Raw genomic sequence first — 102,500 nt, forward strand, 5'->3', positions numbered from 1 at the left:
GAAGATTAGATTACAAAGTACAATTCTAAAATCGGGGCTGTTCTCTTGTTTTTGTGACACAGTTCCCGTCCTCCGGTCCTCTTTGATGGGATTGGGCTTGTGTGGAACACATGTAAGATTTAGCAGTTAAAGATGGAATTAAAGTAAGTGATCACAGAAACAGTAACAGAAATAAGAATCATAGTAATACAGACACAATTAATTATAATTGTAATTATTATAATTATCATTAATATTATTTATCATTATCATTATTACTAATTATTATATTTATTATTATTGTTATGTTTATTATTGTCATCAATATTATTACGAATAATTTGTTAATATATTACTGCTTTAATGAAAAAACGATTTATACAACATTGTAGTCAAGAAGAAAGAGATAAAAATGTATTTAAAAAATGAATTATCTACACAACGTTAACAAACTAGAACAATCTAGAAGAATCTAGAACACCACAAAACAACATAATAAACCATGTATGACAGTACACTATTATCCTATCAGCTAAATACCATAATTCATGTATATTAATACAGTATTATTTTATTTTATAAACACCATAATAAAACCTATATGTTAATACAGTATTGTAATATTATATAAACACCATTATCAACCATGTATGTTAATACAGTATTATTCCATTATATCAGGGTAACAGGGTAAAAAGGTGACAGGATGACAGGGTATGTAATATATATATATATATATATATATATATATATATATATATATATTGTGTTGTTATATATATATTAATATAGTATTATTATATTATATATATGTTAATATGGTATTATGGTATTATATATGTTGATTATATATATATATATATATATATATATATATATATATATATATATATATATATATATATATATAATTCATATAGTATTATGGTATTATATATGTTAATTATATATATATATATGTATATATATATATATTCATATAGTATTATGGTGTTATATATGTTAATTGTATATATATATATATATATTCATATAGTATTATGGTATTATATATGTTAATTATATATATATATTTATATAGTATTATTCATATAGTATTATTCATATAGTATTATGGTATTATATATGTTAATTATATATATATTCATATAGTATTATTCATATAGTATTATGGTATCATATATGTTAATTATATATATATATATATATATATATATATATATATTCATATAGTATTATGGTATTATATATGTTAATTATATATATATATTCATATAGTATTATGGTATTATATATGTTAATTATATATATATTCATATAGTATTATTCATATAGTATTATTCATATAGTATTATTCATATAGTATTACTCATATAGTATTATTCATATAGTATTATTCATATAGTTTTATTCATATAGTATTACTCATATAGTATTATGAGATTATATATGTTAATTATATATATATTCATATAGTATTATTCATATAGTATTACTCATATAGTATTACTCTTATAGTATTATTCATATAGTATTACTCATATAGTATTACTCTTATAGTATTATTCATATAGTATTATTCATATAGTATAACTCTTGTAGTATTATTCATATAGTATTATTCATATAGTATTACTCTTGTAGTATTATTCATATAGTATTATTCATATAGTATTACTCTTGTGGTATTATTCATATAGTATTACTCTTGTAGTGTTATTCATATAGTATTACTCTTGTAGTGTTATTCATATAGTATTACTCTTGTAGTGTTATTCATATAGTATTACTCTTGTAGTGTTATTCATATAGTATTACTCTTGTAGTATTATTCATATAGTATTACTCTTGTGGTATTATTCATATGGTATTACTCTTGTAGTATTATTCATATAGTATTACTCTTGTAGTGTTATTCATATAGTATTACTCTTGTAGTATTATTCATATAGTATTACTCTTGTGGTATTATTCATATAGTATTACTCTTGTAGTATTATTCATATAGTATTACTCTTGTAGTATTATTCATATAGTATTACTCTTGTAGTATTATTCATATAGTATTACTCTTGTAGTGTTATTCATATAGTATTACTCTTGTAGTATTATTCATATAGTATTACTCTTGTAGTATTATGGTATTATTATGGACCTTTTCCCTTTTGCCCGCCCCCTTCCTGTCCAAACCCCGCCCCCATCCCCGGCTCTGGCCACGCCTCCCCCCGGGCTGTTCCGGGGCTGATGCAACGCTGTTCCATAAAAAGTGCCTCCCCCCCGCCCCCTCCTCTCACAGCCGCTCCGTGCGCCGCAGCACCGTCACAGCCGCTCCCGCTGCACCGCGTCCCAGCTCGAGTAGAAACAAACAAACACAGGAACAACATCTTTTTCCTCCTTCTCCTTCTTCTCCTTCTTCTTCTTCTCCTTCTTCTTCTTCTTCTTCTTCTTCCTGTTTCCATCTTTTTATTTGCGCGTGAAACATTTTCACAGATATTCGTGGTTTTTATCCAACGGACCGGGAGGCGTTCGAGTTCCAGCGAAGCCTGCGGACATTTCCCTGTTTTTTTTGTTTTTGTTTGTCTGGTTGTAGTTGTTGGGTTTTTTTATTTATTTTTTTTATTGCGATCGTGAGGATTTTCCGGACATCCATCCATCGTCCCTCCACCCCCGAAGGTGAGAACGCCGGCTTCTCCTCCCTCCGACACTCAGGCACGCCTTGCACACAGAGTAGCATCTATTAGTTGTGACATTATTCATTCTACTGCTTTTATTTCCTCACCTCGTGTGATGTGAACGCGTCTTGTGTAGTAGCCCACATGTTATTTTAGAGGGTGTGTGTGTGTGTGTGTGTGTGTGTGTGTGTGTGTGTGTGTGTGTGTGTGTGTGTGTGTGTGTGTGTGTGTGTTACCGCTGAATCACTGGCTGGTTCACGTCAAATGAATGACAAACGCGTCAATAAACGGAGCTTTGGAGTTGATCCGTATCCCGCAGGTTTATTATAAGAAGCGTTGAAGCGGCGCTCGTCGGAGGAAACCATCCTCTCTGTGTGCAGGTTGACGCTCCGGGGCTGGCGGGGCTCCAAATCAATCAGTTCATAAGGATTCATTGGTTTTTTTTTTACATACATATATATGTTTTTTATTTATACTAAAACGTAGAACCACATGTCATGTAATAGCTCTTGTAATGTCATATAAATGAGGTGCATTTGCGGTGGCTCCGGCCGGGGCACAGTGCGGCTCTGCGCAAAACGGAGCCGTGCCCATCCATCCCTCCCTCCATCCCTCCGTCCCGCTCTGCACCCATCCATCCCTCCCTCCTTTCCTCCATCCAAACCCCCTTCCCTCCACCCGTCCGTCCGCACAGCACGTGTCTTTGTGTCGGTGGGAAACAAGGTGTTTATAATGGAAACGATGACGCTCCGTGGAATATGTGACACAGCAACAGGCTCCATTCTAACGTCCGAATGTCATTTAGGGGGAAATGCGCGTTTACTGTTGTTTCCCACGTTGGCAAAGCAAATACGTGTACTGTCATATATTACTACTGACAAGTATATCACAAGTAATACAATAAGGGAAGATAAACTCAGAACAGAAATAAGAGCCTGAAAAGTGGAGCCATGTGAATATAAAAGGAGGCTCCAGTCACGAGTCTCCATCTAAATCCAAAAACCGCTTCACGTGTTTAGTGTTTTATCCGTACAACGGAATCCAACGTCCACCCATTCGAACCAGGCCGCTCCAGCCCCGGGTCCGGCTCCAGCCCCGGGTCCGGCTCCAGCCCCGGGTCCGGCTCCAGCCCCGGGTCCTTCTCTCTTTGTGTCTTTGGGCTTTTTTGTTTGTTGTTTTCTTTTGGGGGCTCTAATGCGGCTGTTTGACTGACTGGTCGTGGCGGGTGCCGCCTCTGGTATTTTTCCACTCTGACTCACCCCCCGCGTCCTCCCCTCCCCCTCCCTCTCTGCCAGCCAGTCACGTGACCCCAGACCTGTCTGTGATGGGGGTGGGGGTGGTGCTAGGTGGTGTTCTTGTTGTTATTATTATTATTATTATTATTATTATTATTATTATTATTATTGTTATTATGATATTGATATTGTTGTAATCATATTGATTATTCCTCATTATTATTGTTATTATTATTATTCGTATATTGATATCATTATAGTGTTTGTTGTTGTTTTTGTTGTTTTTTCATTTTCACTTTGATCTTTTATTTCGATCACTTTGCCTGAAACGTGCCGAGGCGCGCGCTCGATGCTCGCTCCCGCGGTATTGATTATTTCGAGGCGGGTGGCGGGAGCGCGCAGGGCTTGAATTCGACGGACGCGCGTCGCCCTCCATGTGACACGCCCTGAAACTCCGCCGCTTTGTTTGTTTGTTTGTTTGTGTTGACGTGTTTGTTTGTTTGTTTGTGTTGACGTGTTTGTTTGTTTGTTGACAGCATGAAACAACCGGCGCCCAAAACGGAGATGAGTCGTTTCAACATCTCTCCCGACGAGGACAGCAGCTGCAGCTCCAATGAGTACGGGTACCCAGAAGGTCCAAGGAAGGTGCCGCTCGGCAGGTGAACAAATAAATCCAATGAGATGTGAAAACGAACAAACACAACGAAGCACATTCAAGCGAAGTGAATGAAATGAAAAAACAACAAATAATAAAACAAAAGCAATCAATACAAGAAAACCAAATCAAAATTCAATAAAAGAATATAAAATAAAATGAAACTATCTGGTTGATCTAGGACCAGGGGAGTCAAAGGTGTGGTCTCTGAGCTCTGGTGTTACCTAACTATGAAGGAAGGAGCCAGTGTGCCTGTCTGGCTCCCCCTCTTTCTGTCTGTTTTTCTGACCGTCTGTCCCTCTTTCTGTCTATCTGTCTCTGTCCCTCTGTCTGTTTGTCTATGTGTCTGTCTGTCTGTCCGTCTCTGTCGGACCGTGTGTTTAACACCCCTGGTGCGAGACCTCGCTCGCTTCAATACCGGGGAGCCCCGGCCATCGAACCTGGTGCGGCCTGGTTTTCATAAGTGGGAAATTAGTTTTGTACCGGTGCAACCATTCACTCAAAAATGAGAATAGTGAAAGACGGATTAACAATTAGTATCATTATCTGTCAATTATAAAACTATTTCAATTCAGCAACCGTTTTGGCAACCAGTCAAAAAGTTTGTGTTGGGCCCTGAATACCACTCACTACCGCTCTAACGCTCATGTGACGCTAATTACTTTGTTTTGTCAATGGTGTGTGTGTGTGTGTGTGTGTGTGTGTGTGTGTGTGTGTGTGTGTGTGTGTGTGCAGCCCTTACCCCGATGACGCAGAGAGCCAGAACTTCCTCCCGGAGCACAACCTGGGAAAGAAGAAATATGAGACGGAATACGTAAGCAGCCTTTATTGTCGTTCAAGCCACAGAATGTACTTATCATTTTTCCTACGCAAGGAATGTTTTGTGGTAAAAATAAAAAAAAAGTACAGAAATAACCAAATATATGAATATAAGTGTGATTCTATGCACAGGATACATATTTGTATAGATATATTATTATTAATTTAATCATTATCAGAATCAGAAATACTGTGTACTGAGGTTATTACACAGTCTACATTGTTATAACAGGGTTATGTGTATATTATATATAAGGTATGTTAACAATAACATATAATAACACATACTATACATATCTGACATGTGGTATGATATTGATACGATAACACTGTCAAAACACTGTAGGCTGTAATAATCGAATAAGTACAGTACATGGCAATGACTTAATTAATAACTCATACCCTGTATCCATACCAATAACTTAAGTCTACAGTGTTATAACAGTGTTATTATATGTATATAATATGTTGTACAATATGTCTATATAATATGTGTTATATATGTTATTGTTATTATATGTCAATTATCGTATAGGGCATCATTTTTTATTTTCTTTTATAAAATTCTTATTATAATATTATGTACTTACTAGATTATTACTATTATGTGTTATTGTGTTATCATAGCGGTGTTCATTTTTATGCATCTATTTATGTATTATTATTATTCTATTGTTATTATTATTATTATGATTATTATTGTTGTTATTTTTTTGTTGTTATTATTATTATTGTTATTATTGTTATTATTAATGTGTGGATCTTACGTCTTGCAGCACCAGGGGAACGCCTCCTTTGGGATGTCCGTCTTCAACCTGGGCAACGCCATCATGGGCAGCGGCATCCTGGGCCTGTCCTATGCCATGGCCAACACTGGCATCGCCCTGTTTGTGTGAGTGTTACCACACCCAGAACCACACCCAGAACCACACCCAGAACCACACCCAGAACCACACCCAGAACCACACCCAGAACCACACCCAGAAACAGTTTACCGGTTATTCATTTTTATGAAGGAGGAATTGTGGTGTGTGGAGCATTGGTGTGTTGGTGTTCAGACAACCAGCTTTACAAATAGCTTCACAAAAATAATAAACAATTAATTAAATTTAAAAAATAAAGTAAAATGAGAAAAAATACTTATATATAAAAAAGAATAAAAAAACAAATAAAGCACAAGGCTGTAGAGCAGTGGTTTTCAGCCTTCTTCCACATGATCCCATGCATCCAAATGCTGGTCTCTGGGATCCGACAAATCTGATCAATATTCCTGCAGCAGGATCCTCCGTTCAGGAAGGACTGTTTGGTCCAGAGTCTCTGCTCCGGAGGACCAAACAGTCCTTCCTGAACGCCGCTACGTCACCTGCCACACCCCCGCTACACCTGTTTCATAACATGGGGGCTGTTGGGGGGTGGTGCAGGACAGCCCAAGGTTACGGGTGTTGATGTGGTGTTCCGGGGCGGGGCGGACCCTCGAGGGCTGCGCTCGGGGGGGAGGTTGTGCAACGCGGCTGCACGACCCTGAGCAGCCGGTTGCAGCAGGTGGAGCGTTGAGCAGTTGCAGTGTTTACCAGAGATAACGAGAGAAGAAGGAAAGAAAAGACTAAAGTGCCGTCCACTCCCAGAGGGAGAGAGGGGCCGAGTGTGTGCTGCATCAGGGCTTTCAGCGTGCTACACCGCCCCCTGCAGGACACCACCTGAGCAGGGTTTGGGTGGTGGTACTGTCGTCATTAGGGGGGGGGCATGATCAGTCGACTCATTGATTAATCGACTGGGGCAGTGATGTCGACTTCCAAGACATTATTCATGCTTGATAAGTGTAGCAAACGCTTCACGGGAAACTCCACCCGGACTCTAATAAGTGTAGCACACGGAAGAACGTGCTTGTATGGGAGAGTGCTGGTGGCGAGACGGAGCGGAGGGTGGTGTTATTATTTGACAACATTTAAGAAGCGGTAGAGAGGTGGATGTGCAAAAGTAAAAGTAAAAGTCCTCCATCAGCTTTCCATGGTTTGGCTGCAGCCCTGCTCCGCCCTCTGGTGTGGGGCTGCTCCACATGGTGCAGATCCTCAACTGTGCTTTGTTTTGGGGGGGGTGGTACAGTTTGCAGAGTGAACTTGTACTTTGCAAGTTCCCACTAAACTGTGTTTTGTGTGTTTTGTGCATAGTTTTAACAGATAGTGGAGTCGCAGGGTGGGGTCGAGAGCGGGTGGAGGCCGCGCTCAGCTCACTGAGTGGGCGGAGGGGGGAGGGGGGTGGAGCCTGGGCTGCGCTAATCCTGCTCCATCCGGGCAAGAGTTACATCAGCGCCACACGAGGCCATGAATGGAGCCCCCCCCCCCCCGTGGTGTTTAGTTTGTGGCGCTCGGGGTCCACTGGAGCCTCCTTCTTAATAAACACTACCAGCAAACACCACCTGGAGCTGGAAGGTCGTCCAAAGCGCACAGATATGAAGGGTGGGGGTGGGGGTGGGACAGGGGGAGGTGGTGTCCCCGGGTGCAACTCGGCCTCCTCGGGGGACGCTTCACGCACCAGGTGTTGTGGTGCCGGTTGGACCGGTTCCAGTAAAAGAAGCAGGAGTGACAGTGACCGTGGACATTCCTACAGCTACAAGGCGGTGTCCTCCGCCCTCAAAGCAAAGAGAGGGAGGGGGGGGGGGGGGGGGGCTCTACATTACATTACATTTACATTTAGTCATTTAGCAGACGCCTTTATCCAAAGCGACTTACAAGGGAGAATAAGCTAAGGGCGTGTCCCCAGAGGCCTCTCTGGGTTTTAACTGCTCGTCCGTCCCTTCTGCCCTGGTCACCTGGTCCCTGCTGGTGTCACTGGATTGGTCCTGTACCTCCACCTTCAATAGTCCCCTGGGGGACTGATCCGTATGTTGGTAGAACACCACCCTGATGGAGGTTCTGTGGCTGCGTCCGGCGTCCTGTGGAGGTCTGCACTGACTTTGCAGTTGATGTCGTCGTGCTCCTGCATCGCGCCTTCGGGGGAAAGGCCACGGTCAGCTTCAGCCACGGTCCGCTTCGGCCCCGCCCCCCGGAGGCGGCGGGGGGTGGACATAACCACACCCTCGGTGAAGGGCGAGGTGGTGCGGTTGGCCGGTTTACCTCACGGGTGGTGAACTTAGCGTTGCCCTCCACAGCTGACATCTTCATATGACTTGTGTTGCAGGATCCTGCTGGTGGCGGTGGCCATCTTCTCCCTCTACTCTGTCCACCTGCTGCTGAAGACGGCCAACGAAGGAGGTGAGCCGACCCGGCGTCCGGGGGGTGGGGGTTGGGGGGTGGGGGGGGTCTCGGAGGAGGTCGGAGCCATCTCCACAGGGGCCACTCCCATGAGGCCGGCGCGTCGTCAAAGCCCTCACGGGAGTTTGAGAGTAGCTGGAGCGTTTCCTGAAATAAAAACACAAACATCTCCCCGGAGCCCCCCCCCCGTCACCTTATCGTGGCAAAGGAAACGACTGCGAGAGAGAGAAGCCAGGAAAGCAGCGTCGCTGGCGGACCGACCGCTGGCCTGGTCCGTTCACCACCTTTAAACCCTGTTGGCAATCACAACTTTTTAAAACCATATAGAAATTGTCCAATAATTGTTCTCGTTTGTGTCTCAATTGGGAATATAAATAACACCTTCCAACACGGGACGCTCCTCCTCCGCGGGGCTGTCCTCCGTACCCGGGAGGTAGTAGGGTGTGGCCGGGTGTAGCGGGGAGCTAGTGCAGGTGTAGGAGGGTCACTACAGGGTTGGTGGGGTTTGATGGCAGCTCAGAACAGCTGCAGAATGAAAGGCTCGAGGGTGGTGGTGGTGGTGGTGTTTTTAAGTTGTCGCTCCTCCCTCCAGGGTCGCTGGTCTACGAGCAGCTGGGCTACAAGGCCTTCGGGATGCCGGGGAAGCTGGCTGCGTCCTGCTCCATCACCATGCAGAACATCGGAGGTGAGGCGTGTTGCGGGCGCGGCGCAAACCGACTGACACACAAGATGGAAAACTGAGATTTTTTGAAATGCACCAAAACAGCATCTACTGAGGTTTTAGACAGAAACGATGTCATAGTCCACAGAACATATCTGTAAAATGAGGAAAGATGTCGAATTAGAAATAAGTCTTTGAAGAGTGTCGCTCTAAAAGATTTTAGAACCAGAATCTAAGATTGAGATGGAAATGACGTCATAGTGCTCGTCACGGCACCGTGTGGCTCCAGTTCTCTTTAAAAAGTCAGGTGTTCAGGTTGTTGAGGGATGTTGTTTCTCTCATGAGACGCTAAGAAGCTGTGGGACCATGTCAGTCCATCGCACTCCCCAAAAAGCCGAAAGCCCAGGTATGAGTACGGTACGAGTGTGTTTCCATGGTAACGTGTGGCCGTCCTCCGTCCGCAGCCATGTCCTCCTACCTGTACATCGTCAAGTACGAGCTGCCCATCGTCATCCAGGCCTTCACCGGAGCCAGCAACGGGTGAGTCGCCGGGGGGGTTCGATTGTCTGCAGTTTTGGTTCTGAGATGGATGAATCAAAGAAACCGATGTTTCTGATGTGTCAATAACTCCTAAAATATTGTCTCAACCATTGAAATGTATCAACACGTATCCCCAAACCTGCCAGGGGCAAAATGGCCGCCGCTTGTTCTTGCCGAAGTGCTGAATGTTTGAGGTGAAGAGACGTCTCTGTCCATCCCTCCATTCAAGAGAGAGAGAGAGAGACTTTTAGAGCGAATCACTGCATTAATGTTTGATGCCGATGATAGAAGAGCTGTGTGTGTGTGTGTGTGTGTGTGTGTGTGTGTGTGTGTGTGTGTGTGTGTGTGTGTGTGTGTGTGTGTGTGTGTGTGTGTGTGTGTGTGTGTGTCAGCTTCCCGTCCTGATGTTGAGTAATAGTGATTTGTTTTCTCTCGTCTGGACACTGAACTCATCTTCTAAAATAAGAATGAATAAGAAACTGCAGCAGTTAGATCTCATTTTTGAACACTCTGTAAAATCTAGTGTATATATGTATACGTGTGTGTGTGTGTGTGTGTGTATATATATATATATATATATATACATATATAAGTATATATATGTGTGTGTGTACGTATATATGTGTGTGTATATGTATATATGTGTGTATATATATATATTGTACTATAATTGATAGTATAATATATATGTCTGTATAGGCATATTGTATACGCTTATTACACCTCTGTTATTACATTACACTGTTAAAACATGACAGTGGCATTTAAAGAACAAAAGAACAATAAATTGCTCATTACAATTTACTTGTTTGACGCAGTTGTGTGTGTATTGTGTGTGTTGCTAATGTGTGTGTGTGTGTGTGTGTGTGTGTGTGTTCCAGGGAGTGGTACACTAATGGAGACTACCTGGTGCTGATGGTCTCCATCGTCGTCATTCTGCCGCTTTCACTGCTCAGAAACCTCGGTAAGGTGTGTGTGTGTGTGTGTGGTGCTGCGTAAATAGTTCCGCATGCTACACACCAGAATGTGGAAAAACCTTGTAAAGAATTCTAATTTTAACCGTATACACACACACACACACCGTCCACAATTTAACAATTAAAGTCGTTAAAACCCTTTTGTTTACGCCCTCAGGTTACCTTGGCTACACCAGTGGGTTCTCTCTGCTCTGCATGGTGTTCTTCCTGATTGTGGTGAGTCACACACACACACACACACACAGGTTCCCCTTCGTTACACTGTTGATGTTGTTCCAGTGAATTGTGGGAAATCTGGATCAGTAAAGGTCATAATGAGGTCATTAATAAACACGCAGGGTATTTACTCAAATATAAGTAGTAGCCAGTAGTCAAATAAAAACCAGGCTTCTAAGAAATGCCGGGGGGCGTGGTCTACACAAAGAGATAAAAGCCTCAAATACAGACCGGGGGAAAAACTGATCAGAGCTGCGGCGCTGTTCTAAACAAAGCAAAATAAAAAACAGTGTGTTTTTATTGTAGATGTATTTAATTGACGCCGTTTCCTACTGCTGCGTAGCTGAACGCAGATCACTTCAGCCCCGAGCGCTGCCGCTCCCCAGCGCTCCAAGCAGGAAGTGGTGCGTTCAAGGGGAACCCGGAAAAGTGTAATTCCCCCGTCGGCTACCACCACAACTATGACTTTTATGGTAGCTAAGAGCTCTCTTATTTCACCATCCACCATGTGTTTCCATGGCAATAGCACCCAGTCGGAAGTCTGATTTAAAATTCATACCAAAATATGATCAAATATACATATTAAACAGAGGAATTCGATATAAAAGTCTGCCTCTAATATAAACCTCTGTCCCCAGGGAACGCCCGGTACCCTCTGCAGTTGAGCTATTAAGACCCCGGTGACTATTTGAGGAAATACGTGAATTACAATTTAAAATAAAATAAAACATAAGAATTATGTTTTATATTCTTGCTGCAACTTATTAAGCATTGTTATTTCTTGCAATGTAGACAGATGTTTTTAAAACCTTCCAGAACATTCAAAAGATTCCAAAGTTTTCCAAAACATTCCAGAGCTTCCCAAAACTCACCGCTGTGTCCATTGTTGTGGCTTCTGATCTGCTCGCTCCAGGTGATCTACAAGAAGTTCCAGATCCCGTGCCCGCTGCCCGACGCCCTGAACGACACGCTGTCCCGGGTCCTGAACGCCTCGCTGGCCCAGATCAACACCACGGCCGTGGACTACAGCGAGGACGCCTGCACGCCCAGGTACTTCGTCTTCAACTCCCAGGTGAGGACACCGACGGCCACTTAGATTCAATGGAAAAAAGGCAACAATTCAATGTGTTTGGGTCCGGTAGCGCGTAGCGCTGGTTGACTTATCGCTATCATATCGCCATTGTAATATAAAGTAATATTAATTAACTACAATTCCAGATTTTATCGATATGATAGCGATCCGCATGCTAACTGTGTTAGCTCAATGCATGGCTGCAGAGGGGATCAGCTAGCCTAGCTCCAGGGAAGTCTGGCTGGTGTCAGACGGGACTGAAGCAGAACCTGAATTACATGTTTTTTTAACCTGGCTCTCACTGGTTGCTTGTCGGGTTATTTGTTATTTGTCCGAATATTTATCGGTTTGTTTGTTTGTTATTGTTTGTGAAGTTATTTGGTGGGTAATTTGCTTATTATTTGTCTGGTTGTTTGTTTGTTATTATTTGTTTGTTTGTTTGTTTGTTAGTATTTGTCTGGTTGTTTGTTTGTTATTATTTGGGGGTTCTCCCTGACCTGGTGTCTCTGCTGTTTCCAGACCGTCTACGCTGTTCCCATCCTCACCTTCGCCTTCGTCTGCCATCCCGCCATCCTGCCCATGTACGAGGAGCTCAAAGAGTAAGTCTAAAGTAATCCTGTTGTAAAAGTGACTCTTACTCTGAAGTACAGTTCAAACTAGATCAACCTCAACTGCTTTGGTGACTGCACCACTTTGCCAACGAGTCCTTCCTACGCTCACGAGCACAACGCCCCAAAAACCAGGTGTCTCTGCCCACTCAGCGCTGGTATTACATGAGGCTGGTATTACAGCCACTTTCAAGTTTTCTTTTCACTTGGTGGTTAAAATACACTGTTAGAACTGTTCATATTTACACTTATATGTGTAGTATTTTCATTATTTACATTATGTATAGACAATTTAAAATATATATCTTTTTTTATATCCTCACACACTCAGGTGTGGGTGTTTAGTCACACTATCTGTGAGTGTACTCATACACTATCACACAAACAGGCAGCAGGTTCCCACACACACACACACACACACACACACACACACAGCTGTTGATCTCACTGCTGTTCCCAGGTTGGAACACTAACAAAACAAACTCAAGTGAACTGGATGTTCTGAACTTCCAGACCTTCAGACTGTGTTGTGTCTAATAACACCATCACTCCTCTCCTCCCTCCATCCTGCCTCCATCCTCCTCCTCCTCCTCCTCTCCTCCCTCCATCCTCCTCTCCTTCCTCCATCCTCATCCTTCTCCACCCTCCTCCTGTCCTCCCTCCATCCAGTCGCTCCCGCAGGAAGATGCAGGGCGTGGCCAACGTCTCCTTCCTGGCCATGTTCATCATGTACCTGCTGGCCGCGCTGTTCGGATACCTCACCTTCAACGGTCAGTCTGGAAGAATAATAATATCAATAATAATCATAAAAAATAATGATCATATTAATAATGTTTGACCACTTGAATAAAGAAAGTTAAAAAAATGACAAAAATATCAAGATATTTATAATAGAGGTAATATATAAGATATATAATAATAATAATAATAATAATACAAATATAGAGTTCATATATAATAGAGGTAATATATGATAAATAATAATAATAATAGAATTCTGCATAGAATCATCATATGATAATAAATGACTAATATGTGTATGTAGTAAATAATTGTTTAAAAATTATTAAAATAGTTCTAAAAACATGAAAATAAATACAAATAATACTAATATGACTAATAATTCTACTAATAATACTAAAACTACCATAATGGTTTATTAGGGGCTAATAATAATCATAATAATAATAATACTGTAATAATAAGAGAATATATTATTAATAATAATAATTAACAAACCTGAGTGACGTTATAAAAAGCGAATGTATTAATGATTGTGTTTAGGAATTTTAATAGATGTTTGGGATCATGAAATGTTCTCACTTCGACCCGTCACCACCGCAGGTCACCAGCGGTCACCATGGTTACCCCAAAAAACACTGAAACAAAAGCAGCTCAACAATAAAAAACAAAAAACAAAAAACATGACGTAAGAGCGGGAAAAAAGAAGGTTGACGTGTGTGTGTGTGTGCAAAGTGTGTTTTCAGTGTGTGTGTGTTCAGTGTGTGTTCAGTGTGTTTTCAGTGTGTGTTTTCAGTGTGTGTGTTCAGTGTGTGTTTGTTCAGTGTGTGTATGTTCAGTGTGTTTTCAGTGTGTGTTTTCAGTGTGTGTGTTCAGTGTGTGTGTGTTCAGTGTGCGTGTTCAGTGTGTGTTTTAAGTGTGTGTGTTCAGTGTGTGTGTTCAGTGTATGTTCAGTGTGTTTTCAGTGTGTGTGTTCAGTGTGTGTGTGTTCAGTGTGCGTGTTCAGTGTATGTTCAGTGTGTTTTCAGTGTGTGTGTTCAGTGTGTGTGTTTTCAGTGTGTGTTCAGTGTGTGTTCAGTGTGTGTGTGTGTTCAGTGTGTTTTCAGTGTGTGTGTGTTCAGTGTGTGTTCAGTGTGTGTTCAGTGTGTGTTCAGTGTGTTTTCAGTGTGTGTGTGTTCAGTGTGTGTGTTTTCAGTGTGTGTTCAGTGTGTGTTCAGTGTGTGTGTGTGTTCAGTGTGTTTTCAGTGTGTGTGTGTTCAGTGTGTGTTCAGTGTGTGTTCAGTGTGTGTGTTCTGACCCCGTGACGCATCAAAGCTGCAGTTTAAATAAAGTTTGAACACAGTTCAGAATCTGGGAAACAGTTTGAACGCAAACAAAGAAAAAAAACATTTAAATTTGAATTGAAAGATGTGAACTTGAACAAATAATGAATCATTTTAATAAGGAAACAATAATAGTTTATGTAAGAACTGACATAATATGAATGAAAAACATTTATATTAAAATGATACATTAAAAATTAAAAAGAATCATAATAATAATCAAATATTTAAATAAAATAAGTGTGAAGTCATTTTATCCAATTTAATAATAAAAATAAATATTGTATATTGGAATAATAACGTCATCATTGTCCGTGCACAGTGCACGTGGGCCCCGAGCTGCTCCACACCTACTCCACCGTCTACAAGTTTGACATCATCCTGCTCATCGTGCGCATGGCCGTCCTGACGGCTGTCACCCTGACGGTGCCGGTGGTGCTGTTCCCTGTAAGACACACACACACACCCACATATATAAATACACTGATGGTGCCCGTAGTGCTGTCCCCGTGAGACATATTATTAATAATATCACACACACGCTACACGTTGTTGTTATAGATAATACCACACGCTACACGTTGTTGTTATACATAACACACGCTACACGTTGTTGTTATACATAATAACACACGCTACATGTTGTTGTTATACATAATACCACACGCTACACGTTGTTGTTATACATAATACCACACGCTACACGTTGTTGTTATACATAATACCACACGCTACACGTTGTTGTTATACATAATACCACACGCTACACGTTGTTGTTATACATAATAACACACGCTACATGTTGTTGTTATACATAATAACACACGCTACATGTTGTTGTTATACATAATACCACACGCTACACGTTGTTGTTATACATAATAACACACGCTACACGTTGTTGTTATACATAATAACACACGCTACACGTTGTTGTTATACATAATAACACACGCTACACGTTGTTGTTATACATAACACACGCTACATGTTGTTGTTATACATAATACCACACGCTACACGTTGTTGTTATACATAATAACACACGCTACACGTTGTTGTTATACATAATACCACACGCTACATGTTGTTGTTATACATAATACCACACGCTACACGTTGTTGTTATACATAATAACACACGCTACACGTTGTTGTTATACATAATAACACACGCTACATGTTGTTGTTATACATAATACCACACGCTACACGTTGTTGTTATACATAATAACACACGCTACACGTTGTTGTTATACATAATAACACACGCTACACGTTGTTGTTATACATAATAACACACGCTACATGTTGTTGTTATACATAATACCACACGCTACACGTTGTTGTTATACATAATAACACACGCTACACGTTGTTGTTATACATAATAACACACGCTACACATTGTTGTTATACATAATAACACACGCTACACGTTGTTGTTATACATAACACACGCTACACGTTGTTGTTATACATAATAACACACGCTACACGTTGTTGTTATACATAACACACGCTACATGTTGTTGTTATACATAATACCACACGCTACACGTTGTTGTTATACATAATAACACACGCTACACGTTGTTGTTATACATAATACCACACGCTACACGTTGTTGTTATACATAATAACACACGCTACATGTTGTTGTTATACATAATAACACACGCTACATGTTGTTGTTATACATAATACCACACGCTACACGTTGTTGTTATACATAATAACACACGCTACACGTTGTTGTTATACATAACACACGCTACATGTTGTTGTTATACATAATAACACACGCTACACGTTGTTATACATAACACACGCTACATGTTGTTGTTATACATAATAACACACGCTACACGTTGTTGTTATACATAACACACGCTACATGTTGTTGTTATACATAATAACACACGCTACATGTTGTTGTTATACATAATAACACACGCTACACGTTGTTGTTATACATAACACACGCTACACGTTGTTGTTATACATAATAACACACGCTACATGTTGTTGTTATACATAATAACACACGCTACATGTTGTTGTTATACATAATAACACACGCTACACGTTGTTGTTATACATAACACACGCTACATGTTGTTGTTATACATAACACACGCTACATGTTGTTGTTATACATAATAACACACGCTACACGTTGTTATACATAATAACACACGCTACATGTTGTTGTTATACATAATAACACACGCTACACGTTGTTATACATAACACACGCTACACGTTGTTGTTATACATAATAACACACGCTACATGTTGTTGTTATACATAATAACACGCTACACGTTGTTATACATAACACACGCTACACGTTGTTGTTATACATAATAACACACGCTACATGTTGTTGTTATACATAATAACACACGCTACATGTTGTTGTTATACATAATACCACACGCTACACGTTGTTGTTATACATAATAACACACGCTACACGTTGTTGTTATACATAATAACACACGCTACACGTTGTTGTTATACATAACACACGCTACATGTTGTTGTTATACATAATACCACACACTACACGTTGTTATACATAATAACACACGCTACACGTTGTTGTTATACATAATACCACACGCTACACGTTGTTGTTATACATAATAACACACGCTACATGTTGTTGTTATACATAATAACACACGCTACATGTTGTTGTTATACATAATACCACACGCTACACGTTGTTGTTATACATAATAACACACGCTACACGTTGTTGTTATACATAACACACGCTACATGTTGTTGTTATACATAATAACACACGCTACATGTTGTTGTTATACATAACACACGCTACATGTTGTTGTTATACATAATAACACACGCTACACGTTGTTGTTATACATAACACACGCTACATGTTGTTGTTATACATAATAACACACGCTACATGTTGTTGTTATACATAATAACACACGCTACACGTTGTTGTTATACATAATAACACACGCTAAATGTTGTTGTTATACATAATAACACACGCTACACGTTGTTGTTATACATAATAACACACGCTACATGTTGTTGTTATACATAATAACACACGCTAAATGTTGTTGTTATACATAATAACACACGCTACACGTTGTTGTTATACATAATAACACACGCTACACGTTGTTGTTATACATAATAACACACGCTACACGTTGTTGTTATACATAATAACACACGCTAAATGTTGTTGTTATACATAATAACACACGCTACACGTTGTTGTTATACATAACACACGCTACATGTTGTTGTTATACATAATAACACACGCTACACGTTGTTATACATGACACGCTACATGTTGTTGTTATACATGACACGCTACATGTTGTTGTTATACATCATTATACGACACTCAGCTGTAATTTGCTGCTGCAGATCCGTACGTCAGTGAACCAGCTGCTCTGCGCCTCCAAAGACTTCAGTTGGGTTCGTCACACCATCATCACCGTGGTGCTGCTGGCCGGCACCAACGCCCTGGTCATCTTCGTCCCCACTATCAGGGACATCTTCGGCTTCATCGGTGGGTCCCCGAAGTACACAACACGCAGCGAGTACTGGAGCAGTACTAATACCACAGTGCTAATACAACAGTGCTCATACTAATACTGCACGCTGTCCTCCCTGCAGGGGCGTCGGCGGCGGCCATGTTGATCTTCATCCTCCCGTCTGCGTTCTACATCAAACTGGTGAAGAAGGAGCCCATGAAGTCCGTGCAGAAGATCGGGGTGAGTTGAGTTGAGCGACCTGTGGCTCCTGCTCATTATGATAAAAGATATTTATAGACTCAAAAATACATATATTCACAAAATTTAAAACATTAAAACATTTTTTTAATTATAAAAACGAGTAAAAAATGTATATTTGTATTTGTTAAAAATAAAAATACATAAAAACAGCACTTGACAGGAAGTGGACAGGGACCTGACAGGAAGTGGACAGGGACCTGACAGGAAGTAGACAGGGACCTGACAGGAAGTAAACAGAGACCTTAAAGGAAGTAGACAGACACCTTCTCATTTTTATAATAAAGTCATAACACACGTCAAGGGGATGTTTGTATTATTAAGTCTGTCACCAGGACTCACCGTGTCATTACATCAGTCGATGCTGCGTTCAATGGAAACTCTGAAAATTTGTAATTGGTGTTAATATTGGACCCCGTGTATTGCTGCCTGCAGTAATATTTCACATTATAACTCGGGAAGTAATAGCGTTTTAAAATGTGTTTCCCTGTCTCCAGGCGACCGTCTTCCTGATCTGCGGCTTCATCGTGATGACCGGCAGCATGAGCCTCATCATCCTTGACTGGATCAACAACCGCCACGCGTCGACACTCCCTGCCGACGGCCACTAAGCGGCCGCCGCCGCCGCCGCCGCCGCCACCGGACGACGACACGAAACTGAAGAACTTAAAAAAAATTAAAAAAAAAGTCACTTGAGGCTCAGCCGAGCGCCTGAACACACCATTCCCAGAGAATGTATCACCCTGACTTGTACAGCTTTCCCGCTAGCTCACGAAGATGCTACTTTAACTTTAACGTTATGTAATTATTATTTTGCTCTTGTTTTTATTTTCCTTGTCTTAGTTTGGGGTAGCTAATAGCTGTAGTACAGTTTTTTGTTTTTGTTTTCGAAGGTGCCTCAAACCTCGGAGCCCGAAGCGGCGCTAGCAACACTAACAACGCTAGCACCGCAACGCAAACTTGAACCTCCTGAAGTTGGGCCGACTCGAGGCGTTCGACTTGAAAAACCCAGATCCTCCTCAAGGACGACGTTCCGTTCCTTCCAACGTTTATTTGTAGTTTTTTAATGTTTTTGACCTTTGCCAAAAAAATGCGTCTTTGTAAAACGTCTTTGTATATTGAAGAGCACTTAGTGTTTAGCACACGTGTATAAAAAAAAAAAGACGAGTGAGGCGGGCGTGTAGGGGCGTCGCCCGTCAGACTTCCTGTCAGTATTTGGTGGCGCAGGCCCCCGTCACACCGGGCGCTACCGATGCTAAGCTAACGCGCTATGTAGCATGCTAGGTAGCTCGGCCTCCAGGGGAACGCGGTCCACCCCGTCACTTCCGCTTCATTGCTCTGCAGACCACGGCGCGTCGCCGTCGGAGTAACAGCTGATTTCCCGGCCGCAGAGGAGCCGTAAATGTGAACCACGATCATTTGACAAAGCTAACGCTAGGGCTAGGCGTGTCCCCATTCCATACCTACGGCGCAACGGCACGACAACATTACTAATTAACTAATTAATACAGATAGTTATACTTGAACTCCATATTTCAATTAAATGATGACTGATGAATGTTATGTTGGCTTTCAGTTTAAGTGGGAAACAGCTGTTTGTTGTTTTGCCGGCCCAGCCCTAGCTAACAGTTAGCTCGCTCCGTTTTGTGGATTCCCTGCGCCGCTGGAAGAAGCGAACGCACCGACCGCGACGAAGACGTACGAAATCTACGATGCGACAATTTACGGTACAAAGTCTGTCAGTCGCAGACGCCGAGGCGAGAAGAAAACAACAAGTTGTCGTAGCGTTGCCGCCTGCCGCCTCCTGCTGGGGCCGACTCTCTCACCCGACAACTCAACAGTGTTAGCGAAAACTGTATTTTCTCTTTAGAACCGACCGCCACCATTTCCATTCATTTTTCGGGGAATGATCGGAATTGGACCACATGCGGCGGCGCTCACCATTTTCTGCGTATTATCCACACAACCAGAAACAACGCTTCCATGGCAACGGTTTTCAGAGACGTTTTTTAATTTTGTTGGCGTTGAGATGGGGTCCGCGCGTCCACTCGTCGGGTCTCACTCTGGGCTTCCAAACGCAAAAACAACACATCTGTCATTATCCACCAACTATTTATGGAAGACCGTGAAATCAATGTAATTTAATCTATTTTACTATATTTATATAAATAATATTGTATGTATATATGTACATATACATTGAGTTCAACTGTATATATGCTTTGTTTGTTTTTTGACCTTTGTTTGTTTTTGTTTTTTTTTGTTATTTTGCAATTTTAACACATTGGAGAAACTGTAACGAAAAAAACAAACTGACTGAAACTTGCTGACTTTTCCAAAACTTGTCGTTTCCTTCTCGATGCCATTGACTCGTGGTTTCAGCGCCGGAGTTCAGAGGTTTAAGGACGTTGGCTTGTCGGCCGCCATGCGACCTCCGGGGCATCGGGGGGGGGCCGGCCCGACCGCGGTACACTTTGTTTCAATGAAACGCTGTATATCCTGTAATTACTGTTCAATTAAAGATCAAAGATAATCTCTGGTACGTCTCCGTAGTGATCAGCCCTTATAACCAGTTATCACACTGTTATTACATCCATATAACACCACAATAACACCAGTGTATTACTCATATAATATCACGATAACACCTGTGTTATCCATATAACACCCTTACAACACCTGTATATTATCCTTAAAACACGATAACACCCGTGTATTATCCATATAACACCACGATAACACCCGTGTATTATCCTTATAACACCACGATAACGACTGTGTATTACCCATATAATATCACGTTAACACCTGTGTATTATCCATATAACACCCTTATTACACCTGTGTATTATCCATATAACACCACGATAAAACCCGTGTATTATCCAGATAACACCACGATAAAACCCGTGTATTATCCATATAACACCACGATAAAACCCGTGTATTATCCATATAACACCATGATAACACCCGTGTATTATCCATATAACACCACGATAACACCCGTGTATTATCCAGATAACACCCGTGTATTATCCATATAACACCACGATAACACCCGTGTATTATCCATATAACACCACGATAACACCCGTGTATTATTCATATAACACCACGATAACACCCGTGTATTATCCAGATAACACCACGATAACACCCGTGTATTATCCAGATAACACCACGATAACACCCGTGTATTATCCGGATAACACCACGATAACACCCGTGTATTATCCATATAACACCACGATAACACCCGTGTATTATTCATATAACACCACGATAACACCCGTGTATTATCCACATAACACCACGATAACACCCGTCTATTATCCAGATAACACCACAATAACACCCGTCTATTATCCATATAACACCACGATAACACCCGTGTATTATCCAGATAACACCACGATAACACCCGTGTATTATCCATGTAACACCACGATGACACCCGTGTATTATCCATATAACACCACGATAACACCCGTGTATTATCCATATAACACCACAATAACACCCGTGTATTATCCATATAACACCACGATAACACCCGTGTATTATCCATATAACACCACGATAACACCCGTGTATTATCCAGATAACACCGTGTATTATCCATATAACACCACGATAACACCCGTGTATTATTCATATCACACCTGTGTATTAGCCATATAACACCACGATAACATCCGTGTATTATCCAGATAACACCACAATAACAACCGTGTATTATCCACATAACACCACAATAACACCCGTGTATTATCCATATAACACCACGATGACACCCGTGTATTATCCATATAACACCATGATGACACCTGTGTATTATCCATATAACACCCGTGTATTATCCTTATAACACCACGATAACACCTGTGTATTACCCATATAATATCACGATAACACCTGTGTATGATCCATATAACACCACGATAACACCCGTGTATTATCCATATAACACCAAGATAACACCCGTGTATTATCCATATAACACCACGATAACACCCGTGTATTACCCTTATAACACTACGATAACACCCGTGTATTATCCTTAAAACACCACGATAACACCCGTGTATTAATCAGATAACACCACAATAACACCCGTGTATTATCCATATAACACCACGATAACACCCGTGTATTATCCATATAACACCACGATAACACCCGTGTATTTTCCATATAACACCACGATAACACCTGTGTATTATCCATATAACACCATGATAACACCTGTGTATGATCCATATAACACCACGATAACACCCGTGTATTATCCATATAACACCACGATAACACCCGTGTATTATCCATATAATATCACGATAACACCTGTGTATGATCCATATAACACCACGATAACACCCGTGTATTATCCATATAACACCACGATAACACCCGTGTATTATCCATATAATATCACGATAACACCTGTGTATTATCCATATAACACCACGATAACACCCGTGTATTATCCATATAATATCACGATAACACCTGTGTATGATCCATATAACACCACGATAACACCCGTGTATTATCCATATAACACCAAGATAACACCCGTGTATTATCCATATAACACCACGATAACACCCGTGTATTACCCTTATAACACTACGATAACACCCCTGTATTATCCTTAAAACACCACGATAACACCCGTGTATTAATCAGATAACACCACAATAACACCCGTGTATTATCCATATAACACCCGTGTATTATCCATAGAACATCCTTATAACACCCGTGTATTATCCATAGAACATCCTTATAACACCCATGATTCCCTCCAAAATGTTGAGCCTATGATGATTAATAATAATAACAATAACAATAATAACAACAATAATATCAACAATAACAACAATAATAACAACAATAATATCAACAATAATAACAATAATAATAACAATAATAATAATAATACTAATAATAATAACAATAATAATAATAACAATAACAATAATAATAATAATAACAACAATAACAACAACAATAATAACAATAATAACAACAAATAATAATAATAACAACAATAATAATAATAACAATAACAACAATAATAACAATAACAATAACAATAATAATAATAATAATAATAACAATAACAATAATAATAATAACAACAATAACAATAATAACAAGAATGATAATAACAAAAAAATAACAATAATAATAATAATAATAACAATAACAATAATAATAATAATAATAATAACAATAATAATAACAACAACAATAACAACAATAACAATAATAACAACAATAACAATAATAATAATAACAATAAAAATAACAATAATAATAACATTAACAATAATAATAATAACAACATTAATAATAATAACAATAATAATAACATTAACAATAATAATAACAATAACAATAATAACAATAATAACATTAACAATAATAATAACAACATTAATAACAATAATAATAACATTAACAATAATAATAATAATAACAATAACAATAATAACAAAAAACAGGAGCCTTTCTGTGTGGAGTTTGCATGTTCTCCCCGTGCTCACATGGGGTTTCCTCCACCTCACGTCAGTAAGGACCCCCCTCAAAAACATGCACCATCATGGTCTGACCAGCGATGGACACTTATCACCTGGTCCCCGGGCGCGTCCACGTACGCTGCCCACTGCTCCTGGCTGTGCCCCCGGAGGAAGGACAAGCCAGGATGGTTCAATGCAGAGGATCCATTTCACCAGCACCATCAAAGCATGTGTGTGTGTGTGTGTGTGTGTGTGTGTGTGTGTGTGTGTGTTGTAGTGTGGTGTGTGATGATTAAAGACTGTTTCTTCTCTTTCTTTCTTCAATAATAATAATAATAATAACATTAACAATAATAATAATAATAATAACAACAACAATAATAACAATAATAATAACAATAAGAATAACAACAATAAGAATAACAACAACAATAATAATAACAAGAATAATAATAACAACAATAATAATAACATTAACAATAATAACATTAACAATAATAACAATAATAACAATAACAACAATAACAATAACAACATTAACAATAATAATAAAAATAACAATAATAACAATAATAACATTAACAATAACAACAATAATAATAACAATAATAATAATAATAATAACAACAATAATAATAACAACAATAATAATAACAACAACAATAATAACAACAATAATAATAACAACAATAATAATAATAATTATAACAACAATAATAATAACAACAATAATAATAACAACAATAATAATAACAACAATAACAATAATAATAATAACAACAATAATAATAACAACAATAATAATAACAACAATAACAATAATAATAATAACAACAACAATAATAACAACAATAATAATAACAACAATAACAATAATAATAATAACAACAATAATAATAACAACAATAATAATAATAATAACAACAATAATAATAATCGTCATTCAACATGATTCTCCACAGCTCAGCAGTGTTTTAGTGGCGACGTCGCCCTCTCGTGGCCAAGCGGGGAAAACAGCGAGAAACGCACTCGAGCTCGACGCACTGTAGCAGACGCGTCAATCTTGCCGCCATCTTTGCACGGTGTTCACTCCGGGCGAGCGAAAGATCATTTTGAATTTTTAGTGGATGTTCCTTCGAAATGCAGCGGTTCTGTGCCGCACGTAGGAGCACAGACGCCGTGAGAGCAGAGGCGTTGAGCGGTGCGTCGTCGGGGAAAACAAAACCAGGCAAAACGAAAAATGTGTTGGAAGCGGTGACGGACGTCAGCCTGTGTGAAACGCGCTTGCGCCGCCTTGTACTGCAGCGCTCAGAGACCGCAGCAAGATGGCGGCGCTGTTGCCGTATCGACACTTTGAACTTTGTGAGTTTGTACTAAAATACTGATTCGTAAAAAAATAAACTACATTAAAATGCAACTGAAATGTCATGTGCACGGCCGCCTCCAGTGGCATTTATATAAAACGTTACAGCTTATCTACTTAATTATTGTGTATGATATACACACATACTGTGTGTGTGTGTGTGTATATATATATACACATACATATACACACACACACACGGTATATGTATATACTGTTTATAGTGAACACAAGATAAATGTAAGTTTCCATGGAAACAGAAGACTGGACTGACAGGTGCTCTCATATTTGTTTTGTTCACAGTTGTTTGTGTTGTTGTTGATGTTGTTGTGAAGGTAACAAACACAAGTCGACAGCGGCTCATCTCTCGTATCTTTATTTATCCCTTAACATCAAACCAGGCACCGCTCAGACGTAACGCGCTCACAGCTGATTGGCCGGCCCACTTCCTGTTCCGCAGCCAATGGGGTCCCTGAAGCGGCCACACACAATAATCAATGAGGACGACGCCGCTCGTCCCCTCACGGAGCTTCGTGAAAATACAACGGCGGCAGATTCGGTCTAACGGGCCGGGCCCCTGCTGAGGTACGCCCAGCGCTACTGGGCCCTCACACCAAGTACCCCGGGACCCCACAAAGTACTCCGGGTCCCCAGGAAGTACTCCGGCTCATCGGGAAGTACTCTGGGCAACCAGAAATACTCTAGGCCCCCAGGGAGTACGCTGAGTCGCTAGATAGTACTCTCAACCCCAATCAGTATTCTGAATACCAACAATTACCCTGGACCTAACACAGTAGGGAAGACTGCAGGACCCCAGGACCAAAGAACTGCAAGACCCCAGGAAGTACCTTGAGTCCCAGGAAGTACTCCATGCTCAGGAAGTACTCTAGGTCCACCAAACAGTAGGTGCACAAGAGCGCTACGGGGTTCCAGGAAGTACTCTGTCCCCACAGGAAGTACACTGGGCCCCACACTGTAGGAACACAAAGGACCGCTGGTGCCTGGAAGTACTCAGGATCCCAGGTAGGATTCTTGGTCCCAGGAAGTACTCCGGGCCTGACAGTAGTTTCTCCAAAGTTCAGTATCAATCTATGCAAAATAAAGGGCTCTCGCGTTACAATTCGTGATCAGATAAAACTTCTCTCCGGACAAAATATGGCGATCTATAGAAAAGAAATGAAAGGAAAAAACAAAACAAAAAAAACTTCATTGAAAAGAAACAGATATCAAAACTGGGGGGGTGGGTGGGGGGGTTGCGCCGTCCCCGAATTCCAGCCATCAGTTGCTTTGTTGTGGTCGTTGTCGAGGCAACGGCTCATTTCCTGCGAGCGTGTTTGTATTTGTCCACGTAGGCTTTGATCATGTTGGACACTTTACTGGAGTTCACCTCCCCGCTCTTACTGTGACACACCTGGAGAGAGACAGACAGGAGAGACGTTAGCACCCAAAGTTCACCGTTCCAGATTCTTCAACTGCCACGCCCACTCTGTGATAACACACCTGCAGGAGAGGAGGTGTGGCGTGGGGGTGGGATGGTTTGAGCAGCCACACCTGACCTGGATCGAGGCGATCGGGTCAGGGTGGCTGCATACCTGCTGCTCGTTGATTGGTCTCGGGAGCAGCAGGTAAAACCCCCCCCCCCCCCACGCCATGTCTGTCTGCTCCGGGCTTGTTCCACCTGCCAACTCTCTACCATAAACTGATGCCCACCACCCGTCATCTGCGTCTCTTTGCCAGTTTCCTTAAACACCACTTGGGTGGAGCGTGGCAGGTGGAACTGCCACGGAACGTTTTGCAACACGTCCGCATTGAAACGTCCAAATTAACGGAGATAAGTCAAACAACTGGCTCAGAAAATACAAATATAGATTTCCACTTAGTTGTGGTTTAGTTAAAAAAAAAAAACATTTCCTGCCTTGAATTACAACTTTTATCCAGTTAATTGTTAAATGTGAGTGTTGGGCGGGGACAAAGCGGGCGGGGCTCCTACCTTCTCCACGGCCTTTCGCACGATCTCCTTGTACTCGTCCTTGGAGATCTCCTTCCTCTGGTAGAAGGGTTTGATGGCCGACTTCACCTCGTTGACGGCTCTCTCCTGGATCTGCTGCTTCTGAGGGCGGAACCCAAAAATATACTCAACATTCAGACATTGAACTGAAAACGTCCAGACCAGAGGATCCAGACCCATGAAAACGTCCCGACCGGAGGGAGTCACCAGAAGTGACTCAGACTCCTTTAAAAGATTTGTTTGTCATTCGTCCTCCCGCTGCGCAGTTCAGCCCAAGCAAAAACTAGATTAACTGTCTCACTTCTGCTCTTCCATTGTAGCACCACATTCTAGCGTTAGCGTTAGCATGTGGGCGGAGTGAGACAAGGCACATGATATGAAGTGGTCGCCCGTGGCAACGGTCATTTCAAACAGGTGAGCGGGCGCTATGTAGACGAAGGGCGTGGTACCTTCTCCTTCTTGGAGCTGTGGCCGTGCTGGGTGGTGGAGGAGGGCAGCGCCTGGCTCTGCAGCGAGGGGGCCCAGCTGGCTTTGGTCTGAGGGGCCGGTGGCGGGGGCTTCCCATAAGCCAGCATGGCACCAGGCATCTGGAGGAGGGAAGAGGGGGACGAGGAAGGGGAGGGGGAGGAGGATGGAGAAGTTGGAGAGGAGGTGGTAGGGGAGGAGGAGGAGGAAGAAGAGGACTGAGTCAAGTGTAAAAAGGTGGATGACAGTCAGCTGTGATTGATCACCTTTCTGATGAAAAAGCACAGGATCAATAGAAGTTGTTTACATTGAAATTACTGTTGTTTCATATCATATTACATTTCACTGCATATATGTATGAAAGTATGTATATGTGACAAATAAAAATCTTGAATCTTGTTATCTTTCAGATTGAAATACATATTTAAAACATAAATAACAGAACGCAGCATCAGTCTGTTGACGTCACATCAGTTTAGACCCCAAAAAGAATGATCTTGAAGGTTTTATTATAATATTTATGTTTTACCAAATGTACAAGAATATATTAATAATCAAACCACAAATAACTAAAAACAAGGAGAAAACACTTAAATACACATACAGACCAAAAAATACACAAATAAATATCCTGCAATGGAGAAGAACTGGCGATAAAACTGTATTTATATGTATTTAAGAAAATGTTACTTTCTTTTTAAAAGTTTAAAACAATGTTTTTCTCTTCTAAATAAGTCGTGTTTGACTGTGGGGGGAGGGGGGAGACGGGGTTAAAGGTCATTGGTGGTTGTTTTCATTTGGATACGTTCATCTGATTGGAGGGGGGGTGTCCAGGAGAGTGGCTAATTGAATATGAATGTACTTTAATATTTATTCATATATTTAAAATATTAAAAATGTTTCATAATAAAAATAAACAAAACCAGTACTACAACAGCTATAAACTCAAAAGCAGAGATTCACTTCCCCACTGAAGTTTCACAATTTGCATTTTAAAGTCTGGACAAAGCTGTTTTCGGAGTTGACCAACCGTCCACCGACGCGCCGCTTTCACACCGATGCTTCTGGTGTGTAAACAAAGAGCAGCTGCTTTTATTTTTTTAACCTGTTAAATATTTCTAATAAACAACAAAATGAATGTGGTCATTTTGACAGCAGGAGTGAAAATACAACTCTGAGACACCAGTTGTCAAGGTGCGGGTCCGTTAACAACGGGTGCCTCCGTTTTAGTTTTCACGCTTGTGGGCGCGGTCACAACACGGATGCGGGAAGTACCATTTGGCCCCCGGACGCCTGGGAAGGAGGAAAGGTCAAGTTTCCTGTCGACGTAGCAACAATTCCCAAAATGCATGCTGGGATATCCGGGCGTAACCGTACCTGAGCCATGTGAGCGTCGGGCTGAGCCGCCGTCGCCATGGCGTGGCCGCCCTGCTGCAGGGGCGGGGGAGGCGGCGGCGGGGGCGGCAGGCCCTGCGCCCCTCCCACGGCGGCGGGCATCTGGAGGAGCGGCACGGCGGGGTGCAGGTGCACGGGGACCTGCGGGGGCGGCGCCATGGCGTAGGGGGCGGCCGACTGCAGGCTGACCGGCGGCGCCCCCCGCAGCGGAGGGGGGTAGAGGTGGTGGTGTGGGACGCTCAGCTGCGGGGGGTGGGGGAGCAGGCCGCTCATCACGGGGACGGGGGCGTTGCCGGGGACAACCTGGGACGCGGCCTCAGCCTTGAAGAGGGCGTCTGAAGGGGAAGAAGAACGGGTCACAACGTGGCTAGACTTTTGGGACGTTTCGCAGGAGCCGGGCGAGCTGAGCCCCATCTGCAGCTGTGAGCTGCAGGGCTCCAGGTCGAGCCTGTGTTCGGTGGAAGGCCTCACGCAGCTGTTACCTCACGTCATCTGAAAACTGCTACTGTACTGCAAAGCCAACCTCAACCTCAACCTCAACCGAGTGGCGCTGCACTGCTGCACCGCTGAGAGTCCTTCACCTTATGGATATGGTTTGTGTTGTGATATCAAAGATAAAAATGCTCAACGGAGCATGATGCTGTGATGCGACGATGAGGAAACAAGTCAGAGTAGAGAAGGTGGTGGAGAGCAGCACCACGTCGTGGGAGGAGCACAGACGCTGCACTGTGTTGGAAAGTGACAAGACTCCAGCGGCTCCACCGCCTCTTTTATCCGTCAAATTGTATCAAATGTTTTGTTCACATTTATTCCGCGACCAAAAAAAATAAACATTATTTATGATGATTTATTGGGGCCGGAGTCGATTAAAATACTCTCAAACAAATGGGTGCACAGCATGTCAACCATTCATCTTTGTTTGATCTTTACCTCTAAGTAGTTATTGTTGAGCAGCCAGGTGGGTTTCGGGGGCTGATCCCCTTCATATTTACACCTGCATTTGTGTTTTCCTTTACATGAAGAGACAGTTCTATCATGAGCGGATGCAGATAAAGCTTGGTAACGCAGGAAATTAAGAGTTTGATGTTTTGATGGAACGACTGGACCGTGTCCAGCCGCTTTAAATACTATACTGTGAACACACACACACACACACACACACACACACACACACACACACACACACACACACACACACACACACACACACACACACACACACACACACACACACACACACACACACACACACCTTATTCTAATTGTTACCTGTTCATTTCGTGTTTTGTACGTTAATAAATTCAAATAATTGCCAAAACCCCTGTTTCTTTTTTAAAAGGACAACATCCATTTGGGACAAGTGAATTTGGCTTTTGAACGAGTTAAACATCTCAGCTTAAAGACGATGTCAAGCCCTGGACTAACGCAGCATGAGATACTGGGAGCTGTACTTCCCTCATCTCAGAGCCCAAACACACACAACAAAGCTTTGGCAGAGGTTTCATGCCTCGGCAAATTATAAATAGCACTAGATTTATGTTTTCCATGTAAATATGTCAGTGTTCTGATGTTTGTTTTGTTGTTGTTTTGCTTTTACGTTGCACTGGCTGTGGAAACTAGTTTCCTGCTGAGGACAAAAACAAGTATGAATCAGAGCTAGGCTAGCTGATCCCCTCTGCAGCCTTGCTTTGTGCTAATAGGATTAGTATGCAGCTCGCTGCCATCTCAGTTGTTACTGACCTGCCGGTTGCTCTTCCTCCTGCCTCCACCCTCCTCCTCCTCCTCCACCACCACCACTACTACCACCACCTCCTCGCTCCCTCCTGGAGTAGTAGTCCTGGACGTCGGCAGGAAGTGTCCTCCTCACAGCCCAGCTAGACGCTGAAGACCACCCCGAGCGGTCCACCATCGACTCCCCCTGCTCGCTGTCCATCCTGCGGCCGCCGCCCCGCGCCTCGTTGAAGCGGCTGTAGGCGTCGCTCCCTGAACCATTTCCTGAGAAGTTGTTCCTGTTCCTGCGTCCGTCCGCCGGCGCACCCTGCTGGTTGTAGAACGAGCGGCTGCAGCCTCGGCCTCGCTCAGAGCCGCCCCGCTCCCAGGAGCCCCCGCCGTCCCGGCCCTCGTTCCTGACTGCCTCAGTGACCCAGTCGGGGTTGCTGGACCGGAAGGGCTGCCGGTCCGGCGACGCCGCGGCCGGCGGAACACCGTTTTCCGAACGTCCCCCACCGCCACCTTGGAATCTTCGCGAGTCTCCGCCCGACCTCCAGCCGCCCGCCCGGTCCCGGCGCGGGGGCGATCGCTCCCTGGAGGGCGGGCGCTCGGCACTGGGTCCCCGCCGACGTCCTCTGCTGCGGGATGCGGACCGAGACCTGGACCGGGATCTGGATTTGGAGCGCCGGCGCTTCCTGTCGCGGCTGCGTTCTCGGCGGGCGTCGCGCTCGCGGCTTCGTGGGCGGGACGAGCGTCTGGATGGCGGGCTGGCGTCCTGCCCCGTGCTGCGCTCCCTGGAGCGGGAGCGGCGGGAAGAGTCCCTCCTGGACTCCCTCCCACGGTCCCAGGTGGAGGAGGGCGAGTGGAAGCGAGAGCGCCTCTGGCGGCCGTTCTTCCTCTCCGGACTCCTCTCCCTCCTCCTCTCGTCACCTCCCCCCTCCACCCGAGGCGCCTCGTCGCTCTCATCGCTCGCTCCTCCTGCGGGGGGGGAGTGGTGAGAGGGGCTGGCGATGCCGGCGGGGGGTCCCTCCGGGGGTCCCTCCAGGCTCTTGGGGATCAGAGGGTCTGAGGCGGGGGCTCCGACCGGGCTGCTCGGCCGGCTGCAGTCAATGGGGACGGTGTTGACGTGGTCCTCCGTGGTAGCGTCCTCCACCACGGCCCCTGGGTCACAGGTCCCCGGGGCCTCGGGGGGTGTTGACGTGGCGGCAGCGTCTGGATCTCCAGCGTCAGGGGCACGGTGCGACTCCGCGGTGGCGGAGCCGGGACCGGCCGACTTTCCGGACTGCTCCGCCTCTGCTTCATGTTTGACTGTGGGTGAGGCGGCGTGTGCTGCCACCGCACCGTCAGTCCAGTTGTCTTTCATGGAGCCGGGCGTGGGGGGGCTCCCCGCTGGCCCGCTGGGGGAGTCTGGAGGCGAGGGCGAGTCGCTGTTCTGGCCCTGGGGAGCCGGGCTGCCGGGACACCGCTCCTCCTCTTTCTCGCCTGCAGAGTGGACCTCAGGGCTGTACGGGGCGGAGTCCGAGCGCAGGGACAGCTTCTCCACCTCCTCCACGTCGTCCACCTCCTCCTCCTCCTCCTCGTCTGTTTGTCCGTCCGTCTCGTCCTCTCGCTCAGGCTGTTCCAGGCTCTCACCGCCCCCCCCCAGGTGGCTGTCGGCATCAACAAGGGGGGGGCTGCCGGGCTCGGTGGGGGGGCGCTCTGCATCCGAACCCCCACCGGCATCCGAGTTCTCCGCCTCCTGCATCACACCTCCTTCCTCCTCCTCCTCCTCCTCTTCCCCCCCTTGCACCTCTTCATCCCCCACCCCCCCCTCCTCCTCATCCTCTTCCTCCTCTTCCTCTTCGCTTGCCACTCGGGCAGGGGTCTTCCTCTTGGCGGGGGCTTTTGCCCTCCGCCTTGGCTTCCGATTGGGCGGCTGCTTGCCCTTCCTCCTGGCGGGGGCCGGGGCGGGGTTCCCAGAGGATGCGTCCGAGTCCCCGGAGCAGGACGGGGAGCCAGGGTCCGAGGCGGGGGCTTCCTCCTGTGTTTTGCTGCTGCTGCGCCTGGAGCGCCGGGCGGCCACGGGCGCCGCCTGCTTGGGGGGAGCTTTGGACCCGGAGGCCCGGCCCCCTCGCCCCCCCTTGGTGGAGGTGACGGCGCAGACCCGCCCCTGGAAAACTGCAGGAGCAGAGGAGTGATGTCAGCAACCATCCACATTCAGACATTTACTGCGGCGACCAACTAGAAGTCATGTGGTGGTTATGGCAACACAGATGGGTTTGATGTTCGGTCCCAAATGAATGAACACGGTCAGAAATGAAACAGCATTGTTTAGACAACGTTTTCAACATGGAAGTGATAACACACAGGGACCAGGTCTGTGTTTAGTGGTATAACTGGTATTACATTACATTGATCAGACGCTTTTATCCAAAGCGACTTACAATTATTCAAACAGCGACGGACGCAGCCATCAGGAGCAATTAGGGGTTAAGTGTCTTGCTCAAGGACACTACAGCATGCTAGCAGGAGGAGCCTGGGATCCAAGCAGCAACCTTTAGATGACTAGACCACCAGCTCTACCGCCTGAGCTACCATCCCCGAGCAACTGGTATCTCTAGTGGTATAACTAGTATGACTAGTCTCATGACTCACCGCCAGAGGACGCAGTGGGGCTGAACGGGGAGGGGAACAGACCGTTGCTCCAGTTCAATGATGGAAAACTGTGTCTGTGAAAACAAAACATTCCAAGTGTTTCCCACAGAATCACATTCAATTGGTGGTGTAGCTGGCTGGGGGGCGGGGCTGGGCCGGGGGCGGGGCCAGGACCATTAACAGCGTGACAGAGAGGGCCCCTGTTACGCACCGTGCTTTTTTCTTGTTCAGTAAGGAAATTAAGTAAAACACAATATATGTAAAATAAAAACACTGGCCCTTTCTCAATGTGTGTTCTTGTCTGTACTTGTGAAACGTCATCAGTCGCAGCCCAAGTACTGTTCCAATTCAAAGTACGCATCAAATGCCAGGATGTGGACTTGCTCCGCCCATTTGATGGAGGATGCATGGGTGGTGACTTGTGTGGACTTGGGACAGACAAGTATCCCACAATGCATTTGGTAGAATGACCGTCCTGCGTCCCTCCCGTCCCCGGCAGTCAGTACTCCCCAGTCCAACTACCAAGTCCCCAAGTGAGGACTTCACGTCCTTGGTGTTGAGAAACGACCTGTTTTTATTTGCTTTGCTCCCTCTTCAGCGTGTCCATGACGCATGGAGGAGGGATCCACTACACGGCCTCATCTCTGATCAACGACATCATATTCACAGAAGTAAAGATGAACAAACCCTTTTTATTCTTCTTCTTTGTGGAAAAATAAAACGTGATTGGGCCAATTTTAGATGTTTGTTTTTTTATGAACTGAAACATTTGTCCTTAATTACCTTTCATCTACTTTTCACATGAATCAGACGCTTCTGGCGGTGAATAGTGTTACCACTCGCCTCTTTTATGTGATTGGCTAAGTGCCCCTGTCCGCAACGAGACCACGCCCGTGTCTCCGCAACGAGACCACGCCCGTGTCCGCAACGAGACCACGCCCGTGTCCGCAACGAGACCACGCCCGTGTCCGCAACGAGACCACGCCCGTGTCTCCGCCGTTGTCGCATTTCTTCTTTTTTGTTTTAACCCCAAAAACAGATTTAAAATAAAAGAAACGTTGAGGTGGGAATTGTAAATGTTGAAATACACCAAGCGAGTCCTGGAAACGGTCACCGTGGCAACGACATCCCCCGGCAACGACGGCCACCCTGACAGTGTTGACATTCTGCTCCCCATGACAAACAGCTCAACAGGGCGTCGGCTTGCTGGCTACCTGGGGGCGGGGCCTCCGGCCGCCACGCACGGCGCCGGGGGGCGGAGCCAGGGACACGCCTCCGTCTGGCGGCGACACTGTTTGCTCTCCACCTCAAAGGGAAGCTCCTGCTCCTCCTCCTCCGTCACCCAGACCGACTCCGACCTGCAGGTAAACAAAACAATGTGATCACATTGTTCCCGACTCCACCCGGAAACAACAGCAGCATCGTGGAGTCAGCTTGTGTTGCAAGAGCCAAACCCAGTCGTCTGAAACCACCGGCTCCATCAGAGCTGCAGCTCCGTCAGCGATGGAGCACGACCCTTCCTACATCGTGTTTAAATGTGTTTCATTTGCGATGACGACATGTTGTGAGGTTATTATGGGATAGGGAGGAAGGTTGGGAAAGGTGACTGTGAGGGCGTGGCCGCATTTCTCTTACATGTCCAACAGGGACCAGGAGCAGCACTGGACTCCGCCCTTCACCTGGATCACAAGACAAAGCACAACAACAGGATCAAGCCAGTGCGACCTTCCACCTTTGAGGTGCTGATCCACGACCCCGTGTCGGGGCCAGAGATCCAACTACAAACGTCAGAAATCCACACGTTTGACGTAAAAACAAAAGGCGTCGACGCAAACGGAAGAAAAATCCTCATTTCAAACCAACTTCCTCAATTTTCACCATTTTTTGAAACTTTTTTTCGTTTTTCAATTATTTTCAAACGGACGACTACGCCCGAAGGTGGAGTCAACCCATCACATCCAAATGTAGACGAGTACAAGTACAACACCGGCGCATATTACTTCACGGATCGATACAGGAAATTTTTAAATAATGAAGTTAAATAAAATTCGAACCTTGTTGGTGCCGGTGGAGGAGGGACGGGCGTAGCCGCCTGGAGAGGAAGGAGAAGTTAAAAACAACAAAACACCACCTTCACCTCAGCGGTGACATCCAACACAAACCTACATTTCCTGATCAGGCCTTTACATGTAGCGTCCGCCGCCGCCGCCTCCTCCTCCTCCTCCCCCCGTCTCACTCGTCTTCCTTTCGGAGTTCTGACGGAGACAGGGGGAGGGGGGTGGGGGTTAGACGGGGGGTGGGGGTTGGACGCCGACCAAACACCATCATTTGACGTTTAAAAGTTTTACGTTCTCACTTCAAACAGTCGTCTGGTTCCGTTTGACCGAGGCGCTTCCGAAGCGGAACCTGGAGCGCAAGAGAAGGCGACAAATACCAACAAACAACCGCAGACAAGCTTGTACATTAAAACACAAAGTGAGTTCAACGCAAACATTTATCTTGTGTGTTTGAAAACACGGCGGTGAGGTTCAGACCTGCAGGCGGCTCAGCGCAGGATCCAACCTGACGCTCAGGAACACACGCCACGGAGACTGAAGCGACGCAGAGAAATATCAAAACATACCGTCAAATCGACAAGGTTAAAGATCTAAAGCTGCCACTAAACGCTAAAGCTGATGGAAAACAACAGAAAGATACAAAGCTCACGTATGCAAATGAACAGAATAACTAAACAATACGTTATTAAATAAAATCAAGCATCACAGCTCTAAATTCACTTTCTTTCCCTGAAAATGAAAGCAAATATAATTGGTAACAATAATGCTAACAACAGTTACGCTAATCACAATAATGATAATAATAACGCTAATAACAGTTATTTTCACAACAATAATGCTAGTGACCTGGGCCCAGGTGAGGAGGCAGCCAAGGCAGAAGCGGTGGTTGCAGCTGTCGGGCGTGGCCAGGTCAGTCCCCGGAAGGACCCCCAGGCAGATAGGACACCTCTCCAGCGCGTCGGGCCCCTGGCTGCCTGCACACAACACCGCACCGTCAGGGAGACCGAGGCGACGGAAAAGTTTCCGGAGTCGACGGCGCCCCGCCCCCGTCAAATAAACTATGCAAATGAGCTCTGACGTTGCAAGGTCCAAACTGCCAGGCCGACTCCAGGCCCGTCAGAACAAGCTGGAGTTCCTGGAAACTACCAACTGATCTATCCGCCCCTTTCCCCGACACCGTTTCATCGTTCCGCGTCCAAGTGTTGTCCCTGCGCATTTTGGGTAATCCTGTTGTTGTCATGCACACTGATTGGCTGCAGAACAGGAGTTGGTGTATGACCATATTTGGGGATATCCCAAAATGCAGCCCCGCCCACCGCACACCCAGACCCTGGATTGTCATTCGATCAGAAACATTTTGTTGAAATGAGTGAAAGTTACAGAGTAAATACAACGGAACCAGGAAGTGAAGCTCAAACCCCATTGGCTGACAGAGCCCACTTGAACAGCCGGAGCAGGACGGATGTAAGAGGATGTTACAATGGTTAGAATGCATCATGCGAGTGGTGTTTTTAGGAGCTGGGGAGCACAACACGCCCCCTTTAGCGGCGCCTGTTTGGAGAGCCACGCCCAGAAACACCAGAGCACCAACACCGAGGCGTCTCCCCGTGGATCCCGTCGCCGCTCCACCCAACTCACCGTTCCCGGGTCCCGTCATGTCGCTCGCCCTCGGTTGCCCCCGGTGACGGCTGGAACGGAGACAGGAAATGACATCACAGGTTTGTCGACCCGCACAGATTACACACCATCCGGTGAGTTTCAAAGTAAAAGCTCCAGTTTTTTAGGTGAGAGCTAGCAAAGCGCTAACTGCTCCTCTGTATCCTGCAGACGGCTTTCAAGGGAGATTCCACTGTAGAGCAACGTGACTCTGGAAGCAGTTTGAATTCTGTCTGTAGCAGGTAGCATGTATTGCTATTCTCCCTTGTAAGTCGCTTTGGATAAAAGCGTCTGCTAAATGACTAAATGTAAATGTAAATGTAAATGTAGCAGGTAGCATGTAGCCGCTGCTCATGTTGACGCAGGGTTAAGTTTCCCTGTTTTTAATGCGACGGTGTCTGGAGGGAGACCCCGCCGATCGCAGCGACAGCCTCATGGAGCCCTTGGTGGTGGTGATGGGTGTCTTTATATTTTAATTTCCTCAAACTTCCTCTTGGAGGAGGAGGCGCCGCAAGCACAACCACAACAAATCAAATAACTCTCAAAAAACTACAGGAATTAGGGGAAAATGTTCTTTCCCAGAGTTATACGAGAAGCTAACTGTGTTAGCTCAGTGCATGGCGGCAGGGGGGTTCAGCTAGCCTAGCCCAATGAGGAGAGACAGATGGGTTCAGCTAGCCTAGCTCAATGCGTGGCGGCAGAGGGGTTCAGCTAGCCTAGCTCAATGCGTGGCGGCAGAGGGGTTCAGCTAGCCTAGCTCAATGCGTGGCGGCAGAGGGGTTCAGCTAGCCTAGCTCCCCGTATCCCTTCCTAATAAATCTTGTATCGAGAGTAAAACACATTTTGGAAGTTGAACATAAAAATGAACAATAAACAACGAACGGGTCGGAGCTGCAGCAGATGAAGGAAGGAGCGTTGTGTCGGTGGAGCCGTCAGCCGAACCACCGTCACGTTCCACTAACTTACACTGAACGGAGCTAACCCCGTTGGCACGGAGCTAACGGGCTTGGCGAGGAGCTAACAGAGCTCTCGGGCCTAGCGGAGGGGGGCTCACAGCTAGCACCTCACAGCTAGCACTGTGCGAGCTAAAAACACAGCCCGCGTTAAGCAGAGTAGCAGCTTCCTTGTTAGCACCCGGGGCTAGGTGCTAGTTAGCACCCGGGGCTAGGTGCTAGTTAGCACCCGGGGCTAGGTGCTAGTTAGCACCCGGGGCTAGGTGCTAGTTAGCACCCGGGGCTAGGTGCTGTGCTACCCACCACAGCGGCTGCACTGAAGGTCACTAACAGGCTAACGGCTAACTGCTAAGGGCTAACTGGCTAACTGGCTAACAACAAGCAGCTAGCACTTTCGCTACTTTACCGGGAAGCGTTGCGGGGTTCTATCCGCCGTTGGCCACCTCGGACGCGGCGGGGCGGTGCAGCGGGAGTCCTGGCGCCGGAAGGCGGGGGAAGCGCTGGTTCTGCGTGGGTTTGGGAGACGGAGCTGCGCGTCGCTGTGGAAAAGTGGAAAACTCTCCGCGTCTCCGCCACATGTCTCCGTGTGACGGGGACCGGGGACTGGGGCGCCCCCCGCCGGCGACGCGCGGTACTGCAGCCGTGATGCGTTCAAGTCGCGTGGGACTAAATACTGAAATACTTAATACTTAAACACTTTATACTTAAGTATTTAAATACCAAATACTTAAATACTCAATACTAAATACTTAATACTCAATACTTAAATACTTAATACTCAATACTTAAATACTTAAATACTAAATACTTAAATACTTAATACATAATAAATCAATACTTAATACAATACTCAAATACTAAATATTTCAAGACTCAATACTTAAATACTTCATTCTTAAATACTTAAATATGACTACTACGTAGCACAAAATAGTTAAAAAGGGACAAAAACCCATTTTTTTTTGGAACATGAAGTTCAAGCCGTAGCCACGCCCACACGCGTGGCCACGCCCCTTTGAACGCCTGTAAACTGTGAATGTTTTGGTTGCTGCTCGAGCGGCGCCGCATCCTCCTCCCAGACGACCCCCGCTGCACCGTCCGCTTTGCTCCTCCCAGACGACCCCCGCTGCACCGTCCGCTTTGCTCCTCCCAGACGACCCCCGCTGCACCGTCCGCTTTGCTCCTCCCAGACGACCCCCGCTGCACCGTCCGCTTTGCTCCTCCCAGACGACCCCCGCTGCACCGTCCGCTTTGCTCCTCCCAGACGACCCCCGCTGCACCGTCCGCTTTGCTCCTTCTTCACTCTGAGTTGTGGTGAAACGAAGCGGAGACGTCTGGTTATTTGAACAGGTAAGGAGGGCGTGGCCGCCCCTCTCGCCACGCCCGTGCCTGGAGACTCACGTGTGTGCAAATAACATGAGTTTCCAGTTTCTTAAGGAAAAAGAAGAATAAACAACAAGATCCTCATCTGCATGAGGATCCTAAAAAAATACAAATCAAATAATATTAATAATAATAATATAAAAACAACCATAATACAACTACTACTACTACTAATAATAACATGAATGATATAAAAATAATAATATAAAATAATAAGAAGAATAATATAAAAATAATATATAACCATAACAATAATAAGAATAATAAAAATAACCATAATACAACTACTACTAATAATAATATGAATGATATAAAATAATAATATTGGAAAAAAAAATTAATAAAATAATAATAATATAAACACAATGACAAACACTTCATGATCTAATGCCATTCCTTCTCGCCCTAACATTATTATTATGATTATTATTAATTGTAATTATTATTATTTTGTTAATTTAATTCATATGTATTTTGTTCATGTGTATTTTGATAATATGTATTTTGTTCATATTCTCTCGTACGGGGTTGTGTGTGGTATACGTTTGTATCTTGCTCTTGCTGGTGTTTGTGCAGAGATAAGCTCCTCCTGCTCCTTCTGCTCCTCTGGCTCCTCCTGCTCCTCCTGCTCCTCCTGCTCCCAGGCTGCATCGCTTCCCCTTCGCCTCCACCCAACTTTCAGTTGCTGAGAGAAGAGAGCAGCCAGGTGCAGCAGGTTGTGAGGCGTCCACACCGCACCCTTCTACTCCCCCGCTCTCGTACGGAGAAACAGTCGTGCATGGCTGCTCTTATCTTGCACGTGCGCCACAACACTCAACTGCAGCCGCTCATTATTTTTTGAACACAGTGTATTATTGTGTGAAAAACGAAACTGGAGGGCGTGGTCACAAGACGAGGCCCAGCTCTTTGTGTGTCACAACTTCCCCCGGACTTTTTGCATGTTTTTGGGTCGTTACTGATGTTACAAGGAGGAAACCCCATGTGAGCACCGCGAGGACATGCAAACTCCACCCAGAAAGACCCCCCATCGGGAGATAACCCACCGGAGCACGGTGCCAACAGCGGCCAGGGTGGGAATCGAACCCATGACCTTCTTGCTGTGAGGCAGCGGTGCAAGCGCCGTGCCACTGTAATACTCTCCTATCCTGCAAAATACATTTTGTTCAGTGGAACAATAATAGTGAGTCCTAGCCAGGGTGGGATCAGGTTTATAATACACCGTAAATATATTCTCAATAAAAACAAACGTTAAAAAGCGATTGCGTCCACAATTGGTGCAGTTCTCCGCTGATCAATATTGTCAGCGTTTAAAACAACCAAACGGCGGCGGCGTGTGAACGGTGCAGGAGCACAGAACCTTCCGCACCAGGTGGTGAGTGGAGCACCAAGCTTCACGTCATTGAAACGTCTCCTTCACGCCGGTGAACAAGTGCAAAGGAGTCGTCGGGCGGTTAAACGGAGGGAAGGGATCGCCTGGACGCTGCACGGCGGCTTCCGGGAGAGAAGGAGAGCCGAAACAAACGCCGCTGTTCATATTCCCAGTGACCGCCTCCCGTCAGAGCCGAGGAGGCAGCGGCGTGTGAAATTGGGGTCTCACTTTTTATTTTTATTTATTTATTAATTTATTTATTTATTATTATTAGTGCCGATCAAACAGCTCAACCTTTTCGTGGCGTGGGACGTGCATACCTAGGGCTCACTTCCCGGGAGCTAGGCTAGCTGAACCCATCCGCAGCCCTGCATCGGGCTAACACAGTCAGCATGTCGGAGGTGAAGAAGCAGCCTTGAAGAAAAACGTGCAAAATGTTCAGTCTTTTATTTAAAAACTATAAACAGTCACCAAAGTAAATAAAGCCAATCTCTAACAGACTGTTAGGTCTATGTATAAGTCACACATCCTACCGAGTGAAATGAGGATGGGTGAGTGGCGCCTCCCCCACGCCTCCCCCTGGTCAAACGCTAGAAACACAACACACCGCGGAGGAGGAGGAGGAGGAGGAGGAGGAGGAGGAGGAGGACAAGAGCCGGAATGTGGCGTGGTCTTGAAGAATGAAAAAATAGTACGATAAAACTCCACACTAATATTAAAGATAGAAAAAGAAAAAGAAAAGCGGTGAAGTAAGTGTCATACCGTCACGTAACGCAAAAAAAAAAAAACAGCAAACAGGGAAAAGCCTGCGTAAAAAACTCCGTTTCGTATCTCAACCCATTTACAAAGTACAAAATAAGAAAATAAAAAGTGACAAAAAACGCTTACAGTGGATCCATGTTGTTTGTGTGTGTGGGGGCGGGGCCAGGGGCGGGGCAGAGGGGGCGGAGTCAGCAAACCTTCAAATTTTTTTGTTATGTTTTTCTTTTCCTGTTCTTCTACAAAATGACATGAGATATATTATTCATACTCTTTCAGCCAGCAAAATGAGTCCTACAAGGTTTTTTTTGTTTTTCATATATAATACAAAAAACACAGTTCCACAAAAAAAAACTGTTTCCCCGCCCCCTCTGCCTCCCACGCCCCGCCCCCTCCCGCCCCGCCCCATTTTTTAGCTTTACAGCATCAGTACCTTTGCAGAACTATTTACAGGGTTTTTAAAGTACATTCATCCACTGCTGAGTATAGAATCACATTAGATTACAAAGAGAACGGGGATCATATATATATATATAAAAAAAAAGATAAAAAAAAAACAAAACAAACTCAAAACAAACAAACCCAAATCTATGGCGCTGCATCGGAATCCTACCGGAGCGACGCCGCGTGAAACTCCATCGTTTTTTGTTTTTTTTTTAATATATATTCACAAATATTTACAGCGTTTCGTTCTCATTTCAGCGTGACGTTGTTTTTTCTTCCCATTAATAAATAAGTGAAAATATATCGACTCAAGTAAGAAAAAACAAAAACAAAAGGGAAAAAGCTACCAAGTCTGAAAAGAAAAACACACAAAACAAAAAAGAAAACAAAACAACGGCTTCTCCAAGCTCCGCCTCCTCCGTCCAGACCCCGCCCCCAGCCCCGCCCCCAGCCCCCCGCTCGTCCTCGGTCTGTGGCCGAACGGAACAAGAAGAAAAACAACAATGTGCTCGTTTTTTGGGGGGAGGCTTCATTGAAGGTGTGGGGGTGGGGGGGGGGTAGGGGGGTGGGGGTGGGCGTGGCAGTCCGAAGAGCCCCCCCCCCCCCAGCTGGTGGAAGACCCCTGTGGCAGTTTGTGGTGGAGGGGGGGGGCTGAGCGGGGAGAGGCCTCAGTCTGGGTGTAGTCACTCCGCCCCACCCCCCCCACCCGACCCTCACCCGACTACACCCGCTGTAGCTGCTGGGTGGGGGGTGGGGGGGTGGCGGGGGAGCCTGGGGGTCCTAGGTCTGGAGTGAACGCGTCAGTTCATAAAGGCATTTAGCGAGCGTGGTGGAGACCTCCATGCTGCTCAGAGCCAAGACCGAGAGATGGCTCTCATGCCTCTTCACCAGCCTGAGAGAGAGACGGGGAGGGAGAGAGACGGGGAGGGAGAGAGACAGGGAGGGGGAGAGACGGGGAGGGAGAGAGACGGGGAGGGAGAGAGACGGGGAGGGAGAGAGACAGGGAGGGAGAGAGACAGGGAGGGAGAGAGACCGGGAGGGAGAGAGACAGGGAGGGAGAGGGATGGGGAGAGAGAAAAGTGTCAAACCTGAGCACCGCATATCAGTTACCTAGAAGTCCACTGGTAGGTTCTCTAGAAGTCAACTGGTAAGTCCTCTAGATGTCAACTGGTAGGTTCTCTAGAAGTCAACTGGTAAATCCTCTAGGAGTCAACTGGTAGGTTCTCTAGAAGTCAACTGGTAGGTTCTCTAGAAGTCAACTGGTAAATTCTCTAGGAGTCAACTAGTAGGTTCTCTAGAAGTCAACTGGTAAGTCCTCTAGAAGTCAACTGGTAAGTCCTCTAGAACTCAACTGGTAAGTTCTCTAGAAGTCAACTGGTAGGTTCTCTAGAAGTCAACTGGTAAATCCTCTAGGAGTCAACTAGTAGGTTCTCTAGAAGTCAACTGGTAAGTCCTCTAGAAGTCAACTGGTAAATCCTCTAGGAGTCAACTGGTAGGTTCTCTAGAAGTCAATTGGTATGTCCTCTAGATGTCAACTGGTAGGTTATCTAGAAGTCAACTGGGAAGTCCTGTAGAAGTCAAGTGGTAAGTCCTCCAGAAGTCAACTGGTAGGTTATCTAGATGTCAACTGGTAGGTTATCTAGATGTCAACTGGTAAGTCCTCTAGATGTCAACTGGTAAGTCCTCTAGATGTCAACTGGTAGGTTCTCTAGAAGTCAACTGCTAGGTTATCCAAAAGTCAACTGGTAAGTCCTCTAGAAGTCAACTGGCAAGTCCTCTAGAAGTCAACTGGTAGGTTATCTAGAAGTCAACTGCTAAGTCCTCTAGAAGTCAACTGCTAGGTTATCCAAAAGTCAACTGGTAAGTCCTCTAGAAGTCAACTGGTAAGTCCTCTAGAAGTCAACTGGTAAGTCCTCTAGATGTCAACTGGTAAGTCCTCTAGAAGTCAACTGGTAAGTCCTCTAGAAGTCAACTGGTAGGTTCTCTAGAAGTCAACTGGTAAATCCTCTAGAAGTCAACTGGTAGGTTCTCTAGAAGTCAACTGGTGGGTTCTCTTGAAGTCAACTGGTAAGTCCTCCAGAAGTCAACTGGTAAGTCCTCTAGATATCAACTGGTAGGTTCTCCAGAAGCCAACTGGTAAATCCTCTAGGAGTCAACTGGTAAGTCCTCTAGATGTCAACTGGTAGGTTATCTAGAAGTCAACTGGTAGGTTATCTAGAAGTCAACTGGGAAGTCCTCTAGAAGTCAACTGGTAGGTTATCTAGAAGTCAACTGCTAGGTTATCCAAAAGTCAACTGGTAAGTCCTCTAGAAGTCAACTGGCAAGTCCTCTAGAAGTCAACTGGTAGGTTATCTAGAAGTCAACTGCTAAGTCCTCTAGAAATCAACTGCTAGGTTATCCAAAAGTCAACTGGTTAGTCCTCTAGAAGTCAACTGGTAAGTCCTCTAGATGTCAACTGGTAAGTCCTCTAGATGTCAACCGGTAAGTCCTCTAGATGTCAACCGGTAAGTCCTCTAGATGTCAACCGGTAAGTCCTCTAGATGTCAACTGGTAGGTTCTCTAGAAGTCAACTGGTAAATCCTCTAGAAGTCAACTGGTAGGTTCTCTAGAAGTCAACTGGTAGGTTCTCTAGAAGCCAACTAGTAAATCCTCTAGGAGTCAACTGGTGGGTTCTCTAGAACTCGACTGGTAAGTTCTCTAGAAGTCAACTGGTAAGTCCTCTAGAAGTCAACTGGTAAGTCCTCTAGATATCAACTGGTAGGTTCTCTAGAAGTCAACTGGTAAATCCTCTAGGAGTCAACTGGTAAGTCCTCTAGAAGTCAACTGGTAAGTCCTCTAGAAGTCAACTGGTAAGTCCTCTAGATATCAACTGGTAAGTCCTCTAGAAGTCAACTGGTAAATCCTCTAGGAGTCAATTGGAAGGTTCTCTAGAAGTCAACTGGTAAATCCTCTAGAAGTCAACTGGTAGGTTCTCTAGAAGTCAACCGGTAAATCCTCTAAAAGTCAACTGGTAGGTTATCTAGAAGTCAACCGGTAAAGCCTCTAAAAGTCAACTGGTAGGTTCTCTAGAAGTCAACTGGTAGGTTCTCTAGAAGTCAACTGGTAAATCCTCTAGAAGTCAACTGGTGGGTTCTCTAGACGTCAACTGGTAGGTCATCTAGAAGTCAACTGGCAGGTTCTCTAGAAGTCAACTGGTAGGTTATCTAGATGTCAACTGGTTGGTTATCTAGAAGTCAACTGGTAGGTTATCTAGAAGTCAACTGGGAAGTCCTCTAGAAGTTAACTGGGAAGTCCTCTAGAAGTCAACTGGTAGGTTATCTAGAAGTCAACTGCTAGGTTATCCAAAAGTCAACTGGTAAGTCCTCTAGAAGTCAACTGGCAAGTCCTCTAGAAGTCAACTGGTAGGTTATCTAGAAGTCAACTGGTAAGTCCTCTAGAAGTCAACTGGCAGGTTCTCTAGAAGTCAACTGGTAGGTTCTCTAGAAGTGAACTGGTGGGTTCTCTAGAAGCCAACTGGTAAGTTCTCTTGAAGTCAACTGGTAAGTCCTCTAGAAGTCAACTGGCAAGTCCTCTAGATATCAATTGGTAGTTTCTCTAGAAGTCAACTGGTAGGTTCTCTAGGAGTCAACTGGTAAATCCTCTAGAAGTCAACTGGTAGGTTCTCTAGAAGTCAACCGGTAAGTTCTCTTAAAGTCAACTGGTAAGTCCTATAGAAGTCAACTGGTAGGTCCTCTAGATATCAACTGGTAGGTTCTCTAGAAGTCAACTAGTAAATCCTCTAGGAGTCAACTGGTGGGTTCTCTAGAACTCAACTGGTAAGTTCTCTAGAAGTCAACTGGTAAATCCTCTAGGAGTCAACTGGTAGGTTCTCTAGAAGTCAACTGGTAGGTTCTCTAGAAGTCAACTGGTAAATCCTCTAGGAGTCAACTAGTAGGTTCTCTAGAAGTCAACTGGTAAGTCCTCTAGAAGTCAATTGGTATGTCCTCTAGATGTCAACTGGTAGGTTATCTAGAAGTCAACTGGGAAGTCCTGTAGAAGTCAAGTGGTAAGTCCTCCAGAAGTCAACTGGTAGGTTATCTAGATGTCAACTGGTAGGTTATCTAGATGTCAACTGGTAGGTTATCTAGATGTCAACTGGTAAGTCCTCTAGATGTCAACTGGTAAGTCCTCTAGATGTCAACTGGTAGGTTCTCTAGAAGTCAACTGCTAGGTTATCCAAAAGTCAACTGGTAAGTCCTCTAGAAGTCAACTGGCAAGTCCTCTAGAAGTCAACTGGTAGGTTATCTAGAAGTCAACTGCTAAGTCCTCTAGAAGTCAACTGCTAGGTTATCCAAAAGTCAACTGGTAAGTCCTCTAGAAGTCAACTGGTAAGTCCTCTAGAAGTCAACTGGTAAGTCCTCTAGAAGTCAACTGGTAAGTCCTCTAGATGTCAACTGGTAAGTCCTCTAGAAGTCAACTGGTAAGTCCTCTAGAAGTCAACTGGTAAGTCCTCTAGAAGTCAACTGGTAGGTTCTCTAGAAGTCAACTGGTAAATCCTCTAGAAGTCAACTGGTAGGTTCTCTAGAAGTCAACCGGTAAATCCTCTAAAAGTCAACTGGTAGGTTATCTAGAAGTCAACCGGTAAAGCCTCTAAAAGTCAACTGGTAGGTTCTCTAGAAGTCAACTGGTAGGTTCTCTAGAAGTCAACTGGTAAATCCTCTAGAAGTCAACTGGTGGGTTCTCTAGACGTCAACTGGTAGGTCATCTAGAAGTCAACTGGCAGGTTCTCTAGAAGTCAACTGGGAGGTTATCTAGATGTCAACTGGTTGGTTATCTAGAAGTCAACTGGTAGGTTATCTAGAAGTCAACTGGGAAGTCCTCTAGAAGTTAACTGGGAAGTCCTCTAGAAGTCAACTGGTAGGTTATCTAGAAGTCAACTGCTAGGTTATCCAAAAGTCAACTGGTAAGTCCTCTAGAAGTCAACTGGCAAGTCCTCTAGAAGTCAACTGGTAGGTTATCTAGAAGTCAACTGGTAAGTCCTCTAGAAGTCAACTGGCAGGTTCTCTAGAAGTCAACTGGTAGGTTCTCTAGAAGTGAACTGGTGGGTTCTCTAGAAGCCAACTGGTAAGTTCTCTTGAAGTCAACTGGTAAGTCCTCTAGAAGTCAACTGGTAAGTCCTCTAGAAGTCAACTGGTAAGTCCTCTAGATATCAATTGGTAGTTTCTCTAGAAGTCAACTGGTAGGTTCTCTAGGAGTCAACTGGTAAATCCTCTAGAAGTCAACTGGTAGGTTCTCTAGAAGTCAACCGGTAAATCCTCTAGAAGCCAACTGGTAAGTTCTCTAGATATCAACTGGTAGGTTCTCTAGAAGTCAACTGGTAAATCCTCTAGGAGTCAACTGGTAGGTTCTCTAGAATTCAACTGGTAGGTTCTCTAGAATTCAACTGGTAGGTTCTCTAGAAGTCAACTGGTGGGTCTCTAGAACTCAACTGGTAAGTTCTCTAGAAGTCAACTGGTAAGTCCTCTAGAAGTCAACTGGTAAGTCCTCTAGAAGTCAACTGGTAGGTTCTCCAGAAGTCAACTGGTAAATCCTCTAGAAGTCAACTGGCAGGTTCTCTAGAAGTCAACTGGTAGGTTCTCTAGAAGTGAACTGGTGGGTTCTCTAGAAGCCAACTGGTAAGTTCTCTTGAAATCAACTGGTAAGTCCTCTAGAAGTAAACTGGTAAGTCCTCTAGATATCAACTGGTAGTTTCTCTAGAAGTCAACTGGTAGGTTCTCTAGGAGTCAACTGGTAAATCCTCTAGAAGTCAACTGGTAGGTTCTCTAGAAGTCAACCGGTAAATCCTCTAGAAGCCAACTGGTAAGTTCTCTAGATATCAACTGGTAGGTTCTCTAGAAGTCAACTGGTAAATCCTCTAGGAGTCAACTGGTAGGTTCTCTAGAAGTCAACTGGTGGGTTCTCTAGAACTCAACTGGTAAGTTCTCTAGAACTCAACTGGTAAGTTCTCTAGAAGTCAACTGGTAAGTCCTCTAGAAGTCAACTGGTAAGTCCTCTAGATATCAATTGGTAGGTTCTCTAGAAGTCAACTGGTAAATCCTCTAGGAGTCAACTGGTAGGTTCTCTAGAATTCAACTGGTAGGTTCTCTAGAAGTCAACTGGTGGGTTCTCTAGAACTCAACTGGTAAGTTCTCTAGAAGACGACTGGTAAGTCCTCTAGGAGCCAATTGGTAGGTTCTCTAGAAGTCAACTGGTAGGTTCTCTAGAAGTCAACTGGTAAATCCTCTAGAAGTCAACTGGTAGGTTCTCTAGACGTCAACTGGTGGGTTCTCTAGAAGTCAACTGGTAAGTCCTCTAGATATCAGCTGGTAGGTTCTCTAGGAGTCAACTGTTAAATCCTCTAGGAGTCAACTGATAGGTTATCTAGAAGTCAACTGGTAGGTTATCTAGAAGTCAACTGGTAGGTTCTCTAGAAGTCAACTGGTAAATCCTCTAGAAGTCAACTGGTAGGTTCTCTAGAAGTCAACTGGTAGGTTCTCTAGAAGTCAACTGGTAAATCCTCTAGAAGTCAACTGGTAGGTTATCTAGAAGTCAACTGGTAGGTTCTCTAGAAGTCAACTGGTAAATCCTCTAGAAGTCAACTGGTAGGTTAGACATTCTAACGACTACACAAACACCTTCCTGAGGTGATTAAGCAGCAAAGGGGGCTTCGTACCTGCGACCACAGTCAGAGTACTTGGCGATGTTCTTTAACGTTAAGGCAGCAGTTAGTCTGATGTGTTTGGTCATTGGTCCCTCTTTCTCGTCCTACAGGGGGGACAACATGTTGAGTTTAGTGTTGACAGAACAACTTGTTTGGAAGGAGTTTCCAAGTTACTGTTGTGCAAAGACTTGTCTCCACAACAGATTGTTATAACAAGGCAGGACAAGTTCTGATCCATTTTGTTGGTATCTTAACATTTGGTACGCTTCAAAGGGTTATTATTACAGCAAGAAATATCTAACTTAAGCTTAGAACTGACACTAAGTATACTAGATAGCTATTCTAAAAATAAGCATGAAGTACTCATTTTTACTAGGATATTATTTCATAGTTTTATTAGTCAACAGAAATGGGCAATATCAATTCAGAAAATCAAAATAAAACCACTGTTCGAATAACAGGCATTAATAAACAATCAAAATGTATATTCATAACTATGCTTTTTCCAGTAGAAATGTTGATGTCATAGAAAAGTCACTGTGACTTATTCATCGTCGGTAGATCTCGGCCTCACATTAATTCCCCCCATTTGGAAATGGAGGCAGCGATCCAACGGGTCTACTCACAGTGAAATCCCTGAACACCAGGTTCCTGGAGCCTCTGCGCAGCGCCATCAGAGCGGCGCTCGGATGATTGACGATCGCTTTCTGTGAGCGCGGTGTAGGAGTGCTGCTAGCAGCCGGCGGAGTCCTGGTGGAGACACATCTCAACATTGACACAAGACTACGTTTTGGACAAACCCTCTCTCTTTTAATCAGGGAACTGGGGGCAAGTGCACAGGTACGGCTTCTGTGTTTGGTGCAGGGCAGAGCTAGGTTTTTCGGAGGAAACAGGGAGGTTATCAACCAGATGATTCTATGAGATGTTATCAGAAGTTTCCCTTCGGTCAGATGGGATAAACCTAACAAGTGAAATGTTGACCTGATGCAGAAGAACCAACAATCAATTCTGACACAAATAAATGAAATAACATCCGACAAAATATTAATGTTGAAATTAAAACCTCACAAATTCAACTCTTATAAGACTACTTAATGACTTTGAAGGTCTAACAGTAGTGAAACTGAAATGAAGACATTATAACGTGCAGGCATCCCACCACCACTGCATTAAAATATATACATATCCATTTTTTTGGAATGCATTCCTTTCAGGAAGTGCAGCTAAGCAACCAGAGGGCACAGATCACAAAGCCTCATGGTGAACAGAGCACGTACTGGGAAGAGTTGGGATTGGGGCTCTGAGCCTGTTCCTCTAGTTTGAGGCCAGCTAGCAAGGCATCCCGAGAACAGTGCTTATCCTGCAACAGAGAGAAGACGTTTAGGACAGAGGAGACGTTTAGGACATAGAGGAGAACTTGAGGACATAGTGGGTACAGAATGTGTTGGGGGTGTCTCACCTGTAGATGGGTGATGAAGGACAGTCTCTGCCGTGGGAAGGGTTCACATCCCTCCCACAGACACTGACCTCCGTACGAGTCCTTGCCTCCGTGCTGCGTGGCAGCGTGGTAGAACACCTGTGACGGAGTCTCAAACCACCTGGAAGGAGGAACACCATCAAGAGTCAGGGTCTAACCCCACTTTAGATGACATGAACTAAAAACCCAAAACACTGAGTCTAAGTTCCTGTGGGAAACTGTCATTTAGTCACACTTAATGTAAGCAATTTCCCCCTGGGATTATTAAAGTATTTCTGATTCTGAATGTGTTGAACCTCAGTTTGACTCTTGAAAGTGGAATTTCAATATTGATATAGATATTGAATCATAAGGTTGTCTCACTTATTATCTTCATATATCGTTCCACAATGACAACACACAACCTTCCTCACTGAACACAACCCACCGTTTACAGGAGCGCCACAGACACTTGAAGTTCTGCCCAGTTTTCCTGACGGGCTCCGGCGGCGGCGGGGGGGTCTGCTGGGTGGGGGGCGGAGGGTTGTGGCTGCTGGGGGGCGGAGAGGGGGTCACGGTAGGCTGCATGGGGGCGAAAACGTTCATCTTTAAGTGCCGTCCTACAACGGACTCCTCGCCAGACCAGCGGGGATCTTCTGCCGCCGGAGGCTAACCGCTTCTCCAGATATATCAAGGTTTGAAGATAATGGATAAAGCCAAGGAGCCCCGCCGAAACGAAAACAGCTACAGCTCCCTGACAACTCGTTATGAAACGTGCTAATCATCTGGGCTAGCGTGATGACTTGAGTTTCCTGTCGTCTGAGGAGTAACCGAGGCCTCGCTGAGGACACAGGTTGTTCTTTCAGCTGCGTTGCTGTGGGAGGTGGGTATCGGTGGGAACCACATGATCTTAACTGGCCCCGCCTTCTTAACCTCCGTCAAAACCCCCCCAGGACTCGAACCCCGGCTTCCCAGGGTGGAGGCCAGCGCCCTCCCTCTGGGCCAGCTGAAGGCTGCACTCTCTCCTCCTCATGCGACCCGAAGCAGCGCCACGCGTTCACGTTACACAAGGAAAACAGTGAGAACCCTAATCCCCCACATGAGCATTATTCACGTCTCAAAATGTGAGATATGAATTCTCTAAATCTCTGCCATTTCAATATTAAGCGCAGTATAACTTTGTGCTTTCCCAGCGAAAGATGAGCTACACATGACCTTCCAGGGCCCGACACTAACTTTAGACGTGGTCGCAAGTTGGCAGCCGTGCATCAGCTGTCAGGTGCCAAGACTAAGAAACTGGTTGCCAAATTTTCATCATTTTATAATTAAGTGATAATCCAATACAACTAAAATCTATTTCTCAATGTTCTTTTTTTTCCCCCCCCCCCACCGTTTTGGGCAATAAGGCAACCATTACTGTAGAGCCCCTGATGAGGAAAATACATTCTAAGGGTTTAATAATCAGACAAAACGTTATGAAATAGTCAAATTACTTTGCATACCAATACCAGAAGAATGGAATGGGGGGGTCTGAAGGACTCACCGTGGCTGCGGGCCCCTGGGCGGGGTGGGGGCAGGTCCTCGTCTCTATTGCTACTTTGGCTACGGTGCTGGGGTCCGTCCCGGCGGGAACTGCCACCATGGTGGCGCTGTTGCCCGCGTTGTTAGGGTCACTGATGGTGATGATCCTCACCCCCACCTTGCTGGGTACCGTGGTGGGGGCCCCTCGCTCCTCTGGTTCCGCCGGCCGCTTGAGGCTGCGGGGCTCGGGCGCCACGCCGTTAGCCGGCCCTGTGGCGTGGCCGGGCCCCAAAGGTCCGTTCGATAACTCTGAGGGGGCCCTGGGGGGGACGGTAGCCTGGGGCCCGTTGGCTAGCCGCTCCACCTGCGGGGGAAGCTCCAGCCCCCCGTTGCCCACGTGCTGTTTGGAAGCGATGTGATTTGGAATGTTTTTGTTGAAAGCGGCGCCCCCTGCGCCACGCTCCGGGTCGTACACCCCATTCAACACAGTCCTTTTGGGGTCGGGGGCGTCGGCATCTGCCGGGGCCTTGGTCCCTGGCGAGGGCGCCCGCTTCCCGTTGGCGGGGGGACCCTCGGCCGTGGGACCGTTGGGGGCCCCCTGGCCGTTCCCTGAGTGGTACGGAGGTAGACTGGACTCCACGCACTTCCTGCCGTTCAGGAGCTTGGCCGCCGGGGGCCCCCCCACGTCGCCGTTGCTGCTGGCTCTGCCATTGGAGGGGCCCACCTCCGCCACAGAGGAGTTCTCCATCACCTCGATCTTCCTCTCGTGCACGTGCAGCCCCGTGGCGTCCTTGGCCTCCTCCTCCTTCTGGCAGATGATGCGGTCCCCTCGAAGGGGGGCCGGCGCCGGGTGCGGCGCTCCCACCGGGAAGGGAGGCGGGGGGGCTCCGGGGGCGGCTGCGCCCTGGCTGACGGCGGCGGCGGCTGTAGTGAAGCTCGTGTTGGGGACGACAGTGAAGGTAACCTGCCCGCCCGCCACAGGCCCCTGGATGATGGCGGCTCCCGTGATCTGGCCCGGCAGGAGCTGGACGGTCTGGAGCTGGGGGCCCCCCGGGGCCTGTAGCTGGCCGGGCAGCAGCTGCACGTTGAGCTGCTGGGGGGCGGGGGGCGCCGCGGGGCCCTGGGCGGCGTACAGGAGCTGCGGACCGCTGGGAAGGGGCACCGGGAGGATGAGCTTCCCGCCCGGGGTGGAGGGACCCCGCTTGGGGAGCAGGAGCTGCTTGATGAGGCTGGACTCTGTGGTGGGTGGAGGGGGCGGAGCCTGCTGCTGCCGCTTGACGGACAGCATGTGGCTGACGGTGGGGGAAGGCTCCTGGCGGCCGTGGGCCCCCCCCGCCAGCACTATCTGGTGTATGGCGGGGGTGTAGGCCTGACTCTGGGGCGGATTGGGGCCCACGATCACCACACTCTGCTGGGCAGGTGTGGCCTGCGGCTGGGAGGGCGCGGCCTGGGCGGGCGCCGGCTTGGGGGCGATGTTCTGGAAGGTGACCCGCGAGCCCTGCACGCTGGCGAACAGCTGACCGCCCCCCACCTGGAAGCTCTGGATGGAGGAAGTCCCGGCCGGCCCGTACGGAGCCTCCTGGGGCGGCGCGGCCCCGCCCTGGGACCCCGACCCGGGCGAAGGCGGCGTCTGGGGCAGGGGGGGGCGCTGGGCGATGGGGGGGCACACGCCCTGCACCCTGGCGGTCAGGATGTGGCCCTGCGGGACCTGCTGGAACAGGGTGACAGGGGGGGACAGCTGGGCGGGGGAGGGCGAGTTCTGAGGGCTGTGGTTCTGGATCACCGGACCCGGTCGTACCACGGGACCGGGGGCCACCGGGTGGGGCCGGGGAACGGTCGGGTGCGGGGGTCCCTGCTGGGCGAAAGCCACAGCGGGGGGCACGCCGCCAGGCTTAAGGCCACTAGGAGCGGGGGCCCGGACCAGCTGAGGCCCCGGAGGTAGACCTGGTCAGGGGAAACACAGGACAAACAGGAAGTCAGACACGGGAAGCGCCACGCCCGGAACTGTGCTCAGTGACTTCAAGGGCACAGACATACAGACAAGACACAGGTTTCTGGATTTTAAGTGAGAGGATTATTTTTGGGGCTTTTGGAAAATTCAAGCGATGTTCCGAGAAACCTCAGCATTCTCTCCAGGTCCCGCTCACAACTACAGGAACGAACATCTTTGTCAAAGTAATTTACATTTTGCCATATTTTCAATTTGTGACTTTCATTCGAAAAGGCAGAAGCCATCCATAGCTTTAATATGGAAGTAAAAAATACAAACATGGACTATTTCTCATTATTTAATTTACATTACATTGATCAGAGGCTTTTATCCAAAGCCACTTACAATTGTTCAAACAGCGATGGACGCAGCCATCAGGAGCAATTAGGGGTTAAGTGTCTTGCTCAAGGACACTACAGCATGCTAGCAGGAGGAGCCTGGGATCCAAGCAGCAACCTTTAGATTACTAGACCACCAGCTCTACCTCCTGAGCTACCATAATTGAGTTATATTGCGAATATCCAGGGATTTCCAGACCCCCATTGTAATTCAAGCACCCTCCGAGGCGCGGCAGTCAAAGAGCTCCCCTTAAAGCTCCTTTCTAGGAGTCCTACCTGGAGGGGGCACCGGCGGCTCAGCAGGGAGCTCCGTCCTGGGTGCGAGCGGCGGGGGGACGGGGACGGGGGGCTGCTGGTAGTAGAGCTGGACGGGCAGGGCCAGCGCCCGCCTCCTCAGCCCCACCAGGAGGATGTGGACCGGGCTGCCGCTCTTCACCTCCTCCTGCCGCCGCATGGTGTGGGCGGGGAACACCGTCCTGCAGGAGCGCGCGCGCAAAGACGCAAAGATGTTACGACTCCCAACCACTTCCTTTCTCCAGCGCTGTCCTGGTGGTTGTTCCTGGACAACCAGGAACAACCGTCCTGCGTATCTACAGATGATTAGCATTTAAAAACGCTCGACAGTCTGAGACAAAATATGATTACAAAATGATGTAGATAATAATAATAATAATAATAATAAAAAATGTATTTTATATAATAATCTAAAATAAAAGGTAAAAGGTAAAAATAAAATTGCCAAATATGCACAAATGGCTGAAAAATATAAAACTGAAATGGTCAAATATATAAAAATCAGGGTTCATTCTGGCATTACAAAATTTAATTCCACGACTCATTAAATGAAATTATTTTATTTATTTCTAATACAAACAAATAATACATTTTCAACTATATTAATTAAAATACAATCTTAGTCTCGTGGTCTATTATTTATATTAGTATATACATATATATATTTTTTTTATTAATGTCTTTGTCATCTATTATTCTAAGTGCCTAATTCCAACCATACTGGATGAAATGTACATTTCCCACATTACATTTACCTCGTCTAAGTCGTAAAAGACATTCTGGAAACTTTTTATGACGTGACAATAAACACAAAACAAAAGGTAAAACGCACTTCAGCAAACTGTAACTACTATAAAAAAGCTAATTTCCACTCAAAAAAGTGGAGAATCCCTTTAAGTGTGAAATGTTTGCCCCATTGCACTGCATCCAGTGGAGTTTCTCTGGTAAAGTGTTCAGCGATAAGACCTGGGTTGAAAAACAGCAAATCAACCTTTCATGTGCCACGGAGCAGCCACATTTATATTTGGACGGCGGCTCATTTCACCACGCCAACAAGCCCTTGGGCTTCCTCAATTTGGGCACTGCGTGACCCCAACCCTGTGACATTTGACCTGGGGCACTGACCGGAGACACTTGAGGAAGCCGGTGGAGTTGAGGATGCTGGTCCTTCCCATCTTGCTGCAGGTGCTCAGGTACTCCGAGTACATGTCCGAGCGGGAGACGGAGCTGTCGGCGTGGGCCTCGAAGTGGGCGTTCAGCCTGTCGCCAAAAGCAAGAGCGTGTCACCAAAAGGCATACGTTTGATGGAGCAGAGCGTGCCGCGGTGACATCACGGCTGAGCGATGATGAAATCACACTGAACATCACCCTGCACCGTCTTTTCATTTTGATATCCTGCTCCTGAAGATAATATTTTCACATTATGAGCCACAAGTGTTGACGGTGTAATCTACCGCTTCACAAAATCTCTCCCGTTGGAGATGTGCACCATTTAAAGTGGAAATCCATAAAATAAAATAAATAAATAGCTGCGTTTCAATTTGTCAGAGTGACGCATCTGAGTCTCTAAATGCTGTTTCCATTGTGGGTGGCAGGGTCCGCCTTTTAAAGGTTTGAACTGTAAGAAGTAAAAGACAGCCGCGGGGAATTTGCCTAAGCAGCATAGCTGGTTGCGGTCAGTAAACCGTGGATGGAAATTCACCAAAATAAAAAAACTAAAAACAGCAGCTCAAAAATCGATCCATCAGGAGGCAGACATCGGAGCTAAGAACGAGGAAGAGACTTGGAAAAAGTCTTATAACGTCTCCCCGGCGCATCTCATGGCATGAGTGTAACCCACTAATACACGACCACCTTATGGATTGCCACGGTAACCATGGTGATACTCAACTCCTCCGTGTGGCCCGCCATCGCTCTAGGGGAGGTTGGGTATTTTGGGGTAATGTGCTTCTGACGCCGTGCCTCACCATTGTAGCGTGAACTTCTCCCCGTCCAGCTCCACGATGCCCGGCGGTGGAGGGGTGGGCTGTGCTGGTGCCCGCGTGACTGGAGGGATGAACAGAGGCACAAACAGTCAACACCCAACACCCAACACCCAACACCCAACACCCAACACCCAACACCCAACACCCAACACCCAACACCCAACACCCAACACTCAACACCCAACACCCAACACCCAACACTCAACACTCAACACTCAACACTCAACACTCAACACTCAACACTCAACACTCAACACTCAACACTCAACACTCAACACTCAACACCGCGTCAATGGAGGTTCATGTTGAACGTCAACCTGGTCATACTAAGTGTTTTTTTTGACAATGTTGTCTTGACCGTTTGATGCTGGTTCAGTTTAATGTCAGGTTCATTGTACTTCCCCGTTTGGATCCTCAGTTCATCCTTTCTGCTTCACTCTTTATTTAATGAAGTGACGGTGTAAGACCGGATGTTTTATTGACCTTGCCCTTTTACCTTGAGTCTTTCATTTTTGTGTTTTATTATTATTTTTTAGGTGATATCTGTTGTTCTATTTCTGATGATATAGTTTCCCCCCGGGGATGAATAAAGTATCCATCCACCAATCCACTCATCCATCCATCCACCCACCCACCCACCCACCCATCCACTCATCCATTCACAGAGCCATCTTTCCAACCATCCCTCCACTCATCCATCCATCCCTCCACTAATACATCCATTATCCACCCACTCATCCTTCCACTCCTCCTTCCATCCACCTACTCATCCATCCATCCATCCATCCACCCACGTTAACGTATGTTAAACGTCTCTGAAGGTTCCCATAAACGACATGACTTCCAACAAGCCTACGTCTCTACAACAGTGGTTCTTACTTCTTTCAGTCCAGTTGCCCTTCCCACCTTCAACCTCCACCAGCTCTGGGCAAACCGTAAGAAGAAGAAAAATACACAGTTATGGTGCACGGATCACCGTCTCCTCCTCCGTCGGCACCGTCGCAGAGGGAGACAGCTGCGCAAATTGCACCCGATCACCCCCCCCCCCCCCGGAGTCCTGGACTGTTTGAAGAAGTAAATCAAAATGTTTTTGGCATCGCCCCAATATGACGACGTGTACCCTGTGGGTACAACTACCCCAGTTTGGGAATAGCTGCACTACAACATCCTTTTATTACTTTTTTTGTCTCGTGGACGAAGCGGTGCTCCAACTACACGTTATATCCAAGACCGGGGTGTTTACACTACTACTGCTACTACCACCACTACTACCACCACCACACCACTACCACCACATCACTACTACCACCACCACCACCACCACCACTACTACTATCACCACACCACTCCTACTACTACCACCACCATACCACTACTACCACCACCACCACCACCACCACCACTACTACTACTACCACACCACTCCTACTACTTCCACTACCACCACCACCCCACTGCTACCACCACCACTACATGATCCTACACTCTGCAAGTGGCCAGAGCCACGTGAGCCTCCCACACTAACAGACTTGGGTATTTTCCTGTGACTTTGCCAAAAGTAATCAACAAGAAATGGATCTTTGCAATGAAGAAAGGTTTGCTGTTAGTTGTAGTTTTTCTTTTCTAGTGGCGTGCAGGATCATTTCTTTTGTGCCGACAAAAGAGGTAAATTATTATAGATTATTATCATTATTATAATTATAATAAATTAAGTCCTAAACAGTGCAAATACCTAAGATTCCTTTATTTTAGAATACATTATATGCATTCAATACATGCTTCTATATGACTCCTCCTCCCCCTGGCTTCCTCTGCCCTCTCAATGGCTCGTTCGCCCCCTAGCTCCTGATGCCGCTCCAAACTACAACATCTTGTGTCGCCGAGCTCCTGAAGTTTTCAAGCAAGCTTTACAAGCTCAGGGCACAAACAGCTGCCTGGGACAGGCCCCGGCGTGTTGTAGAGCCGTTCAAACTCAACCAGCGGCGGCGACCGCGGCACACGGTGAGAGGAGCTCATTTTGTGCATTTTGTCCCCGAGCTCAGAAATCTGTCTGGGACCGGACAAATATGGTGTAGTCTGAAGAAGGCATTCATCCAACGTTAGCCCGGTGAGGTTTCAAACCATGTTTGTTGCCAGTTTGCTTTCAATTTCAGCTCTTTTGCTGTTTTCTTGAGACAGGATAAGATTAAAGGAGGTTCAGTTGTTACGGTTGACCGTAACTCTTCATTTTCACTCGGTCATCCACTGCAGCCGTTAGCTTAGTGTTGGTAAGAACGGGCTGTATTGTTGTTACGTTTGTCACTGGTTGCCATGGCGTTGCGACTTGAGGGGTCCTTTAAAGGGATTGTTATTTTCTATGTGGGGTAGACACTCACCAGGCAGTGGCGTTGCTGCGGGCGTAGCGGCGGGAACCTGCTCCACCAGCTGCGGTCGAACCTCTGCCACCTGGGTGGCGCTGGCCTGGTGCTCGATCAGCTTCACCGCCGTCAGGGCGTCTGGTCCAAACGTGTGGAGGTCCACAGAGACCAGTCGCACCAACAAATCTGGAATGGAAGAAGAATCTTTATTCGTCACGCGACACGCCACTACGACACGCACGCACGCTTTTGGTGGTGCTGGTGAAATGGTTTCTCTGCATTTAACCATCCTGGCTCGTCCTTCATCCGGGAGGCAGTCAGGAGCAGTGGGCAGCCTTCAACCACGCCCGGGGCCTGGTTCCATGTGTCCATTGCTGGTCAGACCATGAAATTGTGCATATTTTGGGTGGGGGTACTTGCTGATGTTACATGGAGGAAATCGCATGTTTGGGGTGGGGGTCCTTACTGATGTTACATGGAGAAAACCCCATGTTTGGGGTGGGGGTCCTTACTGATGTTACATGGAGGAAACCCCATGTGAGCACGGGGAGAACATGCAAACTCCACCCAGAATGGCAAGTCCTCACTGGAAGATTTAGCCGCCACAGAAGTGCATTCTGGGATATGCCTACAGCTGGGGCTGTGATGGTTAACCGCTTTACCACGCTCATCACCACAAATGGGGGGTTAGGGTTCGACCGTGCCTGGTCTATAAATCATGATATAAACTGACTGGGCCAATGAAGCTTGGAAAGCATTGATATATTCATTTCATGATGTTTACATATATAATCGTAGTCAATATTAACTATTAGGGTTAGAGGATATCGGCAAAAACGTCACCATATGTTTTTTATATTGATCGATGTTGATAATTATCACAATGTATATTTAATAATAATAACGCTCAGTTTACAGTTTTAAACGTATCATCTCATGGCTTTACATACATTTAAATATATAATCATCATGGTCATTCTGAGAACAGTCCCAAGAGTTCCAGAATCCTCGCTCTGTGTTTATATGTGGGGACGTTTGGAGCGGAACGAGGGACGTAGCCGGGGAGAGAGCGGAGGCAGCACCAACACCACCCACATTTCATCTTTGATGAGAACATGTGTCATCTCACATGTCTCATACAACACGTGTCATACAACATGTGTCATCTCACATGTCTGATACAACACGTGTCATACAACATGTGCATAACAGATGGACACGACAACTCTTCATGGGATTCAGACATGGAGACACGTAGACATGTGTCATAATTCAACTTCACATGGTGGTTTCTCTGCTGTACAATTGGCTGTTCGTGTCACATGGTGGTTTCTCTGCCCTACGATTGGCTGTTCGTGTGGCATCTTTGTAAGTAGAGGAAAACGGAATCAAAGATTTTATCGTGAAGATTATCAAGAACATTTATGAGTTCATCTCACAGACTTTAGCAGCACACCTAGTGGATGTGTATGCTCATGTGACATGTCTTAAAGCAAATCTTATTTGCTTCAAACAGAAAATCAAAGCGCTTTGCAGCCATGGTTGGTCAATCTTCTAATTCGGTTGATGAATCCATCTTCTAAATTTATTTTGCATGTGATATTTGTGATGCAAATAAACCCAAGTGGCTCCGGATGAGGTTCATCGACTTCAGGCCTCAATTGAACATTAAAGCTGCACAGAACCTGCTACTGGTCCTCCTGGTCCCATAAAGGTGCTTTTGACTTTCAGCAGACCTTTTCAATTTGTTTATAGGACTCAAACAGTGAACTATAAAACAAACCTTCAAAAAGCAAGGATTTTACCATTGGAAGCACAGAGGCCGATGGACTCCTGGTAAAAAACACGTGAGCGATGACCCTACCGATGCTGTGGTCCACGGTGGCGATCTTGGTGCAGGGCACCTCCCCCAGCTGGGCCAGCAGGTAGAGGACCTCCAGGGAGGCCATGAGGAGCATGAGGTCCGGCAGGGAAAGCAGAGCCATCACCTCCCTGTACGACTCCTGGTCCACGTACTCACAGATCAGAACGCCGTTGTCCTCAGCTTTGCTCAGGTTACCCAGGATTTCCATGGCTGTGAACAGGAGGTCGACATAAAAACATGTTCATCAGGCTGCGTCGCACACGGATAGTTTCTTCATTTGTTCTTTGAGATGAGGGGCTGTATTTATGTTTGTTTGTTACTACCTACGACCTAACACTTGAAAATAAGCAGAAATAGTCTGAAAACTATTTCAACTCTTGGTGGTCCACCCGTTTACATTGGCTACATGTAATGCCAGGACCACTAGGGGAAATAGGCAAACCATAAAATGGGAATAATTCATTAATATAGTATTATATCTACATAGTAACAAGCCCAAAGCTGGTCAAAGACGATATTGTATTTTTTAAATGTATTATTTACAATAATATAAAAATAAATGTTGGATTATGGCTTAAATGGACGCTCCTTTGCACTTTTCAAAGTCACAGGTGATTTCCCCCACCCCACCCCCTGGGTACATAGAACCCCAAAAATACACAGAAGAAGAGAAGTGGGGAGGCAGGAGGGTAAAAAGACATCTTCTCTGTTCATCTAAACCTCGATTAATTTCTCTCCTGGCTCTCTCCCAATATTAAACAGAGTTCCACCAGAGACACACAGCGCCGTCCAGTGTTGTGGTGGAATACTGCAGTCAGAGCACAGAACCACGCCCACCACGGGCGGAGACTCCAGCGTGGTTGACACAGAGCCACGTCTCAGCCTTGACACCTGTCACCACTCTCATTTCTGAGACTTTTTGAGGAACATCTGTCTGGACAGCCGACTCACCTCTCATTTTGAGGAACCGGTCTCTGGACATCAAACATTTGGTGATGGTGTGAAACATCAGATGGGTTGTTCGAAAGTCTACGGGGTCCAACTGGATCTGCGGGAGATGAACAACCACTGTTACAACAGCATAACAACACAACAACACCCCAAAAAAGTTCATTTAAATGGGCTCAAAGCAAAACAGTAAGGCTGGACCCATGGAGTCACACGGTTGAGAGTTGATTTAAGGATTTAAAATCTGATAAATATGGTAAATTTACAGCAGCTCATCTAGCCTTCTAAAATATTTCCGCACATAGGAGGTGGATTTTCCAGGACTCTAATGACCCTGTGTCAACCTTGAAAAATGTTTCCATATTAATTTCCTAAACAACCTCATCACATCACAAAGTTACTAATAAAGATTCTGCGCATGTACCAACACAATTCCAACTATGTTATGTGCAAATGAAATAACTTAACACACTTTAGGTAACACCCGGTCCAAAGTGCTCACCGTTATATATTATATATTATTATATAAAAATCGGAACAATTAATTCAAATTTAACAACACCCATGGCAGTTGAAAACGTCTCTAAACATTTGTTTAAGAATCACACACAAAAAAAAAAATCTTCCAATGATGATCATAATCTAAAATCTCCCCGATAACAATCAGGATTATCACTCCATGACACTGCAGCTCCTGCCGCAATGTCAATATTTTTAAAGAGCCATAATTGAATGTTAAATAATTCTACCAACACGTCAGCTTTACAACATGGTGTCCCTTATTAGATCGCCTGCAGCCAATTAGTGGCATCAAAGCCCCGCGCGATGCCATCAGGACCGGGCGGCTGCAAGGAGGAATGCTGAGGCAGCTTCTCAGTAGCCAATCACAGCGTCAAGACCTGCCCTGACTTCTGTTGTCGATTCAACGTCCTTAGTCAGGCTTAAAACACATGTGTTACAGGAAGACAACAGGGTCACAGGGTCCGTGCACACACAACCGTCAAACTGGAAGAAATAAGGTATTTCACAGCCTATCAGTTGGCGGCTGCTTTATCACCAGGTCCAGGCCATAATTCAGTTTATACGATCATGCCATGACATTGAGACAGACATACCATAATACTATATTTTGTATTTACATTATTCTAAATTAACTTCAAAGAAGCTATGACCCAAAACCTTTATTTAAAATGTATTAGTGATGTAACTTGCAACCAAAGGTGTTTTCTTCAACACCTTAATGTTTAAGAACATAGTAGTAGATGATAACTTATATCTTCTCATTCATTGTTATCTACACTGTACAGCGTTACAATTCACCCTGTACAGTATATACACCTGTATTTATACCAACCATACTGCCAATGAGCCCCTGCTATTACCTGTCAACTTATCCTGTCTGTGGCTTTTCTCTATACAGGTTACACACACACACACACACACACACACACACACACACACACACACACACACACACACACACACACACACACACCTTAACCTACCTGTTTAACCACCAACTCAAGCATCTCATTACCCTTTATACACTGTAAATACTATATACAGTGGGGCAAAAAAGTATTTAGTCAGCCACCAATTGTGCAAGTTCTCCCACTTAAAAAGATGAGAGAGGCCTGTAATTTTCATCATAGCTACACTTCGACTATGAGAGACAGAATGGGGGGAAAGAATCCAGGAAATCACATTGTAGGATTTTTCATGAATTAATTGGTAAATTCCTCGGTAAAATAAGTATTTGGTCACCTACAAACAAGCAAGATTTCTGGCTTTCACAGACCTGTAACTTTTTCTTGAAGAGGCTCCTCTGTCCTCCACTCCTTACCTGTATTAATGGAACCGTTTGAACTCCTTATATAGCTTGAAATTCATTGATAAAAGACACCTGTCCACAACCTCAAACAGTCACACTCCAAACTCCACTATGGCCAAGACCAAAGTGCTGTCAAAGGACACCAGAAACAAAATTGTAGACCTGCACCAGGCTGGGAAGACTGAATCTGCAATAGGTAAGCAGCTTGTTGTGAATAAATCAACTGTGGGAGATATTATTAGAAAATGGAAGACATACAAGACCACTGATAATCTCCCTCGATCTGGGGCTCCACGCAAGATCTCACCCGTGGGGTCAAAATGATCACAAGAACGGTGAGCAAACATCCCAGAACCACACGGGGGGACCTAGTGAATGACCTGCAGAGAGCTGGGACCAAAGTAACAAAGGCTACCATCAGTAACACACTACGCCGCCAGGGACTCAAATCCTGCAGTGCCAGACGTGTCCCCCTGCTTAAGCCAGTACATGTCCAGGCCCGTCTGAAGTTTGCTAGAGAGCATTTGGATGATCCAGAAGAGGATTGGGAGAATGTCATATGGTCAGATGAAACCAAAATAGAACTTTTTGGTAAAAACTCCACTTTTCGTGTTTGGAGGAGAAAGAAAGCTGAGTTGCATCCAAAGAACACCATACCTACTGTGAAGCATGGGGGTGGAAACATCATGCTTTGGGGCTGTTTTTCTGCCAAGGGACCAGAACGACTGATCCGTGTAAAGGAAAGAATGAATGGGGCCAAGTATCGTGAGATTTTGAGTGAAAACCTCCTTCCATCAGCAAGGGCATTGAAGATGAAACGTGGCCGGGTCTTTCAGCATGACAATGATCCCAAACACACCGCCTGGGCAACAAAGGAGTGGCTTCGTAAGAAGCATTTCAAGATCCTGGAGTGGCCTAGCCAGTCTCCAGATCTCAACCCCATAGAAAATCTTTGGAGGGAGTTGAAAGTCCCTGTTGCCCAGCGACAGCCCCAAAACATCACTGCTCTAGAGGAGATCTGCATGGAGGAATGGACCAAAATACCAGCAACAGTGTGTGATAAACCTTGTGAAACGTTTGACCTCTGTCATTGCAAACAAAGGGTATATAACAAAGTATTGAGATGAACTTTTGTTATTGACTGAATACTTATTTTCCACCATAATTTGCAAATAATTTCTTTAAAAATCAGACAATGTGATTTTCTGGATTTTTTTTTCCTCATTCTGTCTCTCATAGGTGAGGTGAACCTATGATGAAAATTACAGGCCTCTCTCATCTTTTTAAGTGGGAGAACTTGCACAATTGGTGGCTGACTAAATACTTTTTTGCCCCACTGTACACTGTATACACTATATATACACAATATACACTATAGATACACTATACACTGTATACATCTTATCACCGTTCTCAGTCTCGTTCCCACAGTCTGTCAGTATTCACTACACTAGCATTCGCAATGGCCACACCCCCTTACCGTGAAATTACACTATATACACTATACATACTATTTATACTATATACACAATATAAACTATGTATACACTATATATACCAGCCACGCCCCCTTACCGTGAAATAACACGGGTCCTCGCTTATTGACCAATTGACTTAAGGAACTGGTTCTAGGAACGGAACTGGGTCATTAAGTGAGGTGTACTGTACAAATTATATATATATATATATATATATATATATATATATATATATATATATATATATATATATATATAAATAACTTGGTCGTTAAGTGAGGTGTACCTGTGTTTTTGTACATTAGGCAATTTTTAAAATTTATTTTGCCTTTTAAGCTTTTTAAAGCTTTTTGTCTGTACAGCAAGGCACCAATCCTCACCAAAACAAATTCCTCCTCCATGAAAAACGTTCCTACAAACAGAGTGAGATTGTGACATGATAATACACTGCCTTGTGTCAAACTCCTCATGATGATGTCGTAGTGAGAGCTCGCGCCATATCATTCCCATCTAGTGTGATGTCATACTTGTTCTCCTGGACTACATTACACAGCATTTAACCGCTTGGACAGAGTAAGAAGACTACTTTCAGAACAGCCAGATTAACATACATCTCACACCTCATGTTATGGTACAAGCAGCTGATGGCTGCCAGCACACTTGACATCCACACGAGGCTCCCGTTGAAAGCCATGTTCTGCCAAACGCAGTCAATCCTGATGACGATACTTTGCAATAAAATGCATGATGGTGCGGCGGTGGAATTCTATTTCTCTTATCTGCCCCTCAAAGTTAAGTGCCGGGCTCCCAGCGCTCCTTTTATTTGCAAATGAACTTGTCGGGATTGTAAAAGCAAATATTTTGTTCACACGTATAAAGAAATCACCAGAGTGCAGAATCTGTGACATTTTCCCCAATGGCAATTTGGACTCCACCGCAACGCCACACACCAGCTCCATAGGAAACACCGCCATCACCTGGCGGAATATTTTCAGCATAAGGTCAAACGGCTCCAAGCACCCACCTCTGCAGCCATGTTCCCCAGCGTGTCGAGCCCCAGCTGCCGCAGGGAGATGAGGTTGCAGTGTGCGCACAGCAGCAGGAAGCGCAGGCAGGTGCGGCTGGACGCCAGCAGCTTGACGTTGGCCTCCTCGAAGCTCAGGTTCCTCAGGATCACCGCCACCTGCAGCACCCGCTGGCCCTCCATGTCCCCGATGCCCGACTCCCGTGGCGGGTGGAAGAGCGTCTGCCAGGGCCCGTCTGCCGACGTGCCGCCTGGGGGGAGGACAGAGCAGCGGTACAGCGCTGATCAGAGGGGGAGAGGTTACCAACGGCAAGCAGAAAACTACAACAGCTTTAGGTGGGAGGTGACAACAGCTTTAGGTATGAGGTTACAACAGGTACAACAGCTTTAGTAACCTCATACCTAAACCTGTTGTAACCTAATACCTAAACCTTACAACAGGTTTAGGTATGAGGTTACAACAGCCTTAGGTATGAGGTTACAACAGGTTTAGGTATGAGGTTACAACAGGTTTAGGTGTGAGGTTACAACAGGTTTAGGTGTGAGGTTACAACAGGTTTAGGTGTGGGTAGGGACAGAGTGCAACAATGAACTCTCCACACGGTGTTAGTGATGGTCATGTTTTTAAAGCTCATTGGTTAGTAATAACAGTAGTTATAGTAAAGTAATTAAAGTAATTTCCCCCTGGGATTATTAAAGTATTTCTGATTCTGATTCTGAGTAGTAGTAATAGTAATAGTAGTAGTCATGGTAGTAGTAGTAGTAGTACTTGTAGTAGTAGTAGGTGTAGTAGTAGTGTAAACATCCCCGTTTGGGATGTAACGTGTAGTTTGAACAGCGCTACATAAAAAAGTAATAAAAGGATGTTGTAGTGCAGCTATTCCCAAATTGGGGTAGTAGTAGTAGTAGTTGTAGTAGTAGTAGTACCCTGTGGGTACACGTTGTCATGTTGGGGCGACACCAAATACAGTGATTTACTTCCTCTCCTGCGCTGGCAAAACTGTGTATTTTTATTGGACATGGAGGTTATTTCCTGAAAGAAAACAAGCGCCGTGCATGCTGGGGACACGCTCCTGCACCGCCCCCCGGACAGCTGGCCTCGGGCGGCAAAACGGCTAGAGCCGGCCCTGTAGAGGGGTCCGCAGTGTGGAGGGGTCCCGCACCGTCAAAAAGATGGGGAACCACGGCACTAGAAGAGGTTATGTGAGTCTAAGGTGTGGTTGAAGCCCAGCCTGCTTACCCTGTGCAGGGCTCCTCTTGTCCCAGATGAGCTCCCTGACTTCTGAGTCCTCCACCACATGCTTCCAAAACTGGGGAGAGAAGAACAACAGTCAGCGTTCACACAATGATCCTGAGGACGGGGAAACGGCATTATGGGTGGAGTGGGTGGAGGACCAGGGTCCACCCCACACTGCTCTCGCTCTCCCTCTCTCTCTCTCTCTCTCTTCATCATTTTATTTCAGTGAGACTTTCAAAGCGTCTGCACTTGTTAGTTATTGCTCACGAACGGAAAATGGATTTTTGATTTGATTTCAAGTCATGGTGTTTATTTATTTATCTTTTAAAACGACGTTAACTGACGGGACTTTTTTTTAACTTGGAATTTTCAATAAATTATATTAGAAATGGACGTGCCTTGATGACGTCATCCTCTACATAACCTGCTGATCATCTGTTTTGCACAGATGACGTTTGACAGAATCTGGCCCGTTTGTGGGGACATTTAAATCCCCCGAACACGTGAGCGGCAGCGTTCCTGCCTCACGAAGACTCTGATCTGGGAGGACGAGCACTGAGGACCGGCAGCCGCCGCCGCCGCCGCCGCAGTCTACGTCTCCTCAAAGCTTCAGCTTGACAGAATAAATACGGAACGAAGTAGGCGGAGGGTCCCCGGGCGGAGGGAACACTTTGAGCGGCTCTTACCCTGATGAAGTCCCGGGACGTCTTCTCCTTCCAGTCCATCCCAAACACCCCAGAGAAGCTGCCCAGCGCTGCCCAGAGGGGAGAGGAGACAAGGTGAGACGGGGGGGGATTCCCTTTGCCCCCTACGCCCCCGTCCCCGCCTTCCTCACAGGGAAACACAGAGACACGAGGAGACGGAGGAGGAACAGATCCTTTGAAAATGAGAGGTGGTGTTTGGCTCCAGCCTTCCAGGCCTGTGGACGCTAACGACACGGAAACCCATCCTGTCGCTGGGGGGGGATCCTGACTACGCCCTCAACACTAACACACAGGGTTGACACTGAGCGCGAGGGGAAAGTCCCCGAATACTCAATGACTGGAGAGGAGCAAACGATTAAAGCCCCTGTCCAACAAAATGAGTAACAGGCTCCACAACGTCAACAACACGACAACCTTCATTTGGTCCTTTCCTGTTGGAACCCATTATATTAAGAAGCAGAACCAGCAACAGAAAAACCTGTCACCACGCTGAGTCCCACACACCTGGAGCCAGGAGAACGGTCTTTTTAAAGAAAATAGGAGAAAAATGTTCATCACAATTCCACAAAATACCATTAAAATCCTGTTCCTTTCCAAAAAGATCCCAGGACGTGTCAGGAACCGGAACAGCTTTGGTTGACATCATACAACATTGTGATCATTGCAAAAAAAAAAAAACCCCAAAAAATATCTTTAAAAACAAAGTTTCAACAATTCGATTTAAAAATATATATATTATAATATTATTAATTTTCTATAATTTATTATTACTGTTATTATTAGTAGTAGTAATGACAATAATAACATAATCACAACAACAACAGATAATATTCTTGACTGTTCTTTTGACTCCTTGTCCTGTCTAAAAAATAGCATTTTAAAATCCAAAACAATGTTTCAACAGTTAGCTTATCCCATTCGTTATGATGATTATTATTATTATTATTATATTAAATATTATTTATACAACAAGAATCATAATTATTGTATAACATTACTGTAAGTTATGATAATAGTTATTGATATAACAACAACAGCAGCTTGCTTATCATGAGTCAAGGTTCATGTAATGTTTGGTGATGAGCTGTTGTTTTTCGGGGGCTGGGGGCACTCACAGTCGTCGAAGACCCCGGCGTGGGCCAGCAGCAGGGTGACCAGCTTGGGGTCCTTGTCCAGCTGCATGGCGTGTTTGCTCTCGTTGGAGAGGAGGGTGCACACGTTGACGGCGAAGTCCACCTCGTTGGGGAGGCCCGACAGCAGCGACAGCACCAGCTTGTTGTAGTCGCACGGCGGCACGAATTCGGTCGACAACCCGTAGCTTTGGCGAAGATAGTCTGCGGGGGAGAGGTCCGTCCGTTCAGTTCTACAGAAACTTCTGGAGCTCTTTACACGTCACGGCGAGGCCAACATGGGGTCCTAGTCGTGTTTTGTTCCGTGTCAAGCATTGGCCACATCCAGGTCCCTCAATAAGGATGTACACGAGGCCACAGACCCCATCTGATAGCATCTAGTATCTCTTATTTATGTTGCTAAATATGATTTAGTGAAAAAATGCCGTACCCGTCTATAACATAGTCAGAGATAACAGTCAAACCAGGATCCATGCCATTATTATTGTACATTCACTTATAAGGCTCTTGAAGTTTAACCATTTATTATTTTGCTGGGGACCCCCTGGAAGGACCCCCCTCTGTACCATGTCATGAGGTGTTCTCTGAGTCAATAGTTGTGGGGCCTCCCAGAGGGGAACGAGGATTTGGACGTGAGGGGCCCCAGAGAACTAGATACCTCCAAGGGCTTTTTTTCCCCACACCACCCATAGGAACCCTGAGGAGACGCTGAACTGACAGAGGCCGATGGGGTTTCCATGTCCCGTGTTGTGTTAGAACATTCAGCTATTTGCCCTTCTCCGTCAACCAAAACCTGTTTCTGAACAAATTTGGGACGAGTAATAAAAAATCCAGTTGCTGAATTTTCACTCACTCCATCTACAATGAAAAGTTTGGCCCCACTCCGGTAAGGCTGGCTGGGGGACGCCGCACCGGGTTTTTGTTGTTTCGTTCAATTAATGTCGGAAAATAAAATAAATGAAATGAATACATGAGCAATAAAAACTCTTTATTTCTTGTTGTTTATTTTTATTGATATTGGGTTTTTTTTTATTACCGCAGAGTGCTGGTGGTGCTGGTCGCTGCAGAGCGACGGGGCGGCAGACGCACGTCTGGACCAATCACCGTGCTCTGGCTTGTGGTGGTGAGTCACCGCCCAGGAGCAGGAGCTAAAAATGTTCCTTAAAAACGGCTTTTCTAAAAACTACCATCGTTCAGATGGTTCCTGCCGTGCAGGCACAAACAAAAAAACAAAAAGAAAAAACTCCTCCAAATGTTCTTATACTATGAAAAGGTTCTTGCAGTGTGAAAGGGCCGTAGAGAGGTGGTGGAGCTATGGGGCCATTTCCCAGACGGAGTTTATCCGAAATCAGGACGAAGCCGATCCCACTTCAACTAAACCAGAATAAAAAAATGCTGGTGAGACGCTGCTTCATTTAAGATGAATGGGTTTAAACTGCTTTCACACATGCACTGTGCGACTGAAATGAACCAGACATTACCAGGACTTTAGCACCGGAGAACCACGTCCGGGTGAAGTGCGGCACGACGGAGCGCTATGTATGAATAGAGCGGGCTGCACCAGGAAGTGACGGAGGTGATGAAGGACTAGTCCAGATGACCTCGTTGTCAAGGTCACCTGGAGCCCCACGCCCATTCATCCAAAGGTTTTATTTGAGCTTCACTTGGACCTACATCTTATCAGGAGACCCAGGTGAGCTCTAATATTCCTTCCAGAAAACAGATTTGTTGAGCATTTCAAGAGAAAGACTCTTGGAGTCGGTGCCGGTGAAAAGGAGGATTCGGTCTCAGACTGATCCAGGGCCTGATGCAGGGCAGGTCAACAGCCCTGCACCACCTCGTGACGGTGTAAAGACAAACTGGATGCTCCGGTCCACTCTTCAGAAATCAAAGTGTGAGGTCACAGATGTTGCATCCATTTTTCTCTTTGGGGTGTAAACCAGGCAGGTGGTGTAAATCAGACACCCCCCAAACAGCGGCACAGCCCAGTGGAGGAAGCAGTCCGGCTCCTGGAGCCAATGCCACCTTCTCACTGCTCGGTCACAAACACAGGAGGAGACGACAACCGAAACAACAGCCTGGCCCGGGAGGAAAAAACAAAAACAAAATAAAAAGAAGGAATTCACAAACAGGCGGGCGGCCAAATTCCCCGACTGGTTCTGCCGACAGATTAAGTAATTAATGCCGATCATGTTGAAAAGCTGTGTTGCAGAGACCTGCCGTCATGAAAGGTCAGCCCCCGTCCACCGCCCTCTGAACGGAGGCTTCGGCAACTGGAATAATTCACCGGCAAGAGTCTGCAAATGTCAGGGTTTGATACAGGTTGTTCCCCTGGGGCCCCCCGGAGCCCTCCATGGCTCCATGGCTCCCGACTCATTAACAAAACGAATGAAAGAAAAACACAAACACAATCCAGAGATTTAAGGAAACGTCCCGGATGGGGCAGCCGACGATCAAGGTGTGATCCGGTTCAACCACGACACGGCCTCCGCCTTTCTAGGCTGAATCCCTGTTTTATCCTTAGGTCTCATGTCGTGGGACTCACCAGGGGGAAGGTTGTGGGTTTAAATCCAGCGCTGGCACAACGCAGCTCAAACCAAGCTTGGGGGCCACGGTGATCAGCTTATGCTGCTCTTTATTATTTTCTTTAACTGGTGAACGTCGTCTCACGTGGGGGATGGTAGCTCAGGCGGTAGAGCTGGTGGTCTAGTCATCTAAAGGTTGCTGGTTGGATCCCAGGCTCCTCCTGCTAGCATGCTGTAGTGTCCTTGAGCAAGACACTTAACCCCTAATTGCTCCTGATGGCTGCATCCGTCGCTGTTTGAACAATTGTAAGTCGCTTTGGATAAAAGCGTCTGCTTAATGACTAAATGTAAATGTAAATGTCTCACGTGTTCAACGTGCGTCTTTTACCGTTTGATGTGGTGGTGTTTTTTGCGGGGTCGTTTAAATGCCAGGACTCTCCTCTGCCCGTGAGAAGGTTCCACCAAAACCAGTTGTCACCGACTCTATTTTGCAGCGTGAGCACCGCCCAAGACGGTTGTGATTGTTTAGAAAATACAAACAAGACGGAGCGTTTTCCCCCCGTAGTAGAGTGAAGGTGCCTTTAGACACCCCTTCCTCCACCGCTGCCACCAAAACCAAAACCGCCTTCGGTGTCAAACTTTGGTGACAAATTCCATTTTGAATCAGAGTAAAAACATCTTTCGCCAAAGCTCCCATGTGCAACACTTCCTTCAAGCTAAAGAGCAGAAGACGTGTTGGATGTTAGTGGTAGTACTGTGGTACAAGTGCTAGTACTGCAGTAATGGCGCTCTGCTAATATTGAGTAGCACCGTGTTTCTCCTGTGGTCGCACATGCTGAGCGGCCGCCAGGCCAACCACATTCTTTTACTGAGGCCAGAAAAGGCACCGCCCCCCAGGAAAAAGACAATTACCGATTTTTTAATAGATTTTTGTTTTTAATTGCTATTTACAATCCATGGCTCCTATTTAAACACACGTACAAACCAGGGAAACCAGGAATATTGAAATGTGCCGACTAAACGACCGACTGTCTGCATGTTCTGTCAACAGTAAAATAGAAAATCTTGTTTTTGTAATATCCAATCCAGCAGGTTCTAAAACACGATGCTGTTTTCCAAAACAGCCAGTTCAAAACACTGAAAATCGAATTACCAAACCAACGGTAGTTTTCCAGGCGGCAGAGGGAGCAGTGTGCACCTGCAACGCCGCCGCGCTGCAGGTGCACACTGCTCCCTCTGCCGCCTGGAAAAGGCAACTTGTCCTGAGATTGGGAGGGTCTCACAGAACTCCGCCGTAGCACCGCCTCCACCCGGCCCGGCGCTGTACACTCATTTATATCTTTATTGACTTGTTAGTTTCAGGATTTACTTCGTAGGCGTGTTTATTGTTTTCGCTGGATGCCGTGGTGATGTGACGTGAGCGTGGTGTCCCCAATCGACTCTGATTGGGGACACCACGCTCACGTCACGTCAAGTGACTCTACTTGAAACAACCGCCTCCAGCTCCCGTGGTGCTGCACACTGTGTTTTTAAAGCTGGTTGGTTACTCACCTTATAATCAAGTCATCCTCTCCTTGTAAGTACTGAATACACCTCTATCAACCATAAACTATATCATATAAACTGCACCACCTGCCCCCAGCCCCCCACGCCTCCTCTGCTGAGCAGCACCGGGCCTGAAACACATCCTAGGGCAAATACTGTAGTACTTGGGTATAAGTACTGTGGAAGCAGTACTCTAGTAGTGTGGTAGTACTCGTGTAGGAATAATACTCTAGTAGTGTGGTCATAGTGCTTTAGGAATAGTACTATAGTAGTGTGGTGGTAGTACTTTAGCAATAGTACTCTAGTAGTATGGTATTAGTACCGTAGGAATACTGCTCTAGTAGTGTGGTAGTAGTACTGTAGGACTAGTACTCTAGTAGTGTGGTAGCAGTACTTTAGGAATAGTACTCTAGTAGTGTGGTGGTAGTAGTAGTACTGTAGGAATAATACTCTAGTAGTGTGGTGGTAGTTCTTTAGGAATAGTACTATAGTAGTGTGGTGGTAGTACTTTAGGAATAGTACTCTAGTAGTGTGGTATTAGTACCGTAGGAATACTGCTCTAGCAGTGTGGTAGTAGTACTTTCGGAATATAACTCTAGTAGTGTGGTCGTAGTACTTTAGGAATAGAACTCTATTAGTGTGGTCGTAGTACTTTAGGAATAGTACTCTGCTGGTATGTAGTCGTCTGCACTCTCACAAAATGATCCAAATCCTCTGGGACAGTTTTCTGCTCTGAATTGTATTGATTTACTATTAATTCCACGACTGATTCCTTTGTAATTGATTTTTAACAATAGCTTCTCCCCTTGCATAGAATTGTATTTGTGTACTTTTCATATATTATTTATGTTTTGTGCTTTTCAGCTGTGTGTCTATATTTGGATTGTTTATTTCATTATCATTCATCTCCCTGATGCCAACGTGTCTATAGAAACTGGGGCTGAACCATTTGGAAGATAATGTCATTTGCCATGTTTTGTAACCAGTGTTGTGATTGTCCTTTAGGATGTGATTTTAAGTTCCTTATCTTCCGTGTAATTCACTAAACACGATCCTTAATCCAGAAATCCTTCTCAACCCGTGAGGCTCCACCGTTCCCAGCTCAGGAGCCACGTTGACAAAAAGATATTTTTGCAAGAGCCAAATATCTGAAACGTCCCTTTCCTCCATCCAACCATGACATGGGGCCATGAGGAGTATCTTCCTGAGGAGTGAAAAGCATGACAGCATGATGTCGGCAGGAATTGCAATTTATTATTATTACCATGACCACACGACCACGTTTTCTTTACCATTGCACCACATATGACGCAGCATGTGCCTCCATGGCTCACGGCTGCATCCGGGGAGGTTTGTTTTGGTCACCTTGTTTGCTCAAGGTGGAGCTCCGACTCCACCTTTATTTGCATGCCGGCTGCAGTCAACAGGTACTTTGAGGTGATGCAGTGAGATAACACCGCTCTAACTCCGTTGATGCTCATCATTTACTCACTTCTATGTATTTGGCTGTTTTCATTTGATTTTTTCAGACTGTTTTATATTTACCTTTTGATTCCAAAGTTGTGTAGAGAAACACACCAACTCTCACCGTGACAAAGTCCCTTTCTATGAAAATGTAGCTGGCGGAATAAACCGATTCACATTATGAAATTATTTATATTTATATATATATATATATATATATATATATATATATATATATAAATAAAAGATAGACATACAATTATTATCAACAGTTTGTTGTCCATTCTCTTAGCCCCATATTTAATGTTTTGTCATTGTTTTATTGTACACGTCCATTTTCCCCTCATCTCAGATTCATTTCCTTGGTTCACTGTGAGGTTCCTTTCATTAGTTATTGAATATGTTTAGGTTGTATTTTGTTGTTAATCATCGGGATAAGTGTATAATCTAACATTTTTCCCATTTTCTGGTCCCTGACTTCATTATTTTTGCCATTTTTTATAATGGAAGCTGTTGATGAAACTGCAATTTTCCTCAGGGGATGATCGAGCACCTCACTATCCAGCTAGAAAAGCTTTTTATTTCCAAAAAGGTAAAGACGGTTCATGCCGCTCCACCGCTGGGTTCACTAAATAACAGGAAGCCGCCTCGGCCGGTGTGACACTGAATCTGAGGGAATCCTGTAGGTTGGTATTGATTTGGCAGGAAACGTTGCTCCTTTGCCTCTTGGACCTCAAGACAGAGCAGCCAAATCACTCACTCACTCACTCACTCACTCACTCACTCACTCACTCACTCACTCACTCACTCACTCACTCACTCACTCACTCACTCACTCACTCACTCACTCACACACACACACACACACACACACACACACACACACACACACACACACACACACACACACACACACCTCGGTTCTTAAGTGAGGGGTACTTGTATAATCAACAACTCATTTCTGATGCAGCCAGTTTGGTCCCTGAAAGAGGAGACGCTAAATAACGTGTCAAACCCAAAATATCAGAAAACATCTGGGAAACTCCTGGAGCAGATGACTAAAGGACGGTGTTTAATGATTTGTTTTAAATTGTTCATCTTTTATTTTATTTAAAAAAAAAAATTATAATGAGTATTTTTTGTTGCATATTGCCACGTTCTTATATTTCTTAGGACCATTGCCAAATGTTTCATGTTTGTCTCTCTAGGTTTATCCTCATTGTTTATCTTCATTGTTTGGTATCAATCTTTCAGTTTATTTTATTAGGTTTTTTTTAAGGCTTATCATTTATGGTCTAAATGATCTTGTTTATTTTATGGATTATTGAATTGTTTATTGTTCATTTTCCAGTTTATTGAAATTGCCAATTCATTAAATACATTTTTTGGTTCATGGCATACAATCCTTTATTTTGATTTGATTACCTTATTATTATTGCCTGTTGTTTTTGTTTCAGCTGTAACACTTTCATTTCCCCCCAGAACCTCTGGAGGAGGGACTGAGATCACTTCACAACAGGAATAAAAATTATTTTCTCTGAAGCAAGAGTGAAAAAAAAGAGTCATCTCAGCCACTGCTGCAGAGTTCAGACCGCGATCCGGCCTGATTTCACACCGGCCGACGGGTCTTTGGAGACGGGCGAGCAGAGCGTTTTTTTTCAGTGATCAAGAATCTAAGCAAAAGAGAAATAATCCTGTACGGCGCATGGTATGGTGTCATGTGCGGCGTGACTTCTCCTTCAGTCATGTGGTGTGAACGGTACAGGTCGGACCACTCTCACAGTCCCGTGGTGTGTCCAGGGCATAAGGCCTCAGAGAACTAGAGAATCTTTGCCCCTTTTCTTTTTTTTTTTTTTATATCAGCCGGGCACACTTTTCCATTCACGCGCTCCTTTTGGTCTTCTCCAGCAAGACACTGGAACCTGAGCGACAGTGAAGCACTTCGACAAGGAGGGAAAGGATGGAAAAGGTTAGAGCAGAGGAGGGGAGAGGGGCTGGCTACCTGATACAGTGTGTTGCTGGTAGTTGTAGGAGCAGGGAATTGCACCAATTGGAAGAGGCGGTTTGGGATTCCCCGGCTGAGACTCGTCATCGTCCTCGCCAAAGTGATGGACCTTCTCATACTTCTCCAAGTATCTGCAGGGAGAACAAAGAGGTAGTGAGACGGAGGCATTTTTTCACATGGATTCTTTAAAAGTTTCTGATTTCCAAGGAACAAGGTCATATCTTCAAGGAGCTTTGGGAGAGAAATGAAACAGAGTGGTCGGGTAAACGAGATGGACCAGCTGTTGCCAAATAAACATCTTAGTTTGACCAAATAAATGACGTATCCTGCTTTGTTTTATGGAGAAACTCTGCTGGTTTCTTCAGATTGAAACACAACTTCCTGCCAGCACAGGAAACTGATCCTTTACTTTTAAGCGGACAGAGTGGATTTAGTCACCGGTCATCACAACCACTATTCCCCACAAATTTTAATTCATTTGCATCGTCCTTCTCAGTGGATTTGGCTGTGATGTAGAAGTAAATCTGCCTTAACGGTGTCAAGTTAAACTTTTGGTCAATTTTGATAGGCAACCTGACTAGAAAAGAAGGAACCTCTGCTTGTGGGGCCAGTTTATCCCAAAGTGCGACTTGGGTGTGTTCCCCCCCGCGTGAGAAAGACCTTTTTTCACTGCGACGTTCCCCAACAAACACGTCTTGAACGGGCGCCGCACTCGTTTTAACGCTAAGAATGTTGACAAATGTTAAGACTTCTCCCCTGTGTGGTGTGACGGTAAGCGTTTCGGCTGCCTGGACCTCTGCCCTATGGGCGGTCCGTGGAAGTCCAAAGTGGAGGAAGCCTTCGTGTTTGTGGTGTAGCAGGGGTAGGTGACACATGGATATTGTGATATCACCTGGGATTTTAGTCATGCTTGTCTTTAAGCAGCATTACAGTAAAGTGATGGACGTTCCTCAACTTCATAGACTGATCTAGATGTTCTAACCAATGACGTGATGTGATACCATAATAACCAAGGTACTAACGATTATTTCTCAAATATTTCTCGTGGGAAAATATCTTATAAAGCACCAACAGTCGTTCCAAAAATATTGTATACATCGGATACATCATCCAAGGATATTGTGACATTAGATGTGGGCGGTATTGTACGGTCCTAGCGAGGTGTGACACGCTCCAGGCTGAAGCTCCTTCCTTGTCGCCCAGTTACACCAGTTCAACGTCCACTAAACTGCAGACAGCTTCACCACGTCGCTGCGGGGAAAATAATATCAAATGACCGTTTTGACGAAGCCATTTAAGCTTTCTACACTGTGATTTGAAACAGTACGGTCAGTTATTTCCTCCCTAAAGTAATCAACTAATAACCGTGATTATAAAAACCACGTTAATTGACTTGGATTATTATTTGAGCCGTGATCGCAGAGCCCTCATGTCGGACGGCGGCCTGCCGCCAAACGGCCGCTTTGTTGGACCCGAGGGTTGATTCGGGGATTCGAACGCTCCCCAAACGACACAACAACCGTCGGACGGAGAAGACCTTCTCAAAAACATAAACACTTGATATCTCAAACAGTCGCCAGCATCTGTCTCTATCGGTCAGCATCACCGGCAGCGTTTAACGGGTCGGACTAACAGCTCCAGGCGTCACAGACAGACTCAATCGACACCACCCAAAATAAGACAGAAATTACGTTTTCTCCACGCAGGACGCCAGGCCGCTCGCTGGCGTTCTCTTTTGTATCCGACATGTTTATCACGGCTCTCGTAGCTGGAATTGGGCTCTCTGCCCAAACCGCAAGCCTCTCAATGGACTACCAGCTTTTGGGCTTTGGGCTTTTTAGTCGGGCAGAGTGCTCGACACGTACTCCTCTCAAAATAAAGTCAAAGTCTCCAAAAAGGGCTTTTATTAACAAAAGATTTCAGTGTTTCTCATCCACGGAGCCTTTTTTGTTGTTGACAGTATGGACAGGGGCTGGTACGGGGGAGGCTGGATGAAGTCAGCGCAGGTTTAAGTGATGATTCCACCTTCTCACATGTCTTTGTGTCCAGTACTAATGAGAGAAAAACAAAGCTGGCATTTCATCAGAATTCATTCAAATTTCAAGCACATTTCAGACCTTGAAAGTGCAACGTCAAAAAAAATATTTAAAAACTATGCAAAGATTGAGGAAAATGTACTTGATCAGTATGGGCTGTTACACAGTGTACCGCAGACTGTACGTACACCTGTACACCGTATTGTTTGATGCTCAAGTTCCAGAAGATGATGTGATAATAATGAGCCGACACCGCGCAGACCGGCACAGTGGTTCTCATAGAAAAATGAGGACGAGCTCAACTTCAGCAAAACTTAATTTCCAACACGTCAGCGCTGTTTACCCCCCTGATAATGTAAAGACTCCCAAAGGTATTTACTGGTGTTAATTGGCCTTTTATTCCACAGAGCTCTCTCACTTATATCATTCCGGTCATTAAATCAACATATATCGATAAACAGAATTTCCTAGTCTCGGTAAATGCAAACCCAAAATGGCACAATAACATTTACCGCAACACAAGGTCTGAAATATTCAAATCACCATATCAAATACCATAAATAGATGCATCCACCTCTGTTTCTCTATGGAGGCCATCCATTCATCGACATTTCCACCTGTATCTATCCATCAATCCTTCCATCCAAGTACAGATCTATATGTTATTTAATCCATTAATATACATCCATACATCCATATCTCTATCCATCTCTTGGTGATGGTAAAACAGCCGTCCACCCGGGTGTAGGAGCAGCCCGTCAGCCCGTCGTGTCGTTGCCGCTTGTTTCTCTCCAGCGCGAGTGAGTCACAACGTTTGTGAATCCTTGAATCAGGCCGCGTGGCTGCCTCACCGCGGCCAAGGTAATCCCCCGGCCGCTGGCGGCGCGTGACACACTGCACTAAAAATACACCCAGACTCCATTTGTAGAGCGAGGGAGAGAGGGAGGGAGGGAGGCTATACTCACACCTTGCAGCGTCATCAAACGCTGTCTGGGCATGAGCAGACCGGGGGGGGGGGGTGTTGTTGATGTCACAGCCCCCCCCCCTAAACAGAGGACAACATGGAGATCAACCACAGATGGACCGGGAGCCCTCGTCCGCCCCTCACGGCAAAGTCTGCCGTGGTTTGCTGTGGTTTGACGTGGTTCACGGCGCCGGGGAAGGGTCTCGCTGTTCCACACGCGGAGCGTGGATTCGGCAGCCATTCCACCCTACATCCATACACCACCACCCAACCCCCCCCACCCCCCCCACCCCCCCGTGGAGAACCTGCACGGGAGCTCCAACCCTCACCCTGCATCAATGACTAACATACAACATGGAATATGTACAGGAAGTTTCATGTGATTAATAACCCTTTCAGTCTGATATTATTCTTCAGATTTCCATATGAGGAGGACAAACAGCTGAAACCTTAAAAATGGGATTTTGATGTCGGAAGCAAAGCAAAGCAAAGCAAAGCAAGCAAAAAAAAAAAAAAAAAAAGGTCCACATTTCCCAAAACTCCTGCTCGCATCGATTCCATTTCATGGTACTTTAGGGGGGGAATGTGCCGTCATTATTCAAATCCACATCCATTTCAATGCAGCTTCCCCGTTTTATTTGAGGCAAAGGAAAACGTGCCGGGGGGCGGGGGGCATGTGCAGCTGCAAGCAGCCCTTATCTGAGGTCATCTGATCAGACGGTGCGAACGGCTGCTTCCTTTATCTGCCTGCGAGCGGGAGGAGGACGCCCTCTGCTGGACACACCCACCCAACGCAGCCACAGCTTGAGGAAAAGCCTTCGTTGAGGTTCGAGCGGTTAGTTTTGTCAAGGACTAAACCAGTGGTGCTCAATGTGGGGTCCGGGGACCTCCAAGGGGCCCTTCCAGAGGTTCCGGCGAGTCCACAGCAAAATGATTCATAGTTAAACTTCACTGTTATTTCATTTCCGAGACGTTTGCACATTAAGAGAATGTCCAACGATGACTTGGATCCTAGCTTCACTGTGATCTGCCTGACGACAGTATCATTTACTACCACTGATCCCAAAGACTCAATATTATCAAACAGGGTCCGCGGCCTCATGTGTATCCAACTCCTGGAAGTTAAAAAGGTTGAGACCATTAGATTCAAATGAGTAAAAATAGTAATATTTTCATTGGGAGTTTACCTGAGTGATTTTTTAAATTGATCCAAAACTGAAAGAGAACACCTTCAGTGGACGGCCAAGCAACAGGGCCATCAAGACCACATCTTTCAGTGACACGGCTGCCCCGTTAAAAACCACAAACACCGCTTTCCTTCAAACGGCAGCGAGCACAGATGGTGTGGAACCATATAGTGTCATGGCGAGCGGAGCGGTGTCCGCCTGGAGCCTGGAGCCACACAGCAGGAGCAGCTCTTAAAAACAAAACTAAAAACTAAAAAAAAAACAAAATCTGAATCTCTCAGGATCTGAGGAGAGTTGCCGGGCGTTCGGTCGCGGAAAAGAGGCCGACGCAGGAAGTCAGAGGCGTGGTTGCAAATGTACTCTCCACATCAAAACATTCACCAGGTCACGACGCAGTCTGCGCTCGTACCCGCAAAGCGGCTCCACATCAGGCACCGGAATCTCCCAAGGCAGCAGGCAGGCAGGCAGGCAGGCAGGCAGGCAGACAGACAGACAGACAGACAGACAGACAGACAGACAGACAGACAGACAGACAGACAGACAGACAGACAGACAGACAGACAGACAGACAGACAGACAGACACTTGACGAGCAGCAGCAGGACCCAGGAGGCAGGAACAGCAGAGGTCGCCCCGCGGTTCAGAACAGCCCGACCCCCCCCCGTAAGCGCTCACCAGGTGAGCCGTGGACGCCGCTCAAATTCAACTTCAAATTTATACAATCAAAACTGGGGCTGCCGTTGCAAGAACCAAATTGCAAGGCAGCACTCATTCATCAGCAGCACCGAGGACAGCAGCTCCATCACAACATGTCTCACTCTGATAGTGAGAACTATTCAGTGATCAAAGCTCCGACTGGCTTCTCAGACTGGTTCTTTAGGAGTCAGTGAAAGAGTCAGACCCGGTTGCTTTTGTGATGCGAGGCCGGGCGGGGCCAGGCCGGGCGGGGCCAGGCCGGGCGGGGCGACGTGGGGAGAGGCGACGCAAGGCAGGGCCAGGCGAGGCGAGGCGGGGCCAGGAGAGGCGAGGCGGGGCCAGGCGAGGGGAGGCGGGGCCAGGCGAGGCGGGGCCAGGCGGGGCAGGCCAGGACTCCCTGGACGATGATGTGCATCTCAGCTCCGGGTTGTGAAGGGAAATCTCACAGAAGTGATTTCTGTCGGTTGTTTCTTTCGGTGGGTTGCAAACCGTCAATCAGTCACATTCTTTAGCAAAGAGGAGGGAGGAGCCAGTCCCGGCGCAGACAGGCAGTGAGTGTCATTTCTTCAACGTCTCGCAAGATTTCGTCAAAGCATTTTTCCCCCCTCCTAAATTAGCAACTGTCTCCTCACGCTGCACGGGGAAGCAGAGCGTGTTGGTTTGGTGTGGCTGGAAAGCATCGCCAAACATGGAAGAGGCACAAACGGGAGGAGCGGCGTCACAGATGGAGGAAGAAAGAGCCGCTCGATGCCGACAAATACCTCCATATCCACAATCTACGCTGCAAGTGCATGACTTTACCGTGACGCTCCTTAAACACGACGTACAAACGATATCACCACAACCAACATCAAGTGAGATCTAGTTTCACGTCACAATATCGATACTATATTGATACATCACATCAGCCCGGCAGGATGGAGCCAGCTCAACAGTCTTGCATCAAAAAGGTTGAAATCAAGAGTATCTGCACTTCCCAGACACTACATACACATCCCACAGCACCCGGTTGGCTAGAATACCCACAATGCAGTGCTGTGATCCACATGCACAGATTAGCGGTGTAACCAGCGTGGAGGGCTGAATGAATGGATCCCAGCGGGCGTCGCTGTCTGCCTCCCAGTGTGGACGCAGCCGCAGGGAGAGTCAGAGTCTGTCTCACACACAAGCTTTCACGTCAGACATCCCAGTTCTGGAAACACATTTTAAACAGTGATGAACTTTCCGGGCGGGCGGGCGGGGGGGGGGGTTCCACAGGTGCCACAGGGATGCAGCCGTGCTGTGATCAGGCGCCTCCAAAAGACCAGACTCAAAAAGTCTCACAAGGGTGATTACCCTCAGATTCTAAAGAATCATATCAAACACAACATGTATCATGTCACGCCACACCCCCCCCCCCCCCCCCAACCTTAACGCACCAGGTTGACACCAAGGTGTCAAAGCAGGACGTGTCCTCGGCGGCTCTACAGAGGTGGCATGGCGCCTCCTTGGTTGCAGCGTATAAGGTTACATTTCCAACAGAAAACTGCGACTCCCCCCCCCTCCGCCCGCCCGCCGCGTGGGATCACAGCGTCGTGCAGAGCCACTTCCTAATCACATGAAACCACCGGTGGGAAAGTCAAACCGCAGAGATGTGAAGTGTTACAGTGCGAAAGAAAGAAAAGTCCACCCACGGCAGAGCCAGACTCTCAGCTTTGCAATCCAGGGCGAGTGGAGGGGAGGGGTTGAAGATTCAACTCCCGGACGTTGTGGTCGACCTCTGTTGTTTACCGGCGGTGTAAAAGCCACCACGAGTCTCCAATACCGTTTTCACACCCAAATGAGCGTGCACACGGCGCGTTTCTTTTTTTGTTTGTTTTTTTTAACTCTGGTAAACCCTCTAAAAATAGCTGATTGATTCCTTTCCCATCACCAGCAGAGGAGTATACCTTTCATTTTTTTCCTGGTGTGTCACATTAAACATCACAAATGCCCCAGAAAAGTTTCCAGTTTCCGGTCTTGTTTCCAGTGCGATCGGGGGGGGGGGGGAACACAACGCACCGTGGAGTGTCCATGCCGCACGGCAGCGCCCCGCTGAGCAGGCCGGCTCCCCGCGCACAGGGCCGGTCCTCCAGCAGCGGAGACGTTGCTCCGTCTGGGAGGCCGGCTCGGGCGGTGCTGCGCGGCCGGGAGCGCTGCCCCCACTCAAATCATTTCATGGTCCCGCATAATGGAAAAATAGATAACTTGTGATTTTGGATTCTAAATGGGACATGAAACGATGTAGTGATGCATCTTTATTCCCGTCTATTCACGCGCCAACATCCGGAACCTCACGCACGTCATAGCACAGCGTCTGAAAAGAGGCGAAAATGAGCGCGTCGACCCCGGTGTGATCTTTCTATCGCTGCCGATCGGAGCCGGAGCCGAATAATACCTGTGACTGCTGCAAAGTCATATGTCCCGAATTTGGACGTGGATTGTAACCTTTCCCACTAAAGACAAAAGCCAGATGTTAGCAGCTGCTGTTGGATTTTTTTTTGAGCAGTAGAAAAGAGCCTTTTGAGTGAACGGTCGCTTTTCTTTCAAATGCCGTCCGAGCGACGTTGGGGGGTCGGCGGGAGTTGGCGCGGAAACGGTCAACGGCAGGACACTGTTCGCCAGCGCACCGGGAGGAGCAGCCAGGAGTCACCGTCCCAACGCCGAGGAGCTCCCCCCGCTCGCTGGGGACAGCCTCTGGCCGGGAGCGTTTTCAAATGCAATGAAGCTGCGAGGTAAGACGGCACCGCGGGTTAAAAGTCCAATGAGACGCCGGTGAATAAGGGACGGTACCGGCCAATTGACTGTACCACCAGGTAGGTGTGTGTGTGTGTGTGTGTGTGTGTGTGTGTGTGTGTGTGTCGGGGTTGACTCTGGATCATGTTTCCTCCACGTGGGGCTGGGAATGACCTCGGGTGCCAAACACAGATTGAAAACCACTCCCATCACTCAGTGTTGATTGCCGTTACTCAACAGTGAGATGCTGCATCCGTTCAATAACATTTGCAAACCGAAAGTTGGCAAAACATTTAAAGGCCCTTGGAGTAGCTCAAGCCTTTTCAATCTAAAACGTCTTTGCAAAAGATTTGTTTTGGGGTTTTTTTTTGGAGTGCAAAGAGTTGAACGGACAAACCAGGAGACGTCAAATCCAAGACAAGACAAATCCAACAACAAAAGCTTTGAATGGCTCCAGTCATTCATCAACCACGGCTGCTATGACGGAGTTATCGCCTCAATCAAATATCACAATATTTTTTGACAAATACTTAGGTATCAATAATTTGGGGATGACCACCGGTGCTTTCGTTTGAGAGCCCATGGAACCGTACGTAGAGTGGATGCTATGAGCATTGATGAGAACATCTACAACAGCCCATGGAGTTCAGAAAGCAACATCACTTTACCGCCAGGCCCCTTAAGTACAACATTCAACCAAACCACCATGTCATGATCACCAAAACCCCAAACCATATCCAGTCTCATGTCACAATATTGATATTAAACCGATGCATGGCCCGGTCCCATCGGGCAGCTTTTACGACGGAAAGGCTTCGACGGACAATTATACCAGAAAAAAAAACAATCAAGAAATGAGATCAGCGGCGACGCGGGACGTGAAAAAGCTGCTTCAGGCACCGGGGAAACGTTTCCCTCCGATCCGGCCTGATCTGGGGGAGCCAGCGCTCCGCTTGGACAAGGTTGTTGTTTTTTTTTTTTTGTTTGTTGTTTTTTTTTTTTTACACAAACTTTCTCCAGAGAAACTCCGTCAGCTTCTCTGCCGCCAGCGCCGGCCGAGTGTGAGCGGCGGAGGGGCTTCCCTCTGCTCTGCCGTCTCCCTTCTTGCGCAAGTTTTATTTCCATTCTTATTCAAAATGCACCAGCGTCAGGACGTACCGCACACCGGCTGCCCCAACAGCACGGGTGGAGCGAGGACGAGGAAACACTGAGAAACACCAAAATCAGAGTTAAAATACTCAGAGCGGATCTTCAATCACCTTCTACTCTGCCCCTCGTAGTAAATAAAGAGACCAATTGAGACGGACGTTCTATTTATAACCACTTTCTGACTTAGGGTTCCCCACACACACACACACACACACACACACACACACACACACACACACACACACACACACACACACACACACACACACACACACACACACACACACACACACACACACACACACACACACACACACGTTGGCCTAATTGTGTCCCTCCAAAAACTTTCAGAAGTTCGACCAATCAGAACAGTCGCTTTCCTGTGACTGCTATCACATGCAGGCTGAAAACAAATTAGCCGCTCAAAGGAAAACGGCGTTGAAGACATCACTTCACTCAAAGCCATACACGCAGCTCCCACGGGAACCATCCCCCAACATTCTGATATCTTTACTGTTTCCTAGAACCAGACGTTTTGTCGTTGTGTTCTTTCATTCAAAAGGACAAGAAAGGCGATGAACGCAGCTGGAAATATGAGTCAAACCGCATGGCTATAAGACGGCACGTGGAAGGTGGAATAATACTGAATAACGGGGTCGTTTCCACAATGAGGTCCTAAGTAGCACAACGCAGATCTCAACAAGTCGAGCAGAAGAGCCCAAATTCTATTCAGCTCGTTGATAATAGATGCTCTGGTCCTTGAAAAATATCCACCCATGAGGCCCGGTGAGTGTGGAGTGGTTCCTGCCAAGAGGTGGCGGCGGAATGGGTCTATTCCTACCGAGGCACCAAAAGACCAACGCCGCTTAATTTTGGAGGGAGATGCATTCCAGACCAAAGAAAAAAACCACAGACACAAAAAAAAAAAGCCCAAAAAAAACCAAACAAACAGCTGATGGTGTGGGGACAGACCTGGGGCCACACGCTGGATGCTTCAAAAAGGGAAACCGTGTCCATCTAACCTACAAGCCTGCACCCAGACCTGCAGTTCCCCAAAAGGAATAAGACATAACCGGCCATGAAAGCATCCTCCATTGGAGAGGAGTCAAGTTTGGCTCGAGAAAGAAAACTCTTCCACCACCACCACCACCACCACCAATTATCAACTGGTGGAGAGACAGGCAGAGGAGCCATTGGACGACAACCCCGACATTTAGGAAACACACACGGGGCCATGTGGAGGTGTTGCTGTGGCCCGCGGAGGCCAGGCAGCGGGGGACGGTCCCGCTCTGGATGTAAACACTCCCCGCACGCTGCTCCACGCTCCTTACCTCAGGTAGTACTGTTTTAAAGCGAATGCTGCGTTGGAGCAACTCCGTGGGAAGTTGAAGTCCTCTCCCAGCTCAGACCACTGGTTCTTATCAGAAACCTGCGGTGGGGATGATGATGGAGGAGGAAGAGGAGAGGGGAGAGGGGGAGACAGAAAAACAACAACAACAACAACAAATTAGAAAACAAACAAACCCAAATAAAAACAAAAGCGGCGGTTACACGGCGATAGTTCCAGCATCTGGTCGGACTGATCGATCAGAGATATCAACAAGTCCCGGATCGATAGATCGGGAGCGAATGGAAAACACGAGAAACCGAGCGAAACTTTTTCAATAATTTAACAGGTCCACTCGTGGTACCGATGCATGGTCGGTACATTTGCCGCCCGGTGCGATGGTTCACATGGAGCAGCTTCCCACTGTTGTGGCTGCTTAGCGGTCCGGCTAACCAGCTACAGCCGGACTTCCCGGGCGAGTTTCGTTCAATCCACCGGGTGAATGGACCGTGTGAACCCGGACCCCATACACCCCCTCGCCCGGGTCCGGCACCCGGGCTGCTCCGGGGGAGCTGGATCCGTCCCGTTCCGGGAAGCACTTCGGAGCGTCTCCCCGTGTCCGGGAGCCCGTCGGGCCTGTGAGGCCTACATGTTGTGATCGGCCATTAAACCCGCACCAGCGAGGCTACGGCGAGGGAACGGGCGAAAACCCCGCCGAGAAATGAGCCTCCCTCCGCGGCGAACCTCCCCCACGGAGCCTCGGGTCGATGCCGCCGGCGGAGCCGCTCCATCCAGCCGCACTCCGCCTCCGCTCGGACCCGCGGCTCAGGCACACCGCACGGGGAGGCAGAAGCGGGCGCAAGGCCGACACCAGCAGCCTTCCTCCGGCCGATTCGCACGCACAGGAGACCCGGGTACGGAGCCGCGGGGTTGGCCCGCGGTGCAGAGGCTCCCGGAGAGAAAATGCACTTTTTTTTAAACTCACCTTTGCAAATCCACCCAGAGAAAGCACCCTGACGTACAGAGCACCCAGGTCCAGCTCCCTGCCTCCCACCATGGGAACCTTCTTGAACGGCGTTCTGCGGGAGGAAAACACACAAAACACGGGGAATCAACACGGATGGCCCCGCAGCGGGTGCAGAGCGCTAGTACACGGCGGATTTCAACTTGTATTTCCGAGTAGTGCGGTTCCTCACCCCCTGCTCTGGTGGAACTGCCGCAGCTCGTCCAGGAAAGCCTGTCCCTTCCTCCGCTGCTCCGGTAGGTTTTTCCCCGTCGAGCTCGCCATGGTTCTCGCGCTGCACAAAAAACGGTTGTAGCCGCACCGGGTCGCTTCCCTAGGACGCCACGGGTGCCATGCTCCGCCGGCGCCCGGTGCTCGGCGGCGCTGAGCGTCGGAAAAGTTAAAGAAATGTTGTGGGAGCCGGAGCGGAACGGCGCGGGGACGCGGGGGCGCACGGAGAGCGGCGGGTCCAGCCGCGGAGCAGCCGACGGGCTCCGGCCGAACGCGCGGGGGGTGGGAGGGGGGGCGGAGAGCGGAAAGCACCGACTTCACCGGCGGCTCCGACTCGCCATGGTCCGGCGGCGGGGGGGCGTCGGAACGGATGCCTCTGGGTCCGGGTCGCGGGTCGTTCGGAGCGGCGCTGGCGGTGTTCGGTGCGCGGCGGCGGGTTCCAGCTCTCAGACAAAAAGATGTGGAAGGCCGCGGGCCCGACCTGCCGTGCGAGCGGCGCCCCCTGCGGCCACCAGGCGACACTGCAGCCTCCAGCGGGCGCTCCGCTGGAACAATAGACAGTGTTTTGTTTCCTAGGGCTCGTCCACAACTTACCGCCCGGACACAGAGAAGCACCAGGTTCCACTGACGCCTTCATCCACTTTCTACCAAGTCCTGCAAGCACCGCGCTTTGTGTTCAATGCTCCTCTTTTCTCCGGTTTATTTTATTCCCCGTTTTTTCAGGTTTATTGCACATGGCAAATGCATCCGTCCTCCAGTTAGTGACTGAGTTGTTTTATCCGTTAACTACATCACCTCATGACCACAACCCTAATCACTGAAGATACCTAGTCTCATATCATGATATTGATTTATGTGATTAATATATATATATAGAGAGAGAGATTATTATGACATGTCTATTCTGGGTCATCGTCAATTCCTGTTATTTGGACGTTTGTTTAGATTGCTCAAGGGGCGAGGGGATGGCTATAATCACCAAATACTGTCCTGTTGCACAGTAATGTTGCAAAGAAGGGGGGAAGGTTTCTGCAGCCTCATATCCATCAGGGTTATCTGGTTCCCCACTACGGGGCCAGGCGTTATACACGTCAAGTCCAGTCACGGTTCAAGATTTGGCTTGTTCACGTCCACGTCTTTGATATGTGATGAACATGAGAGTTGTTGCTTTTCTTATGTGCTAGAGACCCTGCCTGTCTGTCGACAACTTGGAATGTTGTCTTTTAAAGGGATGGGGATACACATTCGGGTACGGGTGTCTGCGCAGCCCCATGCCGAGGCATAATATGGCATGATTAAGATTTGATCCGTTTCATCATTTCTTAAATGTTTTCAAACCCTATGTTTAGAAATTCTGGCCTTTCAATGGATCCTGTCTGTCCACTACTATACGTGTTGTTTGGTATATTATGGTACTGTAGTTTGGCTCGTTCTCGGTGGTGGTTTTTTTTTTCTTCCAAATTTAAAGTTCCAACCATGTCTAAAATATTCAATTAAAGAAACTGAGCAGCTCAACGTCTCCGCCAACCACTTGAAAATGTTTTTAAAGAGATGCACGATAACGATTCCAGTCGTGGCCCTGGAGTCCGACACTGTGTCTGTGTAGTACAGCAGTAGTATAGTCGTAATATAGTAGTAGTACTACTGTGGTCCTGTGGTTTCAGTTGAATCATTTACTCAACTTATAGAAGCGGCTTCTTGTGCGTCAGGGACCTTGTAGACGTTTGAGCATTTATAGACTTTTTCAAACTAGTCAACAATACGATTCTTGATATGAATGGGGGATATGAGTGGGGATGGTAGCTCAGGAGGTAGAGCTGGTGGTCTAGTCATGTAAAGGTTGCTGGTTGGATCCCAGGCTCCTCCTGCTAGCATGCTGTAGTGTCCTTGAGCAAGACACTTAACCCCTCATTGCTCCTGATGGCTGCGTCCGTCGGTGTTTGAATAATTGTAAGTGGCTTTGGATAAAAGCGTCTGATCAATGTAATGTAATGTAATGAACAATACCCATTCATTAGTGATATGAACAATACTGATTCTTGATATCAAAAAGTTTAAACCGCTTCCAATTGCGTTCAATGCAGAATTTGAATTGTGATATCAAATAATTGGTATAGTCGATATCAACAAATCGAACTGTGTATATATATATATATAAAAAAAAATGCACTTCAATGATTAAATTGCATGTTTTGATATCAAAACCTGAAATAATGACACCAACAATACGAATGATGTCAACAGCTGAAGGCTGGAGCTGTACGTGATGGAGCGGTTGGAGACACTTTTTCATATCAACAGTGCTGGTCTCGGGGCAGACGGAGCAGCAGACGGAGCAGCTGACGGAGCAGCAGCGCGGGGTGCTGCAGGCGGACCCCGCCGCCACCTTTCAAAAGTCCGGCAGCAGGAAGTTAGCGACGCTCCCTGGCTCCGACGGGCGGCTCTCCCAGCTACATTCATCCATTACACGCTCCCTCCGCTCGGCGGAGGAACCTGACACAAAATGGCGGAGACGCGCGTCTCCCGAAACCCCCCATTTTGAGGGCTTTGACAGCAGGACGGCGGCGGTGCGGAGCTCTCCTTCCCCCGAACCCCCCGGACCCGAACCGGCGGATTCCTCCGCCGCGACCGGACCGCGGCGCCGCGCGCGCATTACCGCCACCCCACCCCCTCCTCCCCCCGTGGCGGGAAGCCCGCTCCGGGGCGAACGCGCTGTTAGCTTCCCGGTGCTCGCTGCGAGACGGGCGTTCCACGGGCTCCGGCTCCTCCGTTCGTTTCACCTCCATCCGCCGTTGTTTTTGTGCGCTGACTTGTTGGCGGCGACACGGGGCCGTTGAAGCCGCTTTACCCGCCGCTCCGCCCGGTGCTGAGCGAGCGGCTAACGCTAGCCCGCCGTGCTAACCCGGACGGCGCGCTGCAGCGAGCCGCTCACCGGAGGAGCCGCTCACCGGAGGAGCCGCTCACCGGAGGAGCCGCTCCGAAACCCCGCGTGTTGACCGGAGTAGAACCGGGCCGCATTGACCGGCTGGACCGGACCGAACCGCAGCGCGGTGTGTGCGCGCAGGCGGCTAGCGGAACCACCACAGGCCCGGAGCCAGAGAAAGAAGCAGAACCAGGACCCGGGACCGGGACCAGGACCCGGGACCAGGACCCGGGACCAGGACCCGGGACCAGGACCCGGGACCAGGACCAGAAGGAAGACGTTTGCATGAAAACACCTGATGTTTAGCCCCGTGTCACCCGCAGCGGGGGCGCGTTCATTTTGCACCTTTTCTTCTTCTTATTATTTATACTATTTATTGCTATTTTATTGTTGTTATTATGACTTATTACAAAATATTGTTTGAAAGTGTCTACAGCAAATTACAACCACAATAAAACAGCAAAGCATTAAAGTATTAATATGTATAAAATATTCAAAGCACGTGGTGCAGGTGTCATCCAGCGTGTTTACGTTGCACAGTGTGCATCCTACGTCATTGAAATGTCAACTCACGCTCAGTTTTCCTTTGACGTTGGATTGTTCTGAATTAACCTTTTTTTATTCCTTCATTTCTGAAAGCACAGCTCAGACAGATGTAAACTAAGTGTTACTTGGTTCTGCAGAATCCCTAATAAAAGGCATCAAATTGAAACAAACGTTGATCTTCCGCTTCCAATTATGTTAATGATCATAAATCATATATTATTGAAGTATGAAAGTATTCTTCTTTGCCTCTGTCAGTTCATCTCTATTTTTTACTACTTTTCTATTTTTTTCTGCACATTTTTAAACTAAAGATAAAAAATCTTAAAAGACCATTTAAGGGAAAAGCAGCTTCATTATGTTTATTAACGTAAAGCTGCACCAACAATGTTTGTCTCTTTGGTATTTCTTTAAGCTGAATTACTTAAAAAAGATATTATTAGTATTCTAAATTACGAATTCATGGATCTTATGTATTTTTTGTTTATTTTTCTTTTTTTTCATTGTAAATCTACGGTTTCTACTGATTCGTTTTTTTTTTGTGAATTTAGTGTAAATAATCTTACTTGTGTATTCACTTGACGGTCCTCACTGCGCTGCGTAACATGTGTTTCTTCCCTTCTCTCCTGGTGCATTTGACGAGTGACGTAGTGAGCTGTGGCTGCGTGGTTATGACGTCACACAACACCCTTCCTACGGCGGACCCCCGGACGGGGTTTTCCGCCATGGTTTGATGGGGAACAGCGGCCCCTGCTGGCAGCCCGGCCCAACTGCAGAAAGAACTACAATCCCGTAACTTGTACTTTATAATATAAAGTATTAAAAATATGACTGGAGCCTTTTTAATAAGACAAATAACAAGAAAACAGAAAACAAAAAAAATAGAAATATGCAATAAAAGCCGCTTGCTGCTTTGCTGAAAAACTATACAATAAACGTAGAGATCAACTGGAATAAATAAAAATAGATAATAATAATAATTAATAATAATAACAATGTATTTCTATCCTTGTGGGACTTTTCGACGTGGATGTTGAAGGGCGTCGTTGCTGCTGTTTAATTTCCTTTGGCAGTTCCTTGTCTTGGCCACTAGATGGCAGAGCGGTGTCAGGTTCTGGGATTTCCATGAGCTCAGCGTCTCACTGACCTGTGTCATGACGTCACATTCAATGACGTTTCATTACTTTACATTACATTAGGTTTCATTACATTACATGAAATTACATAAGGTTTCATTAAATTACATTCGGTTTCATTACTTTAAATGACATTAAATTAGGTGTAATCACATTACATTACGTTTCATTACATGACATTATATTATATTACAAAACATCGGAGTCGAGCTCTAGTGCTGAGGTTGCTGTGTAGTGTATCACTGCTCGTATTGTAGTATTGCAACTTGGACTACTGGATTGACTCTGCACATTTCACTGCTATTTGCTGATCTGCCAACAAGCTTGTGTTCCAGACACACCCCCTATTCAGGTAAGTCCTCTCTTATGTGGGCGTGCTCTTAGCCAGGTGCAACCCTAATCACATGAGCAGCTGTATTCTATCACCTATTTATGGTCCTGCCCTTGAAGCGTTAGCTTCAAGCGTTGGCCCATTTGTAGTCGCTGTCGTGTGAAGACGCACGTCTACCTCTGCACGTCAACCGAAGCAAGGACACCGAACAAGGCAAACCTGCCTTCTTTCTCTCACTCCATACAAAATGTGCTACTACCGCATCCCTACAACTTCAAGGTCACCCAGAAAGCGTCGTTATACCATACGCCGATGCAATCCGGGTAACCTCAGGTCCCTGCAGCAAACATCTTCTGCAAAGACCTCCTTCTCTGTTGGCTTGTGGAATTGTCGATCTGCAGTTAACAAGGCAGACTTCATTTCTGGTCATGCCAACCAACTCTCCTTAGAGCTCCTTGCTCTCACTGAGACATGGATTAAACCGGAAGATGCAACCGCGGCTGCACTCTCCACTAACTACTCATTCTTCCACACATCCAGACCATCTGGCCGTGGTGGTGGGACTGGCCTGCTTATTTCCAACACATGGAAATTTAATCCACTGCTGCCTTTAAACAACTTTGCCTCCTTTGAATATCACGCCGTCATGGTGACTGCTCCGGTGAAAGCCTATGTGGTCGTCATCTACCATCCACCAGGACAACTTGGTGACTTCCTACATGAGCTTGACACCCTGCTCATCATGAGTGTCCCACGCTCGTCCTCGGAGACATCAACATCCACTTGGACAGTGCGAGCTCGGCTGACTTCCTGTCTTTGGTTCGCTCGTTCGACCTAAGACAGATCCCGACTCCACCGACTCACAAGGCTGGCAAAGAGCTTGATCTCATTCTTGCTCGGAGCTGTACCACCGACAACCTATGGGTCACTCCTCTTCATCTCTCTGACCACTTCTTCATCCGCTTCAATGTCCAGCTACCAAAACAACCCCCCACCTCCCCACCCATGGTTACTATCCACAGCAATCTCCGCAACCTGTCTCCCACCCACTTCTCCTCTGTGCTCTCCTCTTCTCTTCCACCCCACGGCACTTTCTCCTCTCTGCAGGTTAATGATGCCACAGACTCCCTCTGCTCCACCTTGAGCTCATGTCTGGAGCCTGTGTCCACAATCCACCAGACCTGCTCGTTCAACCCAGTCGCACCCTTGGCTGATTGACACCCTCCGGACAACGCGCACTGACCTCAGAGCAGCCGAGAGGAAATGGCACAAATCCAAAACAATTGAGGATCTTGCAAGCTACCAGACACTGCTGTCCTCCTTCTCCTCCAGCATCACTGCTGCCAAGAAGGCCTTCTTCAATGACAGGATCAACGGTGCCACAGACACACGTAAGTTATTCTCCACCTTCAAGTCTCTGCTTTACCCTCCACCACCTCCTCCAGCTACTAACCTCACTGCTGACTGCCTTGCCTCCTTTTTTACCAACAAAGTGGCAGCCATCAGCAGCCAATTCACTAAACAACTTACTCACAACCTGTCTTCTCCAGCCCTGGGCTCATCATTCCCTGGTTTCACCCCCCTCGCTGAAAGTGAGGTATCTAAACTACTAACATGTAGCCGTCCTACTACCTGTCCGCTAGATCCGATCCCATCCAACCTCCTTCAAGCCATATCACCGTCTATCACCCCGGCAATCACACATGTGATTAATTCTTCCCTAACATCCGGCACTTTCCCTTCCGCTTTCAAAGCGGCTCGGGTCGCACCACTGCTCAAAAAACCCTCACTCGATCCCAATCAAGTAGAAAACTATCGGCCGGTCTCTCTCCTCCCATTCCTTTCCAAAACCTGAGAGAGGGCGGTCTCTAGACAGGTTACAGAATACCTGTCAAGAAACAACCTTCTTGATACACTTCAATCTGGCTTCAAAAGTGGTCACTCCACCGAAACAGCCCTGTTGTCTGTGACAGAGGCCTTAAAAACTGCTAGAGCTGCTGCCAAATCCTCGGTTCTCATTCTGCTTGACTTATCAGCTGCTTTTGACACTGTCAATCATTGCATACTCCTGTCCATACTCTCAAGCATGGGCATAACGGGCAGTGCACTTTCCTGGTTGGAATCTTACCTCACTGGGCGCTCGTTCAGTGTGACATGGCGAGGCCAGCTGTCTGTGCCTCACAACCTCACCACAGGGGTGCCCCAAGGCTCGGTGCTAGGCCCCCTCCTCTTTGCCATATACACCACCTCACTGGGCCCCATCATCCGCTCACATGGCTTTTCATATCACTGCTATGCGGATGATACTCAACTCTATCTGTCCTTCCCGCCCGACGACCCTACTGTATCGAAGCGGATCTCGGATTGTCTCGCTGACATATCCACATGGATGAAGGATTATCATCTTCAACTAAACCTGGCGAAAACGGAACTGCTGGTCTTCCCGGCCAAACAAGGTATTTATCACAACATTGATATTAAAATTGACTCTCTATCTCTTGTTCCTACCAAGGCTGCAAGGAATCTAGGTGTCATTATTGATGACCAACTGACATTCTCGGACCATGTTGCCGCCGTCTCCCGGTCCTGCCGCTTCGCACTACTCAACATCCGAAAAGTCAGGCCGTACCTGAGCCAATATGCCACTCAACTGCTGCTACAAACCTTGGTGATGTCCTGCCTCGACTACTGCAACGCTCTCTTAACAGGCTTGAGGCCTGTGCGGTGAAGCCACTTCAGATGATACAGAATGCGGCGGCGCGACTGGTGTTCAACCAGCCAAAGAGGGCACACGTCACTCCGCTGCTCATCGAGCTCCACTGGTTACCTGTAGCAGCTTGGTTACCTGTAGCCGCTTGGTTACCTGTAGCAGCTTGGTTACCTGTAGCCGCTTGGCTACCTGTAGCCGCTTGGTTACCTGTAGCCGCTTGGTTACCTGTAGCCGCTTGGTTACCTGTAGCCGCTTGGTTACCTGTAGCCGCCCGCATCAAGTTCAAGTCTCTGATGCTGGCCTACAGAGTGATTGCTGGGAATGCTCCCGCCTACTTAAATGCTCTTGTAAGAGCACATGTTGTCCCCCGGATGCTGCGCTCGTCAAATGAGCGTAGCCTGGCTCTGCCGGCCATACAGCCACGGCAATCCAGGTTATTCTCATTTGTAGTTCCACGTTGGTGGAATGAGCTGCCAAAAATGACCAGAGCGGGGACCTCGCTCTGTCTTTAAGAAGCACCTGAAGACCCAGCTCTTCAGTGAGTACCTCCTGTCCTAACCTACAATAGCACCACCTTGCAGTATTTATTGTTACACGAATGTTGTTGTTACACCAATCTCTGTCGCAATGTAGCTGAATGTTATTCTCCCTTGTAAGTCGCTTTGGATAAAAGCGTCTGCTAAATGACTAAATGTAAATGTATTACATTAAATTACGTTTCATTACTTTACATCATTCAAGATTAAAGAGATTCAAGAGTTTGAAGAGGTTTATTCGTCACATACATATAAATACTTTCATACATATACATTCTTTCATACATATACATACACTCATACATATACATACTTTCATACATATTTGCAGTGCAATGTCTTTGCAACGCACCTGGAGATGATGCAAAATAGTTACTAAACTTAACATAATATCTAACCTAATTCCTACCTAGCAACTAACCCAAACTAACTGATTCCTAAAACGTAAAGCAGTTAGTGAATAGAATAATATCAATAAAATAAAAATTAAATAAGACTAAAAAAGGTGATACAGAGTGGGGGTACAACATAGAAGTAAAGGGAATAGAGTTATGTATATGAGATAGACTATTTGTATATACAGATATGTGCAGTAATGTGCATTCAAGATTCAAGAGGGTTTATTGTCATTTCAGCCATATACACAGTACACAGTACACAGTGCAATGACATAACGCACCACCCTCTGCATGTGAATAAAGTGAGTATGGAGATATACAGTCCAGTATACAACGGTACGCCACAGCAATACAGTAACACTGAGTACAGCAATACAGTACAGTATGTAGTAACCCAGAACAGTGATACAGTATGCAGTACAGTATGCAGTAACCCAAAACAGTGATACAGTATGCAGTACAGTATGCAGTAACCCAAAACAGTGATACAGTATGCAGTACAGTATAGTACATACAGTACAGTAAGGCAGTGGGGCCCATGTGAGTGTCTCAGTACTTTTTGTTAGGGCCCCTGGTGAGTTCAGCGTTGAAGTCATTATTTCTTTAGGGATGAAACTCTGTCTCAGTCTCTCTGTTCTCGCTATTTCATTTCATTGCATTACATTACATTAGGTTTAATTGAATTTCATTACTTTACATTACATCACATTGCATTCAATTATGTTTCATTACTTTACATTACATTAGGGACATTACATTCATTACATTACATTAGGTTTAATTACATTACATTCAATTACATTTCATGACATTTTGTTACATTACGCTAAATAACATTGCATGAAAATAGGTTTAATTACATTTAATGACATGACAATGAAGTTGGTAAGTGGACTGCACCTTAAACAGCGCTTTTCCAGTCTTGCAACCACTCAAAGCGCTTTGCAACACACGCCTCACATTCACCCATTCACACACACCTCGATGGCAGTGACAACCATGCAAGGAGCCACCAGCTCATGGAGAGCACTTTAGGGTTCAGTGTCTTGCTCAAGGACACTTGGACGTGCTGCCAAGAGGAACTGGGGATCGAACCAACCACCCTCTGGTTACTGCACAACCCGCTCTACCTCCTTTCACGACATGACATTAGGTTTAATTTCATTACATTACATGACATTACTTTTCATTACATTACATTACGTTACATTAAGTTTAATTACAATACATTAAATAACATTTCATGACATTAGATTTAATTTCATGACATAAAACTACATTGCATCACGTTTCATTGCATGACATTTCATTACATTACATTACATTACATTCAACAACATGACATTAAATTATGTTTCATTACATTACATGACATAACTTTTTATTACATTACATTAGGTTTAATTATATTACATTAAATTACGTTTCATTACACTACATTATGATTAATTTCATTACATTACATTACATTTCATTACATTACATTAAATTACATTTCATTACATTACATGACTGTTTATTATACCCATTTTAGTATTTTTAGTAATTTTAGGGCTTATAGAGCTTAGTGTACGTAATCACCAGGTGTCATGACATTTCACTGCATATATGTACGACCTTATGTACATGTATGTGACAAATAATCCATTGAACATTACTTTTCATTACATAACATTACATTAAGTTTAATTACATTACATTGAATTACGCTTCATTACATTACATTAGGTTTAATTACATAACTTTAATCACATTTCATTTCATTACATTACATTTCATTACATTACATTATGTTTAATTTCATTACATTACATGACGTTACTTTTCATTCAGCTCTGTCATTCATTTCATGCTCTTTATTTTCTGCTGTCCCCTGTTTGCTGCTGGAACGATGTCGATAAAGGTTTATCTTATCATTACGTTACATAAAATTAGGTTTTATTACATTACATTATGTTTCATTACATTACATTTCATTACATTACATGAAATTAGGTTTCATTACATTACATTACACTATGTTTAATTAATTACATTCAATTACACTTCATTACATTACGTTTCATTACATAACATTAGGTTTAATTACATTGCATTTCATTACATTACATTATATGAAATTATAGATTACATATATAGAAAGAGAATATACAGTCTGTCATTCTCTGCTTCTCTTCTTCGTGTCTCATGCTGCGTCCAACGTGATGAATCACACTCTGAAAAGCAAAACTGGAAATGTGGTCAAAAGTATAAAGTATCAAATATAAAGTATATCTGAATGTATAAGACTGACACATATTAAAGTAATAATCCTTTAGATTATTTAATTGTTATTTTGTTGAAAAATCCATTATTTGATACTTGATTGACGTGGCACTTGATAAGAAACAGCCTTTCAATGTGTTCGTGTTCTGCCTGTGCCGCTCTATCTGCTGCTTTCATGGTTTGGTGGCGGGGTCCGCCACACTCGGGAGGTAGAAAGCAGCCTCCCCGAATGCGATAAAGCTAGTTTTGGTCAGTGAACTGTTTGTATTGATGGACATCCTCGGAGCGAGTTGAGACGAGGGAAAGCCGGCTTCACACCCAATCCAAAAACGCACCCGACAGTCCTTGTTGCAGAGGGGGTGGGGCTTATCGCAGCGCATCATCGGTTTTTGTGCGCAGAATCGACAATCGGGCTTCCGCTTTGTTCTTGTCGTTTGTCGGATTTGGTGTAAAGTAACCCCATCCACCCAACACAGAGCCTGTGATGGATTACCACTTTAATGCTGAAACAAGAGCAAAACAGCAGTTGGAAGTTCCTTTTCGTTAAGGTTTTAAAACCTGTCCATCAAGCTGAGTCGTCCGTGAGAGGGATCCGGTTTGGGGGTTTGGCAGAAAGGCATTCTGGGAGGCCCAACACGGAGGCTGCTGCAGTTTCACTGCACAATGGGAAGGGCGCGGCCGAAACTCCCAACAAAACGAAAGGCTCGCCCGGCATGAAGCCGACCCTGCGGATGGAGCGAGAGGAGGTGGAGGAGAAACAGAAGGAGGATTATCGTCCTTTCACGACGCGACAGTAAATAGAACTGAAACGCTTGGAGTCCACTGTAGTGAAACATTAAATATATGGAATTAAAGGCGCAGTGTGTAGAATTTAGGGAACAGACTTGGCAGAAATGGAACATGATATTAATAAGTATGTTTAAATTACGGCGTCATTTCCTGAGAATGAAGCGTTTATATGGACACGGGGAGCGGGTACGCTGCAGGGAGGCCGCCATGTTGCACCGCCATGTCTGTACAGCAGCCCAGAAGGGACAAACCAAACATTGTCTGTAGAGAGGACCCTTTCCTGTTTTTGGCGTTTTTGGCGTCCGCCGTCTCTTCCACGGAGGCACCGCCATGTGGCACCACCACATCTCAACCTCACCACTAGATGGCGCTAAACTGTACTCACTGCACCTTTAAGTGATATTTTCCAAAATAAGAACAATTTGCAAAGATTTGGAAAAGTACGAAGAAACGATCCAAACAAAAAGGGGAAAAGGTAAAGTGCAACAGAACAAACTGAGCTGATGATGCATGTACATGTCAACAGAGATAAACATTAGACATGTCTTTTATAAAATAGTAATATTATTCAATTAAAACATTTATTTTTTATTTTTTTAAATAAACATCCATTTAAGGGAACATGAAACGCGGTCAAAACATTTTTATGAAAAAAGTAAAATGACTTTATAACAAATGTAATCATTATAGAAAATTTAACAACACTTTATACAAATAAAAGTATTTTTTAGGATTTGGGGTTAAGATTGGTTTGCATATCTGTGATTTATTTGTTTAATCTCATCTAACCTAGTAAACATGACACATTTTATTTATGACACAGTCAATTATGGTAAACAACCGTAATATTATTGAAAGTAAAATAAAATAGAATGTTCAAGTAAATCAATAAATCATGAATAATAATTTGATAAATAGATAAATAATTATTCAACAAATAGATAAATAATAATTCAATAAAATTATAAATATGAATTTAAAAATCTATAAATAATAATTAAATAAATTCATTAATAATAAATCAATAAAACAATTAAGAATAATTAAATAAAACGATAAATAATGACCCATAAGTCAAAAATAATAATTAAAAAAAATTATAAATAATGATACAAAAAAAAAAATCGAAAAATAATAATTGAATAAATCAATGAATAATAATTGAATTAAACAATAAATAGTAATTAAATAAAACAATAATTAATAATTGAATAAGTCAATAAACAATGATCCAATAAAACAATAAATAATAATTCAGTAAATAATAAATCAATAAAACAATTAATAATAATTCAATAAATAATCATTAAATAAAACGATAAATAATCATCCAATAAATAATAATTCAATAAATCAATTAATAATAATTCAATAAAACGACAAATAGTTCAATAAATCAGTAAATAATAAATCAATAAAACAATAAACAATTAAATAAATAATACTTGAATAAAACAATAAATAATAATTCAATAATTCAATAAATAATAATTTAATAAATAATAATTAAATTCAACAAAAAATTTAAATTAAACATTAAATTAAATGAATAATAAATAAATAATACTTGAATAAATCAATAAATAATAACTCGATAAAAGGATATATAAATCTTGAATAAATCAATAAATAATAACTCGATAAAAGGATAAATAATACTTGAATAAATCAATAAATAATAACTCGATAAAAGGATAAATAATACTTGAATAAATCAATAAATAATAACTCGATAAAAGGATAAATAATACTTGAATAAATCAATAAATAATAACTCGATAAAAGGATAAATAATACTTGAATAAATCAATAAATAATAACTCGATAAAAGGATAAATAATACTTGAATAAATCAATAAATAATAACTCGATAAAAGGATAAATAATACTTGAATAAATCAATAAATAATAACTCGATAAAAGGATAAATAATACTTGAATAAATCAATAAATAATAACTCGATAAAAGGATAAATAATACTTGAATAAATCAATAAATAATAACTCGATAAAAGGATAAATAATACTTGAATAAATCAATAAATAATAACTCGATAAAAGGATAAATAATACTTGAATAAATCAATAAATAATAACTCGATAAAAGGATCAATAATACTTGAATAAATCAATAAATAATAACTCGATAAAAGGATAAATAATACTTGAATAAATCAATAAATAATAACTCGATAAAAGGATCAATAATACTTGAATAAATAAATAAATAATAACTCGATAAAAGGATAAATAATACTTAAATAAATCAATAAATAATAACTCGATAAAAGGATAAATAATACTTGAATAAATCAATAAATAATAACTCGATAAAAGGATCAATAATACCTGAATAAATCAATAAATAATAACTCGATAAAAGGATAAATAATACTTGAATAAATCAATAAATAATAACTCGATAAAAGGATCAATAATACTTGAATAAATAAATAAATAATAACTCGATAAAAGGATAAATAATACTTGAATAAATCAATAAATAATAACTCGATAAAAGGATAAATAATACTTGAATAAATCAATAAATAATAACTCGATAAAAGGATAAATAATACTTGAATAAATCAATAAATAATAACTCGATAAAAGGATCAATAATACTTGAATAAATCAATAAATAATAACTCGATAAAAGGATCAATAATACTTGAATAAATCAATAAATAATAACTCGATAAAAGGATCAATAATACTTGAATAAATAAATAAATAATAACTCGATAAAAGGATAAATAATACTTGAATAAATCAATAAATAATAACTCGATAAAAGGATAAATAATACTTGAATAAATCAATAAATAATAACTCGATAAAAGGATAAATAATACTTGAATAAATCAATAAATAATAA

General features: G+C 45.3%; 3 protein-coding genes across 4 annotated transcripts; 1 reads left to right on the forward strand and 2 right to left on the reverse strand.

Annotated features, from left to right (window-relative positions):
* Positions 1-2,287: 2,287 nt before the first annotated feature.
* On the forward strand, positions 2,288-21,085 carry slc38a2 (solute carrier family 38 member 2). The gene is made up of 16 exons (XM_080022154.1): positions 2,288-2,652; positions 4,423-4,545; positions 5,277-5,355; positions 6,137-6,252; positions 8,538-8,611; positions 9,204-9,296; positions 9,737-9,812; positions 10,694-10,776; positions 10,947-11,005; positions 11,919-12,077; positions 12,597-12,676; positions 13,355-13,455; positions 15,071-15,195; positions 18,179-18,323; positions 18,431-18,528; positions 19,044-21,085. The coding sequence occupies exons 2-16, from the start codon at positions 4,424-4,426 to the stop codon at positions 19,155-19,157; spliced, it is 1,524 nt and encodes a 507-aa protein (XP_079878280.1). The 5' UTR covers positions 2,288-2,652; position 4,423; the 3' UTR covers positions 19,158-21,085.
* A 4,712-nt stretch (positions 21,086-25,797) lies between these two features.
* On the reverse strand, positions 25,798-38,843 carry scaf11 (SR-related CTD-associated factor 11). Its single transcript, XM_080022303.1, has 16 exons — positions 38,722-38,843; positions 37,345-37,394; positions 36,553-36,680; positions 36,184-36,240; positions 36,006-36,055; positions 35,816-35,904; positions 35,704-35,741; positions 35,285-35,328; positions 34,864-35,007; positions 33,650-33,723; positions 32,835-33,172; positions 31,046-32,783; positions 29,288-29,640; positions 27,895-28,032; positions 27,428-27,547; positions 25,798-26,848 (listed from the first exon to the last, which is right to left on the reverse strand). The coding sequence occupies exons 2-16, from the start codon at positions 37,361-37,363 to the stop codon at positions 26,753-26,755; spliced, it is 3,426 nt and encodes a 1,141-aa protein (XP_079878429.1). The 5' UTR covers positions 37,364-37,394; positions 38,722-38,843; the 3' UTR covers positions 25,798-26,752.
* Positions 38,844-41,499: 2,656 nt separating this feature from the next.
* On the reverse strand, positions 41,500-88,194 carry arid2 (AT-rich interactive domain 2). Of its 2 annotated transcripts, none has more exons than XM_080022148.1 (21): positions 87,954-88,194; positions 87,743-87,836; positions 86,762-86,859; positions 76,643-76,776; positions 69,092-69,310; positions 67,959-68,026; positions 67,276-67,345; positions 66,036-66,286; positions 61,706-61,802; positions 60,755-60,964; positions 58,909-59,076; positions 56,516-56,594; positions 55,674-55,808; positions 54,531-54,730; positions 51,949-53,870; positions 50,854-50,987; positions 50,409-50,547; positions 50,227-50,309; positions 49,576-49,699; positions 48,962-49,053; positions 41,500-43,162 (listed from the first exon to the last, which is right to left on the reverse strand). In XM_080022148.1, exons 1-21 carry the CDS (start codon positions 88,043-88,045, stop codon positions 43,051-43,053), a joined length of 4,521 nt encoding a protein of 1,506 aa, XP_079878274.1. In that variant the 5' UTR covers positions 88,046-88,194; the 3' UTR covers positions 41,500-43,050. The 2 variants fall into 2 exon arrangements, with proteins under 2 accessions (XP_079878274.1, XP_079878273.1); XM_080022147.1 differs by having other exon boundaries at positions 66,036-66,316.
* Between the last annotated feature and the right edge of the window lie 14,306 nt (positions 88,195-102,500).

Source organism: Zeus faber, assembly GCF_960531495.2.
Source record: "Zeus faber genome assembly, chromosome: 21".
NCBI classification, from domain to species: Eukaryota; Metazoa; Chordata; class Actinopteri; order Zeiformes; family Zeidae; genus Zeus; species Zeus faber.

What these genes read in the sequence shown, in the direction of transcription:
- scaf11 (XM_080022303.1), bottom strand. An exon ending in TAAAGGCCTGATCAGGAAAT is followed by an intron (nt 35,742 to 35,815) that starts GTAGGTTTGTGT and finishes CTTCCTCTCCAG; the next exon opens with GCGGCTACGCCCGTCCCTCC. An exon ending in GGAGGAAGAGCAACCGGCAG is followed by an intron (nt 29,641 to 31,045) that starts GTCAGTAACAAC and finishes CTTCCCCTTCAG; the next exon opens with ACGCCCTCTTCAAGGCTGAG.
- arid2 (XM_080022147.1), bottom strand. Translation starts at nt 88,045, where the DNA reads ATGGCGAGCTCGACGGGGAAAAACCTACCGGAGCAGCGGAGGAAGGGA. An exon ending in TTAAAACAGTACTACCTGAG is followed by an intron (nt 76,777 to 86,761) that starts GTAAGGAGCGTG and finishes TTCTCCCTGCAG; the next exon opens with ATACTTGGAGAAGTATGAGA. An exon ending in CCGGTTCCTCAAAATGAGAG is followed by an intron (nt 60,965 to 61,705) that starts GTGAGTCGGCTG and finishes TCCTGTTCACAG; the next exon opens with CCATGGAAATCCTGGGTAAC.
- slc38a2 (XM_080022154.1), top strand. Translation starts at nt 4,424, where the DNA reads ATGAAACAACCGGCGCCCAAAACGGAGATGAGTCGTTTCAACATCTCT. An exon ending in AGAAATATGAGACGGAATAC is followed by an intron (nt 5,356 to 6,136) that starts GTAAGCAGCCTT and finishes TACGTCTTGCAG; the next exon opens with CACCAGGGGAACGCCTCCTT. An exon ending in CGGATACCTCACCTTCAACG is followed by an intron (nt 13,456 to 15,070) that starts GTCAGTCTGGAA and finishes GTCCGTGCACAG; the next exon opens with TGCACGTGGGCCCCGAGCTG.